This window comes from Melanerpes formicivorus, unplaced genomic scaffold (genome assembly GCF_026170545.1).
Source record: "Melanerpes formicivorus ecotype bairdi unplaced genomic scaffold, bMelFor1.0.p_v2 SCAF_3, whole genome shotgun sequence".
NCBI classification, from domain to species: domain Eukaryota; kingdom Metazoa; phylum Chordata; class Aves; order Piciformes; family Picidae; genus Melanerpes; species Melanerpes formicivorus.
The window spans coordinates 38,154,967-38,296,529 of NW_027142355.1; the positions used below are offsets into that span (position 1 = coordinate 38,154,967).

At 45.3% G+C, this 141,563-nt stretch overlaps 4 protein-coding genes and 2 non-coding genes across 8 annotated transcripts; 3 read left to right on the top strand and 3 right to left on the bottom strand.

Annotated features, from left to right (window-relative positions):
- Positions 1-6,830: 6,830 nt before the first annotated feature.
- On the bottom strand, positions 6,831-18,614 carry KICS2 (KICSTOR subunit 2). 2 transcript variants are annotated; one of them, XM_068170456.1, is made up of 4 exons: positions 18,306-18,613; positions 15,286-15,359; positions 15,071-15,189; positions 6,831-9,595 (listed from the first exon to the last, which is right to left on the bottom strand). In XM_068170456.1, the coding sequence occupies exons 1-4, from the start codon at positions 18,538-18,540 to the stop codon at positions 8,779-8,781; spliced, it is 1,245 nt and encodes a 414-aa protein (XP_068026557.1). In that variant the 5' UTR covers positions 18,541-18,613; the 3' UTR covers positions 6,831-8,778. The 2 variants fall into 2 exon arrangements, with proteins under 2 accessions (XP_068026557.1, XP_068026554.1); XM_068170453.1 differs by having other exon boundaries at positions 15,071-15,359; positions 18,306-18,614.
- A 1,600-nt stretch (positions 18,615-20,214) lies between these two features.
- RPL18A (ribosomal protein L18a) lies at positions 20,215-24,238 on the bottom strand. The gene is made up of 5 exons (XM_068170470.1): positions 24,132-24,238; positions 23,493-23,672; positions 22,793-22,922; positions 20,760-20,869; positions 20,215-20,364 (listed from the first exon to the last, which is right to left on the bottom strand). Exons 1-5 carry the CDS (start codon positions 24,147-24,149, stop codon positions 20,272-20,274), a joined length of 531 nt encoding a protein of 176 aa, XP_068026571.1. The 5' UTR covers positions 24,150-24,238; the 3' UTR covers positions 20,215-20,271.
- LOC137461118 (small nucleolar RNA SNORA68) lies at positions 21,824-21,955 on the bottom strand. Its single transcript, XR_010993235.1, has one exon. It is a non-coding gene; the product is annotated as a small nucleolar RNA SNORA68 (small nucleolar RNA).
- A 1,303-nt stretch (positions 24,239-25,541) lies between the features above and the next one.
- Positions 25,542-65,238, top strand: XPOT (exportin for tRNA). Its single transcript, XM_068170482.1, has 26 exons — positions 25,542-25,638; positions 26,046-26,482; positions 29,402-29,535; positions 31,239-31,321; positions 32,554-32,610; positions 34,651-34,720; positions 36,486-36,704; positions 37,297-37,481; positions 38,470-38,638; positions 40,616-40,852; positions 41,780-41,818; positions 45,755-45,817; positions 46,869-46,993; positions 49,105-49,249; positions 49,398-49,517; positions 49,686-49,780; positions 50,963-51,032; positions 52,159-52,397; positions 52,858-53,143; positions 55,609-55,798; positions 58,682-58,798; positions 58,884-58,999; positions 59,852-59,899; positions 61,989-62,060; positions 63,626-63,682; positions 65,041-65,238. The coding sequence occupies exons 3-26, from the start codon at positions 29,476-29,478 to the stop codon at positions 65,065-65,067; spliced, it is 2,889 nt and encodes a 962-aa protein (XP_068026583.1). The 5' UTR covers positions 25,542-25,638; positions 26,046-26,482; positions 29,402-29,475; the 3' UTR covers positions 65,068-65,238.
- A 3,749-nt stretch (positions 65,239-68,987) lies between these two features.
- On the top strand, positions 68,988-109,413 carry TBK1 (TANK binding kinase 1). 2 transcript variants are annotated; one of them, XM_068170489.1, is made up of 21 exons: positions 68,988-69,029; positions 73,239-73,359; positions 75,617-75,757; positions 77,554-77,683; positions 78,277-78,458; positions 80,248-80,408; positions 81,505-81,615; positions 84,899-85,078; positions 88,128-88,324; positions 89,995-90,053; positions 92,483-92,574; positions 93,954-94,055; positions 97,720-97,798; positions 98,724-98,845; positions 98,974-99,050; positions 99,397-99,436; positions 101,726-101,827; positions 101,922-102,018; positions 103,791-103,897; positions 104,682-104,753; positions 106,965-109,413. In XM_068170489.1, the coding sequence occupies exons 2-21, from the start codon at positions 73,273-73,275 to the stop codon at positions 107,014-107,016; spliced, it is 2,190 nt and encodes a 729-aa protein (XP_068026590.1). In that variant the 5' UTR covers positions 68,988-69,029; positions 73,239-73,272; the 3' UTR covers positions 107,017-109,413. The 2 variants fall into 2 exon arrangements, with proteins under 2 accessions (XP_068026590.1, XP_068026591.1); XM_068170490.1 differs by lacking the exon at positions 68,988-69,029 and adding an exon at positions 70,713-71,071.
- Positions 109,414-120,156: 10,743 nt separating this feature from the next.
- Positions 120,157-120,320, top strand: LOC137461084 (U1 spliceosomal RNA). Its single transcript, XR_010993219.1, has one exon. It is a non-coding gene; the product is annotated as a U1 spliceosomal RNA (small nuclear RNA).
- Positions 120,321-141,563: the final 21,243 nt, after the last annotated feature.

The window sequence follows — 141,563 nt, forward strand, 5'->3', positions numbered from 1 at the left end:
TTCATAGAGTTTTATCCTCGGGTGATAGGGAGTCTCACCCAGTCCCAGGCAGTCCTTGGAGAAGGACCACACCCAGTCCCCAAAGACGCAGATCCAGCAAGTACACTAGGGAGATAAGTAAGCCCAGGCTGCAACAGCCACCCCGATCCAGCTGAAAGCAGGGTGGCTCTTACACTGTCCCCAGTTCACACAGTAACCCAGTGATGACCACACTCACCTAGAAAGCAGATCAGTTTCTCCTCTTCAGGCAGTTCATAATTTCTCATGCCCCATTTGCCAAGAGAATGTCCCAGTGTCAGGGAGGGAAGCCTACTCCTCACCTGAGAGAGCAGGGAAATACATGGAGGCTCTGCTGCACATCTGCATAAACATGCAGAGGAGGGTGATGCTGACTTGGGATCCCCTGGTCAAAGACAACGTTGAACCTGGGTCTAACATTTTACTAAGTAAATGCTTGAGTGACTCTCAGGGTCTTCCTTATTGTTGTGTCCCCAGAGAGGGCTAACTTCAAGACAAAAATCAAAGGCTGGGAATTCAGTTTAACACACACACCCCCAACCTCTCCTAGCATCTCTTGCTGGCTCTCATTTTATCTCTGACCACTATGTGTGGGCATCACAGCATCCTCCCCACAGGAAACGTAAAGGCCTTGGTTCCAGGCTATACATCACAGTAGGATCGTGCCAAAGCTGGCTCTTCACGGCTCTAAGCTGTGAAATTTGACTGGCATGCACTAAAAAACTTCTCAGTACTTCTGTTGCAAAAGATGCATACACCAGAGAGCCAAATTGTAGTGCCACTACATATTTTATCTGATGAGCAGTGAGCTGCACAAATAAAGCATGACACTGCAGTGCTGCGAGCAGTGCTTTGAAGCTTCGGTCAGCTGTTGGCTCATAACATCATAGCAGCATATCCCAGCTAATAATGGGATACAGTGAAGCCTGCCTTAATCTTCTCAAAACCAGCTGCTTTGCCAAGGTTGTTGGTACCTAAGGATTGAACATAGCCATTCTGGAAAAACAGCAGCTGCAACCACAGGAGAGGGCCTGCACAGCTTTTGCAGGATACAAAATTTATATAGATCCCTGACAAATTAGGGCAGCAATGCAGAGGGGCCAACAAAACCCTCCTCCTCGCAGTCTGCCTGCATTGCAGTTCTCCACTGATTTCCTCCCTGCTTGTCTTTCCCAGAGCTGTCATCTGTCCCAGCCCATCTTGCAGTGACTTGCCTTTTCTTCTGCACTTTGCTGTTCTTAGCACTGACACACACAGGTAGGACATGGTCAGGTCCCAGCTGCAAGGCAGAGAGCTCTGCTCTTCTACCATCTTGCAGTGACTTGCCTTTTCTTCTGCACTTTGCTGTTCTTAGCACTGACACACACACAGGTAGGACACGGTCAGGTCCCAGCTGCAAGGCAGAGAGCTCTGCTCTTCTACCATCTTGCAGTGACTTGCCTTTTCTTCTGCACTTTGCTGTTCTTAGCACTGACACACACACAGGTAGGACATGGTCGGGTCCCAGCTGCAAGGCAGAGAGCTCTGCTCTTCTACCACAAACGCAGCAGCTGCAATGCCAGGTTGAAAGTTAGAAGAAAACTGAACAGCAAACTCTCCCAGAAAAGCTCCAGAGATTAAATTAACAAGGCAGGAATTAGAAAAATATAGTTTCCTTTATTTTCCCCAAAATTATCTACAAAACTGATTAAATTATGTACAGGTTCTATTCCATCGTGAATTCCACCAGGATGCTTATGGCCAACTTTGGTACAAATTAGCGAATTCAGAACATGGAAAAGGCTAAGGCACAAAGTAGCTTTACCCCACTTACAACATCAGAGGCCAGTCAGGGCCTTGGGGATAGCCAAAGAGAATGCAGGTTGTACTCACCAGGGCGGAGCCGGAATTTGGAGGCAGTCCCCAGGTCTCGTCAGTGGCAGGCTCCAGCACTGCAAGTTTATAATCCGATGTGTGGATAACGCGGCACAAATCCAAAGGAGAAGGGACCCGCCAGAACCAAAGTGTCCTTAGACAGAGCTGCCCCGAGGCAAGACTCATGCAGCAGCACTGTCTGAGCAGCGCAAGGGACGCCGCACGGCCGGGCTGTCCCAGCCAACAGCCGCAGCTTCGCGGCAGGCAGGGGCACTCCAGCGGCAGGCAGGGAGCAGGACCCCAGGGTAGGCAGGTCCCGGGAGAGCCGGGTCCGAGTGCAGAGCTCTCCAATTTCGCCGTGAATCCAGAGCGAGAGCAGAGCGAGTTCAAAATGACTGCCAAAGCTGATCCAAAAAATGAGAGCCAACATGAGAGTCCAGACCACGTTCTGGTCACTCTGTTTAAGATTTTCCTGGACAATGTGTCCAGTGCCAATATATAGCGGGCGCGAGGAACCCAGCCAATCACAGCTCCAAATCCCAGCGCGGGCTTCCCCCCGCGGGTGAATACGTGTGAGGGGCTCCAGCTCAAGGCGGGAAGAACGGGCGCCTTTTGCCTGTCCCCCGAGGGGTGTGTGTGTGAAAGCAATTTCACACCATTGTCTTGCCCCATCAAACCTCCGCTGATGGAGGTGGGGGAAGGGGAAGTTTGGAGCACCCCATAACACCATCTTGTAGTGACTTGCCTTTTCTTCTACACTTTGCTGTTCTTAGCACTGACACACACAAGTAGGGCACGGTCGGGTCCCAGCTGCAAGGCAGAGAGCTCTGCTCTTCCTACCACAAATGCAGTAGCTGCAATGCCAGGTTGAAAGTTAGAAGAAAACCGAACAGCAAACTCTCCCAGAAAAGATCCTTAGCAATTACAAAAGTAAAGCAGGCAATGTGTGAAAAACATGCATGCACAAGAGGAAAAGAGGCACTTGGAGGGAAATGGTCAAGTACTTAATTTTGTGGCAAAAGATTACCTTTAAAGGACGCTTTATCTGTAAATCAGCTCTTCACTAACAGGAAATGTGGCTCAGTTGGTAGTGCATAAGACCCTTAATAGGAAGGTCATGAGTTCAAGCCTGCAGTGGGCAGTAGTGTCCTCCCTACTTCTAGTCATGAGGTCTGTGGTGACAGGTTGGACTTGATGATCGTTGAGGTCTCTTCCAACCTTAGTGATACTGAATACCGAAATCAAAGTCTAATTTGATCTTGCATTTGACTTTGTGTGCTTGCTCTGTGAAGCATTATGGTATTGCTGCCCTTGGTCAGCATTCTCATTTCCTGTAGCAGCTCCTGCCTTTGCACAATCACAGCCCAAAGGCCATCCCTGCTGAGCAGTACAACCTGGGTCTCCAGTGGGCAGAGACACCGTCTTACTGCTCTTGAGGCTCAGGCAGACCCTGAACAAACAAGCAGTGCTTGGCCTTGGCTGCATCCACCTGGCTTGCATCTCTGGGAGTCTGAAAAGGAGTCTCCTGGAGAAAACTCAAAGTTACAACCAAGCTACTTAGCTTAGTGCCAGCATTTCTAGAAGTAATCACAGAGCTAACCACAAATCCAGGAGGAGCCACAGTGTGCAATACTCTTCTTACTGCAAGATGAGGGATTGTAGACATTAGGGTTAGAAACAGGAATTGAAGAATGAAGTAGAGCACATTGCCAATTTTCTCAAGCCAAGCTGGGTTATGAGAACATTGGGCCCCAGTGCAATTGGAGGCAGCAGGTATAGCAGACACATGCAAAGAAGCCTCAGTTAACTGATACCCAACAAAGGATAACCACTAGAATGGTCACAAGTGTCTCAAAAGGCTATCATAGTATCAGTCAGGGTTGGAAGGGACCACAAGGATCATCTAGTTCCAACCCCCCTGCCATGGGCAGGGACACCCCACACTGGATCAGGCTGGCCAGAGCCTCAGCCAGCCTGGGCTTAAACACCTCCAGGGACGGGGCCTCGACCACCTTCCTGGACAACCCATTCCAGGGCTTCACCACTCTCATGGGGAAGAACCTCCTCCTCACCTCCAGCCTGAATCTCCCCACCTCCAGCTTCATTCCATTCCCCCTAGTCCTATCACTACCTGAGATCCTGAGAAGTACCTCCCCAGCCTTCCTGTAGGCCCCCTTCAGATACTGGAAGGCCACAATTAGGTCACCTCGGAGCCTTCTCTTCTCCAGACTGAACAGCCCCAACTCCTTCAGTCTGTCCTCATAGGAGAGGTGCTCCAGCCCTCTGATCATCCTCGTGGCCCTTCTCTGGACACCTTCCAGCACCTCCACATCCCTCTTGTAATAGGGGCTCCAGAACTGGACTCAGTACTCCAGGTGGGGTCTCACCAGGGCTGAGTAGAGGGGGAGGATCACCTCCCTCGACCTGCTGGCCACACTTCTCCTGATGCAGCCCAGGATCTGATTGGCTTTGCGGGCTGGAAGTGCACACTGAGAGCTCCTGTTGAGCTTTTTGTCCACCAGCACCCCCAAGTCTCTCTCCTCAGGGCTGCTTTCCAGCCGGTCACTGCCCAGCCTGGATTTGTGCCTGGGATTGCCTCAATCCAGATGCAGGACCCTGCACTTGCTCTTGTTGAACCTCATGAGGTTGGCTCTTGCCCACCTCTCCAGCCTGTCAAGGTCCCTCTGGATGGCCTCCCTTCCCTCCAGCGTGTCTGCTGCACCACACAGCTTGGTGTCATCAGCAAACTTGCTGAGGGTGCACTCAATGCCACTGTCCAGGCTAGAGAGTCCCAGGGGGACAGGCAGCTCATCCCAGGATACTGTAATCTGTTACTCTATTGTTTCCCTGCATCTCTCTATTTAAAGCAGTGCACAGCCCAAGCTTGCTCGCTCTGCTCTCCGGTCAGGACATGCATGCTGTTATCTTATGGTTTCTGGGGGAGAGGCTTTCTGTCAGGCTTGGCTGGCAGGGAATTCTGAGCTACACCACAGGGCCTGGAGAAGCCTACTGTAAGCCTGAGTTTAGTGGGGGCACAGTTTGGTCTGCTCTTAGGCCTACTGAGGCTGAGTGGGGTGGAGGTTTCTGGAAGGTAATGGGAGGTTTTGGCCCCGTAGGCCCAGGTGTATTCCTTTTACCTGAATGCCTTTTGCATATATTTGTAAATGGAATTTCCATTTAAACTTCCAATCCAGTGTGGAACATTAAAAAAAAAAACAAACTTACTCCTTGAAAAGGGTTAAAATATATTTTATGTCCTTTAGCCCTGGGCAGCTTGTGGCTCAAAACTGGGACTCTGGGATGGCGCCGTAACATTATTTCTACTTCTAGCTCAGCCCTTATTTTTAAAGTAGATCAAATAAACACTGTTAGCATTTATAGCAGGAATTTATGTTACTTTTAGATTAAACCCAGAATATCCTGTGCATTATGCATGTATTGCAGTCCCTTGCAGCACAACACAAAATATATTGTTTCCATTCCCTGCATGGTCTTCACTCAGAGGGAGAAAAGGGAAGATGTTTTATTCAAGGGGGGGGAAAAAAACCCCACCAATAAAACCCAAACCAAAAAAGCCCCATGAACACTGCATGGAAAAGAAAACAAGCTTACAGGACATAAATATAAAATATGTAAGAGATCTGAGAATACATTTGCTGTCAAATTCACATTCCAGGCAAAGTATACTAAATTAAATGTTCTGCCAAAACCCTCATGGACTCAAGTAAGTGATGAGGTATATGAAATGTGCCACAAGATAAGCTTCCACACTGCTATTCTAAGCAATCTGAATGGCACCAAGAATATTAAATCTCAGTAGCTGTTTTAAAAACACTTTAAAATATGTCTGGAAGTTATCACCAACCTCTTTACATCTTGCATTTAAAGCAGTCAATTTACACAAGTCTTCTAAAGTACATTGCTTAGCTAAACTGGTGGAGAGGAAAAACTGGCAGACAGGATACCAGCCAGCTTGGCAAAAGGGCATTTGCTCTCTCCAGTTCTTACAGTAAAGAGACTGACCAGTATTTCCAGTACTCAAGTTAGTAATGAATATCCAGTTACTGAGTTTCTGGTCACCTTTACCTGCTCCTCTCCTTAATTACATGTTTAAATTACTGACGCAGCCGATTTTACATCATGGATAACTCAGTCTCCTCATTACCTCATTCCTCATTTAAAGCAAACTCCACAAAGAACCAAGTAAGGAAGTGTGCCAAGTCTGCATGGGGCTAACACATCCATAAATACTAATTCATTACATGTACTCACATCCCCCACCCCCTCCCACTGAGGTTTTGGTCATAGCATACCTCAACTCTGCAAAACTATTTGATACCAATTCTAGTGTAACCTCTCTCCAGCTTCACCCATGAAGTTTTCATCCAAGCTACTTATGGCATGGATTTTCTGCTCCCCACTTTGTATTAACCTAAGGAGAGGCTCTTACAAGGAGAGCCTCAGGGACAGGACTCTAAACCCAGAGACAGATTCACAAGTTTCTTTCTCTCCCATTATTTGCCTGTGCCTGCCTCCCATTCTCTCTCTTCTCACACTGTAAGAGTGATGATTACAGCTCTCTCTGGTTCTTCATCAACATAAATATTCAGGAATTCTTACCCAAACTTGGATGGCTCCTCTGGCCACTCATCCAAGATCTGAAGAAAACTGCAGCGAAACACCTCGGCGCTGGTAAGCAAACCATCAGGGCTGCTGAACAGTCACCTCCTTTTCCTCTCCCCATGAAAAACACCCAACAGCCTCCAGTCACTTCTGCAACTGGTGAAAGCTGCCAGTCTGCTCTAAAGTGCAACAGATTTCCTCCACCTCTCCCAACATGCCCCCTGCAGCTTGGAAACGAGGCAGGTGTCTGTACCACCGGTGGGGCTCTTCCCACAGTCCCCTCTCCCCTTTCCCACAGAGAGCTAGTACGGCAGGGAAATACCACAGAGGCAGACACGATTCATGCAACACTTTATTATGCTGCTGAAGACTGGAAACCTGTTCTGGTAACACGCTCGTTTCTGTTACTCTGGGTGGGGAAGTCAAGAGTACAATTATTATAAGGTAGTCACTGTCCCACAGAAGGAAGCACACAAACTCTCTCAATAACATCCTTTGCAACTTACTCCTGTTAGAAGGGCAATTCAAGCTGCGAAGTGCCACACTGTTACAACCAGGTGCCAGCAGTGCCCCTGTATTTGCAACTCCTGTTATTTTCCAATGACAAATTGCAGAGTCTAACATTTTTTTAGTGATAGTCAAACTAGGAATTTAGGTAAAAGGCAGTAGCACAGCTATTCACAGCGGACTAACACACACATCAAAGCATGGAAGGCTCTATCTGGCTCCAAGTGGAAAGTCAGCACTTACATTTCAAGAACAGAACATGCTTGTGTGATTATAAAGAAACCAGTACTTGCAGCAAGAGGCAAGTCAAGAGAGAAAGGGAATCAGTAAAAGCCATGTCTGAAATGGCATATTTAGTATTTCAGTCCTAACAGAAATGAACATTTTGACTTAAACTCCTTTAAAAAAAAATAAAACTAAATTGCCAATGTTATACATTACAGAGTGTCAGCTAGGGATCTAACCTTACTACAGTTACACACATCATACAGCAGAGCCTTATCAGTCCTCCTGGATTCCTGTGAAAGTGCTTGCACAAAAGCACAGCTACCAATCTGAAGAATCATCCAGTATAAAGCTACAGGTACAGCCAAATCGACTTTTTTATTGTGTTTGGAAATCCTGATTTCCAAAATAAAGCACTTTTAGAGTGATTAGAAAACATTTTTTTTTTCCAAACCTGCAGCCTAGAACTAGGTAGTGAAAGAGACATATTAGAATGAGGTAAACATACTGCAGAGGCTATGTATTTAAATCCAAATTTCAAGTGTTTTGGCTCAGTTGAGAACTTACTTAAAACTGAAAAGACAAAAATGCTTACAAATATCTAAAGACAAATCCAGGTTGACCCCAACAGCAAATCAGAAAAGAACTCATTTGCAAAAGGCATTTCTTACAGCTTTGTTTTGTTTGGGTGGTTTTTAAAGTTAGCCAGACAAAAGTACAATGTGAAAAGAGCTTTACTGCTTTTTCCCTGGAACTTTTCCTTTTAGAATACCTGATCAGCCTCAGCTTATACCCTTCAGTTAATCTGAGACAAGACTGCTACTGGACACACAATGTCACGATGCTGCAGTGAACAGTGGCCTTCCAGCCCGTGCTGCAGCTTTTCCTGCCCATCCTGCGTTCTGGAGCAATGACAAAGCTTTATGACACTCAGTGCTCAGAACAGATTCATGCTTAACAGTGTCAGAGACCTCAATTATCATTTTAGATCATTTGAAAACTAAGCTGCACTCAACAACAGTGCCTACTGTGATTCTTGCCTCCTTATTTAAAATGTGTCCCTGCAGGTTGAGTGTTTTTAATATTCCCTTGTATCAATGTTCAGTTCCCAGAAAATCATTCCTGTCAGAGAACAGAGTTTCCTGAAGAGATAGCATCTTCCATCCTCACCACATTTTCAATAAACTCTGTAGAAGATAGTGCACAATTAGATAAAGTGCTCATATTCCTTTCTGATACAGGCAACAAAGTTGTGGACTGAAAAAATAAATCACAATGGGAACAGAAAACCACACCAAAAATCCTACTGTGGCCGTTAAGACTCCGTAACTCGGTTGCCTCAGTAAGTGCTGCCCCAAAATATTTTCCTTCAAGTGTTACATTAAAAAAAAAAAAAGAAGAAAAGGGGAAAAAAAAAGAACTTAGGACATTAAAAAGAATGGTTCCTTTTTATTTAGGCTCTAAGAACCATGAATTTATCATTATGTAATCCTTGAAAGCTATAGATCCCCCAAGGCTGTCATACTGCCTCGACAACCAGTAGTCTGTGTTTTACCCTTTGGATCCAGGCTTCAAGCTTGCAAAAGCTTTGGAGTTCTTAAGGGAATGTGAAATTTCATTGAGAAAAGAAATAAAATGGTAGTCCCTTTCCGACTTCTTGGACTCAAAAATAACTACAATGGTAAAGTGAGGTTCAGGGCGAGTCAAAAAGTACGTGCTTTGGACTTTGTCATCATAGAAGTGAACAACCTTCTCCAGACTGTTGAGGTCAGAGGTTCTGTCAGTCATAATCATAATTACATTGGGCCAGTGCATAACGGGCCGGTCACTGGGCAGAGACACCACGGCAGGGTACTGATCCACTCCTTTGGGGGCTTCCCTATAAGAATGGGGGTGGTGATAGCCATGTCCCTGGAAACTTTCTGATCCACGATTGTCAAAAATCAAGGAAACGTTGACGGCGTCGTACTTCCGGATGAAGCTGGAAATCTTCCCAAAGTAATCGGGATTTGTTTTAGCAGTCAGAGTTTTCATTTCAGATGCTGTTGTTTGTCGACTCAGGGCCTCGTGGAAGTAAAAGCTAAACTTGGCAAGGAGAATGTTTTTGAGCTTCATCAGCCAGAGGAAGAGATGTGGAGGTTGTACAGCTTTCTGAGACTGCCCCCCAAACAGATGTTTCTTGGTCTCTCGCTGTTTCTCAAAAATCTGGCCCCAAGTCTGTAGTTTCGTGTGAGCACTGTGCAGGTTGACCAGGGATGGAAGGAACTTCCACTCTGAGATCTGAGCCTGAGCCTTTAAGAGATGTGCAAGCACATCTACTTCCAGCTGGAAACTGCTTTCAAGAGGACTGAGGATTGGATGATGAAACCTAGAAAACATAATGTTAGTTGGGACATGAGAAGTGCTGTAGACCACAGTGAAATAATCAGACAGTATTTGTCAGTTCACAGACAGAAGTTCAAACATTCAAACAGAGTAAGGGGGAAAGCAAAAAATAAATATTGTTAATTTAAAAACCAGTGATTTTAACATAATCAGGGCAAATATTTCAATGAATGTATAGCAGCCTGCATTTGACAAATACACCTGTCAGACATTCAGACATTTCTCTATCAAAGCAAGGGAACTGGATCGGGTCAGCTCAAGAACAATTACTGTTTATCTTGATCCATGAACAAATATAACACCATTTCTCTTTAAATTCATGTCATTTATGTTCCACTTTAAAAAATCTCTTTTGGTAGTGAAATATGTCTTGATAGTTGTGAGATAGTTGTAAGAAGGACATTGAGACTCTTAAATGTGTCCAGAGAAGGGCAACAAGGCTGGTGAGAGGCCTCGAGCACAAGCCCTATGAGAAGAGGCTGAGGGAGCTGGGATTGTTTAGCCTGGAGAAGAGGAGGCTCAGGGGAGACCTTATTGCTCTCTACAACTACCTGAAAGGAGGTTGTAGCTAGGAGGGAGTTGGTCTCTTCTCCCAGGTAACCAGCACCAGAACAAGAGGACAGTCTCAAGCTGCACCAGGGGAAGTTTAGGCTCGAGGTGAGGAGAAAGTTCTTCACAGAGAGAGTTGTTAGCCATTGGAATGTGCTGTCCAGGGAGGTGGTGGAGTCACTGTCCCTGGAGGTGTTCAAAAGGGAACTGGATGTGGCACTTGGTTTAGTAGTCATGAGGTCTTGGGTGACAGGTTGGACTTGATGATCTGTGAGGTCTTTTCCAACCTTATTGATTCTATGATTCTATATCAGCAAGACATTAAGTTAAACCAAAGCAATTATGTTACAGAACCAATGAACCGTGTCTCAAACTTCAAACCTTGGTGTACTAGAGGCAGTGAAGGGGAAAAACATTTGATTGTATCCCCAAGAAGGCAAATTTGCAAGACATCATCTACCAGGTGTAAGTGCCACTGCTCATCTTAGAAAAGGGATTCTGCTATCAGAACAAATCTCAGTCAAATGGAATCTTACAGATCCCTCCTTCACCTTTCTTTCCTCGCTTTGTTTCTGAACATGAGGAACAGAAGACTGATCCAGCCTAAGTCCTTTCCCCTGATACTCATGGCCTGTAAATTTGTAACATCATTGATAAAGAATACTTAACTTCATAAAGAATTATTCTTCAGCAAAACCAGAGGTGACCTTTTTTAGGGTATATGTTCTCTAATAGACATTTAGGCCTTTTAAAGAAGTCTCCAACAAAGAACAACCCATACTTCAAAGACAAGACTGGGTGACTCAGCTAAAGAAAGATTTATCCAGCTGTTTCAGAAAAACATCCTGGATCTTGGTTTTGCTTTAGAGCAAAACCAGTTTACTGTATTCTTCCAATTTTTAACACTCCATCTTCAAAGTGAAAGCAACTCCATTATTCCTCCTCAGCTTCCAGGACACAATATATAGAATCCATTTTGGAAATACTTGGTTCAAAATCAAAACACTTAGCTTGTTGCAGACCAGAAGACAGTATGAGAACGTTAGGCTTTCCATCCCCTGTCCCTTCACTACTTTTTCTTTGATTTTTCCATAGAGCTCTTGCCAAAACATCAATTCTTAAGCTTGTAAAAACTGTCTGGCAATTTTATCACTATTTTTAAGCATTTCTTTTTCTGACAATACACATCTTGAAAGGATTTGCTACTAGATGCAAATCCAAGTTTATTTGAAGAAAATGAAATTATGACTATCATAAACCAGCTGATGCACCACATTCTGCAAACAGGCTAGGTTGGGTGACCAGACACTTTCTGCACACACTGTGTATCAGCAGTCACCACATCAACCTGCTATAGAAGAGACACAGCACTTTCTGGCTACTTTGGTGAGCTGAGAAGTCCAGAGTATACTTACATCCTTTCCTTGAACAAACAAGAGTCAATTAACAACAGTATTCTGCTAACAGTCAGCATTCTATTTTTTCAATGGTTTTGGTATTCAGCAAAAAAGGAAGTTCTGTTGCAGTGTATTAGAAGGGAGGGGAAAGCATTAGAGAATATTAACTGTTCCAGGTAGTTCCATCAAGTGTGCACTTAGCACAGTGGTATCAACACACTTGTGGTCAGACTAAGAAGGTTATTCTTCAATCTTAAAAGCAATTAAAATATTGACACTAATGCAGTACTACCAAGTCTCCTAGCTCAGCATTATGATATACAGCTTCCCCATTCTACTTTGCTTCATCAGGCACAGCTACTTGCACATTTCACTGTACAGAAGGATTTGCTAAACTGTTTTAATCCAAAAATACACACCTCAGCCACAGCTGAGAAACTTGATATGGTGGCAGAATAAACTAACAGGATATGTGATCACTGTGTTTTATGTATGTATATTATGTATATATTTTATCTATGTATATTAGGGGGTTGGTCTCTTCTCCTAGCCAACCAGTACCAGAACAAGAGGACACAGTCTCAAGCTGTGCCAGGGGAGGTTTACGCTGGATGTTGGGAAGAAATTCTTCATAGAAAGAGTGATTGGCCATTGGAATGTGCTGCCCAGGGAGGTGGTGGAGTTACTATCACTGGAAGTGTTTAAGAAGAGACTGGATGGGGCACTTAGTGCCATGGCTTAGTTGATTATATAGTGTTGGGTGAGAGGTTGGACTCAGTGATCTTGAAGGTCTTTTCCAACCTGGTTAATTCTATTTTATTCCATTCTATTCTAAATACCTTCCAGCCACCACACATCAAGATAACTCCCAAAAACTGATCTGAGCTATGAAGAAACTAAAGGAAGTACTACAGGAAGATATCATTATCCTTGGTTTTTTTACAGAAATATTCTGTACATGATTTGAAGAGGATCACACAGCAGCTGTTCAATTAATTCTAACAGCATCTTGAAATGCCTCCATCTCAGAGATTGCTCATTCACCCAAAGCAAGATTATCAGTAATTTTACCAGGGAAACACTGCTTATTTTTAAAAATAGATTACAACAATGTCCTAGAAGTACAGATGTGCTACTGAAATTTATTTAAGCAGTGTAGTGAAACATTTCACATGCTCAAAGTCTTCAGTCACTTTGTCAAAGCATCAGTTTTGTATTTGTGATTTTCAGTGGTGTTGTTGACTCAGCAAATGCTCAGAACAGATGGCAATGGTGAGTATACCACAGCAATCAACTTCAAAAACCCCCCACAACCAAACAAATTAACAAATTACCTCCCTTTACTTTTTAACTTTTAATCACACCAAGAAAAAAAACAAAACAGCAACTTTCATTTTTCATAAGATTAACTGCTCTGATACTGAGAGGCTTCACAAGGCAAAAACTACTGAACTATCACTAGTAATATCTTATAGACTGGTTCTGAGGATAGGATAGGATAGGATAGGATAGGATAGGATAGGATAGGATAGGATAGGATAGGATAGGATAGGATAGGATAGGATAGGATAGGATAGGATAGGATAGGATAGGATAGGATAGGATAGGATAGGATAGGATAGGATAGGATAGGATAGGATAGGGCCAGGTTGGAAGAGATCTTCAAGATCATGATGTCCAACCTATCATCCAACACCACCTAATCAACTAACCCATGGCACCAAGCACCCTGTCAAGTCTCCTCCTGAACACCTCCAGCGATGGTGACTCCACCACCTCCCCAGGCAGCCCATTCCAATGGGCAATCACTCTCTCTGTGTAAAAATTCCTCCTGACCTCCAGCCTGAACCTCCCCTGGTGCAGCCTGAGACTGTGTCCTCTTGTTCTGGTGCTGGCTGCCTGGGAGAAGAGACCAACCTCTGCCTGTCTACAACCTCCCTTCAGGTAATTGTAGAGAGCAATAAGGTCACCCCTGAGTCTCCTCTTCTCCAGGATAAGCAGCCCCAGCTCCCTCAGTCTCTCCTCACAGGGCTGTGTTCCAAACCCCTCACCAACTTTGTTGCCCTTCTCTGGACTCGTTCCAGCAAGTCAACCTCCTTCCTAACTTGAGGGGCCCAGAACTGGACACAGGACTCAAGGTGTGGCCTAACCAGTGCAGTGTACAGGGGCAGAATGACCTCCCTGCTCCTGCTGGCCACACTGTTCTTGATGCAGGCCAGGATGCCATTGGCCCTCCTGGCCTCCTGGGCACACGGCAGGCTCATGTTCATCCTACCATCAACCAGCACCCCCAGGTCCCTCTCTGCCTGGCTGCTCTCCAGCCACTCTGACCCCAGCCTGTAGCACTGCATGGGGTTGTTGTGGCCAATGTGCAGAACCCGGCACTTGGATGTGTTCAATCTCCTGCCCTTGGACTGCCCATCTGTCCAGCCTGTCGAGGTCTCTCTGCAGAGCCTCTCTACCCTCCAGCAGATCAACTCTTGCCCCCAGCTTGGTGTCGTCAGCAAATTTACTGATGATGGACTCAATGCCCTCATCCAGATCATCAATAAAGATGTTAAAGAGCCCAGGGCCCAGCACTGATCCCTGGGGCACATCACTGATGCCTGGCTGCCAGCTGGATGTGACACCATTCACCACCACTCTCTGGGCTCAGCCCTCCAGCCAGTTCCTAACCCAGCTCAGAGTGCTGCTGTCCAAGCCATGGGCTGACAGCTTGGCCAGGAGTTTGCTATGGGGGACAGTGTCAAAGGCCTTGCTGAGGTCCAGGTGGACTACATCCACAGGCCTCCCCACATCCACCAGGCAGTCACCTGATCATAGGAGATCAGATTGATCAGGCAAGACCTGCCCTTCCTAAATCCATGCTGGCTGGGCCTGATTCCTTGGCCATCCTCTAAGTGCTGTGTGATTGCACTCAGGATGCCCTGTTCCATGATCTCGCCTGGCACTGAGGTCAGGCTGACAGGCCTATAATTCCCTGGCTCACCCAACCAGCCCTTCTTGTGGCTGGGCACCACGTTGGCCAGCTTCCAGTCCTCTGGGACCTCTCCAGTGAGCCAGGACTGCCGGAAAATAATGGATAGTGGCTTGGCCAGCTCCTCTGCCAGCTCTGCCACACGAATGTGTTTGATTTACATGCCAATTTTGCTGAAGCCCATATTGAATTGTCTTGTTTCCCCTCCACTCCTTGTGGAAAAAGTGCAAGAAGCCCTAGATATTTTATAAAGAGAATGACTCTTCCCCTGCTAAATAGGAAAATGTTCAGTATTTATTAGAGAACAGGAAATATGGCTCCTGGAACAAGAGCAAAAACATTCTCCCTTTTCATTTCTCTTTTTTGGGAGTCCTATTTTGAGACTTCACTCATCTGATGCTGCTACTCAACATTCACATCATGCACAAATTCATGGAAGGGGCTGTGCTGCTGCTGACAGCAAAGCAGGCTTGCTTTGAACCTCAACATTATTATTACAGATCACACATCTGTGTGTGAGCAGACAAGCACTGACCTTGAGCTGTATTTCTTTAAGATGGATTCCAAAATGTTTACCAGTTCCTCAGAGTTAATGAACTTTTGGGTGCTGAGCGTGTACATTTTTTCATAGAAGTCAGCAATTTCCATACGAGCCTGAACAAAAAAACAGAGCTGTTCAGACAGGTGAGAAAGCAGCTCTTCCAAGTGAGGAGCTGTTCCTCCTAGTGCATTGCGACCCGTCGCCACCACCTTCTTCAGCTCATTATGCAGAGATGTGTAGATGGTTCGGATGGAGTCCTTTCGGCTGAAGAATGACTGACCACCTGTTCAGATAAATATGGAGGTATTACCAAAATCCAGGGACAGTAAAGACAGACAGCAATACTTGGGGGAGAGGGGGGGGGAAGCATATAACCATGTTACTTTTCCCCTAGGTGTTCCTATGTTGTCTGATCACAGGGTTGCTTTTTTTAAATCAAGAAACAGATTTCAGTGCCTTACTTTGCAAGAAAATGACTTACACATAGTGCAGACTCAGAAGCACTTTATGTAATTTCATGCAAGTTATACTTGTCCCAATTCATACTTCAGCAGCCAATGGCTACTGGAAAACCTCAGCTCTGCCTTTTTTCAGAAAACAAGGGTTCAGTTAAATTTGCTATGATACATGATCTGGAAATACTGGTAACTGTGGAAGTCAGAAGAATCAAGTCATAGTGAACTTTTCACAGTGTCACAGTATAACTAAGGTTGGAAATGACCTCAAGGATCATCGAGTCCAACCTATCAACACAGACCCCATGACTAGACCATGGCACCAAGGGCCACATCCAATCCCCTCTTGAACACCTCCAGGGACGGTGACTCCACCACCTCCCTGGGCAGCACATTCCAATGACGAACGACTCGCTCGGTGAAGAACTTTCTCTTCACCTTGAGTCTAAACCTCCCCTGGTGCAGCTTGAGACTGTGTCCCCTTGTTCTGGTGCTGGTTGACTGGGAGAAGAGACCAACCCCTTCCTGGCTACAACCATCCTTCAGGTAGTTGTAGAGGACAATGAGGTCACCCCTGAGCCTCCTCTTCTCCAGGCTAAACAATCCCAGCTCCCTCAGCCTCTCCTCATAGGGCTGTGCTCAAGGCCTCTCCCCAGCCTTGTTGCCCTTCTCTGGACACGCTCAAGTGTTTCGATGTCCTTCTTAAACTGAGGGGCCCAGAACTGGACACAGGACTCAAGGTGCAGCCTAACCAATGCAGAATACAGGGGCACAATGACTTCCCTGCTCCTGCTGGCCACACTATTCCTAATGCAGGCCAGGATGCCACTGGCCTTCTTGGCCACCTGGGCACACTGCTGGCTCATGTTCAGGCGGCTGTCAATCAGTACCCCCAGGTCCCTCTCTGTTTGGCAGCTCTCCAGCCACTCTGACCCCAGCCTGTAGCTCTGCATGGGGTTGTTGTAGCCAAAGTGCAGCACTCTGCACTTGGACTTGTTAAATGCCATCCCATTGGATTCTGCCCATCTGTCCAGTTGGTCGAGGTCCCTCTGCAGAGCCTTTCTACCCTCTGACTAACATCTGCTAGCCTCCACTCCTATTAATAACTCTAGATCTCTTCAAGACAATTTGCCTAACAATACCTCTTCTATCATGAAACACTCAGATTTGCAAAGCAACCTATAAATGGGAACCAGGTGATAATTGTGTGTGCAAACGGAATGTTTCCAGTCACTACACAATATAAACCAGAATCCAAAGGCAAAACGGCCACAGTTTATCTCTGTGAGACCACAGAGCAAGTTAATTCATAACTAGAACTGAGAGGGGGAAAAAAAAATAGTCTGTGCCTCCCTCTACCTGCTTAACACTATGCAGAACTTAAGAAAACCATAGAGGGTCAAAGTAAAAGGCAGTTAACTCTGACACTACCAAATGACTGTGCAAAGGTACTAACCTTATTTCATAATTGCTATATACAGACAGCCTTAAGTGCCATCCTGCCTTTCAACAGCTGCTGCAGAGCAAGGATCACAGGGACTGAATCTGCAGAACTTTTAAAGAGATTCCAATTTTAGGTTTCACTTTGAAACTACTTATGAATTTCATAATAGTGGACGGTCCTTTTCTCATCCATTTGACGTGTGTAACGTTCAAAAGTGACCTTAGCAATCTGAGGTAGCAAGCCAGAGAACTGGTCATCACAGTAGAAGTGCTACCTTCCTAAGCCAAGAGTCACCCTCAGGTCATGGGCAGGATGCATGACTTATTGGTGTTGTTCATGAAGTAAACAAGTAACACCTTGCCAATTCTGCTGTCAATTTTATCCTTTCAACAAGCACCAAATTCACTTTTTGGAGTCTGTCTTATAGATAGTTTTATTTGTAAAAATATTATTACAAAATTAGTTCCAAGCCACCACTTCAACACCAAAGCAGAATTTTCTTGATGCTTTACAAACATTACACATCAGACTCACACCCCGTGATCCATTTCCCATACCAGTCTGCAGTTCCAAGAGAAAATAAGCAGCTTTGCTCAGAGGGCAACAGGATGACACCTCATCCAGTGCCAGTTCGGCATTTTTCTGTTCACATGTTGAGAGAGCAAGAAGCTGCCAAGATTGTGGCCAAAGCTTCCTGACATCCTGCAGCCTCCAGGAATAACAATTTTTAGGAGGCACATGTACTTATGCATATGTGGCCCTAATATCGGGCCCTAGAATATCTAATATCGTGCCCTATCGGACACGTGGAAAAGCATTAACCCTTTGGTCACTCTGCTGAAGTCTCCTTTGCCAGAATCTCAGCTAGAGCTTCTTGGAAACAGCGAATAGGTGGCCCGCCAGCGAATAAAGACACGTACAGCCCTGTGCCACCTGAGCGGCACCTGCACTTTCATCTGTTCTTCAGGAGCAGCCCAAATAGCATAGCAAACCTCTCACTGGGCTCAGGGACGCTTGCTGACCTAGCACTTTTGTTTCAGAGGCACGGACACGCATCTCGCCGCGGACAGCGTCCTCAGGCGCTGTGCAGCTACCGGTTGAGGGATTACCGCACGGGGCTGCGGCAGCCGCACGCTGCCTACCGCGCTGCTAAACCCGGGACAGGCCGTGAACAGGCACTCGCGCGCCGCACCCCCCAGAAGCTACCTCACCCGTAAGCGAGGCGCGGCCCGGAGAGGAGTAGGGGATCGGGGGCCCGAGGGACGCGGGGAACGGAACGGGATCCCTCCCCCAGGGCGCGAGAGGAGGCGGCCGGGCGGCCCGGCGATACCTAGCTTCTGGCCCAGGAAGGTCATGCTGTGGTAGGCCTTCTCGGCGGCGGCCAGGTGGGCCAGCCCGGCCAGCAGCGCCAGCCAGCTGGCCCCAGCGCTCTTATTGGCCTCCCGCTCCTTCTCCACATTGTCCTTGGCCTTGTCGTAGGAGAAGATGCCCAGGTGAGAGAAAAAGGTCTCCAGCACAGCCTGCTCCACCGGCACCGGTGCGCCCAGCGGGATCGACTCCCCCATCCCACCCGGCGGACCCGCCTCCGCCCCCTCCACAGCAGCCACGACTTCCGGGTCCGGCGCCACGGCCGCGAGAGAGCAAGCTTGCCCTGCCTCTCTCCACGCGCCGGGCCCTGTCACGTGACAGACGCACACCCACCCACCCCCGCGGCTGTCGGGGTCATGTGACAGGCGCGCTCGGGCCCTCTGAGTTTGAGCGGCTGAGAGGCTGTGGCGCGCGCAGCCGGTGGGAACGAGCAGGGAGCAAGGCCGTAAGCTGTGGGGGCTGCCAGCGGCACCTGCCCGCGGGGATTCCGGAAACCCGGGCCCTAGACAGCCAGCTCCCTAGCGCAGACTGTTTTTCAGGTTGGCCACGCCGGTACAGATTCCTGCAATGAGCTCCCCTCGATCCTGCCACAGTGCTTTTTGAGAATCTTAACTCTGAAGCCCATTTCCCTGCTACATTTTTCTTTCAATTAAAAGGCTCCCAAGTAAAAAGGTCCGAGTTGACCTTATCCCATCCATTAGCAGGACTCCTACAGGGCCCTCCAGCTTGTCCAAAACATCTTTATAGCTTCCCCTTCGTGACTGGGAGATCCTGGATTGCTCAAATCCCACATTTTCCACTGTTTTGGACAGATGAGATCCCTGAACTGAGTCCCCATGGAGGCAGTGAAGCGGGCAAAGGTAAGTCACAGGACCAAAAAGTAGTGGAAGTGGAACAGGACTAACTGGTCCAGCTCTTGCCAGACCAGCCACCTGTCCTACAGAGCAATGCTTACTTGAAATCAACTGGTAGCTCCTCCCTGGGCTGAATTTTAGCTCTCCCACTACTCCAAACAAAAATTCCTGGCTTCCTCTCTGGACAGCATTTACCTGTTCCCTACTTGCACCTGCATGTTTTTAAGCTGACATTAGATAAAACTCAGCATCAGCTCTCTTAACTCTGGGCAAGACCTGCACACTAATTACACTGGCTCTCTCTTGTCCAGGAAAACACTCAAAACACTGCAATTTAAAATAAGCACCACATGCAAAAGATGGTTCTGAGTGTGAGGCAGCCTTTTTAATTAACCTTCACTGGATGTCATATGCAACAGAAGGGGTTTTTTTTTTTGCAGTGGCATCATACTGGAAATAGGGTAGCCTAAGGATTAGGTTTGGGTGTAAAAACTGAATTTCCTCAGAACTGGTCAGAGACAATGCCAAGCCCTTAATTACTTTTCATTTCTGGTTGGCATCTCTGTACACAAGCACGAGTTGATTCAGAATTGTGTGCAACATCCTTGGAAATATTCAGGTCAGAACAAAAGTTTTGACTTTAAATGCTTAAAATTTGCAAGTGGCTTAACTGAAGTTATACAATTTGTACTTTCATGGCTGACAAGCTTGAGTTGTGCATACAAAGAAAGCTACCTTCTTCCTGAATTCAACTGTTTAGCATGCCTAAGGTCTCCCTTGAGCATAAAGAAAGACTTTATAGCTGCTTGATAAAAGACTTATCTTGATCTGGAAAGCTGGTTATTACAGTTTATTGATGGGATGTTTTGGTAACATAAGCTAGCAGCTGAAACATTCACCTGCTTCAAGGCACTCATACCTGTAAATTGTAGGCTGCCAATAGTTTAGAGAAAATAGAAGAGTAGGAAAGGACACTCCTGGGTATGCAGGACGCTGTTTCCAAAAGACAACTGAGAGTTGAAGGTTCAGATAAGACCTTTAATACAACACAGAGTTGACAGCATGTTTTCATATTCAAAAGAAGGTATTTGGTCTCTTGGTGGTGAAACGTGGTTTGTGCTGGCGACGCAGAACTCTGTGTGGCAGAGGGAACTTGATTTTAGAGTCCTGCAAGAGAAACATTTCAATGTTTGAGATACCAGATGAACAACAGAAAAGAGTTTGCAATAAACAGATGAGCTACACTCAAGTGCAAGTTGTAGAGAATTAATGCATCCAGATTAGGCATACTTCATAGAAAGCAAGAGATGCCTTACTTCTGCAATACTTTTTGAAAGAAATGCCTAGTTAAAGGCAAGTTTTCTGCGACGTATTTGTCTTCGTTTGACTTTCAGCTTCTAGCCTTAAAAGCCTTCAACATAATGTAACTTAACTGTAAGCCTATGGAGGGAAATTTGGTTCCCTGTTTTTTCCTGCAAACCAAACCTGTACCAGACAAATCCCCGCTTCCAGTCCAGTGTCAGATTGGCACCCACCAGCCACTGCAACATGACTTCACTTACATGAAACTGCTTGACTGCTGGTCTGCGGCACTTGCTCGCAGCTATTTCCTCAACTTTCATGATCTGAATGGAGTGAGCACGGGCACGGTGACGGGCTCCCATATCACGGTCTGTAACGAGAGGACTCGTCAAAAAGGAAACTCAAATGACAGTTCAAATATCTTACTACCATCTTTTCGGGAAACATTTTAGTACCATCTACAACATAAAATTTCTGAGCACCCCTACATAAATCACACTGGTTTTAGTATCTGAAGTGATGGCAGAAATACCACAGAACCAACATGCAGAAGGAAACTCCTCCTGTAGATCATCATCAAATTCTTCCAACAAAGTGCCATCTTATTCTTCTTGCCTAATTTCAAGAAGATGCATACCTACAGAAGTAATCTATGTGGCACCAAGCACCCCATCCAGTCTCTTCTTTAACACCTCCAGTGTTGGTGGGTATGGTGACTCCACCACCTCCCTGGGCAGCACATTCCAATGGCCAATCTCTTTCTGTGAAGAATCTAGTGTGGGGTGTCCCTGCTCATGGCAGGGGGGTTGGAACTAGATGATCCTTGTGGTCCCTTCCAACCCTAACTGATACTATGATACTATGACTATGTTATTTTTTTGCATAATAAAACTGTGATTCAGAATCAACACTGAAATACAGTTATTGAAAAGAACTTCAAAAACATTTCCCTTCAAAGGGAAGATGCAAGGCAGGATCTGAAGTCATCTTCACTTTAAAGTTGATAAATGACAGAGATGTGAATTGGTATTTAGCTCATATAATCAGGCTTTCTGAATAGGAGGAAGCCATCTGTACATAGGCTACCTGAAAACTCCACCCTGAAGCTGTGAAAATCACTGCCTTCAAATCACAACGTTCAGTTTCACAGATGCCTGTTGAAATACTCCTGTGCACAAAACGTCTCCCATTAAGATCTGATGTACCTATTAAAAACTTACCTTTCAGAAGTGTTCTTGAAAGTAATCAGTCATTATATCCTAACAAATTAAGTTCTTGCATCCTTAAGCAGTACTTCAGTATATTAATAGGAATTGCTGCAAATTAATGTAGAACCTTAAGTTTCACTTTCAACAGCACTTCAGCTTTTGAAAGGCGACAAGATGCATTTAATATTTGCACACACGACAAGAATATAGTTATTGAGAACAATATTCCTTGGGTTTTTGTGTGCATTCTGTAATGTTTGTTAACAATCTGGGATTCAATTACCAACAGCATCAGCTATGTAAATGGCCTATCCCTCAAGCACTTTGTGCAGTAGACTGAAATCAGGACCACCTTTAATTCTCCCCAAACTGTGATTTTGAAGTTTGGAGCAACAGTTTCTTGGGGCTTTGGGGGGTTTTAAACTCATTTTCCAAAGGAGAGACACTAGTACTTACCACATAATATCTGAAATATTGTCTCCATGACTTCAAAAAAAATGAAGTGCAAGAAAGGTCATGAAACTCTGTCTGTATAGCAAAACTCCTTAGGAGAATTGCAGAAAGTCACACCAAATGAAGGGGGAATATTTTCAGATGGAGAAACTGTTTAGAGAATGGTAATGAGGAAGACACCACATACATCATCCATAAGCAATGAGGTGGGTGTTGGTTTCTTCTCTCAAGTTACTAGCAGTAGAACCAGAAAAAAAGGCCTGAAGTTGCAGCAGGGGAGTTTTAGTCTGGACAATTAGAATTTCTTTATTTAAAGGGTGGTCAGGCATTGGAACAAGCTGCACACACAGGTGGTGGAGTCACTGTTCCTACAGGTGTTCAAAAATGTGTGGACAAGACACTTTAGGACATGGTTTATTGGTCATGGTAGTGTTGGGTTGACAGCTGGACTTTTAAGCTTAGAAATCTATTCCAACCTTAATGATTTTTGTGGACTTCTCTCTCCATATCTCCATTGTTTCCATTATTTTACCATGGATCACGTCATCATGCTTCATGGACAGTTGGAAGATTTAATCTTGTGTATATATACTCATCCTACCACTTCATATCTGTTAGTTACATGTACTTACAGCACTGAGTGACAGCACCAGCCGTGGTCAAATCCCTGTACTCCCTGTACATGTTGTGAGTTCCACTACGAGAGTCATAGCGCAACCAAATACCAAAGTTTTTTACCCGCAGAGGGGACTTCTCAAACACCTGGAATTACACAAGAGCACAAAAGTTGTTAAGAGACAGCACCTCATCAGCATTGCTTTAAAGCTCTAGTGAAACCACTATGGTACATTATGTTGTATAAACCAACTATCTTCTCTCTTTTGCCACACCAGTATAGCTATTTTTAATTCCTGGCAATTCAGAGTGAGAAGTTTTAGTAATTCAGAATGGAAATAAAAATATACACAAGATTTTGGCTCTACAGAATATCTTTCAAGCATCAAAGTAGAGGAGTGTAAGCATACAAATATCTACTTTCCAAGAATTGCTAATGTCCAAATGATTTGTAAAAGGTATATTCCACAACAAAGCGAGCAGACAGCAAGCACTGATTAGTGGCATAGCTCATATCTCGAAGTGCTAGGAAAAAAGGTTCTTTTTCTTTACTGGAAATATACTGCTGCTTTGAAATATGTATGCCACACAGCTTCACAGGAACTGAAGGATAAATAACTTTAAACTTTACCCTCAACAGCACTTCACATAAATTCCTTCCACATGAATGAACTGCATTCCTTTATCTCCCCCTTTTTTAGGATTTTAATTCCACACCTGGCCACAGTACACAATCTCTCCAGAAGACTTCTTCATCTTCTTTAGCTGAGAAACGAAGTACCAGAACCGGGACTTGGCAACAACATGGTTCGGCGCGAAGATCCGCATGCGGTAGAGAGGAGGGGTCCTGCATTTCGGCGTGGGCAGGCATCGCCCGACTACCTTGTATTCCCGCAGCTGGAGAGAAATAAAAGAGAGGCCGCCGGCAGCGTGAGCCCCTCCACGCCGCCGCTGTGGACCCACCCCCGTGCTAGACTGACGCATGCCCGCCACGGGCCGACTCCGCGGAAGACATTACAGCTCCACGTGTGATCACCGCGGCAAGAACGGGCTAATCCAGGGCAAAGGGAACAGAAGCCATCGGCCCAGGCAGATCGTCTCGCAGGCCCAGCTGTGCCGGCCGCCAGTCACGGCTTCCCGCACGGAGCGGCGCGGCTTCCTTAAGCGTCTTGCCGGAGCGGCGCCGCCGCCATATTTGCCACTCGCTTCCCTTAAGGGCCGGGCAGGGCCAGCTGGGCGCGCAGGGACCATCCTGAAGCTCCCCAAACCCGCACTGCCGCCCTCCTAACGGCCTCCTTAAGCTCAGTCTTATTCCTGGTCCCTGCCGTGTCCCCCGCCCCCCCGGCCTTCACTCACGGTGCCCGACGCCTTCATGGCGCTGCCTTCTCTGCGGCCCGCAGGAAAGGAAAGGAAAGGCCGCGTGCGCCGCCGCCTCCCGTCAGCCGCCCGCCGGAAGCCCGCCCACCGGCCATCCTCTCCGCCTATTGGGTAGGAGGAGAGCGCGATTGGAGGAAGCAGCCATCAATTTCCACACGCGGCGGCCGACGTTGAATTCTGGGCTGGCTGGGGCAGCGTGGTGTGGTCTGGGCCTGGCCTGTAGTAGGAGCAGCGAGACGTCAGAGCAGGAGGCTTCTCTCCTTGTCATCATAGCCGTGGATTCGTGTGGTCCCGGTAGTGGTAGAGAGAGGTCCGTCTGCCACGGCCAGTCCTCGCGTTGCCGCGGAGGACGTGGCTGGGAGGCCCCAGCTGAAGTCAGCCCCACGCTTCCTCTTGGGGCCGTAGCTGGACTGCCAGGAGAACCTTTGTCACCCGCGGTGTCATGGGAGACCGAGATTATTTGCTACCGCGAGGTTGCTCCAATGGATCCCACACTCCGTTGGATAGGGTCCTCTATTTTACGGCTGGTCCGAGTACTTGAACTCCCATGAGCAGGGAGCAGCTCTGCGACAAGGCTGAGTGATGGTCTCTGAAGCGCTGTACAGCACAAGGCTGTTGGAAGCGGCACTGCCATCACCATGACGTGGAGGGTTTCGCCTTGAAGGACATTGCGTTGACACCACTGTAACGATTTTGTAAATCACTGTATCGCCACAGTTATTTTTACTCAGTCTTTGAGTGTGGTGGTGTGGTTTGTTGGTTTTTGGGGTGTTTATTTTTGTAAGCCTTGTTGTGCAGACACGCGTGCGTCTCAACATGCAACCCCCCGTACACATTGCCTCATTTCAGAGCACCTTGTGAAAGAGGCCGATGTCAAATTTGCAGACGTCAGAGACATTATTCACCCCAGACAAGTCTCTGCCAATGCTTTTGCAGCATATGAGCTTGGGCCCGCCAGGGCCCTCCCCCCACCCTGCTACTCGTGACACAAAGCACGATGTCCGCAGCCCGGAGGGAGTTTTGGGGGCGGCACGGACCAGCCCCGGTTTATTAAATCGCTGCAACTGGTTTTACGGTGTCGCCGAGTGTTCATAGCACCGACGAACCGCACAGGCGGGAGGCTTGACGCGGTCCGGGGACTACGGCTCCCGGGATGCCGCGAGGCCGGGAAAGTGGCACCTCCCGGCGTCCCCTCCGGCCGGCCGCCTCGGCGCAGAAGGACGGTGAGCGTGCTCGGCCGGCGCAGCGGCGGTGTCGTGGGGCACGCTGGGAGCCGTAGTCCTGCTTGCGCGGTAGCCACGCTGAGGGGCGGGGGCAGCTCTCCTCTCGGAGGCGCGGGGGCCGTTTCGCACGCGCGAGAGCCGCGGCACCTCCCCTGGGCGTCTTCCTTCTGCTCCTCCCGCCGCCTGCCGAGGCGGCGCGGCCTGCCTTGGCCCGCTCTCTATGCTCGTGGCGGCTGTGGAGTTGTGATGGAGTGACTGGGAAGGTAACAGTGGGGAGAACGGGGACGGGACACGCCGCGCCACGCAGCGCGGGGTGACTCAGTCCAATGGTGGCGGAGCGGGGCCTGGGCATCCCCGGCCGTTGGTGGGGGCCGTGGTGTTTTCAGCGGCGGGGATGGGGTGCTGTGGGCGCCCGCGGGCGTCGCCGCTGAGGTGGCGGCAGCGCTCTCTCTCGAGTCACCCGGCCGGTTCTCATCAGTCCGGCGCCGCCTCCGCCGCAGTTGTGAGGCTCTTGGGGAAGCGAGGGAAACGCCGCAGCCTTGGCCGCCCGACCCCTCTTCTGGGGAAGCGGGGAGGTGCCGCAGTCAGCCGGTTCTCCATGAGCCGGTGGGGGTATGTGCATGCGGCCGCGATAAACACCGGGATTTTTCTCTTCTGATATACGTTATAGCTTGTGGTGCGGTTACATTCGCGTGCTGCGGGACCTGCCTCGACAGCTGTCCTCCGATATGGCTCCAGCGGGGGAAGGAAGTAACCGTAAGCTCTAAGGCAGCAACGTGAGGGGAGGGGCCTCTCCCGCACCTCCATATTCCGCTGCGCTCGGCGTGCTTCAGAACGGCTGTTCGCCGCCGTCCCGTCCTGGCAGAACCGCCGCGCGAGGAACGCTTTGTCACTCCGCAGCGGTCACGGCAAGGGGCTAAGTTGCAGCCCCGGTGTCTTCGCCGCAGATCTGGACGCGGCGGGGTGTGAATGCCTAATCTCCGTCCCCGGCTGAGGTGCTGAGCCACGCAGTAGTAGTGTTGGCTCTCGGCGAGAGGAGGCTGGGCTCTTTGACCAAGTTTGGGAGGGGGCAAGAAGGCTTTGCTCCTCACAGGGAATTCCTGGCCGGTAAGAACATGCCTGAAATGAAGACTTAATAGGTCATGTCCAGAAAGAAAAACTTTCTAGTTCAGTTGAAAAGTTCTTGAAGTAGCTATAATTACACAGCTGTTCACTTTAACCACATGCTATGTCAGTGTAAAGGCTCTAGAGCCTCAGAATCTGTAAATAGCCTCAGGAGTTGCAGCATGTAAAACAGACATCAAAAAAGAACGTCCACGACAGTCTTTTACTGTCTTTGTTCAATTAGAGAGAAAACTCGAGGGAATTAAAATTAAGCACGTCACAGGTTCCCTGTGTGCTATCACAGCCTTGTAAATACCTGAAGTGAGAGATGCAAACGAAGTATTCTTTAATTGATAATTGTACCCATGGTTGCCATCTGTAGTTAAAGTGCTCTGAATGCTTTCATTATTAGGGCATAACCAGTATTGCTAAACTGGGCAGTATTCCTCATTTCACAGTATCACAGTATCACAGTATCACCCAGGTTGGAAAGGACCTCGAGGATCATCGAGTCCAACCTGACACCGCAGACCCCATGACTAGACCATGGCACCAAGTGCCACGTCCAATCTCCCCTTGAACGCCTCCAGGGTCGATGACTCAACCACCTCCCTGGGTAACCCATTCCAATGCCGAACGACTCGCTCGGTGAAGAACTTCCTCCTCACCTCGAGTCTGAACCTCCCCTGGCGCGTACATTTGAAGCGTAACTGGCGGGTGGTTTTTGCACTCTTTTCCTGTATGAAAGCAGTCTCTGCTATCAAATGCATTTGTTTGTACGTAACTTGTGAAAGGGAGTAAACTAATCTTATGAGGGATACATATACCTGTATGATTTCATTGTTAAGAAACTGCAGTTCTAACTACAGTAAACCTTAGACCTCCACTCACCGTAGTGCACTGCTGAACAAAACCAAACAGCATCTTTATATATCAGTACTTTCTACACAGCTGCATATTAACAGTGTTACTGATTTTTGCCTGTTTTTAATAAACCTTGCATTAATGACATACTCAGTGTTATAGCTGAGTATATCTTGCAATGAATTTTGTAAACTGTAAGTGCTATTAAAATTGCAGCTTGATTTTTGAAGTGTAAGCAGTTGGTAAAATAGACTGGGGGTGCTTAAACCTTATAGCTTGAGAAGCTGTTTTGTTAGCTTTCTCAGAATGCTCAGATAGTCTATATCACTCTAATTGTCCTCTAGCTTTGGCTAATCAAGCTGAAACTCTTAGGAAAGGATGTCTAGTATAAGATGAAATTTTATGTGGCATATACAAAATGCACAGAACTGGTTGGCGTGCTGTTAAATAAACATGTGGAGAGAATACTTGATTGAATCAGATTGTTTTTAATAGCAAAGCTTGTCACCCAGGTGTAGAGGTTTATTACCATTTGGGCAGGCTGTGTAGTGATAGCAGTAGGAAAATAGGCCAAAATATACTTCCACTTGTATAAACTCTGGACCAGGCTCTAATTGAGAGATGCAGTAAGAAAAAAAGGAAATAATTTCCCTCACAGCATTTTAGCTTCATTTTAATCTGGCTGCTTTGGATGTAGATTATGAGGGAAAGCTGAGGCTGGGGATGCAGAGGGAGAAGACTTGGCAAAGCAACTTTAATCCCTAAAGGTTTTGACCCTGATCAGGCTTGCTCTGTGTCGTAAGGCAGTGAGTGAAGCTTGTTTTGCCACGAGACATCGCTTTGTTCCAGATTTTCTGGTTTCTGTACTGCCATAACTTGCCTTTTTTCTTTCTTGTATGAACTAAATTTAACTTACTGAAGTGCTTTTCATAATGCATTTTGAAATAGCATGCTCTGTCGTGAGTTTTGTAGAAATGCCTGTCTGTTACCGCGTTGAATTTTGGGCTCTTCTTTTCAGGCATCTTGTTGTCAGATGTCACTCTGCCCCCTTTCTAAACAGAAATGTTGGTGGTGGGGGGAGAGAATTTCAACCCACCACACAGTAGAGCGTGCACAACACATGATACTAAGAAATTGGAAGGTCTACCTCTACCTATAGGCACGTAGGCAGGTTCATGCTACAGCTCTTTTCATCTCTTCAGTCTTTCCTATCTTCCTTTCCCCTACCTCCCACATACTTGCATAACAAGGCCTTATTTCAGGCTTAATTAACTATATTACCATGGGCGGGCTGGGACTTTGGAGGACAGATGGGGTTTTGTCACCTCTTGCTGTTTAACAGCACTCTAGTATTTGACACAGACTTCCCCCCCAAATTTTACTAGAGCATTGCAGAACATTTCTATTGCATGCTTCTGGATTTTTACCACTGAATCTTCTGAATAAAAATCATTGCTAGTAAATCAACACCCATTAGTAAGAGAAAGCTTTGTTAACAGCTCCATATGATGTATTTTGTGGTTAATTTCTGAGATGCTTGTGTGCTTGCTTTAGAAGAAAGACCTCCTAATGGCTTTGCTCCCCTAGGGGAAGCACTTCATAAATGGGTTTCTAAAGCATCTTAAGGATGTCAGGAGTAGAAATTTTATATTCAGTTGTGAAGTTTGTGGTTGAAAAAAATATACAGTGGTCTGTCATTTATGTAGCAGGTTTATGCCTATGTAGTATCTTGCTGAAATCTGCATGCTTGAAATTCGAGTTCAGGCCTTTCAGTTGAACAGTACATCATGCCATTTCTCTGTTACTTAGATGATACTAACCCTTTTCAACACATCTGAAATAGAGGGACACTTAAAACTTTTCATATTCGATAGGAAGTTTAGTACTACTAAAAGTTGATAAGAGGACTTGGTATTCTGCTGCCTGTCGGAAGTATGCTTGTTCTGGTGGAGTGCTTACTATGTGTTTTGAGATTTGTGGGCAAACTTCTGTGGTTATTGCTGTCCTGCTTTTCATTTTTATTGTTCTGCTGATCAAATAAAGTTTCTCTATTTGCAGATGATCATAGTTGCCCTTCTAGAAGAAGTGGGCAAACCAGTTAGGAGTAGGAAACAAAGAGTATAGCAATAGAGATGGATGAACAAGCCCTTTTAGGGCTAAACCCAAATGCTGATGCGGACTTCAGACAAAGAGTATGTAATTAATTTGCTTTTATCTCTAATAAGTGGGGTGTGCTGTTTCAGTACTCAAGTCTCGTAGTTTCTTGGGTGGAGGGTTGGGGGTTTAGAGTTTTGGGGTTTTGGAACAAGTACTTAGGGTTTGTAGTGGCAAGTGCAAAATCATAATGCAAGCACATAAGCTAAACATCAATGTTTCACTAACCCTGTGAATTTACACTTAAGTTGCATAGAACTTATTTTTCTGAGCTCTGACTTTGCCAGTCCTTTCAGTTCCTTGTGCTCGTTGCTTAGCTCCATACCAAGATTCCCCAGAATAAAAAGCAGCTATTGAAAAACAATGTTTCTTGCAATTGCCTTTTTAATTCTTAGATATGGTGGGATGTTTTTTTGTGTTTGAATGGATAACCTACCTTTAGTATCTCTTAATGAATTGTATGGGGTTTCAACTCTAGTGAAGCTCATATTGGCATAGAGTAGGTTAAAGTAATTGTGATACCTCGCAGTTACTTACTTTGTAGAAGAGAGATAATCCTGATTCAGCTGTTTACAGATAACCTCCAGTAAAATCTTCCAGAAAGGGGATGTTGGTACCTTGGTTTTGTGTTTGTATCACAAATACCGCAGTGTTAAGGTTAAAAATGTAGTTTGATGCAGCTTTTCAAGCCGGTTGATTCTGAGTATTTGGGGTTCTTTGTGAAACAATGGGTATAGCTGATCTACAGTGTTCTGTTCATAGAATATCCCTGTAAGATTTGAAGCTTGTAGATATATTGGCTTTTTAACTATGCAGCCTGCCTAATTTTGAGATAGCTTGTAGTGCTAGGTGACTTACCTTTTCACTGTTCATGTAAGATGTAGCATTTAAAGGAGATACCAAAACTATTGTCTACTGAAAGTACTCAATACAAGAAAATTACCAGTCCTGTGTACAGGGAGTGAATTCTTCTTTTAAGAACTCATTTCAACTGGCTGTATTAATTATTCTGGGAAGTTGCTTTGGTGAAATTAAACAATTATGTACCAATATGAGGAAAAACAAAGCCACAAAATCCCCTTGAAATACATGTTTGAATTGCAGTGAAATAATGTTGCCAATCTAATCTCTGTTTAAAATTGCTTCATGTAACAGGCCACACGAAATCTTAAAGCCAGTAGACCAAGCTAACTGTTTTCTGAAACAGCATTTGATACTCTGATAACTTCCACCAAATTTTAGATAATTGAGTTACTTTGGTCCAGTCCCTGTAATAGATTGATTAAATGATCAGTGTTGGGTGATCAGTGTTGGAATGTTGCTTGAGTTGTTGAATACAGCCCAAGTGATGCAACAAAAATAGTTCTTTTCAGTGAAAAATCTAAATCACTCTCCCTTTCGAAGTTGTGGGACTTTCATCTGAATGCAAGGGCCCTGAGCAAAAAGTTCTAGTTGCCCATGTCTCCACACACCCCTTCTAACTTCAACATTTCTGATTCTATGCCTTCTTTATATAAGTAACAAAGATCTTTGTATAGTATATAAAGTGGAAACGAGTACCTGTTGGTGTTAGCATGTAACGAAGCACTCTTGCCACAGTTAAGGAGCCATATAAATAATTGGGTGCATCCAAATACTGTTTTTTGAAGGAGAGCTGTTTAAATGTGAATCTATGAAGGAGCTGTCTTGAGTGATTTCTTTGGGGGGGGGTTTAAAATGAAACACATTTGTATGTTTGCAGGCGTTAGCCTACTTTGAGCAGCTGAAGATATCTCAGGATGCTTGGCAAGTCTGCGCAGAAGCGTTAGCTCAGAGTCTGTACAGGTAATGTAGATAAGAATCACTGCTTAGTTACATTAATAATATCTTTGGCTCTAGTTTTAACTCTGCAGCTTAATAAGCAAAATGTTAATATGATCTTCATACTGCTGTTAGTATCATGGTTGATCTGTGGCTTCTGTATAATGCCTTTCAAGGAAGAGCAATGTAAATTAATTCAGCATCCTGAAGACTGTTGCTTTATGAAATCCAGGGAGAAATAACGAGTTCTAGTGCTGTCTTTTGGGAAGGAGGTGATTGCTGGAAATTTCCCATTGTGTAACTGTAGGCTTTATAAACAATGGTCTCAGAAGTAGTTCCTTGCCCCTCTTCTATGGAGTAGGCTGTCCTGTTTCTCAAGATGCAAAATGTGTGCACTCACCACTGTTTCTGCACGGTTGAGTGTTCAGTTGTAGAGGGAAACTGAGCAATGAGTATCTCCTGAAAAACAACAGTGATTTATAATGAATGCCTTCTTTGTGAATAATTTATCAGTACTCTGACAGAGTAATTAACAAAACCATGCAAAATTTGAACAGTGTTTTATAATCTTTGTCAAAATACATCAGGATTGCTACAATGATTAGATAGGATACAAAACTTGTATAGATTATATAGCATGTAGAATATCCCTTCCTAGTCTATACCTCTGTCTTTAGTTTTGCTCTTTAAGGCACAGTGTACAACTTGCAGGTAGTGTGCTGCTAATGGGTGTATTGGAGGTGTTCAGGAGGAGACTTGATGGGGTGCTTGGTGCCATGGGTTAGTTGTTTAGGTGGGTTGGATTGGTTGATGGGTTGGACATGATGATCTTGAAGGGCTCTTCCAACTTGGTTTATTATTCTATTCTTTCTCCTGATTCTGTTCTATTCTTTCTCCTGATTCTATTCATTAACCTTGACAGAGTTTTGTCAAAACAGGGTACAATAGGTATTGTAGTTTTGTGTGTTTGGTATTTAAAGCTTAACAAGCTGTCTGCTGTAGAAAAATGGTGTAATAGTAGTATCAAACATAAATACTGGTTTAGCAGCTGTTCATTTTTACCAAATGAGCTGCTCAGATATGTGTCATTCTAGCTTTAAAGCAGTAGGAGGAGGAACCTTTTCCCCCCCTGGTGCACAGTAATTGTTGATTGTGCAAAGGGGTGACCTGGTTGTAGGATTTAAGGATTATTTTTTTTCTTCCCAGAGAAATGTAGCATATTCCTACCTGTAACAGAATTTTGTTTCCTTTTCTAGCGATGATCACATCAAGTTCTTTTGCTTTCAAGTCCTGGAACATCAGATTAAGTTCAAGTGAGTAATATTTCTTGTTGCCATTCACATACATCCATTTATTTTTTTCCCTTTTTATTCTGCTTGCAAGGAAACTTAAACTGGTACCTGTAATCTCTGTGTGGTGGTGGAGGTAGATTTTGATCCAGTTCAGTGAACTTTCTTGTATTTTTCACTTCTTTTCTGGGAAAGGACTAGTTGAGTTTTGAGCAGAATGCTTTACTTAGCTAGCTTAACACTTGTGTGCGGCCCAACACAGGCCTGATTACCAAGGATTGCTACAAATGTAGCTGTTCTATTGTGAAGATTCAAGCCTTGCTCTGTACTCTCACTGATTCTTGCAGAAAAGAGTGTTGCAAGCAGCAGTCTTGCTCGGTAGAGAGTCCTGGACTTGAAACAAAGCCTTATTCATTCCATAACCATGGCAGGGATGTTAGAAGAAAGTAGGCTTTTCACTGAGTGGTGTTTTCATAGGACCATACTTTGAGGGGAAAAAAAATACTTTGAAATAACACATAGCAGTTATACTTAATTTTTTTCCATACTTGAACATCATAGCAGAGGTTTCTGCTGGTTGCAATACACTCTACATGTGGGTCAGGCCTCAGATGTATTTTGCATCTGATTTTCACAATTATGTATCAGAGGAAAAATGAAAGACTTGACTTGCTGTGATTTTTGTTTACCTGATTTTACCTCATTATCCATCTACCTCTGCTTGTTCCAGATTTTGTTTACCTGATTTTACCTCATTATCCATCTACCTCTGCTTGTTCCAGATTTTGTTTACCTGATTTTACCTCATTATCCACCTAACTCTGCATGTTCCACTTCTGTCACCTGCTTCCTGCAGATGATATTTTCTTTTGTTTTCATGCTTATTTTTTGAGCATTTTCAGTGGGGGTTGCTTTTTTTCTTCTCCCTAATGAATAGTCACTTGTGACAGGAGCACTGTAGTCACCTTCAGCAGTCATTCCTGTTAAGGACCATTCCAAAGCAGTATCCAGCTCTGTTGCAAGGAGAGTGTTCCCTCCTTACCTAGTCCTGGGAAGGAAAATGTGCAGGTAGCATTTGAGGTGAGCTAGGCATGAAGTCAAATATTGCCAAGACTATGTCTGTGATGTAAAGCAGAACTACTTGTTTGCTTTTTTGCTTTGACATGTGTCTGATAATAAATATACTGTAGGTCAGATCAGTGAAGGACTTCCTTGTGCTCACTATTTACAGTCTTTAAGATCTAGTGAACAACTTCGAGCTTATATAGATGTCTCATCCTTCCTACCATGGCTAGTGGTATCATAGTATCATTCAGGGTTGGAAGGGACCACAAGGATCATCTAGTTCCAACCCCCTTGCCATGGGCAGGGACACCCCACACTAGATCAGGCTGGCCAGAGCCTCATCCAGCCTGGGCTTAAACACCTCCAGGGACGGGGCCTCAACCACCTCCCTGGACAACCCATTCCAGGGCTTCACCACTCTCATGATGAAGAACCTCCTCCTCACCTCTAGCCTGAATCTCCCCACCTCCAGCTTCATTCCATTCCCCCTAGTCCTATCACTACCTGAGATCCTGTGTGTTTTTATCAGGGTCATAAGTCCTGCCCCTGATAGAGCAGCCTTCCTGCCAAAATGTCAAGCTCCTACTCAAATATAGGATGCAGTCATGCCTCAAAATGGAATCCATTATTATGAGCAAAGTGTTTTTCCTTATTTTTGTATTCAAAATCAAATTGTAATATGCAGATAGCTGCATAATTTCCTATTTTCTGAACCTTTCATTCAAATTGTCCAGGGAGGTGGTCGAGGCCCCATCCCTGAAGGTGTTTATGCCCAGGCTGGATGAGGCTCTGGCCAGGCTGATCTAGTGTGGGGTGTCCCTGCCCATGGCAGGGGGGTTGGAACTAGATGATCCTTGTGGTCCCTTCCAACCCTGAATGATACTATGATACTAAGTTAATGTGCAGCATTATATGCAATATTAAAAGAGGTTTTGCCTTATTGAGTATTGCATTTGTCATGAAGCAGTTGTATTTTGATCTCATCATGTTTTGTTTCAGGTACTCTGAACTTACTGAAGTCCAGCAGCAGCTTATTAGGGAAACACTCATAACCTGGCTGCAAGCACAGGTAAGTATGTCCCTACACAGCAGTCTTACATAGCAGGTCATTAGTAGGCTAACATAAGGCACTGGTTGTGGGCTAAATGATTCATCAGTCAACTAGTTTAAAGATGGCTTCCTGAAGATAGACACTATCTGATGGTGGAAAGCTTTTAATTTGCTAATCTTTATGAGAAATTCTTTAAATCACCTGTTGTAAGGGAGTCTGTGCTTCAGCTTATTACTAAACATAAAAGTCTTAGATAAGGATTGTGGCATAATCAGTTGTGTGTGAAATAAAGATGATTAAAAATTTCCCTTTAGAAAGATATGGTTCAGGTTCCTGATGTTCCTGAGTGTTTGGAGAAGGAGCAGCAGTTCTGTTTTTAACATCCTCCTGGCCAAACTCCTGTCTGCCTAGAATACTAGTAGATGTCTGCAACTGAACAGCATCACTGCTCTGTTAATACTGAGTGGCAAAGTACAGGCTGCTCTGCCTGGTGGAATTTAGTTACTGTAGCTGAGTGTGTGGGTCAGGCCGAGAGCTGGCAATCAGCATAGCCATCAAGCATACTGATGGATACAAGTCTGTGCCTATACCTGTTGTTACCTTGTTATCACTCCACTTCTGCATTGGAAACTAATGTAGTGCTTTGTATGTAGAAAACCGTAGGAAATACAGTATAGTACAACTTGAATAGGTAATTGTGAAGTGGATTAAATTGCTTTTAATTTCTCTTTGCAGCAAGCTTTTCCATTTAGAAGGATTTTACAGAGAAGGGGAAGAACAGAGAGGGAGATTGATAGTGACAGGTTTTCATTCTTTGTTTTGTTTTCAATTCCCACTTACAATCTTAGATTTAGAATCTTCTGTACTGTTCTTAAAGCTAATATCTAATATGAACAGAAGCTAACTGCAAGAGGAATGTAACTTGTTTTCTGGAAGTTCTCATTTATTCCTTTTGCCAAACTGACAAATGAGCTTTTAGATTTTTGAATAGTGCACTTGGTGTGTCATAGTATCAGTCAGGGTTGGAAGGGACCACAAGGATCATCTAGTTCCAACCCCCCTGCCGTGGGCAGGGACACCCCACACTAGATCAGCCTGGCCAGAGCCTCAGCCAGCCTGCTCTTAAACACCTCCAAAGACAGGGCCTCAACCACCTCCCTGGACAACCCATTCCAGGGCTTCACCACTCTCATGGGGAAGAACCTCCTCCTCACATCCAGCCTGAATCTCCTCACCTCCAGCTTCATTCCATTCCCCCTAGTCCTATCACTACCTGAGATCCTGAGAAGTCCTTCCCCAGCCTTCCTGTAGGCCCCCTTCAGATACTGGAAGGCCACAGTTAGGTCACCTCAGAGCCTTCTGTTCTGCAGACTGAACAGCCCCAACTCCTTCAGTTTGTCCTCACAGGAGAGGTGCTCCAGCCCTCTGCTCATCCTTGTGGCCCTTCTCTGGACACCTTCCAGCACCTCCATATCCCTCTTGTAATAGAGGCTCCAGAACTGGAGGCAGTACTCCAGGGGGGGTCTCACCAGGGCTGAGTAGAGGGGGAGGATCTTAGTGCTGAGTGAAAGGCTTAGGACTGTATCCCCTGGAGAGGATGTTTTCTCTGTTTTATTACAGTTTAGCCAAATTTCCTTTGAAATCCGTGGAAAGATAAGGCTTTTTATTGATCTCAGCCAGGAAGAGAGGTAGTGCATTAATTGCTGTACAGAGATCAACAAGCATATATGACTTCTCTCTGATTCACTGAGAGTATACAAACAAAATATCTTGTCTCTGCCAGATGCTGAACCCCCAGCCTGAGAAGACTTTTATTCGCAACAAAGCTGCACAGGTCTTTGCTTTGCTTTTTGTTACTGAATATCTCACAAAATGGCCCAAGTTCTTTTTTGATATTCTGTCAGTTGTTGACCTTAATCCACGAGGTGTGGATATGTACCTCAGAATCCTGATGGCTGTTGATGCTGAGCTGGTAGACCGGGATGTTGTCCATACATCTGAGGCAAGTTGTTGTTTTGCATTAAAACATTTTATTCCACCTTCCAAAAAGTTCTCTTTAATTAGAGCAGAAGACTTGCAGAGCTGTTGGTTGTTTTTTTTTCCCCCTATGGCAGCTCTCCTTTTGAGACATAAGGTAGTTTGGATCCAAAAGCCATATGTTGTTTCATGCTTTTCGTGATTTCATGCTTTTCAGTAAATCTATTTTTTGCTTGGAGAGCTAGCAAACAAAAACTAAAAGACTGAGTTAGCCAACTTAATGTTAGACTGACTCATTTTAAAATGCTGATTTCTTCTAGCTCCTGTTTTAAGGAGGCCTAACATCAAAAATCCATATAATAATCTCTCTAGAGGACTTTTACCTTTGTCTGCCTTTCTTCAGTGTTTGGACATGGTGGTAATTAAAAGAAGAATTAAAAAGTGGAGTATTTTGGGTTTATTTCCTGCAAGAACAAATTGGGCTCACTTGGGTTTCTGATTCAAGTTACTTATCTTACTGGGGCAAGTGATGTCTGGTAGTACATACAAAAGTGCTGCTAATTTGATGAGATGCTGATCTATGACAAGACTGATTTCTCCTCTTTCTGTATGGATAGGAGGCTCGTAGGAACACCTTATTAAAAGATACTATGAGGGAACAGTGCATTCCAAGTTTGGTGGAGTCCTGGTACCAAATCTTACAAAACTACCAATATAATAACTCAGAGTTGACGTGCCAGTGCCTTGAAGTAGTCGGAGCTTATGTATCCTGGATTGATTTGAGCCTGATAGCCAATGAAAGGTAAAGGATTTTTGTTGGAGTGTGTTTGCAGAAATAACCCTGAGGGCATGCAGACTGTGTTTCTGTGGGGGGAAAAAAAGGGCTATAATTATATATTTAATCATAGAACATTAGAGATTGGAAGGGACCTCCAGAGATCATTGAGTCCAAGCCCCCTGCCAAAGCAGTATCACCTTGGGTGATGCACAGGAAGGCATCCAGGTGGGTTTTGAAAGTCTCCATAGAAGGAGATGCCACAACCTCTCTGGGCAGCCTGTTGCAATGAGGGTGACGGAGCACTGGAAAGAAGTTTCTCCTCATGTTGAGGCAAAACCTCTCTGTTCAAGTTTGTATCCATTGTTTGTCTTACTACTGCACACCACCGAAGTGAGATTGACCCCCCTCCACTTGACACCCACCCCTCAAATATTTGTAGACATTGATCTGATCCCCTCTCAGTCTTCTCTTCTCCAGACTAAACAGCCCCAGGTCTCTCAGTCTCTGTAGGGAAGATGTTCAAGTACCCTAATCATCCTTGTGGCTCTCTGTTGGACTCTCTCCAGCAGATGCCTGTCTCTCTTGAATTGGGGAGCCCAAAACTGGACATAGTATTCCTGGTGTAGTCTCACCAGGACAGAGTAGAGGGGGAGAAGAACCTCCCTAGACCTGCTGGACAGACTTGATGCATCAAGATACCATTGGCTCTCTTGGCCAATGCTGTGACATTGCTGTCCCGTGGAGAATGTGCTGTCCATCAGAACTCCAAGGAGCTTTAGAGTTTGGGGATTTTTAATACAGTGATTGACTTGGCAAACCAAGCTTATGTAATGGCCAAAATAGATGCTGTACAGTTGGCTGGGTTCTCCTTAAAATGTGTAAAACGCTGGGTTTAGTCAGTGCAGTTAGAACTTAACAGTGTCTTATGTATCAGAAGTTATATAAAGCCTTCTATATAATGCTCCTGTGCACACACAAAAATAACCTCTTGGGTGTTTTTTTTTTCCTGAAGGTTTATAAATATGCTGCTAGGTCACATGTCTGTTGAAGTTCTCCGGGAAGAAGCCTGTGATTGTTTGTTTGAAATTGTAAATAAGGGAATGGATCCAAATGATAAAACTAAGTTGGTTGAATCTTTATGTCAAGTGTTGCAGTCTGCTGGCCTTTTCAGTATTGATCAGGTTTGTATATTGTTGGGTTGTTGTTTTTTTTTCCCCAGTATTGATCAAGTTTCTATGTTGATTTTAATTGCATTTCAGTACTGCTCAGTTTGGTGTGTTGATTTTTACAGTAGAAATGTGTCAGAGGTTTCCAACAGTTGTAAATAAGCAAATTAGCAGAGAACTATGAAATGAAGTGCACAGATTGGGGAGAATTGGCTGTGCTTTTTCATCAAAACCAAACACTTTTTTTTTTTCCATACTTAATAGCTTGCTATTAATATTTCACATTCATTTAAAGTACACTACACTGCATTTTGTTTGTCCTTGGCATGAGTGTTTTGGTTTAGAAGCAAGGTATTGTGTAACTCCTCTGTTCCTCTCCTGAAGCATGTTGTTCTTGCTGCTAATGCTGCTTCTGTGTCTCTTGAATCTTCTGACAATTCTGTAAGAGGTAGAGGCCGAGGTAGAGGCCAAGGTAGGGCTTTTAGGGTGACATGTTAGATCAGCTGTGAATAATTAGGTAGGGAAAAGAGCTTTCCTAAAGGTATGTATGCTGCTCTGCATGTCTGCACTGTCAGATGTCAGCCTGATCTAGTGTGGGGTGTCCCTGCCCATGGCAGGGGGGTTGGAACTAGATGATCCTTGTGGTCCCTTCCAACCCTGAATGATACTATGATACTGTGTAAGGCTTGATATTCTTATCCACAAGGCAGAAAAGCATACTAACCAAACACACATTCAGTGGCAGTTGCACCATTTAAGGAACAGCTGTTTGCTACCTGTCATGTAGAAAGAGGAACCCATCCTTATGAAGCTGCAGCCCTTGGACCACAAGGCAGTTACCTCTCCATTCTGAAGCCTTGGTCAAATTCATACTCGTACTAAAATGCAAAAATGGTTTGCATTCATCAGTTCAGAAGGCATTCCTCTAAGAATCTTACCTCTATCTTTTTCAGGAAGACTTTTTGTTATTCCTCTGCTTTTGTACAGCATCTGTATTCTGATCAATGTATTTCTGCAGAAGCAAGCCATAAATATTTTATATTCATACTATCATAGTATCATTCAGGGTTGGAAGGGACCACAAGGATCATCTAGTTCCAACCCCCCTGCCATGGGCAGGGACACCCCACACTAGATCAGGCTGGCCAGAGCCTCAGCCAGCCTGGCCTTAAACACCTCCAGGGACAGAGCCTCGACCACCTCCCTGGACAACCCATTCCAGGGCTTCACCATTCTCATGGTGAAGAACCTCCTCCTCACATCCAGCCTGAATCTCCCCACCTCCAGCTTCATTCCATTCCCCCTAGTCCTATCACTACCTGAGATCCAGAGAAGTCCTTCCCCAGCCTTCCTGTAGGCCCCCTTCAGATACTGGAAGGCCACAATTAGGTCACCTGGGAGCCTTCTCTTCTCCAGACTGAACAGCCCCAACTCCTTCAGTCTGTCCTCATAGGAGAGGTGCTCCAGCCCTCTGCTCATCCTCCTGGCCCTTCTCTGGACACCTTCCAGCACCTCCACATCCCTCTTGTAATAGGGGCTCCAGAACTGGACACAGTACTCATTGTTACAGGCAGTACTGAAAGCTAACCGTTACCAGTATTTCTGAAGTGAACTACAGCTGCTAATTCTTAGAAGTTTTCTCATAAAAAGATTTTCCTCTAATACAGCCTAGAATTTATGGTAGGTATGTGCTGTGGCTGCTTTTGTTTTGAACCTGCTTCTCAATGTAAAAAGAGAAACATCTGAAGAGGTGAAGCAAGCTAGTGTTGCGTTAAGGGAGGACAGCCAAATCTGGCATTGCTATAATTTTTCTCTCTCCATTTCCCAGGGAAAATGAACCAGGCAATTACACTTCCCATCTAGGAGGCAAATATTTGTTTTGTTTCTACATAGTAGATATGGGGAATAGAATAAATATAATACAGTCTGTGAGATCATGCCATCTAAATATGAGTTCTGCTAGTTATTTTAATCATATATCTTTTCTTGCAGGAAGAGGATGTGGATTTTCTGGCCAGATTTTCTAAACTGGTTAATGGGATGGGGCAAGCATTAATAGCTAGTTGGACTAAACTGATAAAAAGTGGTGATATGAAGAGTGCTCAAGATACTCTGCAAGCTATTGAAGCAAAAGTGGCCCTGATGTTACAGCTGCTAATCCACGAAGACGACGACATTTCATCTAATATCATTGGGTTTTGTTACGACTACCTTCACATCTTGAAACAAGTAAATATGTTTGGCTTCAGTTTAACATCAGGTTTTGACATATTGTCCTAGTTTGGAGCCACTAGCTGCCCTGGGCAAAAGGACAGAAAAGGTGTTTTACCCCTTCCCAAGGAGTACATTAAAAATGCTCCATACTGGATTAGAAGTTTAAATGGAAGTTCTGTTTACAAATCTATACAAAAGGCATTCAGGTAAAAGGAATGAATTCACAAATGAGGCTCAGTTCCTCACCTGGCCCTACCAGGCCAAAACCTTCCAGAGCCTTCCAAAAAGCCTCCACCCCACTCATCCTCAGCAGGCCCAAGAGCAGGCAAACTGTCCCCTGCTCTCAGTTAGGCCTGGGGCTACCACAGGCTTCAACAGGCCCTGTGGTGTAGCTGGAAATTTGCTGCCAATCAAGGCCAAGAGAAAGTCTCTCCCCCACAAACCATAAGATAACAGCATGTATATCCCAAGATGGATAGAGAAGAGAGGCATTTGCCTGTATGCTCCCTTAAATAGAGAAATACAGGAAAAGAGAAGAGAATAACAGATTACAATATCTTGGGACAAGCTGTCCATCCTCCTGGGACTCTGTAGCCTTTGGAGGACTTTAACTTATACCAATTAACTCTTAATTTCCTTTAACCTGCAATACATCTGATTTAATTGGTTTTTTTTATAAGAATACATGAATCTCATACTATGTACAAGGTGATTTGAAAGATGGATGCTTTGATTAATTAGCATTCAGCATCTTTAATGGCCGTGGACATGCAATTTCTGTAGTGTTCGGAAATCCAAAGGAAATGGGTTCAGTCTTGCATGAAGCAGAAGGAAGCCTTGCAGATTGTGTGATTTGTTTTTTTAACAAAGCAAACCTCTTTTTCTATCCATAATAAATGTTACCCTACCAAAAAAAAATAACACTTGAAATTTATTTTACAGCTTTCTGCACTTTCAGACCAACAAAAAGCTAATGTAGAAGTAAGTATCTTCTTCTTACTAGAGTGCTTATTGGGTTTGTGTTTTTTTTTCCATGAATGCATTTGGTCAGAATCTTTCATTTTGATGAAACAAATCAGGTTTTATGTGTAGGTCTTAAAATGTACATGTGACAATAATTAAAAGGGAAGACTTAAAAGTAAGGGCAGTATGTTCCATGTTCTAACTACAGCTGTGTGTTTTAAATAGTAAACCTGTGTGTAATTGTGTATGAAGGTGAAAGCTATTGTAGAGCCTGTCTTTCCAAGCAACCCATAAGTGTATGTTGGTAAGCTCCTGTTGACAGAACGTTCTTGAATCAAGATAGAAGAAGAGGACTTTGTTATAAGGGTCATGAAGTTCTTCACCATAAGGGTGGTGAGACACTAGAACAGCTTGCCCACAGAGGTGGTGGAACCCCCATCCCTGGAAGTTTCTAAGGATAGGCTGGATGTGTCTCTGGGCAACCTGATTTGGTGTCTGTGCCCATGGCAGGGAGGTTGGAACTAGGTGATCCTTGAGGTCCCTTCAGACCCTGACAGTTCTGTGCTTCTGTGGCTTTTTTTTCCCTGAAGTTTTGTATTTTTAATAAAATCTACCCTACTTCCATAGGATTGGAAGAAGTATGGGAAGGGTTGTCATAAAAATCAACCTTTGATAGTATCATAAGTTAAACTTACAAAAGAAGCTGCAATTCACAGAACTGTTGTATTTATAGTGAGCAGTTAAGTGTAACATTGAAGTGTACATTAAGTTTGAGTTTATACATAAGCTTGCATATCATAGTATCAGTCAGGGTTGGAAGGGACCACAAGGATCATCTAGTTCCAACCCCCCTGCCATAGGCAGGGACACCCCACACTAGATCAGGCTGGCCAGAGCCTCATGCAGCCTGGGCTTAAACACCTCCAGGGATGGGGCCTCGACCACCTCCCTGGACAACCCATTCCAGGGCTTCACCACTCTCATGGGGAAGAACTTCCTCCTCACATCCAGCCTGAATCTCCCCACCTCCAGCTTCATTCCATATATAATAGGTTTAATAATAAAGTGAATTTTATGTCCAGTTTTGGAAGTAGGGAACTCACTTGTGTTTTTCAGCACAGTCCTTAAATTTCTTTTCCCTGTAAGCCTTCTGCATAAATAGAGATTACTAATTTAGATGTAGAACTGGTTAGATTGGTGCAGGCATTTTGTAAGTTTGTACAGCTGACAGCTGTGATTCCTTTTCCTTTACAAAGAAAACTGAATTCTCTACCTGTTCTAACATGACAAGTTGAAATTGAATAACCGATCTAGATTATCTTGATCTAGTTTTGTCTTGTATCTGTTCAAATTAGATGAGGTAACACAAGAGAATATTTATAACATCACTTAATTTTTTTCTTTCTCACTGTCTCTTTTGTTCTTATAACTGTATCAAACCAAATTATTACTGCAGTGCACACTTAAAGTTTGCCTGTGACTGTCCCAATATCTGTTGGTTTGTTAAACTTACTTTCATACTGAAGAACTTTGCATTTATTTCTGAATTTGCTGAGGATTTGCATTAAACTGTGAAGTGATCATACCTGTCTTATTTCATCCAACTCATAATCAAAAAGTATTTGGAAATAGAAAATAGTAAGATTTGGAGTGCTTTAAACCCTAAAGGAGTGCTGCTAAACACACAATTTAATTTGTACCTAGAAAGTCCTTGCTTCCAACTTGTTTATTTGCACAGGAAAAAAGGGGATCTTGTTTATTAGGTCTTTGAGGCCTTAAGTTTTTTCTCATTGGCAGAATCAGAGTTTTAGTTCTTGCAAAGGCAAATGTTTCATAGTATTTCTGACTACAAGCATATCACATGAATGTTTTGCAATTATCTGAATTCTTTGATAATTGCTTACAGAGAGCAGAGACTTCTCACAGGTGATGCTGACACTTGGTTTCAATAGAAAGTCTGATCACAAGGGTCCAGGGAGATGTGATGGTCAGCTTTAAGTACCTGAAGGGGGTCTGCAAGAAGTCTGGAAAAGGAATGTTTATGAAGGCCTGCAGTGATAGGACAAGGGGCAGTGGTTTGAAATAAGAGAAGATTTAGATTGGATGTTTGAAAAAAGCTCATTATGATGAGGGTGGTTGAGTGCTGGAACAGGTTGCCCAGAGAGGTGGTTGAGGCCCCATCCCTGGAGATACTCAAGGTGAGGCTGGACAAAGCTCTGGGCAACCTGATCTAGCTGAGGATGTCCCTGCTTTACTGCACAGGGGGTTGGACTAGATGACCTTGGGAGGTCCTTTCCAACCCAAACCATTCTGTGATTACTATTTGACCATGTTCTTCCTCAAAGTACTACAAGTGCCTATTTCTGCAAGGTCCCCAAGAACTTCACCTTAGATTAAGTCATTGATCCATTTTGGCATTAAAGAACTTCAGTTTTGCACTTAAAATGTGAAACATGTAATCACGATTCATTTGCCAAAAGTGCTGTTAGTTGTTGGGTTTTGACTTTTCTTTATTCTCTTTTTTTATTATTTCTCTGACTATCCACGTTCAGAACTTCCAGTACTGAAAGAGAATCACAAAATGCTCATCTAGTTCTTGCTGATATGATCAGTCTTTTCATTTGTTATAATAAAAGCAACTGGCTACTGAATTTAACCAATATAGTAATTAAAAAAGGCATAAGTTTGGTCTTTTATTTGCTAGTTGATAATAGGGATGAGTTGCTCTGTAATACTGATCAAAGACCTGTTCTAATTCTACTGAGTCTTCCTCACTATTTAGTGGACTCATTCCTTGCAGTAGGTACACAGATACGTCCTACCCCATTACTTGTAGCTACTTTATGTTTTCTTTGAATTCTAACACATTATTGTTGTCTGTCTTATAAAAATGGTCTGCCTCTGATTCGGTTTTAATTACTCAGAATAGCTTTTTGTCCACTTGGAATGTTTTGGATTTAATACACCATTTCATTGGTTTCCCAGAATCAACTTGAAGTGAAAATTAAAATGTGGTAGATTTTAAAATGCTTGTTTTGGCTAACTCTCTGTGCCAGTCTCATGCCTATCCAACCATGGAAGCGTGACTGGGATTGAGTACTCCATGTGTTTTAGGCACTGAATCGGAGTTCTAGGAACCTGAACTAGTAAATGTTTGCTAAGATCAAAGTGATACATTTAGAGTTTTGAGACTTCAGTAGGCCTTCCCAACAGTCCCTGCTAAGGTGAAGTTGCACAGCACTACATTAATTGATCTTAGAATTTGCTGCTGCTGAAAAGGGAAGGTTTTGTTTTTCTTGTGGGCTGCTCATGGCTCCTTATTCTTGGGATACTTGCTGAACGAGTTCAGCTTCTTCACCTGTCCCCAAAAATCCCAAACTCTTGAGGATGTTGTATTCAGTATTCCTAAGGTTGGAAGAGACCTCAAAGATCATCGAGTCCAACCTGTCACCACAGACCTCATGACTAGAGTAGGGAGGACACCACTACCCACTGCAGGCTTGAACTTGTGACCTTCCCATTAAGGGTCTGAGTTGATGTTAGGGCTTAGATAACCTGCCCCTTTAAAATAGTATCTTGGACAACTTAAGATTCCTCTGCCTAGTTCAGTCACCTTAATCATTTAATGTGAACCAAACAGCACAGATTACAAGCAGGAAACAAAGCCAGATAATACTGTCAGAGACTGAGAGCTCCAAGTCATTTGTTCTGTGTATCTGGAATGGCATCTGTGTATTCACTCGGAATGCTGCAGAGTACAGATTCTTTGGCTATAATCCATTTGTTTCAATTTGGACTGCTACTTCTGCTCAGCCTCTGAAAATAATTTGAATTTTATTTAAAATATTTGTAAACACTTAGCATTGGCTTTAACATTCCTTCTGCTGTAGGATTTTAACTGTTGCTTCGGCTCACCTGTCTGCTTCCGCACTTACCGTTCTGTTTTTGTCTCAGGCAATCATGTTGGCTGTTATGAAGAAGCTGACCTATGATGAAGAATATAATTTTGAAAATGAGGTATTGTGTTACATGAATAAATAAATGCAACTTAAATTGCATGTAGTAAAACTTGCTGACTTTTAAAATCTTGACTTGCCATAGACTACATATTTGAGGGTAAGACACAAGAGTCTGTAGGCTAAAATTGTTTCCTTTGTGGAACTCTTTTAACCTGTAGGCATGTCAGCATAGGACAAAGCAACACAGTGAAGAGATAGCTAGGCCAGTTCAGTTAGGAGAATATTTCTGGCTTCATTTGTGCAGGAGTAGGCAAATGCAGCTGTGCTGTTAGCTGGCTTTTCAGCGTGAGTTTGTGTGTTTCTGCACATCATTTCTGTCTTATAAAATGGTTTGAGAAACATTGTACATTGAAACCATTTAAGAGGTGGACTTGACCTACTTCAGATATTCAAGCTTCTGCAAAAAACAAGCTGAAAGAGACTGAAGGTCTTTGATTTCACTTTCCTCCCATGCTTACATATGTCAGCCAGCAAAATGATTCAATATGTTCGACTTGACTTTTGCTCCAGGCTGTTTGGAGAGCTATGCTCTTTAAAAAGTTAACTTAAAACTGCATCCAGTCCCTCATATATGTTTCTCCAGTTTAATTTTAAAACTAAGCTAGATGCTGAAAAAGAACATCTCTGAGGAGTGAGTCAAGTTTCAAGAATTGGGTCAAGAAGACTTTGCCAAGGGCACTTTCTTCCTTGTGCTTTGGCTAGTTTTCAGTTTGGAAAGCCTTTTTAATATATTCCTGAAGGTAATGCAGTGCATCTCAATATTCAGTATTCAGTATTCCTAAGGTTGGAAGAGACCTCAAAGATCATAGAGTCCAACCTGTCACCACAGACCTCATGACTAGAGTAGGGAGGACAATATACTACAATCAGCCAAAAAAGGAACCTGCTGTTATGTTGCAAGAGCATAGGGTGAGCTTTGTTGAATTCTCTGCACATGATGTACTTGGCTTGTATGTACATGTTTTTGGTTCGGGTGTAAATGCCTTAGAATGGTTTGGAATAAATTTGAACGTGAAAATGTGAGCCTTGCTGACCTGAATGTTTTGTAGGGTGAAGATGAAGCCATGTTTGTGGAGTATAGAAAACAGTTGAAACTGTTGCTGGACAGGCTTGCTCAGGTCTCACCAGAGTTGCTCCTGGCATCTGTTCGCAGAGTTTTTAACACTACGCTTCAGTAAGTTGAGTTTTCTTAACTTGTTTATGCTCTGCCCCTAGCTTGTGTGCCTCTTGTAACTGTCACCAGTGTGTCATGAATGTAAATGTTGTTAGAATATTAGAATAACCTTTATTACTAGAATAAACCAAACCAGGTTGGAAGAGACCTTCAAGATCATTGTGTCCAACCCATCAACCAATCCAACCCACCCAAACAGCTAACCCATGGCACCAAGCACCCCATCAAGTCTCCTCCTGAACACCTCCAATGACGGCGACTCCACCACCTCCCCAGGCAGCCCATTCCAATGGGCAATCACTCTCTCTATATAGAACTTCTTCCTAACATCCAACCTGAACCTCCCCTGGTGCAGCCTGAGACTGTGTCCTCTTGTTCTGGTACTGGCTGCCTGGGAGAAGAGACCAACATCCGCCTGTCTACAACCTCCCTTCAGGTAGTTGTAGAGAGTGATAAGGTCACCCCTGAGTCTCCTCTTCTCCAGGCTGAGCAACCCCAGCTCTCTCAGTCTTTCCTCATAGGGCTTGTGTTCCAAGCCCCTCACCAACTTTGCTCTTCTCTGGAATTGTTCCAGCAAGTCAACCTCCTTCCTAAACTGAGGGGCCCACAACTGGACACAGTACTCGAGGTGTGGCCTAACCAGTGCAGTATACAGGGGCAGAATGACCTCCCTGCTCCTGCTGGCCACACTGTTCCTGATGCAGGCCAGGATGCCGTTGGCCCTCCTGGCTGCCTGGGCACACTGCAGGCTCATGTTCAGCCTGCCATCAACCAGTACCCCCAGGTCCCTCTCTGCCTGGCTGCTCTCCATCCACTCTGACCCCAGCCTGTAGCACTGCATGGGGTTGTTGTGGCCAATGTGCAGAACCCAGCACTTGGATGTGTTCAATCTCATGCCCTTGGACTCTGCCCATCTGTCCAGCCTGTCGAGGTCTCTCTGCAGAGCCTCTCTACCCTCCAGCAGATCAACTCCTGCCCCCAGCTTGGTGTCATCAGCAAATGTACTGATGATGGACTCAATGCCCTCATCCAGATTGGTGTAGCAATGCAAAACCAATTGATAGAATGAGCTTGTTACAGCTTCATCACAAATATGACTATTGCTTAGAAGGAAAAAAGCTTTCTTTTAGTACCCTTAATGGCAGGGGGAGGGTTGGTTGTTTGTGGGGATTTTTTTGTTTGTTTAGAGATGGGGGTGGTGGTTTACCTACACAGCAAGAGCCATTTGGGCAGGTGTTAACTTTACACCTCAATGAAGTGGTTATGAGATGTGGGAAATAAATTTATGCATTCCTGCTATCAGAGTGACCAAGATTGGATAGGGAAAAGAAACAAAGGCCAAGTACTTTTTACAAAAAGTGCAGAAACAGTCATAGTATCATAGTATCAGTCAGGGTTGGAAGGGGCCACAAGGATCATCTAGTTCCAACCCCCCTGACATGGGCAGGGACACCCCACACTAGATCAGGCTGGACAGAGCCTCATCCAGCCTGGTCTTAAACACCTCCAGGGACGGGGCCTTGACCACCTCCCTGGACAACCCATTCCAGGGCTTCACCACTCTCATGGTGAAGAACCTCCTCCTCACATCCAGCCTGAATCTCCCCACCTCCAGCTTCATTCCATTCCCCCTAGTCCTATCACTACCTGAGATCCTGAGAAGTCCTGGAAACTATGCATGTACATCAAGAAACATTATTACTGCTTGCCTGACTAGATGAACAGTTGAATGAATACAAATAGGAATCAATATTGTTGGTGGATTCCTTGTACCTTGCTCTTCAGTGAGCCTTCATTTTAAGCACAGCTGAATGGCTTGTCCACACGTTGCAGGTGGTTTTGCACCTTAAGGAAATCTGTAACTTCGAAGTTGAAACTGGTCAAAGAAAGTTGATAGCACCCTGATGAAGAGGTGCTGTGTTTGTGGCTAAAGTCTTCCAGAAGCACCCTGAAATACTGTCTAGGTCTTCCAGTGGTTTTCTTAGTTTAAATCTGCTCTTTGTATTCTGTGCATCTGAAGAAGGCTCTAAAGGAAAATACTGAAAGGATAGAGCTGTGGTTATTTCTTAAGCTACTGCACACTCTGCATCATCTCTGTATTCTTTCTCCAGGAATTGGCAGACTACGCGGTTTATGGAAGTAGAAGTAGCAATAAGGCTGCTGTATATGTTGGCTGAGGCCCTGCCTGTATCCCATGGTGCTCACTTCTCTGGTGATGTTACAAAAGCTACAGCTTTACAAGACATGATGAGAACGGTGAGCATGGGTGTTGTAGGAGGTGTTTAACAATGCTAAGACTAGAGCATTCCAAATGGCTCATCTCAATTACCAGCTCGTCACTGACACTGTAGTTTGGTGGTTGTAAATGGCTAAAGTACTAACTTGTTAATGCTCTTACTTGTAGCTGGTGACTTCTGGTGTTAGTGCCTATCAACATACATCAGTGACCCTGGAATTCTTTGAAACAGTGGTTAGATATGAAAAATTCTTTGCTGTTGAACCCCAGCACATTCCAACTGTTCTAGTAAGTTCATCTCATTTACATTTTGGACTAGATAAGTTCTTTAGACTTAGGACATTTTCTTACTTTCTGAAGGTCCCTAAAGAAACTGGGTTTCTTAACTTGTTGGATGATTAGCTTTCCCCTTTTTTGTTTAGGGATTCTAAGACTGAGATACTTTCTTGATTGCAGATGGCATTTTTAGATCACCGTGGTCTTCGCCATTCGAGTCCCAAAGTACGAAGTCGAACAGCTTACCTCTTCTCCAGATTTGTCAAGTCTCTCAAGTGAGTAAAGCTGTTAACATAGCCAAATGGCACTGAATTGCCATAGCCCTTCTGTACATCACAGCTGTCACTGAAACACTGCAGTCCACTTGAAGCCCAGCCTCAGGTAATAAGAGCACCCTGGAGCAGGATTTTCCTGTTGTGCAGTGCTAAGGTATCGGTGGGAAAAAATTCACAGGAGAAAGAACTGGAATCATGGAATCACAGAATGTTAGGGGCTGGAAGGGACCTTGAAAGATCATCCACTCCACTCCCCTGCCAGAGCAGGGTCACCTAGAGCAGATCTCACAGGAACGCGTTCAGGCAGGTTTTGAATATCTCCAGAGAGGGAGACTCCACAACCCCCCTGGGCAGCCTGTTCCAGTGTTCTGGCACCCTCACAGGGAAATAATTTTTCCTCATGTTTTCATGGAACTTTTTATGCCTCAGCTTCCACCCACTGCCCCTGTCCTGTCATTGGGCATCACCGAGCAGAGCCTGACTCCATCCTCTTGGCACTCACCCTTTACATCTGTATAAATATTGATGAGATCATCCCTTGTGGCTCTGCACTGGACTCTTTCAAGCAGTTCCTTGAGGTCTTTCTTGAACTGAGGGGCCCAGAACTGGGTACAGTATTCCAGATGCAGCCTCATCCACAGTATGCTTAGCTTATTTTGATTAGATGTTAAGACATATCAGCCACGTAAATGACTATCCTGCTTTTCTTCAGTGAGCAGAATTGAGTAAATGGATCTGGAGACTACCCAGAGTGACTCTTCTATGTCCCTGACCAAATTGTGAATATTTGCTACATGAAGTATTGTAAAGTTTCCTCAGTGTATTAGAGTCCTATCCTCCTGGACTTACTTCACAGACATGTAGAGGCAGGAGAAGTTCCACGATATTTCAGAAGGACCCTGGGTTTCAGCTGGTAGTGAAAATACTTAATTCAGATGAGTAAGGCTATGCATATCTTAAAATATGAGGGAAAGAAATTATTTCCCACTACGCTCTGTCAGTCTGACCTATCACAAGCACCATGAGGCAGGTTTTTCTACAGCAGTGCTTTGATATTTAAAGGGGAATTCTGTGTTGAGAATGTAGTTTACTGTCTAGCTTTACAGCTGGAATAAAACACTGGTAAACCTGTAAAAGTGAACATGCTTCCAAATGATGTGATGTACTTGTGTTTTACTTCAGTAAGCAGATGAATCCCTTTATTGAAGATGTTCTGAACAGAATACAAGACCTGCTGGAACTTTCTCCTCCTGTGAGTAATTTTCAGCAGGCTTTTGTTTGCACTTACTCATCAGTGTGACTGATTACTTAGTGTAAACTTGGTATGCAAACGTTTGAACTCCTGCTTTTTTGGTGTGAGATCACTTGGCATGCTTACATTTGTACCTAATTTTAATAACCTTACTTGTGTGGGTTTCTGAGAGTACAGGCTAGAGATGGGTGTGTATACAGAGGGCTGTCTTTCTGAGGTTTTTATATAGTTGTTCCTTCAACTCTTTTTTTCACCTCTACTTGCCAATTCTGCTTAAGTAGGAAGAGAATGAAATTATTCATAGTATCATAGTATCAGTCAGGGTTGGAAGGGACCACAAGGATCACCTAGTTCCAACCCCCCTGCCATGGGCAGGGACACCCCACACTACATCAGGCTGGCCAGAGACTCATCCAGCCTGCTCTTAAACACCTCCAGGAATGGGGCCTCAACCAGCCCTCTGATCATCCTCCTGGCCCTTCTCTGGACACCTTCCAGCACCTCCAGATCCCTCTTGTAATAGGGGCTCCAGAACTGGAGGCAGTGCTCCAGGTGGGGTCTCACCAGAGCTGAGTAGAGGGGGAAAATCACCTCCCTTGACCTGCTGGCCACACTTCCCCTGATGCAGCCCAGGATCTGATTGGCTTTGTGGGCTGCAAGTGCACATTGAGAGCGCATGTTGAGCCTTTTGTCCACCAGCACCCCCAAGTCTCTCTCCTCAGGGCTGCTTTCCAGCCAGTCCCTGCCCAGCCTGGATTTGTGCCTGGGATTGCCTCGACCCAGATGCAGGACCCTGCACTTGCTCTTATTGAACCTCATGAGGTTGGCTTGTGCCCACCTGTCCAGGTCCTTCTGGATGGCCTCCCTTCCCTCCAGCGTGTCTGCTGCACCACACAGCTTGGTGTCATCTGCAAACTTGCTGAGGGTGCACTCAATGCCACTGTCCATGGCACCCACAAAGATGTTGAACAAGACGGTATAGATAGTATCTAAAGTATCTATAATATCTAAAGATACTATAGAGATTGCTTAGATGTGATTAAACAAAGAGTAGTATCTTTAAACCTTGAGAAGACAACTTTATAAAGGACATTTAGTGAATCATGCCTGTTATCTTCCCTTTTAGGAGAATGGTTACCAGGCTCTGTTAAGCAGTGATGATCAACTTTTCATTTACGAAACAGCTGGAGTATTAATAGTTAACAGCGAATACTCTGCAGAGAGAAAACAGGCTCTGATGAGGAATTTGTTGACTCCATTGATGGAGAAGTTCAAAGTATTGTTAGAAAAACTGATGATGGCACAAGATGAGGACAGACAGATGGCACTGGCTGACTGCCTCAATCATGCCGTTGGGTTTGCTAGGTAGGTACAGCACAATGACTCTGTGTTTCTGCTTTGAGTAAAAGGGAAATACAAAGAATTCATTGGGAGGAGGGGCTGAGTTTCTACCTATTGACCTAGAAAATAAGTGGTTGTGGAATTTCTTATGGTAGCCCAGAAAATTAGGTAGGTTCCCTTAGAAAAGGCTGCTGTGGGTATAGACACAGTGGATACGGAGCAAGTCTATAAGGAACCAACATCACTTCCCTTCCTCTATATTCTAATAATAAGTTGTTTGTGAATTGTTAAATTGTTAAATTCTTGAAAAAGTATAGCCACTTTCTAAAAGATAATTCTGCTTGTGACATGAAGTGCTTGGCTCCTGTTTCATGAAATACAGTGTCCTAGGTTAGTGCATGGGGTTTGAAGTGTTCTCGGGGTTACTTCTGCTTGGCGGTATTGCATGTGGGCTCAAGTGAAACTTGGTGTATTGTCTTTACAGCCGAACCAGCAAGGCTTTCAGCAACAAGCAAACTGTCAAACAGTGTGGCTGCTCAGAGGTTTATCTGGACTGCTTACAAACGTTTTTGCCAGCTCTCAGTTGTCCATTACAAAAGGAAGTTCTGAGAAGTGGTGTCCGTACTTTCCTTCACCGCATGATTATTTGCCTAGAAGAAGAGGTTCTTCCCTTCATTCCTTCCGCCTCTGAACACATGCTTAAAGATTGTGAAGCAAAAGATCTTCAAGAATTCATTCCTCTCATAAACCAAATAACAGCTAAATTTAAGGTATGATACTCCCTAAGCTTTTCAGGGTCGAACTGTTGGTGGTATCTCCTCATTTCTGGTTCCAGAAGAATAGCTGTGTGTTAGAACCTTGTCTCACAATTAATAAGTAAGTGGATTTCGAAGGCTGCTACTTGAAACGTAGTTTTCAACCACAGTTGTATCACAGTATCACCAAGGTTGGAAGAGATCTCAAAGATCATCAACTCCAACCTGTCACCACAGACCTCATGACTAGACCACATCCAATCCCCTCCTGAACACCTCCAGGGATGGTGACTCCACCACCTCCCTGGGCAGCCCATTCCAATAGCGAATGACTCTCTCAGTGAAGAACTTTCTCCTCACCTCAAGCTCAAACCTCCCCTGGCGCAGCTTGAGGCTGTGTCCTCTTGTTCTGGTGCTGGTTGCTAGAGAGGAGACCAACCCCTTCCTGGCTACAACCACCCTTCAGTTAGTTGTAGAGAGCAATGAGGTCTCCCCTGAGCCTCCTCCTCTCCAGTCTAAACAATCCCAGCTCCCTCAGCCTCTCCTCGTAGGACCTGTGCTCAAGGCCTCTCCCCAGCCTTGTTGCCCTTCTCTCAGTACGTTGCTGGACATGCAATGATGAAATGAGTATTTGATTAGTCTCAGAATTTTATATTGTTTCTAAATATGTGGGTTTAGTATTTTAAAATAAAACACTACTTGCAGCACTGAGTTATTTTTTGTATGTCATTAATCAAATTAATTCCCCTCCCCCAAGGTCTTATGCTAGTATTAAAAACTGGGGGAGCTCTGAAGTGAACTTTCTCATTTCTAATAAAGAGATTGGCCTTGAACACAAGGCCTACGAGGAGAGGATGAGGGAGCTGGGATTGTTTAGCCTGGAGAAGAGGAGGCTCAGGGGTGACCTCATTGCCCTCTACAACTACCTGAAAGGTGGTTGTAGCCAGGAAGGGGTTGGCCTCTTCTCCCAGGCAACCAACACCAGAACAAGGGGACACAGTCTCAAGCTGCACCAGGGGAGGTTTAGACTCAAGGTGAGGAGGAAGTTCTTCACCGAGTGAGTCGTTCGTCATTGGGACGGGTTGCTCAGGGAGGTGGTTGAGTCATCGACCCTGGAGGTGTTCAAGGGGAGATTGGACGTGGCACTTGGTGCCATGGTCTAGGCATGGGGTCTGTGTTGATAGGTTGGACTCGATGATCCTCGAGGTCCTTTCCAACCTGAGGGATACTGTGATTTCCATAAGATACAGAAATACCAGATGTGTGGATAGGGAAGAATATCAGTTTGCAAGATCTTGATGCAGAGGTTTCATGCACTGTTATTCAAAATAGGCTGAAAAACATAGAGTTTTCCAGAGGTATGAGGTATGTATGAAGAAGAAGTAGGACTGTCAACTGATTTATCTTGCACAGGTTCATGGAAACAATGCCTTGGAGAGTGCTTCTTTCTCTTCTTCAAAACAGTTGAAATGCAAAGGCAAAGAAATAGATGAAGGCACTAACCTGTTAATTGTGGTTCAGTCCCTAGACACAAGAATATTGCAGTGCTGTGAATGGAACGGGGAACTCACTGCTGTGTGTGAGAAGGTTAAGAAATGCTTTAAATAGGGTGAAAGAAATCTTTTAGCAAAATGCTAAAGTACCAGAAGTGAGGGAAGTGCATGTAGAGAGTAGTACAATAGAGACATACCTGTGTGAATCCAGGATGTGGACCTCTGGAATACAGAGCAGAGAAAAGGAATTTTGAAAAACTAACTATTTCAGAGAGTAGGGAGTTAGACTCATTATTCTAGTCCTTTAAAAGCAATTCAAGATAACAGGAGATCATTTAAAATAGTCTGGTTAGGGTGAGGAAAGTAAAAACAGAAGTCACAGCAGCAAGACTGGACATATACCTCATTCAAGTGTAATGTTTCACTCTGTATGATACTGTATCATTTGTGTTAGAATATGTGAAAATAAAGATCCTAGCTTCCTTAGTCTCAACACTTTCACCTCTTTGCTGTACCTTGAAAGGTAAAACTCTTAAAGCAGTCTTTCAGGGCAAGTACTACCAAAGGTGGCCTGCTACCATTTTTAATGTCTTGGGGATGTATTTTCTATAACCACAATGGCTTTACAACAGCCTCTCTTGATATTTCAGGCCATTTGAAATAGCATTTGTTTGAAATAAAGGATAAAATGTCCTGAAAAGCTTCTGTTCCTACTCAGAGTGACACTAGATACAGCTGGATATTCTTGTGCAAAATACCTGAAACGGGTAGCATGCAAGTTAAGCTGCAGTAGTGTTCACGGTGACTCTGATGTGACTCACTTTGTTCTAAGTAGCTGGGACATGAAAATGCTATCTTCAGAGGTGGACCACAGCTGAGAACTGTCACAAGCCCCTAGGTTTTAGATTTGCAATGTTCAGTTTCTCATTTTTCAGAGTTTCACTGTTCTCATGGTCAGTGTTTGATGCCTTTTTTCAATCTCCACAGACACAGGTTTCACCTTTTCTGCAACAGATGTTTATGCCACTGCTTCATGCTATCTTTGAGGTGTTGCTCCTTCCAGCAGAAGAAAACGACCAGTCCGCTGCTTTAGAAAAACAAATGCTACGGAGGAGTTACTTTGCTTTCCTGCAGACAGTGACTGGCAGTGGAATGAGTGAAGTCATAGCTAATCAAGGTAAGCAGTTCATTCTCTCAAAGGATAGTGCTGTGGTTATCCTCATTTAGCTTTGTCTACAAAAATCATCACCCTGTCAAGTACTCTTAACTATGTTAAGGTAGAATGGACTGATGTAAATACAGTATGCAACTTCCCAGTTGCACAAGAATGTGGGTTTGTGGTATCTAGCTATAACAGGCATATTCTTTGTATGCATCTTTTCAGCTTCTCTGTGCTCACTGTGTCTGCAGGGACAAGAATGGTGTCTAATAGCATCCTCGTGCATCATTGTGATTTGGTGAATCAGAGATCATACACTGTAGAACAATGTATAGCAGTGTTCAAACTGTTGGGCAAGACCACTCACAGTATTTATTGTGGTGTTTGTTTTCTGAAAGACACATCAGTACTAATTGCTGGTTTTTTTAATAACTATCACCTGATCTTATCACATCATCCTGTAACTTGTATGTAGTAACAAGTTTTTCCTCACCATTAATAGCCAAATGCAAGTTAGTGCTTTTCACAGCAGTTCAATGTCCAGTTGCTTGATTCTTTTAAGTAATTAGCAAACTGCTGGCTAAGCTGTCAGCTCGGGGCTTGGACCACAGCACTCTGTGCTGGCTTAGGAACTGGCTGGAGGGCCGAGCCCAGAGAGTGGTGGTGAATGGTGCCACATCCAGCTGGCGGCCAGTCAGTAGTGGTGTGCCCCAAGGATCAGTGCTGGGCCCTGTGCTCTTTAACATCTTTATTGATGATCTGGATGAGGAGGTCGAGTCAGTCATCAGCAAGTTTGCAGATGACACCAAGTTAGGAGCAGATGTTAGTCAGTTAGAGGGTGGAAAGGCTCTGCAGAGGGACCTCGACCGACTGCACAGATGGGCAGAGTCCAATGGGATGGCATTCAACAAGTCCAAGTGCCGAGTGCAGCACTTTGGCCACGGCAACCCCATGCAGAGCTACAGGCTGGGGTCAGAGTGGCTGGAGAGCTCCCAAACACAGAGGGACCTGGGGGTGCTGATTGACAGCCACCTGAATATGAGCCAGCAGTGTGCCCAGGTGGCCAAGAGGGCCAATGGCATCCTGGTCTGCATTAGGAATAGTGTGGCCAGCAGGAGCAGGGAAGTCATTGTGCCCCTGGACTCTGCATTGGTTAGGCTGCACCTTGAGTCCTGTGTCCAGTTCTGGGCCCCTCAGTTTAAGAAGGACATCAAAACACTTGAACATGTCCAGAGAAGGGCAACACTTGACTTGATGGGGTGCTTGGTGCCATGGGTTAGCTGTTTGGGTGGGTTGGATTGGTTGATGGGTTGGACACGATGATCTTGAAGGTCTCTTCCAACCTGGTTTGGTTTATTCTATTCTAATAACAAGGCTGGGGAGAGGCCTTGAGCACAAGCCCTATGAGGAGAGGCTGAGGGAGCTGGGATTGTTTAGCCTGGAGAAGAGGAGGCTCAGGGGTGACCTCATTGCCCTCTACAACTACCTGAGGGGTGGTTGTAGCCAGGAAGGGGTTGGTCTCTTCTCCCAGGCAACCAGCACCAGAACAAGGGGACACAGTCTCAAGCTGCGCCAGGGGAGGTTTAGACTCGAGGTGAGGAGAAAGTTCTTCACCGAGCGAGTCGTTCATCATTGGAATGTGCTGCCCAGGGAGGTGGTGAAGTCACTGTCCCTGGAGGTGTTCAAGAGGGGATTGGATGTGGCACTTGGTGCCATGGTCTAGTCATGGGATCTGTATTGATAGGTTGGACTCGATGATCCTCGAGGTCTCTTCCAACCTTAGTTATACTGTGATACTGTGATAATTCTCTCAATTTGTATTCCATCAAACTGGCTAGGGACTTGAGGAGCTTTGAAGTGACTCATCTGGTAGGTGGAGCTCAGGATTCCTTCCCCCTTCCTAAACTGATGGCAGTAGCTTTGTGTAAGCAAAGCAGTAGTGTTAAGAAGCAGTGAGGGCTTTCTTGAAAGAGGCACTTGGTGGTTGTAATGGGACAAGAAGGTTTTTAAGGAATCATAGATAATCACAGAAATTTTAAGTGAACTAATGAGGAAAGACTGAGGGAGCTGGGGTTGCTCAGCCTGGAGACGAAGAGACTCAGGGGTGACCTTATCACTCTCTACAACTACCTGAAGGGAGGTTGTAGACAGGCAGATGTTGGTCTCTTCTCCCAGGCACCCAGTACCAGAACAAGAGGACACAGTCTCAGGCTGCACCAGGGGAAGTTCAGGTTGGATATTAGGAACTAGTTCTATACAGAGAGAGTGATTGCCCATTGGAATGGGCTGCTTGGGGAGGTGGTGGAGTCGCTGTCATTGGAGGTGTTCAGGAGGAGACTTGATGGGGTGCTTGGTGCCATGGGTTAGTTGTTTAGGTGGGTTGGATTGGTTGATGGGTTGGACATGATGATGTTGAAGGTCTCTTCCAACCTGGTTTGGTTTATTCTAAATAAAGGTTATTCTAAATAAAGGTTTATTCTAATAACTTTCTGTATAGTGGAAGATAAAGGAACTGCTTCTGTGGCACTGAGTTTTAATGAACTCTGCCAGGTTTGGGTAGAGAGAAGAAAAGTTGTATTTGTAAGCAGGTCAAAGTGTGACCCTCACCTTTGTGAAGAGCTATTAACATCTCCAGATTTTAAAAAAACAAACAAGAAAACACACAGAGAAAAAACCAAACCCAACAAAACCCAACCCAAGGCACAACAATCATAACCTAAACCAGAGTTATCTTGCATCGTAGGGGAGACTTCCCAAAAATGTTTGAGATTTGTGCAAAAAAGAGCATTTTTGAAGTTGAAGCATGTCTCCCAGGTCAGTATTTATATAAAACAATGACAGAATGCAGAAGCATTTTAGGCTGCAAGTTGAAGTGACAAACTCATTTTAATGTGTTTTAAGGTGCAGAGAACGTGGAGCGTGTGTTGTTCACTGTCATTCAAGGAGCAGTGGATTACCCAGATCCTATTGCGCAGAAGACTTGTTTTATTATCCTTTCTAAGTTGGTGGAGCTTTGGGGTAAGGCAGTCTTTCTGGAATTCCTTTGCAGCTGCTTCTAACAGTGAAGCAATAATAGAACATGGAATGTTCTTTTTCTTCCCAGGAGGTAAAGATGGACCAGTAGGTTTTGCAGACTTTGTCTACAAGCACATTGTTCCTGCGTGTTTCTTAGCACCTTTGAAGCAAACGTTTGACTTGGCAGATGCCCAGACAGTCCTGGTGTGTATTATGGATGTTTTGTCTTCTTTTTTGCTTTCATTCTTGTGGGGCACATTCAAGGTCATCAAAAACCTCCAGTGGCCATGTAGTATTAAAGGTCATTCTCCCCAAAATGAAATCCCTTGATGTTTTCTATTGAGGTACCTCAGTGGTTAATTACTGATTGTGGTGGTGCTGTAGTCTGTCGTTCATGTGCTCAAAAGCTAGAGAGTTGTAGATCACAATATTGCAACATTAACCTCTGTTACTTATTAAACTAATGTTGAGTAAAAGTGAAGAGACACTGGTGGCTGTTCTTCAGTTCATTTTGGGTTCAGCTGTGGAGAAGAGGAGACTCAGGGGTGACCTTATTGCTCTCTACAACTACCTGAAGGGAGGTTGTAGACAGGCAGATATTGGTCTCTTTTCCCAGGCAGCCAGTGCCAGAACAAGAGGACACAGTCTCAGGCTGCACCAGGGGAGGTTCAGGCTGGATGTTAGGAAGAAGTTCTATACAGAAAGAGTGATTGCCCATTGGAATGGGATATCTGGGGAGGTGGTGGAGTCACCATCATTGGAGGTGTTCAGGAGGAGACTTGATGGGGTGCTTGGTGCCATGGTTTAGTTGTTTAGGTTGGACACGATGATCTTGCAGGTCTCTTCCAACCTGGTTTATTCTGTTCTATTCTAAAAGTTTTCTGGTTAGAGTGGAACAAAACCTGGGAGGTTGAGACTCAGTTACCATCGTGAGAGGAGGAAATTAAGAGAATAATGGTGTGTACTAGTCCTTGGTTTGGGCCTTATTGAGTTATTTGGCTTTAGGTACTTAACCAATAGACTAATCCAACAGTAATACTGTGTATTACATTGCAGGCATTGTCAGAATGTGCAGTGACATTAAAGACAATTCATCTCAAAAGGGTAAGTTTCATTATACTTTGCACAGAATGGCTCTTCCAGGTTGTTTTTTTCTCCTAGTGCTTTGATCAGTTTCTAAAAATTACTTAAGTAAGGTGAATTTACTATTCTACCCTTAAATAAAAATTATAGATTGCTTATAATGCTGTTCAGGGATAGAGGAGTTAGTAATTCCACCTCTTGACAAATACTGCAAACTATTGACCCTTCATCCTGGAGAGGAATCTGCTCACTTGATTGTTACTGTGTTTAATTGGCATGCTTTCACTTTCCAGTGGAGTGCTTAAGCTGACATAAAAGAGCAATTAGAGATACCTTTAGCTTTCACAGAACTACTCTGTAGTGTATCTTGTGATGTGTCAAAGACTAGATTGAAAAGTCCTTACAGAAAACCATGAATTTTGTATTGCCTAGTGAACAAAACACTAGCATCTATAATTTCCTCTTTTAATGGAGTGTGACACTGTTTGTGTTACTGCTTCCTGTTACACCATTTGACTGGCTGGTGACTTTTACTTACATTAGACAAAAAAGCTAGCAACTACACAAAAAGTGTAAGTATGTATAAACTAGAACAGAAGAGATGGTGTTTTAATTGTTGAGAGGTTCTGAGTATGATTCTCTCTTCATTCCTTTTGTGGAAAAAAGGAACAAGCTTTAGTAAATTAAATAGCTTCCTATTACAAATACTTCTTCTTTTAACACCATTGGTACAGGAAAACTATCTGAAATCTTTTTGCCCTACATGTGAACTGTGTACTATGTTTTAGTTCTAGAGTAACTTACATGATTTACTTTCCCCTGGTAGATGTATTGGGTTGTGTTTGTATGCTGCCAGTGTACAGTAATCCCTGTTGTTATGAGAGGCATCTGATAAATGCAGATAAAACAAACTAATGTGTTAACCAAAAGAGACACCACCACCCCCCCTTTGTCTGCTTCTTTCAAAGTTGAAAGTTCCATTTCATTACTGTTCCAACTGACCACACATTAAATGTTCAATGTTCTAAGTAGACTAACACTGTGTTTGGGGTACTTGGCTGCTGAATTCTACAATGGTGGTAGTATGGTAAAGCAGTTAGCAGATATTCATTGCCAAATTTCTATTCACTACTTCTCTTTTGTATCTAAGATAATGAAATGAGGGCTGCCGCCTTTTTTGACTGATTTTTACAGCTGGCACATCACAAACTGAGTGATTTAGTGTCATTCTTATTTCAGTGCAATTTTCAATGCATTCTTTTGCTGTGTTGCAAAACATATCAAATTACAGTAGCATCCTTTAATGTCAAGTTTGAGAAAGCTTTTATTTGCTAATAGTTCAGAATAAGGCGAGCAGTGTGTGCTTGCAGCCCAGAAGGCAAATCACATCCTGGGCTGCATCAAAAGATACATTGCCAGCAGATCCAGAGAGGTGATTCTGACATTTTGCTCTGGTGAGACCTCACCTGGAGTACTGTGTCCAGCTCTGGAGCCCTCAGTATAGGAAGGACACGGACCTGAGTAGGTCCAGAGGAGGGCCACAAAAATGACCAGGGTGTTGGAGCACCTTTGCTACAAAGACAGGCTGAGGAAGGTGGGGTTGTTCAGCCTGGAAAAGAAGCCTCAAGGGAGACCTAATAGCAGCCTTCCAGTACCTGAAGGGGGCTACAAGAAGGATGGGGTGAGACTGCTTACAAAGGCCTGCAGTGATAGAATGAGTGGCAATGGCTTCAAACTAGAGAAGAGCAGATTTAGATGGGGTATCAGGAACAGGCTCTTTTCTGTGAGGGTGATGGAACATTGGAACAGGTTGCCCAGGGAGGTGGTTGGGGCCCCATCCCTGGAAATACTCAAAGTGAGGCTCGAGAGGGTTCTGGGCAACCTGATCTAATTGAGGCTGTCCCTGCTTACTGCAGAGAGAGGGAGCTGGACTAGATGACCTTTGGAGGTTCCAGACCATTCTATGATTCATCTGGCACTTGATATGCATAACTACTCTGTAAAACAGTTGTAGAGCGCCTGTTGTTAGACTCTGCTATGTAATATGGGGCTGTGACTTACCATTGGTGCAAAAATATGCTTGACCAAATTGTGTACTGCTTTTCTTTAGGGTCCTGAGTGCATTCAGTATCTTCAGCAAGAGTATTTGCCTTCTTTGCAAGTAGCTCCTGAGATAATTCAGGTAGGAATTCCTAGAAGAACATTGGGACAACTCTTAATCATATGTGTTAAATAGGAACATAAATGAATGCTGACAAAGGTAACCTCCTACCATTCCTCAGTAAAACTTACTCTGATCCTGCATATCAGAACAGCATTAATTTAGCATACAGAGTAAAACTGAGGGAAGAATACCTTGGAGGGGGAAAAAACAAACAGGATAGTACTAAGTCATATTCCTACTTCAACTCAAAGTTTAACTTGAGGAAGAAGTAGCAGAAAACTTGGAGTAATAACTTAAAAGTAAAATGAAGAATGTTGAATGTGTAGAAAGTGTTATGATAAAGGCTGTGTTCAACAGGACAGAAATTTAAGCCACATAATTGCTTCTACTGTCAAAAAACTATGTACCATGTTCAGTGGGGTGGAATTGTGTACTGATTTGGGAGTAATGAAAGAATTCTCAGCAATGAAACTTTACACCTCCCCATTCTCTCAACATTAAGCATCCCCAGCCATGTGGTAAGCGTAGCCATGAAGGAATTTAGATGAAAAGTGACAGCTTAATTTTAATTCCAACTAATTTGGATACTATAGTAATCAGGTTTGCTGCATTGGGAGACAATTACACTCATTATAAGACTTAAACTGTTGATCTTTAAAGTGGCATTGAATACATATATATATAATTATCAGGTATTAACTGTTGCTGGTGCCCCAGTGTTTTCTGATAACTTTTTCAAGTGGCAGACATGCTTGGCTGCAGTCTAGAGTCAGTTAAGTTTGTCTCAAGTATTCATTTCAAAGTCATCAAGTTACCTCAAAAGGTTTATAATAAAAGGTTGTGAGGGTTTATAATCTCCTTGATTGTAGTCCTCACAGACAGCCCTGTTTATTTCTACTCATCTAAAAGTTGATGCTAATCTCCTGTATTTGAAAATGCAGTTCTTTTCACTATAGAATGTATTTGGCCCTGTCACTGCCTATTACAAGCTTATCTAGAACATTCTTTTCTTTGGTTGTATGTTAGGGAAAATGCAAACTAGTATCAATGGAACGAGTCCAGAGAAGGGCAACGAAGTTGGTGAGGGGTTTGGAACACAAGCCCTATGAGGAGAGACTGAGGAAACTGGGATTGCTTAGCCTGGAGAAGAGGAGACTCAGGGGTGACCTTATCACTCTCTATAACTACCTGAAGGGAGGTTGTAGACAGGCAGATGATGGTCTCTTCTTCCAGGCAGCCAGCACCAGAACAAGAGGACACAGTCTCAGGCTGAGCCAGGGGAGGTTTAGGCTGGATGTTAGGAAGAAATTCTTCACAGAGAGAGTGATTGCCCATTGGAATGGGCTGCCTGGGGAGGTGGTGGAGTCACCATCACTGGAGGTGTTCAGGAGGAGACTTGATGGGGTGCTTGGTGCCATGGGTTAGCTGTTTGGGTGGGTTGGATTGGTTGATGGGTTGGACACGATGATCTTGAAGGTCTCTTCCAACCTGGTTTGGTTTATTCTAAATAAATGGTTTATTCTATCTCAGCTTGTCTTGTTGCTTCATTTAGTTACTTACCATTTCTTTATGCTCTCTTACAGGAGTTCTGTCAAGCACTTCAGCAGCCTGATGCTAAAGTCTTTAAAAATTACTTAAAGGTAAAAAAAAGACATTTGGACATTTCTTCTTCAAGTAGCTTTTAATTCCATTTGAATTGTGTCCTACAATTCAGTCTTGGTAGTGGCCTGAAGTAAGACTGAAATGCTAAATTACTGAATAGTTTTTAGCTAGAGGGGATCTCTAAGCAGTAAAAGCAGTTGTTTGGAAAGAGCAAGCAAACAACAAAGCTAAATCCGTAGAGTTTCTGCTTATCCTAAGCACCTTCCCATCTGTGATATTCTTGTGACTTATGTTTAATAGCTGAAATTGCAAAAAAAACAACCACACATGAGGCTGCAGTTGTGGAAAATGTGTCAGTGTGCAGTGTGCCCAGGTGGCCAAGAGGGCCAATGGCATCCTGGCCTGCATTAGGAATAGTGTGGCCAGCAGGAGCAGGGAAGTCATTGTGCCCCTGGACTCTGCTTTGGTTAGGCCGCACCTTGAGTCCTGTGTCCAGTTCTGGGCCCCTCAGTTTAAGAAGGACATCAAAACACTTGAATGTGTCCAGAGAAGGGCAACAAGGCTGGGGAGAGGCCTTGAGCACAGCCCTGTGAGGAGAGGCTGAGGGAGCTGGGATTGTTTAGCCTGGAGAAGAGGAGGCTCAGGGGTGACCTCATTGCCCTCTACAGCTGCCTGAAAGGTGGTTGTAGCCGGGAAGGGGTTGGTCTCTTCTCCCAGGCAACCAGCACCAGAACAAGGGGACACAGTCTCAAGCTGTGCCAGGGGAGGTTTAGACTCGAGGTGAGGAGGAAGTTCTTCACTGAGAGAGTGATTCATCATTGGAATGTGCTGCCCAGGGAGGTGGTGGAGTCACTGTCCCTGGAGGTGTTCAAGAGGGGATTAGAGATGGCACTTGGTGCCATGGTTTAGATACTGTGTCATGAGGTCTGTGTTGATAGGTTGGATTCGATGATCCTCGAGGTCTCTTCCGACCTCAGTTATACTGTGATACTGTGTGATACTGTGAGAATGTTTCGTTGTTGACAGTGAGTGTAGTTGAATAGCCCAAGTCACATCCTTGACCTTACTATGATAAAACTCATTTACTCCTCTAACATATTGGTTATTAACAAGCTAGCACCTCAACCATTCCATCTCTGCTGTTTCCTTGGTCTTAAAAGAAAGAGTGATTGCCCATTGGAATGGGCTGCCCGGGGAGGTGGTGGAGTCGCTGTCATTGGAGTTGTTCAGGAGGAGACTTGATGGGATGCTTGGTGCCATGGGTTAGTTGTTTGGGTGGGTTGGATTGGTTGATGGGTTGGACGTGATGATCTTGAAGGTCTCTTCCAAGCTGGTTTGGTTTATTCTAAATAAAGGTTTATTCTAAATAAAATGGGTTTTTATTAATTTCTAACAGGTATTCTTCCAGAGAGCGAAGCCCTGAGGGAAGTACTGGAATCTCACGCTCCCGTTTCCGTAATCCAGAGCTCTGGTTATTAATTTATAAACCTGCTAACTCTTGTGCCATTCAAACTGGTTTTGTTGTTAGGAAATGTTGCTTTGTGCTCACTCATCAGTACATATTTTAGCCTTTTGCAAAAAAAAAAAAAACAAAGGTAAATGCAACCCCATCACCTTTTTTTCTCAAACATGAGGGTATGTGACAACATGAAAAGCTATCTGTATACCTGCATAATACTTTCATGTATAGAATGATTTAAGCATATGCTATAACAAGTATGGCAATGAAAGGACACTTATTTTTGAAATGAAATGTAAACCCCCCCCCCCCCTTCAGACCACAGCAATCTCAATTCAAATGTGTACATTTTTGATACCAAGGAAAATGTTTTCCCCAGACACAAAATCCATTTGCTCCTGTACCGGTGACATGAAAATAAAACAAATCAAAGTCATTCTTGTAGATAGTAATTTCATTGAGGTTGTCTTAATGATAAATATATATATATATATATATATATACCTCCTATAAAACAGATTGGTTTAATAAATGATTTCATTGAAGAGTAGCATCTGCTTCTACCTTTTTTTTTTTTTTTTAATTAAAAAAATAAATGCATTTTTATCCAGTGAAATGTTAAGTGTCTTGGTTGAATCTTTAAAGGCTGCAGCAAAGCAGAGATTTCTAGAGTGAAACTTTCCATTTTGCTGCCTATTTTTCTTATTCTTACAGTCAATGTAATAGTATCATAGTATCAGTCAGGGTTGGAAGGGACCACAAGGATAATCTAGTTCCAACCCCCCTGCCATGGGCAGGGACACCCCACACTAGATCAGGCTGGCCAGAGCCCCATCCAGCCTGGGCTTAAACACCTCCAGGGACGGGGCCTCAACCACCTCCCTGGACAACCCATTCCAGGGCTTCACCACTCTCATGGGGAAGAACCTCCTCCTCACATCCAGCCTGCATCTCCCGGCCTCCAGCTTCATTCCATTCCCCCTAGTCCTATCACTACCTGAGATCCTGAGAAGTCCCTCCCCAGCCTTCCTGTAGGCCCCCTTCAGGTACTGGAAGGCCACAATTAGGTCACCTCGGAGCCTTCTCTTCTGCAGACTGAACAGCCCCAACTCCTTCAGTCTGTCCTCACAGGAGAGGTGCTCCAGTCCTCTGATCATCCTCCTGGCCCTTCTCTGGACACCTTCCAGCACCTCCACATCCCTCTTGTAATAGGGGCTCCAGAACTGGAGGCAGTACTCCAGGTGGGGTCTCACCAGAGCTGAGTAGAGGGGGAGGATCACCTCCCTCGACCTGCTGGCCACACTTCTCCTGATGCAGCCCAGGATCTGATTGGCTTTGTGGGCTGCAAGTGCACACTGAGAGCTCATGTTGAGCTTTTTGTCCACCAGCACCCCCAAGTCTCTCTCCTCAGGGCTGCTTTCCAACCAGTTACTGCCCAGCCTGTATTTGTGCCTGGGATATTTTCCTGTGATTCATACTGTGAAACGTGTAAGGGTTAGAGTGGGTCCTCCTCTCACAAGGATCAGTGAATATGTTCCTTCCCCCCCCCCCCCCCCCCCAAAAAAAAATGGACAGTTTGAATAATGTGAACCATATGAATCATTGTTGTTGATTTGAGAGCTGGGGAAAGCACATGGACTGGTAACTGCTGTGACTGAGGTCAGTGACTCTCCCAAAGTTCTCTTAAAACCTGGAGTATCTCAGTTCCAAAGTCCTGAGGAACCTGGTCTGATGTCAGCACTGGCCCTGCATTAAGCAAGTGGTTGAACCAGAGACTATCCGGCCTCAATCTGACTTATTTAAAACAGCCACTTCCAGAAAGCATCAAGATAGGAGAGCCCCATGAGGAGAGGCTGAGGGAGCTGGGGCTGCTTAGCCTGGAGAGGAGGAGACTCAGGGGTGACCTTATTGCTCTCTACAACTACCTGAAGGGAGGTTGTAGACAGGCAGAGGTTGGTCTCTTCTCCCGGGCAGCCAGTACCAGAACAAGAGGACACAGTCTCAGGCTGCACCAGGGGAGGTTCAGGCTGGAGGTCAGGAGGAAGTTTTACACAGAGAGTGATTGCCCATTGGAATGTGCTGCCTGGGGAGGTGGTGGAGTCACCATCACTGGAGGTGTTCAGGAGGAGACTTGACAGGGTGCTTGGTGCCATGGGTTAGTTGGTTGGGTGGTGTTGGATGATAGGTTGGATGCGATGATCTTGAAGGTCTCTTCCAACCTGGTTTATTCTTTTCTATAGGGAGCTGACAGCTTGGATTTACTCAGAAGTAGAAGCAAGTATACATTCTTAAATATGAGGGTGGTGAGACTCTGGAATAGGCTGTCTGGGGAGGTTGTGGATGTCTCCTCCCTGGGGGTGTTCAAGGCCAGGTTGGATGAGGCCTTGAGCAGCTGAGTGTAGTGGAGTGTAGTGCCCATGGTGTACAGGTTGGAGTAGATGAGCTGTAAGGTCCCTTCCAACTTAAGCCATTTGATGTTTTTATGATTCAAATACAGAGAAAAGTTCACTGGCATTTTCCTCATTGAGAAGGACTTTGCTAAAATCCGTATGAATGATCTGGTGTATCATCCACCTGATGGTGGGGGGTGGGGGGAAATGTAGTTTGCAAACTTAGGTATAGAGGAGAGAGTGGCAAAAAAAAAAGGGCAGCACTGCAGCATTTGTAAAGGTGAAAGGGCAGAATGCAAAGATGGCAGAGAGCTATTCCCTCCATAATGCAGAAGTACACCAAAATAAAGTTCAGATGCCAGCAAATACTGGGCTGTTATGAACAGCATGAACTATGTAAAGCAGAATGTTGGAAGAAGCTTTGGTACCCTTTAACGAGAGAGCAACCAAGGTCTGGACCTCTGTGTCAGAAAGGGAAGATAATAAGCAAAGCCTGTAAGGTTTTGTGTGTCAGTTACTTAGAATTTGAGGAGCTGTCAATTCCAAATGGGAAATGCAAAGGATCAATAAAAGAAGTCTGGGGGAAATAAACAATCAAACATTTGGTTTTATTATTTTGACTCTATAGTTCTGTTTTAAGTTATCATAGTATCATTCAGGGCTGGAAGGGACCACAAGAATCATCTAGTTCCAACCCCCCTGCCATGGGCAGGGACACCCCACACTAGATCAGGCTGGCCAGAGCCTCATCCAGCCTGCTCTTAAACACCCCCGGGGAGTTATGCATCAACTATTGTTACCAGTAATATTCCCTGTGTAAGCTGTACAGGCCCTTCATGGGAACTGCAACACTACTGGACAGACATAAAAAAAATGATCATCATATACAATTATTTTTCACTTGCATGTTTTAAAGCAAGAAAAAAATACCACGACTTCGTGGGGGTTTTCAAAGGGTGACAGAAAATCCGGGATGTTTCCCCACTCCCTGTAAATTCCTTGAAATGGAGGTGAGGGTCGCACAGCTAAGGGTCGGTGTTAATGGTCACCGGGCACATCCCGGCAGCCCTGCCCCGAGAGGGGAGTGTGGACCGACCTCACCGCTGTGGTTACGCAGCACAACATAAAACCACCGCAGAAATCCTCGCCAAAACCGGCGTGAGCTCACGGTGGACATCTTGCCAGCTAAAAGAGACAGAGCGACCATTTTTTTTGGGGGGGAACATACTATTTCCACTTTCGACGTTTCCCAGATGACTGTTTCACGGTTCCCTCGCCTCGGGGGCCGCCGCCGTTCCTTCATCCCCTCACAGAGTGGACGGCGGCGGCAGCTGCTCCCCTCTGCCGGTCCCCGGTATCCGACCCCCGTCACCCCGCACCGCCAGCACGCCGGCCGCCTCTGGGGGGAGAAGGGCTGGCATCGGCCGGGAGGCGCCGGGCGCCGAGGCGGTGCTTCTGCCGCCCCGCCTCCCCAGCGCCGCTGCAGGAAGCCGGAAGCAGCCGGGGCGCTGGGCAGGCAGGGCGAGAGGCGGCTCGGTGCGTGGGGCTGGGGCCGGTGGGCAGGGCAGGGCAGGGCAGGGTGGGGGGCGGCCGCGTCGAGCTGAGGCGGGCGGCGGCGCGTAGGAAGCCCCTGTCCCTTGCTGCGGCCGTCGCGGCGAGGGGTAGCGGCGACCTCTGCGCCGCCGCCGGGGAGTGGTTGTATGGGTTTCCCGGGGCCGTGGCAGGGCCTTTCTGGCAGCTGCAGACTCCTGAGCAGCGTTGCCGCCGCTGCCGGCGTGCCCCTGAGGCAGCAGCGGGCCCGGCTGCGCAGGTCGCCCTGCGGAGCGGCCGCCGCCCGGGGAGGGCGAGGCAGTGGCCGACCTGCGGCCTCGGCGACGTGGCTGGCCGGGGCTCGGTCCTTGCCCCGCTGTCGATGACTGCTGTCCCCCCGAATGTCGGCAGGTCGCAGCTGATGCAGCCCGTCAAAATTACTTTTGTAATTGGAAAGGAAAAAAAAACCAACAACGCAACCAAAGCGCCAGGCAAGCCCTGTGTTTGCCGGTGGCTCATACAAAGCTTTCCTCAGGTAGCGTTCTCGCTTTCGCTGTTGTAGAACTTACTAAACTTGCGTCTCGGGAAGGATGTCCTGTTGTGGAGATGAGCTCCGGCACTGTGCCCTCAGTACCCCATGTGGGTGGCTGAGGGTCTGAGGTGAGCCTGTGGCCCTCCATACCTTCCCAAGAGCTGCCATCCCCGGCAGAGGCCAAGTCATCTCCCCGGCTGAGAGCAGGGCAGATGAGCAGCACCGGAGCCAGGCTGGAATATTGTTTTGCGGGCCTTTGAGAGTGTCTGCTGCTTCTTACGGGTTCAGGCAGCACCTTGTGGCCTGAGGGAAGGTATTTCAGTAGCTCAGCTGCTGGAATGGAAACTCCCACAAAGAGGTTAGGTGAAGGAATCAGAGGTAAGAAGCAGGAGCTTCAGGGGGAGAAACTTCTTTTCTAGGCATTGAGAGAGAACCTATAGGAAAGTATAAAACTTTGTTACCAAACTGTGCGGTGCTAACGTAACGTTACCTCATCATCTTGTCTGTTGGCTTTGGGGGAATATAGGATCTTGCCCGTAGATGGAGCATTCACATTTTCATTGTCTGCCCCTACTTGACTGGTGGACTTTCCAGTTGCAGCTGTTAGCAGGGGAAGTACCTACTTTGCGTACCCGAGTGCCTGAGGAAGCAGCAAACTTCTTCCTATGAACTGGAGGCAGTCAGTGCTCCTGCTGCAAAGCACTGGGAGTTTAAAGAAAATCAAATATCACATTAGCAGTGCATTCTTTTTCTAGTGCAGTACCCCCTGCTGACAAATAAAGAAATAGAAGTATCACCAGAAGCAGAAAAATACTTAAAACAAACAAAACAAAAAAGCAGCTCCCAGAGCCCTGAAATACTGTTGAGTCATGGGGGACAGTAAGTGAAACTGCTGGCAGCCAGGACACCTTTAGATGCATATGAGGAGCTGGTTGGGGCCCCGTCCCTGGAGGTGTTTAAGCCCAGGCTGGCTGAGGCTCTGGCCAGGCTGATCTAGTGTGGGGTGTCCCTGCCCATGGCAGGGGGGTTGGAACTAGATGATCCTTGTGGTCCCTTCCAACCCTGACTGATACTATGATACTAACTTAAGACTTCTCTACTGTCAGACTTCATGGCCACAAGTGAGATGAAGAAGTAGAAAGTTCAGCATTAAGTCTGGTGACAGGACAAATTGTGCAGTTAGGGATACAAATCAGTTGGGGTTTTGAATGCTAGATAGTTAATTGATTTAGGAAGATAGTGGAAGATACGAGAAGAAAACTTGATGTGCTGAATGCATAGCAAAGATTAGTTCCAAATCAGTCTAAGAAAGGAAAGGTAATAAAGGTGGTCTAACAGCTTATTTAAGTTACTGAACCAAAATATTGATGGTTGAAGGTTAAAATAAAAGCTGGATGAGACTTTATGCCTTAGAAGTGAAGACTCTGAAACAAAGACTGTCGACTTTGTTATTACAAAAAGAATGTTTTGACCAGAAAGAGATAATATTGCGGCGCTGACTTTGGTTTGGCACTGGGTACGTACCCTGGGATTAATGCTGGCATAGTGGTATCTGCAGTATAAGTGAAAAAAACTACACTTTGAAAATGCTTTAATGGCTTGCTGGGCATTATTTTTTCTTTTTAATGCTCTGGATAATATTTAAGCTTATCTGTGGCAGACTTTTCCTTTCGTTTTCACCCATTAACCTTCATGCAAATTGAATTAGAAAGAGGGGAAAAGAAGAGCGCTGATCTCGTACGTTATCTGCCTCGTTTTTATCACTCTGGGCGATGTAGTTCAGTCTGTAATAGGCTGCTGGGTTTTTAAATAGTTGAATAGGCAGTGGAGAAACCTTGTGTTTGCTTGGTACTTCTGCACCCTTTCTGTCAGCTTAGAAAGGATTTGTTAGCTTTCTGCATCTGGGTGTGAGTCTGATGACTGTTGCTTTGGAATAAATGACAAAATGCATGTTTACTGGTAACGTGCCAGCTGGCTTCTTGTAAGCAGGGCTTTATTTATGGGGAATTGTAACTTAGAGGAAGTTTAACTATGAGGAAGTTTAACTTAGAGATTTTATAGATGGCCTACAGAATGGGCCATACATTCTTTCTTTGCATACCTCTTCCTTACCTTCTGTGACTGTGTCATAGGTAGCTGTTTGGCGTCTGTCACAATTGCCAGCTGGGAGAAGTTACCTTATTCCACTGCTGCAAATTGTCTGGTTGGAGTTAACTGAAAATGATAATGGTTTAGGGTGTGGTATTGAGAGGTTTGTTTCATATTTGATACAAAACCTTTCTTTCCTTCTCTGGGCATTAAGAAATGTATCAAGACTTTAAAGATGGTTTTGTTGCATGACTATGAATTAATTTAATGTCAGGTCTTTGCGTTGCATTCTGTATGCTACATGTCATTGCCTGAGTGTTTTGGGCCAGCTTTGCAAGAAACTCTACATCTTACATGAGAGAAGAGCTAAATTCAGAGTTTCTGTGCATAGAGGACTGTGTTCAAAGTCAAGAGAAAATTTCTGTCTCTTGGCAGTGTGGCATGGGTGCAAAAGCGAGTGCTTCAGCTGGTTGCTGGAGTGGGATGGCAGAACAGTGCTGCAGTGACTGGTGTGCAGCTTCCTTGCTCTCCTGGAGTGCACAGTGAGGCCTCTGGTGGTGTCATCTTGTGCACCAGGGAGCTCTCAAAAAGTACCAGCCACCTTCTTGTAATAAACATGCACAGGAAATTCTCTCATACCTCTTCTTCCAGTAGTTACAGGAAAAGCATATTTTGGTTCTTTTCAGTATCAGTGAGCTTCCTGTAAATTAACACAGCCATGTGTAGGGTCCCCTGACAGGCTGTGAGGGAAAAGGCTGTTGCTGAAGGACTCTTCCCTGTTCCAGTGGCCATTTTGCTCTTAAGATTCTCTAGATGCAGGAGTCTCTTTGATCTTGGAGCCTTTTGTTAGATTTAATGGCAAAATCAGTGCTTTAATTAAAGCAAAAAAGTGAAGTTACTCACCTACAGTTCCTGCTACCTGGGCAAGGGGGAAAGTCTGACAGTTTACAGTTAAGGAAGCCAGGCTGTCTGTCTTGAAAGGATGTGATGTACCAGATGTGGAATTTTAGAAAGAAGAGAAACATCCCTTGACTTCTTTCAGTAGTATTTGGTGGTTCTAGCAAGCAGCTGAAAATATTTGTCTTAATTGTGACTTTTATGTAGCTCCTGTAAAAATAGCCTTTTTTTTGTACATAGAGAGATGTGCCTGCAGTATTAGATTTATTGAGCTTGGTTTTGTTTCTTTGCTTCACTTCTTCCTCTCCTTGGTGGTTCCTGGAGGCATTCAAGAGGGGATTGGATGTGGCACTTGGTGCCATGGTCTAGTCGTGAGGTCTGTGGTGATAGGTTGGACTCGATGATCCTTGAGGTCTCTTCCAACCTTAGTGATACTGTGATCTCTTTTTGGTGGTGCACAGTAATAAAACAAGGAACAATGGATACAAACTCGAACATAGGTTTCACCTCAACATGAGGGGAAACTTCTTTACAGTGAGGGTGACAGAGCACAGGAACAGGCTGCCCAGAGTTAACCTTAGTTATACTGTGATACTGTAATGTGTTTGAAGTTGTGGTTGGCTGTGGCTTTTTGACCTTCCAATAAAAATAATTGTGTGTTTTGCTAAATGCAACATACTTCACCTTTTGTTTTTAAGGTGGAAGAGAAAACTGTCCAATCGAAGAGCAAAGATGCAGAGCACTTCAAATTACCTCTGGCTGTTGTCAGACATTCTAGGACAGGGAGCTACTGCAAACGTTTTCCGAGGACGACATAAGGTTTGTGAGGATTGAACTAATCTGACTAACATGTGAAACTGAAATGTTTTCATAGGTGAACAGTGTTATGAAATGAAACAAAGTAAAATATTGACTTCAAGATGTAAGCCTAGAGCAAATATGTCTTTGCAACTATTCATTCTTAGTTTTGTGTTTTTAAACATCCACTGAATCGGAGTTCTGTGCAGTTATTTCTGGGTATTTGTTTTTAATGTTGTATTGTTTGTCCTTTGTCCTTATAAAACATTAGCTCACTGTTCATGCCTTTATTCATTTTGTTTTAGGGGGGAAAAAAAAATCCTCTTTGCTTAAGAATTTAAATAGAACCCCCCAAAAAAAATCTTGCCAGTTTTTACTACACGGTGTGCTGGTTTCCTTTGTTAAATTCTCTCTTCTTAGTTTTCCCCTCTTCTTTTAAAACTTCTTTTTTGCAGTGACTTTTAGGATTTTGTACCATAAGTGAACTATTCTTAACCTACTGTATGGGAGGAAGTGGCTGTTTGTCTGTAAGTCAATGCTTTCTGCATGGCTACACCATCTTCTTGGTGACATGCCTTGAGTAACCAGAACAATATAGTCCACCTTTGATCAGTTTTGCCATGTAAATGATACAGTGATGTGTATGCTACAACCTGAGTGAAGGGCTAAAATGACCCTTACTTGCAGAGGTCATTCTCTTCCTCACAGTATGTCTCACAAAATCAAATAAATAGCCTGGCTGTGAGAGTACTGTTCCCTTGTAATGTAATGACAGCCTGGGTGAAATCAGTAGGAAGTTACATATAGGCTGCAGTGTTTTCTGTGTTCCACATTTGACCATGAAACAACTCTAAGCATTAATTTGGCAGTTAATATGCTTTCCTGGGTAAGTGAATTTCAGCATAGAGTGATTCCCTTCAAAAGCTTATGGTTTTGTGGTAGCACCTCTCAGGATGTTGACTTGCTGGAATGAGTCCAGAGAAGGGCAACGAAGTTGGTGAAGGGTTTGGAACACAAGCCCCGTGAGGAGAGGCTGAGGGAGCTGGGGCTGCTTAGCCTGGAGAGGAGGAGACTCAGGGGTGACCTTATTGCTCTCTACAACTACCTGAAGGGAGGTTGTAGACAGGCAGATGTTGGTCTCTTCTCCCAGGCAACCAGCACCAGAGCAAGAGGACACAGTCTCAGGCTGCACCAGGGGAGGTTCAGGCTGGAGGTTAGGAAGAAGTTCTATACAGAGAGAGTGATTGCCCATTGGAATGGGCTGCCTGGGGAGGTGGTGGAGTCACCATCATTGGAGGTGTTCAGGAGGAGACTTAATGGGGTGCTTGGTGCCATGGGTTAGTTGTTTAGGTGGGTTGGAATGGTTGATGGGTTGGACACGATGATCTTGAAGGTCTCTTCCAACCTGGTTTATTCTATTTCTATTATTTCTATAGTCTGAGCTCATGACCTGACAACTTTTACCTGGGCACCAGTAGTGCAGGTACAAGTGCTGTACAACACACCTAGCCTAACCTAACCACAGAAAGGCTTTGTCCTTAGAAAGAATCTGTTGCACACAACGCTGCTAATCTAAGCTTATTTTTAGGATGGGCACAGGGAGACCCTTCACCCTAAGAGGGACAGGAGTTGTGCTCTCAGCTGGTGCTGTGGGCGCCTGAGCGTGTTGGGGCTTCGTTCCACTAGGAGAACTTAACTCTCAGATTAAGCTCATGGCTGTGCTCCTGTTGCTTATTGTGTGAGTTTGAATTGCTTCAGGACTTTGCACAAGTGGTATATGGTGCTCCACACTGCCTTCTTTGAAAAAACCAAAATACTGCTTTATTAGGATAAGAAGGACAATAAAGGAAGAGCAACATTCAGCTTCTAAAAGTTGTCTCTTAAGTGAGCCAAGGTTGTCAACAGGAGTATGTGTGTCTCATAGAGATTTTCAGCAAGTGGCTTAACTCTTGCTGAAAAACAACTTTATGGGTCATTCTTAAATGTGTAGCCTTTCCTAACCATTCTGTTTTAATGAAAGTACTTAAATTTTGTGGGTTTAATGTTGAGTTTTTTGCTAGTTTGTTTGCTTCTAGTCTGTATTAAACTAAACCAATATATACACAGTTTCTTCTTTTTTAGTAGAACCTTAGTTTCCACAAAATACTGTTTTGAACTATTTCTAATCTGGGTGTGTTTGTGTCCACAACAGAAGCTCTCAGAATGCTTGGACAGTAGGTGTGTGTACCTTTGCAGTCTTATGCTGCTGTTTGATTGGTTGTTTCTTTCTTTCAAACAGAAAACTGGGGACTTGTATGCTGTCAAAGTATTTAACAGCATCAGTTTCCTTCGTCCTGTGGATGTTCAGATGCGCGAGTTTGAAGTGCTGAAGAAGCTAAATCATAAGAATATTGTCAAATTGTTTGCCATTGAAGAAGAGGTAATGAATCATAGTTGTGATGCATGGCACTAACCACACTGTCTTTTTTTGCTTCATCCTTAACTGTTTTTTAAACTAGATTTTAACTAAACTTTTAAAGAATGGTAGAATAGAATAGACCAGACCAGGTTGGAAAAGACCTTCGAGATCATCAAGTCCAACCCATCACGCAACACCATCTAATCAACTAAACCATGGCACCAAGTGCCTCTTCCAGTCTCTTAAACACCTCCAGTGATGGTGACTCCATCACCTCCCTGGGCAGCCCATTTTAATGGCCAATCTCTCTTTCTATGAAGAACTTTTTCCTAACATCCAGCCTAAACCTCCCCTGGTGCAGCTTGAGACTGTGTCCTCTTGTTGTGGTGCTGGCTGCCTGGGAGAAAAGGCCAACCCCCACCTGGCTACAGCCTCCCTTCAGGTAGTTGTAGAGAGCAATAAGGTCTCCCCTGAGTCTCCTCTTCTCCAGGCTAAGCACCCCCAGCTCCCTCAGCCTCTCCTCATGGGGCTTGTGCTCCAAACCCCTTACTTACATGATGATATAAATATTCTGACCTAACCACCACCATTTTTTTGTTCTCTTTCTTTTTGTTATTGTTGAAAGAATATGCTTGCTTTCAGTGTTCAGGCACAGGTTATGATTCTTCAGTCCTAAGCTTTTATCTTGAATTAGGATTTGTAAGATATCTAAATGGCATCCTGGCCTGCATTAGGAATAGTGTGGCCAGCAGGAGCAGGCAAGTCATTGTGCCCCTGGACTCTGCTTTGGTTAGGCCACATCTTGAATCCTGTGTCCAGTTCTGGGCCCCTCAGTTTAAGAAGGACATTGAGACACTTGAACGTGTCCAGAGAAGGGCAACAAGGCTGGGGAGAGGCCTTGAGCACAGCCCTGTGAGGAGAGGCTGAGGGAGCTGGGATTGTTTAGCCTGGAGAAGAGGAGGCTCAGGGGTGACCTCATTGCCTTCTACAACTACCTGAAAGGTGGTTGTAGCCAGGAAGGGGTTGGTCTCTTTTCCTAGGCAACCAGCACCAGAACAAGAGGACACAGTCTCAAGCTGTGCCAGGGGAGGTTTAGACTTGAGGTGAGGAGGAAGTTCTTCACTGAGAGAGTCATTCATCATTGGAATGTGCTGCCCAGGGAGGTGGTGGAGTCACCGTCCCTGGAGGCGTTCAAGAGGGGATTGGACGTGGCACTTGGTGCCATGGTCTAGTCATGAGGTCTGTGTTGATAGGTTGGACTCGATGATCCTCGAGGTCTCTTCCAACCTTAGTGATACTGTGATCCTGTGATAAATGTATGAATATTTAATACATATTGATGGTGGGAGGTGGTTCAATAATCCTGACAATTTTATGCTTTTGCACCACCACCAACTAAAAGAATGGCATAGGACATGTAGAACTTTGTTAGTATGAATTTCAATAGTGATGCTGAGACTAATCAGTTGGAATGACCCAGAGGCTGAGATCAGTAAGGAAGAGAGAATGACAGTTGTTGCCCTCTGCTCTTCTTTGAGTTTCTCATTTGTCTGCCTGTCAGTACTGCTCTCAGCCATCTAAGTGCCTAGAGCTAGAGGCTTTCTTAATTTTCCCCACCATTTCCAAGTCAGAATATGTGAAGCAATGCACAATTTCACCTGTGCTTTTTCTGAGGAAGCTCACCAGAATGGGATTTATGATCTGGCTGCAGATTTTGTTCCTCCTTTGAGGTGAGATCCTGTAGTTACATACCATTTCTGACATTGTTTTCACTGTAGTCAAAAATTAACCTTTTTTCATGTTTTTTTTTTCCCTAGACAACAACTAGACACAAAGTCCTAGTTATGGAATTTTGTCCATGTGGGAGTTTATATACAGTTCTGGAGGAGCCATCCAACGCCTTTGGTTTGCCAGAGTCAGAGTTCTTAATTGTGCTGAGAGATGTGGGTATGTGGACTTTGCTCTGTGGTCTCATCTGTCGACCAAAACAAACACTTGTTTTGTTGGTCTTGAAACAGCAAGGGATGGGGAGTTTGAATGGCCATCAGCTAATTGAACAAATCAAAATGGTCATGTGGATCCCCATCTTTCATTTATGCCTGTATTGGTCTAGATAGCTGCATTAGGAAGCCATTTCTGTTTAAGACAGTGCTGTAATTGTTTGTTTAAAGATTGTCAGGTGTTGGACTGATTCCTAGTGATCATTAGTTTCAGAAAAGTAAATAAGAAAAGTAATGACATGCACCTGTTTCTGCTTGCTATAAACTTTTCCTCCATTATTTTAGGGGAAAGATGTTGCCTGGAGCAAGAAATACTGTAACTAAGCTGGTTGAAACAAACAAACAGGGGAAAAAAGGCAAAAATGCTTAGAATATGCTTTGCTCCTGCTCTTTTTTCCTAATTGGGTATTCCTCCTCATCCCCATTTCCCCATTGGAAAGTAAATGCATGTGTCCCCCTAGCCTCAGTTGCAGTTCAGTGCTTTTGCAGTCTGTGTCAAGATGTATACCTGAATTCAGTATTCTGTTGTTGTGATTGAAGTGGCTGGGATGAATCATCTCCGGGAGAACGGCATAGTGCACCGTGACATCAAACCAGGCAACATAATGCGTGTTATAGGTGAAGATGGTCAGTCTGTTTACAAGCTCACAGACTTTGGTGCTGCAAGGGAGCTGGAAGATGATGAACAATTTGTTTCCCTCTATGGCACAGAAGAGTATTTGGTAAGCCTATATGATTTTGCTTTCTGTTGAAGAACTGTTTGAAGCCCAGGGTCCTTTGTGATGAGAGTTGAATAGGTGGAGGGCAGACTGCTGGGAATTAGTATTTAAAACTTTGTGTTATAACTGATTTTGTAACTTGACACCTTTCTCACCTTGAGTCATGCCAGTCATGACAGTGGCATTGAGTGCACCCTCAGCAAGTTTGCTGATGACACCAAGCTGTGTGGTGCAGCAGACACGCTGGAGGGAAGGGAGGCCATCCAGAGGGACCTTGACAGGCTGGAGAGGTGGGCACAAGCCAGCCTCATGAGCTTCAACAAGAGCAAGTGCAGGGTCCTGCTTCTGGGTCGAGGCAATCCCAGGCACAAATCCAGGCTGGGCAGTGACTGGCTGGAAAGCAGCCCTGAGGAGAGAGACTTGGGGGTGCTGGTGGACAAGAAGCTCAACGTGAGCTCTCAGTGTGCACTTGCAGCCCGCAAAGCCAATCAGCTCCTGGGCTGCATCAGGAGAAGTGTGGCCAGCAGGTCAAGGGAGGTGATCCTCCCCCTCTACTCAGCCCTGGTGAGACCCCACCTGGAGTACTGTGTCCAGTTCTGGAGCCCCTGTTACAAGAGGGATGTGGAGGTGCTGGAAAGTGTCCAGAGAAGGACCACAAGGATGATCAGAGGGCTGGAGCACCTCTCCTGTGAGGACAGACTGAAGGAGTTGGGGCTGTTCAGTCTGGAGAAGAGAAGGCTCCGAGGTGACCTCATTGTGGCCTTCCAGTATCTGAAGGGGGCCTACAGGAAGGCTGGGGAGGGACTTGTCAGGATCTCAGGTAGTGATAGGACTAGGGGGAATGGAATGAAGCTGGAGGTGGGGAGATTCAGGCTGGATGTGTGGAGGAAGTTCTTCCCCATGAGAGTGGTGAATCCCTGGAATGGGTTGTCCAGGGAGGTGGTTGGGGCGCTGTTCCTGGAGGTGTTTAAGCCCAGGCTGGATGAGGCTCTGGCCAGGCTGATCTAGTGTGGGGTGTCCCTGCTCATGGCAGGGGGGTTGGAACTAGATGATCCTTGTGGTCCCTTCCAACCCTGACTGATACTATGATACTATGATGATCTCAGCACAGTAGCCTTGAAATAATTTCCAAGCCTAACTTTCCCTCTTGCCTTTTGGGAAAGGAGGAACAACAGTGTTTTAGTTACGAATATCACTGCCTCTATATCTCCAGGTATTTTTGAGTTTGTGTTTTAGCTATTGGATGATGTTAGGTGTAGTTGAGATTCACTTGATATCTTAGTTAACTAAAGGGACACAGGCTGGGTGGTTGGATGTGGTGACCTCTGCAGGTCCCTTCCAACTGCTAGCATTCTGTGATTCACAATCAGTACACAAGCATCTTAGGCATAATTTCTTCCTGCCATGTTTTCCATATGCAGTATGGTAACTGATACTCTCCTCTGCTATGGGTCTTTTATCCAGTTTGCTTTCAGTTGTTTCAAAATCATCCAGAGGAATACTGACTTTCTAGTGATGTTTTATTCTAACAGTCAAAGTTTAGCTACATTTTAAAGTCCTTTTTGCACACCTTTTAACCAAAGCAGCTCTGCTACCTAGGAATGCTTTGGATACTCTGTCAGAGTAACTGAAGCAAATTCTGTGATACAAGCTAACTTTACTTTTTGAGTAAAGAGCTGAAAGTTTAGAATTACAAATTACCTTGCTGTGAAACAGTAGTTTGTGATTGTGTTCTTTATATTGTTCATGAAGTGATCTAACTTCTTTTTATTTCCTCTTTGTTTCTCTTTAGCATCCTGATATGTATGAACGAGCAGTTTTGAGGAAGGAGCATCAGAAAAAGTATGGAGCCACAGTTGATCTGTGGAGCATAGGGGTGACCTTCTACCATGCTGCAACAGGGAGCTTGCCTTTTCGACCTTTTGAAGGACCTCGTAGAAACAAGGAAGTGATGTAGGTAATTTTGAAGGAGAACTTTACCTGTTTGTAAATTAAGTCAATCCTTTAAATGCTTTTAGTCCTACACACAGAGTAAACATTGTAATAGTAAAGATACTTTTATTTAACTCTGTTGTGGTTTAACCTCAGCTGAGCACCGCACAGCTGCTTGCCCTCTCACCCACAGTGGTGAGGACTGGCAGGGTAGAAGTGCAAAAACTTTAGGCTTGAGCTCAAGGCAGTTTAATGCATTTTTAAAAACAAACCAACCAAAACAAAAACCAAAACAACAAAAAACCCCACCCTCTCAGTTCTTGGCCAGCTGCCACCCTGGGAAATTCCCCACCCCATGCAGCTTTTATTACTGAGCATGGTGTCATATGGTATGGAATATCTATTGGGGTCAGCTGTCCTGGCTGTTTCCCCTTCCACCTGCTTACTTGCCCCAGGTTACTCACTGTCAGGGCACTGTGAGAAGGAGAAAAAGACCTTGGTGTTGTATATAAGCCCTGTGTGTACAGGGCTACAGAGAAGGGCAACAAGGCTGGGGAGAGGCCTTGAGCACAGCCCTATGCGGAGAGGCTGAGGGGGTTGGGATTGTTTAGCCTGGAGAAGAGGAGGCTCAGGGGAGACCTCATTGCCCTCTACAACTACCTGAAAGGTGGTTGTAGCCAGGAGGGGGTTGGTCTCTTCTCCCAGGCAACCAGCACCAGAACAAGAGGACACAGTCTCAAGCTGCACCAGGGGAGGTTTAGACTTGAGGTGAGGAGAAAGTTCTTCACCAAGCGAGTCGTTCGTCATTGGAATGTGCTGCCCAGGGAGGTGGTGGAGTCACCGTCCCTGGAGGCGTTCAGGAGGGGATTGGACGTGGCACTTGGTGCCATGGTCTAGTCATGGGGTCTGTGGTGATAGGTTGGACTCGATGATCCTCGAGGTCTCTTCCAACCTTAGTTATACTCTGATACTGTAATTATTACCAATAATTAGGCCTACAACTCCAGGCTGGTCAGTTGTTTGGATTTATATTATTGACACCCCTTTGAGGGTGGGTTGCTGGACCTGTGTATGTATAAGAGCTGAAGTCTCTTCTTGTTTTCATATTGTCTCACAGGTACAAAATAATCACTGGAAAGCCTTCTGGTGCTATTTCTGGAATCCAGAAAGCAGAAAATGGACCCATCGAATGGAGCTGGGAGATGCCTGTTTCTTGTAGTCTTTCAAAGTAAGTTTGAACTTCCCCCAAAGTGTTTTGATGCTACTTGATTGGGCTTTTCCTTGTTATTCTCTCAGGATTGAATCTTTGGAACAGAGATCTGTCTGTTGCAGTTCTTTTCTTTGAACTTTCCAGGAGACTGGTACAGTCAGTTTATCACATACTTTTAATTCCCATCTGTCCAAATAGTTTTATGATTGCTAATTCACAGATGAGCACCCGAGAGTCTGAAGTGGTGTGAGCAGAAGAGAGATTGTTGCTGTGTTTTCTCCAACCTCAGGAAAGAGTAGGAAGATTTAATAAACTTTGAACTGATGGCCCTCTTTTCTTGCAAGAATGTGATTTCAGACACGACAAAGACTAGGCAGTGGGAAGAAAGTGGTAAGAAAAGATAGCTCAGAGACTTGCACTTCAGCCAGGGGGGAAAAAAAATCACATTAGCATATTTATCATATTTTCATAGTACCTTTTAATTATTTTTTTATCATCATATTTTTGCTTCATGTGTCATAATATTTAGTAGGAAGAGCCATGGAAGATCTAACCTCCACATGATCTTAAAAACCCCTCCCATAACCCATTTACCTATTTGTATTCCTGAGACTTCTTCAGCTCTTTGAAGTTACTACACTTTGAGGTAAAGGGAGAAAGAAACTGTTCTGTGAAGAAACAAAACTCTTTTGAAAGCCAGTTAAATAGATCCATAAGGGGTGTAGAGTGAAAGTCTGGTTTATGTAAACTTCCTTAGTTCGTGGTATGCAGAGATTGCAATATTTCTATTTTCCTCAGTTGTTCACAGTATCCAGTATCACAGTATAACTTAGGTTGGAAAGGACCTCGAGGATCATCGAGTCCAACCTATCAACACAGACCCCATGACTAGACCATGGCACCAAGTGCCACGTCCAATCCCCTCTTGAACACCTCCAGGGATGGTGACTCCACCACCTCCCTGGGCAGCACATTCCAACTCGCTCGGTGAAGAATTTCCTCCTCACCTTGAGTCTAAACCTCCCCTGGTGCAGCTTGAGACTGTGTCCCCTTGTTCTGGTGCTGGTTGCCTGGGAGAAGAGACCAACCCCTTCCTGGCTACAGCCACCTTTCAGGTAGTTGTAGAGGGCAATGAGGTCTCCCCTGAGCCTCCTCTTCTCCAGGCTAAACAACCCCAGCTCCCTCAGCCTCTCCTCACAGGGCTGTGCTCAAGGCCTCTCCCCAGCCTTGTTGCCCTTCTCTGGACACGTTCAAGTGTTTCGATGTCCTTCTTAAACTGAGGGGCCCAGAACTGGACACAGGACTCAAGGTGTGGCCTAACCAAAGCAGAGTCCAGGGGCACAATGACTTCCCTGCTCCTGCTGGCCACACTATTCCTAATGCAGGCCAGGATGCCATTGGCCCTCCTGGCCACCTGGGCAGCTTATTCCATGTAGTTTATTCCATATAGTTTATTATAGTTTATTCCGTATAGTTTATGTGCTTGAAATAATGAAGCAGATTTTTTTTTCCATTAAACACCTGTTTACAGTAATATTTTCAAGTAGCATTTAAACAGTGCTTACTCTCACAAGTTTAGTAGTAAAGAGAGTTTGAGCACAGCAGGCACTGCCCTCCAATAGGGCCATCATCGTGCTTGCAAGCCACTGGAGCTCGCTTCAGAATGTTACCAGTTTTACTGCTGGATTCAGCTTTTGATGTGCACATCATGGTAAAACTTCGAAGTTGTTCATGCTAACACAGCAGTAGGATCCAGGAAGTCCTGTGCAATTCAGATTCTCAAAGTAGAGATCATCATCGCTAAATTTTCTGGCAACACCAAGCTGGGGGCAGGAGTTGATCTGCTGGAGGGTAGAGAGGCTCTGCAGAGAGACCTCGACAGGCTGGACAGATGGGCAGAGTCCAAGGGCATGAGATTGAACACATCCAAGTGCCGGGTTCTGCACATTGGCCACAACAACCCCATGCAGTGCTACAGGCTGGGGTCAGAGTGGCTGGAGAGCAGCCAGGCAGAGAGGGACCTGGGGGTGCTGGTTGATGGTAGGCTGAACATGAGCCTGCAGTGTGCCCAGGAGGGCCAGTGGCATCCTGGCCTGCATCAGGAACAGTGTGGCCAGCAGGAGCAGGGAGGTCATTCTGCCCCTGTACACTGCACTGGTTAGGCCACACCTCGAGTCCTGTGTCCAGTTCTGGGCCCCTCAGTTTAGGAAGGAGGTTGACTTGCTGGAACGAGTCCAGAGAAGGGCAACAAAGTTGGTGAGGGGCTTGGAACACAGCCCTGTGAGGAGAGACTGAGGGAGCTGGGGCTGCTTAGCCTGGAGAGGAGGAGACTCAGGGGAGACCTTATTGCTCTCTACAAGTACCTGAAGGGGGGCTGTAGACAGTCAGATGTTGGTCTCTTCTCCCAGGCAGCCAGTACCAGAACAAGAGGACACAGTCTCAGGCTGCGCCAGGGGAGGTTCAGGCTGGAGGTCAGGAGGAAGTTTTACACAGGGAGAGTGATTGCCCATTGGAATGGGCTGCCTGGGGAGGTGGTGGAGTCACCATCACTGGAGGTGTTTAGGAGGAGACTTGACAGGGTGCTTGGTGCCATGGTTTAGTTGGTGGGGTGGTGTTGGATGATAGGTTGGACACGATGATCTTGAAGGTCTCTTCCAACCTGGTTTATTCTATTCTAAATACAAGAACTTTAAGCTGGCCTTTTCCCTGGAGAAGTAACGATTGCAAGTCCGTAGCTACGTGTTTTTTATTGCAGCGGTTGAGCTGCGTGCGTGGAGTACTTATTTAGACACATCTCAGTCAGGGTGAATTCTGTTAGTGTCAGCAATTTAAATAGCCAGTCTCTGCTAACCCAGCTGTTTTTGATTGAAAGCAACATAGTGTGCTCACACAAGCAGCTCAGCCTGCAAACCGTACATGGCAGTAGCTTCCTCCAAAGTGATAAACTCTGGTTAGTGTGTGGGGTGAGCTGGGTAAAAGTAGGAGCTGACCTTAGCTCTACAACGTAGACTGTTTTGATTGCATGCCACTTTCCCAGTGTCCATTGAATTGGTCAAATACAACAGGAAAAGTATTTGATAGCTGAGCCTAAAAAGGAAAGAGAACTATGTGTATTGCTAAAAAACAATGGACATTAAACATTTTGTTGTTTCATAAAGGGGAACAAATAAAAGGCACTGGGAAATTCTTCAAGGGATAACAGATGTGTGTTTATGAGACAAGTCAAAGTATTGCACTCAGTTGCAAGGCGAAAAGATCCAAGTAGATCCAGGTTCTCTTGTCTCTTCCTGCTGTCCTCTAGGGGTCTGCAAGTACTGCTCACACCTGTCCTTGCAAATATTCTTGAAGCAGATCAGGAAAAATGCTGGGGATTTGACCAGTTCTTTGCCGAGACAAGCGACGTGCTGCACCGCATAATAATCCACATCTTTTCACTGCAGCAGATGACCTTGCACAAGGTTTATATCCACAGCTATAACACGTAAGTCTGCTCTCTGTTTTCATTGCTTTGGTCTTAGTTAGGGAGAGAGTACTCTGACCTCAGATCAGTAACCTTTCTTTGGCAATTTGTCTGAGGAAGTGAAAGCTTGTAATTCTCTGTGTAGTCACAGTCACAGAAGCACATTGACTAAGGTCATAGTAGTATCAGTCAGGGTTGGAAGGGACCACAAGGATCATGTAGTTCCAACCCCCCTGCCATGGGCAGGGACACCCCACACTAGATCAGCCTGGCCAGAGCCTCATCCAGCCTGGCTCTTAAACACCTCCAGGGATGGGGCCCCAACCACCTCCCTGGACAACCCATTCCAGGGCTTCACCACTCTCACGGTGAAGAACCTCCTCCTCACATCCAGCCTGAATCTCCCCACCTCCAGCTTCATTCCATTCCCCCTAGTCCTATCACTACCTGAGATCCTGAGCAGTCCCTCCCCAGCCTTCCTGTAGGCCCCCTTCAGATACTGGAAGGCCACAATTAGGTCACCTGGGAGCCTTCTCTTCTGCAGACTGAACAGCCCCAACTCCTTCAGTCTGTCCTCACAGGAGATGTGCTCCAGCCCTCTGATCATCCTCGTGGCCCTTCTCTGGACACCTTCCAGCACCTCCACATCCCTCTTGTAATAGGGACTCCGGAACTGGAGGCAGTACTGCAGGTGGAGTCTCACCAGAGCTGAGTAGAGGGGGAAGATCACCTCCCTCGACCTGCTGGCCACATTTCTCCTGATGCAGCCCAGGTCATTAAGCGCTCATGTTAAAATCTGTAAGGTCTGGTTTACAGTTTGATACAGAAGTGCCTTTTCTCTACCTTGTTACAGCTAATACAGAGTGTGTGTTATTCTCTAATATGCCAGCAGATAGAGTTATTCCATCAGATGTGTAACTACAGTGCTGTCTTCTCCCTTTTTTTTTCCTGTCATTTGTATTTTGAGAGAGCCCAAATACTATTTTTAAAGAGAAGCAGCTCAAACTGCTGGTGGACAAAAAGTTCATCATGAGCTCTCAGTGTGCACTTGCAGCCCACAAAGCCAATCAGATCCTGGGCTGCATCAGGAGAAGTGTGGCCAGCAGGTCGAGGGAGGTGATCCTCCCCCTCTACTCAGCCCTGGTGAGACCCCACCTGGAGTACTGTGTCCAGTTCTGGAGCCCCTTTTACAAGAGGGATGTGGAGGTGCTGGAAGGTGTCCAGAGAAGGGCCACAAGGATGATCAGAGGGCTGGAGCACCTCTCCTATGAGGACAGACTGAAGGAGTTGGGGCTGTTCAGTCTGGAGAAGAGAAGGCTCCCAGGTGACCTAATTGTGGCCTTCCAGTATCTGAAGGGGGCCTACAGGAAGGCTGGGGAAGGACTGCTCAGGATGTCAGGTAGTGATAGGACTAGGGGGAATGGAATGAAGCTGGAGGTGGGGAGATTCAGGCTGGATGTGAGGAGGAAGTTCTTTACCATGAGAGTGGTGAAGCCCTGGAATGGGTTGTCCAGGGAGGTGGTTGAGGCCCCATCCCTGGAGGTGTTTAAGCCCAGGCTGGATGAGGCTCTGGCCAGCCTGATCTAGTGTGGGGTGTCCCTGCCCATGGCAGGGGGGTTGGAACTAGATGATCCTTGTGGTCCCTTCCAACCGTGACTGATACTATGATACTATGAAAGTGCTATATACATTTTAGGGTTTTTAATTTATTTTTCTTTATGCTTATTTATACCAAATGTTGTATTGGCAGTGCACTAATGCTTCACAGGAGGCAAACTGATTCTTCTTCTTAGTATGCTTAAACTTTTTGTTCTTCATGGGAGGTACTGTTCGGTGGTTGGTTTTTGAGGGAGATTTGTGATAAATTCATATCTATTGGTCACTGGCAATAAAATACTAAAGTGTCTTTAGTCTTCCTTAGCACTGCTGGTTTAGGAGATAATCTGTCTGTTAATTTGCAGGCTGCATTTAAAGCACGTGCTTGCTGATATGTGAATTACCAGATTTTTCTCTTGGAGAGAAGACTTAGTCTTGAGAAGAGAAGACTGAGAGGGGATCTGATCAATGTCTATAAATAGCTGAGGGGTGGGTCTCAAGTGGAGGGGGCCAATCTCTTTTCAGTGGTGTGCAGTAATAAGACAAGGAACAGTGGATACAAACTTGAATAGAGAAGGTTTCGCCTCAACATGAGGAGAAAGTTCTTCACAGTGAGGGTGACAGAGCACTGGAACAGGCTGCCCAGAGAGGTTGTGGAGTCGTCTTCTCTGGAGACTTTCAAAACCCACCTGGATGCATTCCTGTGTGGATTACCCTAGGTGATCCTGCTTTTGGCAGGGGGGGTTGAACTTGATGATCTCTGGAGGTCTCTTCCAGCCTCTAACATTCTGTGACTCTGTGATAGATCATCAATCTGCTTTGAAGAAATGAGAATGCCCAAGGAGGGTTGTAGACAGGCAGAGGTCAGTCTCTTCTCCCAGGCAGCCAGCACCAGAACAAGAGGACACAGTCTCAGGCTGCACCAGGGGAGGTTCAGGCTGGAGGTCAGGAGGAAGTTTTACACAGAGAGAGTGATTGCCCATTGGAATGGGCTGCCTGGGGAGGTGGTGGAGTCACCATCACTGGAGGTGTTTAGGAGGAGACTTGACAGGGTGCTTGGTGCCATGGTTTAGTTGATTAGGTGGTGTTGGATGATAGGTTGGACGCGATGATCTTGAAGGTCTCTTCCAACCTGGTCTATTCTATTCTATTCTGAAATGTGCTTCCTTCCTTCTCATCTGGTATTGCCTGTTTTTGCTGAACTTCCAACTTCAGGCCAAAGCAAATTTGTTTACACAGACATGCTTTGGTGGAAGATCAGAGCTAGAAAGGGAAGTTTGATATTTTGCAGGAAATGGTATTTATTTTTGTAACAGAGCGAGCTGGGGCCTTAGGCAGCCTGCTCCTTTTTGTTCCATTTGTAAGCGAAATGCTTTATGTGTAAAAACCATTTCTTAATTGATAAGAAGTAATGCCAAATCTGACTTGTTGAACTATTGTAGTGAGTCTACTGTCTGTGTTGTTTGTATTACAGAGCTGCTATATTTCATGAGTTGGTCTACAAACAGACAAAAATACCATCTCAGAATCAAGAACTGATATATGAAGGTCGTCGTTTAATACTGGAGCCTGGCAGACTGGCACAGCACTTCCCCAGGACAACTGAGGAGAATCCTATCTTTGTAGTGAGCAGGGAGGCTGTGAACATTGTTGGATTAATCTATGAAGAAGGTATATGAAGATCATTTCCACTTTGCTGTGGCTATTTTTTGTAAAGAGTTTGGGTTATTTAGTTGCCACTCTTATGTCTTTTATGTCTTAGTAATAGTGTTTGACAGCTTCTGCTCTTGATACTTGGAGTTCTAATATGCAGTTGAGTTTCTTTGCTCAGTGCTTTGCACTTTTGACATATTTGTCAGAAAGAGCAGCTGCTTTTAATGTTCCTAGTGCTGTGAACCTCAGCATTTGTGTGTTAAGATGTTGGGGTGCACATGGAATTCTGAAATATTTTGAAGCATGGTGCTTTCAACAAATAGAAAGGAACATCATAGAATTTGCCCAGAGAAGGGCAACAAAGCTGGGGAGGGGTCTGGAGCACAGCCCTGTGAGGAGAGGCTGAGGGAGCTGGGGTTGCTTAACCTGGAAAAGAGGAGGCTCAGGGGAGACCTTACTGCTCTCTACAGCTACCTGAAGGGAGGTTGTAGCCAGGTGGGTGTTGGTCTCTTCTCCCAGGCATCCATCACCAGAACAAGGGGGCACAGTCTCAAGCTGTACCAGGGGAGGTTTAGGCTGAATGTTAGGAAGAAATTCTTCACAGAAAGAGAGATTAGCCTTTGGAATGGGCTGCCCAGGAAGGTGGTGGAGTCACCATCACTGGAGGTGTTTAAGAAGAGAATGGATGAGGGACTTGGTGCCATGGTTTGGTTGATTAGATAGTGTTGGATGATAGGTTGGACTTGATGATCTCGGAGGTCTTTTCCACCCTGGTCTCGTCTGGTATCCCATCCCATCCCATCCCGAAGCTGGTTCTTTTGTTCCATTATTGAGTGGAAATTAAAGGTTTGCCTGTATTTTTCTTTAATGTGCAATGAATGTGGCTCGCCTTTCAGTTAACAAAGGAGGTCTTAACAACTTGCCTTTGCTTAGAAGGTAAGGTAATGTCATAATAGAAAAAAATTAATTAAGCTTTTATCATTGAGAGACTTACAGAGGGCCCTATGCCAGAGCCCTGTTCTGGAAGAGATGAGCTGGAGAACATGCCTCCATTGAGACATCAGTGTTGCTTTTGTCAGTATGTCCCACAAAGCGCTTGCTCAGGCCAGCTGGCGCTCACACTGAGGTGCCAAAGAGTGTGGGAAGGTGAGCTACTTGTAGAAGGATCAGCAGGGCCTTTCTGTTGTATCAGAGCTTTCTGAAGGAGTCAGTGAGCATGAGAACAAAGGAGATTTAACTGAGAGAGGCTGCACTCTAGGTTTGTAAAAGCTGTTTGGTGAAATTCTGCCCTTAAGAATGTTGGTGAAACTAAGCAGCCATGAGATAAGTGAGAATGATCTCTCATGAAGAAGAGCAATAAATGGTTGGCTTTCTCAACTGAGAGAGGTGGATAGTGGAGACCTGCATGAAACCTGTGCTGTACAGCATGTTCAGAAGTGAGTCTGGAAAAGGAAATGAAGGGCAGATTGCTGAAGATACAAAGCTCTTCAAAGCATTTCAGACAAAGGCTGGTTTTGAAGGCTTGCACGTGTACCACATGATATTAAAAACCTTGGCAGATGAGATGAAAATCCATGTAGAGACACATAGAAACAGTGTACAGGGTGGAGAGGGGAAACAGGCTGAACTTCAAAGTCTTTTATGGAGAACAAGGAAATACAGATTATTTTATTCTTTTTATGTTCCAGTTCTGCTTCCTAAAGTACATCAACGTTATGATTTGGATGCTGATGCCAGTATGGCTAAAGTGAGTAGCTATGATTTTAATGTATATACCTGAAATGCTGAAATGGAAGCTATTTGATTTTTCAGACTGATGATGTTAGTGAAGCTCTTTTTAATTGCTGGTGAGGATTCTGATTGATAGAACTGCATTCATTAATAAGGACTCCAAAAGTATGTTAAAGCCATACTTGGTATACAAAATATGTCTGTATATATTTCTTTTTGCACAAGAGGAAATGCTCAGAACAGCCACCCTAGGTCAAGGTGCTTTGTTGCTACACAATTCAGTGATGGGAGAAAAGAAGCCTGCCACTTTGGAGTCCTGAAGTTAGCTAGCAGATTCATCACACTCCTTGTGCTGGTGCAAAATTTAGCATAAGAGAAATAACTTCAATCTTTCAATAGAGAGGAGACTCTAGGATTCTGCAGGAGAGTGGAATTTCTGTTGGCTGGCTTGCAAGTTCTCAGAATCTGTGGGAGACAAGTAGAAGATGTTTCATTCTTTTGGCCATTTTTCTGAAACTGCTGAATGTGTGCATCGCCCTGCCTTGCCTGTGTGAGCACCACTTACACTGTGCCTTTAACATACTGGCTGGAGGAGCCTTGTATAATAATAATTATAATAAACCAGGTTGGAAGAGACCTTCAAGATCATCGTGTCCAACCCATCAACCAATCCAGCCCACCTAAACAACTAACCCATGGCACCAAGCACCCCATCAAGTCTCCTCCTGAACACCTCCAATGACAGCAACTCCACCACCTCCCCGGGCAGCCCATTCCAATGGGCAATCACTCTCTCTGTGTAGAACGTTTTCCTGACATCCAACTTAAACCTCCCCTGGTGCAGCCTGAGACTGTGTCCTCTTGTTCTGGTGCTGGCTGCCTGGGAGAAGAGACCAACCTCTGCCTGTCTACAACCCCCCTTCAGGTAGTTGTAGACAGCAATAAGGTCACCACTGAGTCTCCTCTTCTCCGTGCTAAGCATCCCCAGCTCCCTCAGCCTCTCCTCACAGGGCTGTGTTCCAAACCCCTCACCAACTTTGTTGCCCTTCTCTGGACTCGTTCCAGCAAGTCAACCTCCTTCCTAAACTGAGGGGCCCAGAACTGGACACAGTACTCGAGGTGTGGCCTATCCAGTGCAGTGTACAGGGGCAGAATGACCTCCCTGCTCCTGCTGGCCACACTGTTCTTGATGCAGGCCAGGATGCCATTGGCCCTCCTGGCTGCCTGGGCACACTGCAGGCTCATGTTCAGCCTACCATCAACCAGTACCCCCAGGTCCCTCTCTACCTGGCTGCTCTCCATCCACTCTGACCCCAGCCTGTAGCACTGCATGGGGTTGTTGTGGCCAATGTGCAGAACCTGGCACTTGGATGTGTTCAATCTCATGCCCTTGGACTCTGCCCATCTGTCCAGCCTGTCGAGGTCCCTCTGCAGAGCCTCTCTACCCTCCAGCAGATCAACTCCTGCCCCCAGCTTGGTGTCATCAGCAAACTTACTGATGATGGACTCAATGCCCTCCTCCAGATCATCAATAAAGATCAGTAAAGATGTATTCTGGCATAGTGGTCTTGAAAGCACATGTCTCTTTGAAAACAAGTCCTGAAAATTAACAAATAGAAAGGCATCATTTTATATGAATTATGTAAAACATTGTGAATTATCATTTCTGAAACCTTGTTCACAATTCTAAGTAATGCAGCAAACTTTTAAATGCAATTAGGTGAATGAGGAGAGCCTTAGAATATACAAATGTGTTGGTTTTAATAAGCTCCTTTTAATGCCATGTGTTTCGTGCCTACACTACTGAAGAAATGTGCTTGTGACTTTCCAGAAATGTGAAGTAAATCCTGAGTGGAGTCATGTTTGTCCAGAAGAGATTTAGTATCATAGTATCAGTCAGGGTTGGAAGGGACCACAAGGATCATCTAGTTCCAACCCCCCTGCCATGGGCAGGGACAGAGCCAGAGCCTCATCCAGCCTGCTCTTAAACACCTCCAGGGATGGGGCCTCAACCACCTCCCTGGACAACCCATTCCAGGGTTTCACCACTCTCATGGTGAAGAACCTCCTCCTCCCATCTAGCCTGAATCTCCCCACCTCCAGCTTCATTCCATTCCCCCTAGTCCTATCACTTCCTGAGAAGTCCTTCTCCAGCCTTCCTGTAGGCCCCCTTCAGATACTGGATATTTGGGTTTATGCTTGACATATTTCAGCACCACTGAAACAAACCTCAACACCACATTTACACCCCCCACCCCCCCCCCACCCCCCTTCAGGAGCTTTTGTTTATCTCATGACTAAAGTTTGGGCAAAGTTAAGCAGTTTAAACTCTTATTCTTCATGTTGCTCTCTCTTCTCTGTATTGCTTTGTTGTGATTAATTGACTTGAAACAATTGTTAAGAGAAGGCCAGATCAGTGCTAGTGGTGTTTGTTTTTCCCACTAGGCAGTCACAGGGATCATCTGCTACGCCTGTAGAGTTGCCAGTTTGCTGCTACTTTACCAGGAGCTGATGCGGAAAGGAGTTCGGTGGCTGATGTAAGCAACTGCTTGGATTTCATTGTGCCTTTTGTTCTTCTTTATTTGAGATAAGTCATGATTATTGATACATAGCACTGTGAGCTGACAGTACCTGAGGAGGTTTTCTTCACTCCTTGAATACGAATAGGCTGTCTGATTTTTGGTTTTCCTTCTTTCTGTCTTTCAGGAAAGAAGTAATTGATTTTTTTCCTGACAATAAGTGTCCCGGTCCGGAGACACAGTTCTTGTGTTGTGAAATTAGAGGCACAAAGGAGGCCAAAATATCAACAGCGAGGCTATTTATTACATAAATAAAGTGGACATAAGAAGGGGAGAGGGAGAAAATAGAGAGGGAGAGAGAGAGAAGAGGAAAGGAATTATATTACCACACCCCTCACCCCCACCCCCAAGACAGTTTGAGTCTGTGGAGGAAAGGTGCTGAGGAGATGTTGGGTTTGTAGAGTGGGATTGTAGAGAAATAGTGCTGAGGCTTTGGCTGGAGAAGAGCTGTGGTCCTCTGGGCAGCCTGGGTCTGTAGAGAAAGGGTGCTGAGGCTTTGGCTGGAGAAGAGCTGTGGTCCTCTGGGCAGCCTCTTTTCTCCGGAGCAGCATTGTCCCGGGCTTTCTTCACTTAATCATCCAGTCTGGGGGACACACTCCCATACATTTTTCTTCTTTGTTTTTCTTCCTCTGAGAAGCCAGTAGTTGCTCAAGTCTTTTATACAGTTTTTAGTCCTTAGGTATGTGTCCAAGTATTGTCCCTCAGGAATTCCAGGGCCAGGAAATCATCCAGGAAATCTTTTCTGTGTGTTTGGATGGAGGCGGGGGGCCTCCGCCTCCTCCATTCTCATCCAGACAAGCCTCCACACTCATTACACATCAGGAAAACAGGTGGTGAATCCATTGTGTCACCCTTCCCAGGGTACCTGATGGGTGGAGATTATCTTGTCTCATGCATACTCCCCAAGGTGGCCTCGGTCCATTGTTGTCAGGCCAGCTGTGGCCCAGTGAGCAATGTTATCTTTGCACCTCCCAAGAGTCGTTCCAGTGGCACATATCAGCTATTGTCTGGGCAAGCAGCAAGTGATTTTATCTTTGTTGAGTCACACCAAGAGAGACAAACTTTTAGTCTCTCACAATAAGGTCTTGGTATTTGCAATTTCACTTTCTTCTGTGAATTTAAGTCTAGCCTCTGGTGGTAACATGCAGGCACAATGGAGCAGCTTGGATAAGATAATTTTAAATGAGGATTATTCTAATGCATCTCTAACTGACAGCAATTCTTACCAGCAGTTATTGCTGTAGATATATTACTGTATTTCTGTTGCAGGTAGGATATCAGTGGTAGGATATCACAGCTGAATACTTTTATTGTAAACTAATGCTTCACTTTTTTAGTGAAATAATCAAGGATGATTACAATGAAATGGTGCATAAAAAGACAGAGGTTGTCATCAGGCTGGATTTCTGCAGCAAAAACATTGAGAAAGCCGAGAAAATGTGAGTAGAAGTGCTACACTGAATGCATTGATTTTTCCTTACCTTCTTTATTGACAGTGGTATTTTGAGTTATGTTTATTTACAAGGGTTATGCATATAAAAATCAAATATCAATCAGCATGAATTTACTGATGGCATTTACTTAAGCAGATTTAGTAATATGCTTTGCTTAGAGTGTTCATTTTGCTGTTTAACCTAGTGGGAACAAGTAGTTACTCCTAGGTAGTGATTGTACGTGTTCTTTTTCACCTTCCTTCTCTGCCTCACCTTGTTGACTTTAGAAACTATAGCCAAGCTTGGACAAAGAATGAAGTAGCTTTCCTTTCATTAGTGCTTTAGTGCTTTTGCCACTGAGTTTGCTTTTGTGTGTTTATTAAGGATGCCTTTAAATACTGCCCCATTCACAGGTTTAAGACCAATGGTTTCAGCATGGAAGGAATTTCAGTGTTGAAATAGAACATAGAGCAGATGCAAAAAACCTAAACCAAACCACTCCTAAATAACAAAGCTGCATTAGGCTGTGACTAGATCACAGTGCATGTACATAAGGATGCCAAAAGTACACTGCCCAGGAAATTCTACTTAGTATCATAGTATCAGTCAGGGTTGGAAGGGACCACAAGGATCATCTAGTTCCAACCCCCCTGCCATGGGCAGGGACACCCCACACTAGATCAGGCTGGCCAGAGCCTCGTCCAGCCTGGGCTTAAACACCTCCAGGGACGGGGCCTCGACCACCTCCCTGGACAACCCATTCCAGGGCTTCACCACTCTCATGGTGAAGAACCTCCTCCTCACATCCAGCCTGAATCTCCCCACCTCCAGCTTCATTCCGTTCCCCCTAGTCCTATCACTGCCTGAGATCCTGAGAAGTCCTTCCCCAGCCTTCCTGTAGGCCCCCTTCAGATACTGGAAGGCCACAATTAGGTTTTGTTTCTTTGTTTATGAGGGCCTTGTTCAATTTACACAGACTCTTCAAACTTTTTTTTTAATATGTATATATATAGTCTAAATACTCAGGTCCTTTCCAGCCCCTAAGATTCTGTGACGCTGTGATTTGTCTTGGGTCAGGAGACCCTCCAGGGATGGGGCCTCAACCACCTCCCTGGACAACCCATTCCAGGGCTTCACCACTCTCATGGTGAAGAACCTCCTCCTCACATCCAGCCTGAATCTCCCCACCTCCAGCTTCATTCCATTCCCCCCCATTCAATTCCATTCCCTTCTCTCTCTTTTTTTAACTGCCTGATTATTATGTTATTTTTGTCTCTTTTGGTTAATTCAGGTGGCAGAGGTCTGTAGCACAGAGTCTCTCTGTTGCCCATATGGACCCCCTATGTAGAAGAAAGTTTTTAAGAGCACTTTCTTTAAAAGTGACAAAATTTATATTAAGTAGCAGCTACAGAATTGTGTTCTTTCAGCACAGGAGACTTCCACATTTCAGAGTCCACAGAAGACACTTATTTATCTTGGTGTCCATTCTGAGAAAGCAAATGTTTTCCAGTGGTCAGACTCTTCTGCCCTACCTCTTTCAGTCAAGTACTGTCTGTAGGCAGTGGGATTGCACCACTGAATTCTCCCTCCAAGTTTCATTCTTTTTCTCTCTCGATCTTTGTTTCATCTTTGAGTCCTACTCAATGTCCAATTCTCAGTCAGATGTCCTTGCAGTGTTTTGTTTAGTCTTTCCACAAACTAACATTGGCTTAGTTTCTGAGATGTGCCCCCCCCCCAAGCCTCTCTACTCCTCATACCAAACCAATGTGACGCAGCACAGAATTCAGCTAGGCAGCTCCAGGCCTAACTGGCAGCATTGCCAAGGCCAACAGCAGGCCTCACTTCTCTGCAAGAGATAACAGTCTGTGCATCCCTCCTGGGATGAGAGAGGGAAGGTAAAGGGAAGAAAACTGACTTTGCAGCCAGTTTTATAGGGATGAAGGACTTATGGGAATGAAATACCTTCCAGTCCACCTCCTGGACCCTCTGGATCTTCTGGAGGTTTGCAACTTTGTGGGTCCTCAAAGGCACCTAGCTTCTAAACTATCACATTCACAAACTGGAGTGGTTGACACGAGAACAGAAATTTGCTGTATGTTTGCACATGGCCTTTCAGCCTCTTTCACAGGGGCAGGATTTTCAGTTTATTTGCCTTCTGAAGGCTGTTACAGAGTTAGCAAAGGATGTGTCCTCTTGTTTGTTGTCCCTTTTCAAGGCTATGCTTCAAAGCATGACAACGTAAAGCTTTTATTTGAATAGGTAGGGTATTGGATTTGAGCAAAAGTGTTGTGTTTGAGCAAAGCAGCTGAGCTGGTTTTGATGGTATTTTTTTAAAAACAAAACATGTCTGAAACTCAGCAGGTGAAAAATACCATGATTTATTTGGCACTTGAGCTGTGGTCATGTAGAAAAGTATTAATAGGAACAATATGAAATGGGTCTTTAGGTTTTGTTAACGAAACCGACCCAAGGTTTTGGTAGCTCCATCATTCCAATAAGTTACCTTAGGAAAGCACTCTGATGCACTGCAGTAATATTTTGTTGTGTGTCACTGAGTACTTTAAGTAACTGGTTTGGTAACCTTTTAAAAATTATTTTATGAGAGGAAATAGTTTTCCACTGCCTGTTGAGTACAAGTAATGAAAATAGAATTAAGAAGTCAGAAATTGAAGCTTCAAACTTCTATGTCCATCCTGTCCTATTCCATTTCCATTCCCTATCCTATTCCATTTCCATTCCCTATCCTATTCCATTTCCATTCCCTATCCTATTCCATTCCCTATCCTATTCCATTTCCTATCCTATTCCATTTCCTGTCCTATTCCATTTCCTGTCCTATTCCATTTCCTGTCCTATTCTATCCTATTCCATTTCCTATTCTATCCTATTCCATTTCCATTTCCTATTCTATTCCTATCCTATTCAATTTTCTATCCTATTCCTTTTCCATTTCCTATTCCTTTTCCATTTCCTATCCTTTTCCATTTCCTATCCTTTTCCATTTCCTATCCTTTTCCATTTCCTATCCTTTTCCATTTCCTATCCTTTTCCATTTCCTATCCTTTTCCATTTCCTATCCTTTTCCATTTCCTATCCTTTTCCATTTCCTATCCTTTTCCATTTCCTATCCTTTTCCATTTCCTATCCTTTTCCATTTCCTATCCTTTTCCATTTCCTATCCTTTTCCATTTCCTATCCTTTTCCATTTCCTATCCTTTTCCATTTCCTATCCTTTTCCATTTCCTATCCTTTTCCATTTCCTATCCTTTTCCATTTCCTATCCTTTTCCATTTCCTATCCTTTTCCATTTCCTATCCTTTTCCATTTCCTATCCTTTTCCATTTCCTATCCTTTTCCATTTCTATTCTATCCTATTCCATTTCCCATTCCATTTCCTATCCTATTCCATTTCCATTTCCTATCTCTATTCCATTTCCTATTCTATTCCCTTTCCATTCCTGTTTCTATTTCTATTCTATTACGTAGGGGAAAAAATCAAGACTTTTTTCCATTGCCAAAATGTTTGCAGTATTATTTGCCACTTAAGGTTGTCAGCATTTTGTAGCTGCTGCTAGACAAATACTTTAATCCATATACTATTACACTTGAGATTCAGGTGGTATTGTGAGTGTATTCATTGCTTTTTTAACTGCTTCTTTTTGGTGGTCAGATACGAGAATTTGATGCAGGTCAACTTGGAATCATCAGAAGTGGATGACATTTCAGAGATACACACAAAACTCTTGCGTGTAAGTATGTTACAAAGCCTCTGTCATTCTCAAAATAATACAGGGTGTTTTTTTTTGTGGTGAATAACAACTCTGAATTTTCAGAGTCATTTATAGACTGACAAAGTCTGTCACACTGCCCACACCGAGATGGGGATTTCTTCCTGAAAACAGGGCAAATGCTTTTATGAGCTCAGTGTAATCAAAAGAAGTTCCTGAAAACACATTCCAGTTCTCAGTAAAAAAAAACTGCAGTGAAAAATGATAACTATGAAATATATGTTGCCTCACAGTCCTTTTTTATTCCATTTCCTTAAAATATTTTTAACTGCTTCATTTGCTTTCTAAAATGATACCTACACAAACCAACCTCAGAATGACCTGCTTTGAAATTTGCATTATCATAGTATCATAGTATTAGTCAGGGTTGGAAGGGACCACAAGGATCATCTATTTCCACCTCCCCTGTTTCCAAACAAGTAAGAAAGAACTGAAAATAACTTTACACACTGGTATCCTGGGACCATGTATAAAGTTCTCCATTCTCAAAGCAAAAAGGGGATTAGTGCATTTTTATTTTTGAAGGTTGTATGAAAGCCAGGGAAAGAAAGATACTAACTATGTGAATAGTCATTATACAAATTCTTAACAAAAGAGCAAGTGTAGAAGTAAATAGGGAGTAAAATATGAAGTACTTGAAAGGTGGAAGCTTGAGAGCAAAATACTAACTAATAGAAATGCCAGCATCAAAGGTGATTCTTTCTTTGGTAATACCATTATTTACCTGCTTTTAGCAAAGCCTAGGCAGATAATTGGGCATATTTCTTTAAGGAAGGGTCAGCAAATCAAATGGGTCTGTAGTATTAATGTGCTCAGTCTGTTTTCAGCCTCAAGTAGTTTTGCACTTTACCCAGTGGTAAGATGGAACTTTCTTGCTCTTAAATAGCTCTCCAGCTCTCAGGGCACAATAGAAACCAGTCTTCAAGATATCAAATCCAAACTCTCTCCTGGTGGTTTACTGGCTGACACCTGGGCAAATCAGGAAGGCATGCATCCAAAAGACAGAAAGTGAGTAACTATTGTTAGTTATTTTAATAGGTGTTTAATCTTCTATTGAGTCATAATTCATAGAACTCATTAATAGGTACTTACATTTATATGTAAGATATCTAATTTTCTTCCTTTTGTCACTCTAGTCCCGAAAGGCTGCAAGCGCTGCTAAGTTCCATCACAGATATTTATTATCAGTTCAAAAAAGACAAAGCAGAACGAAGTAAGTAACTTACTTGGGTCCCTTTTAACATGAACTGTGATGCAAAGGACAGATCAGTCCTCGTTCTACTAGGATACTTGTGATAGGAATGGAGAGTTAGTCAGCAGCAGTGAATATGTCTGCAGGTCTTTCTAAGTGAGTCTTAAAGCCTGTGTGAATCACACACCGGCACTGATCTCATAAATCCAAACTGCAAGAATAAAGGAATAAAGAAAGTTATTCAGCACTTTTCCCATCATGATGGGACACAAAAGCCATGGAGGAAATGGGTAAACTTATTGGAGTTTTACATAAATATAACTTACAAAATTAAACTGGTAATGTCTGTCATCTGCTCTGATCCTAGGGCTTTCTTATAATGAAGAACAAATTCACAAGTTTGACAAGTAAGTTTTGAAGTTGTCTTTGGGAAATACAATGATTGCTCTCAGCTGCTCCTGCCAATAACCTCTTCTGTTGATTTTGATTGTAAATTATAACCTCTTTAGGATTGCTTTATTAGAAACAATTGCTTTAAATATCTTAAGTGCATAGAGCTATGATACAGGGGTAGATGATAATGATGTGCTTTCTGGCACTGGAATATCTTCATGATTAGAACTTCTAAATGTAGACATGGACTACCTGTTCATTACCTGGGGATAACTGTCATGTAGGAAGCACATTTTTTTTTCCTGTGGGGTGTTCTGAGTTCTTTTTAGGGACAAAAGAACCCTCAGTAAGAATAAAGTAACTTTAAGGTGGAGATAATTTCCTACATCGTTATCTGGGGATAACTGTCATGTAGGAAGCATATTTTTTTTTCCTGTGGGATGTTCTGGGTTCTTTTTAGGGACAAAAAAGCCCTCAGTAAGAATAAAGTGACTTTAAGATGGAGATAATTTCCTACAGATGAATAAAATATGGGCTAGCTGAATGAAATTCTAGAATGATCTAATCTTCCAGGAAGTAGAGCATGTAAAGTAAGTTTTAATGCAGTTCTCTATAGCTGTTTAAAATTGTCACTTAGGAGGGGTGCCTGTATGAGTGTCTTTATGTCACCTGGATGTCTAGACTCCCCCAAGGCTCCACTGCCTCTGCTATTTCTTAAGCAGTTGTAAACAGCTGCTTTGCTCATGCTGCAGGATCATTTCAGTGCCTCATGTGCAGTTGCCTTATAGTGTCTAAGTTACCCTTAGGCATCTGAGGCAATGCTCTGTGACTGAGAGGCATCCCAGTCTATCTCTCTGGATAGACTGCCCAGAGCAGGGCACAGGGCAGGGTATCCTTGTGCATCTCAAATAATGCTTGGTGTTTATGTTGAAGTAAATTATTATCCTGATAGCTGATCAGTTGAGTGGTTCCCTGGGCTTTGCTGAGTGCTGTCTTAATTTAGGTGCTGCTTCTGTAATTTTCTGAAACTTCCTACAGTTGCTGCCACTGGTGGGGCTTAACTGAGAGTTACAGGTAGAAAGGTAACACTCAGAAGGCACTGGTGTTCTCACAGTTATGACTCTTAGCTTTCCCACAGTGAAAGCTAAATGGGGTAACTACCAAGTGGAAGGGAAGTTACCTTAAGATAAAGGACAGTAGGGGCAGGAAATCTCTTAAGATACACTGACAGAGACTTGGACACATCATTGCCTCACAACAGCAAGGGACTGAGCCTCACGTGAGAGGTAATGTGAGCAGTAATTTTGTCATCTGTTCTTAAGGGTGTGGTGGGAAAACAATGAAACATTGGGACCCACTCAATAGCTCATTTGAAAAGCTGCATTCCCAGACCACTCTGATTCTGAAACAGGCTTCACAGAATCACAGACTGGTAAAGTTTGGAAGGGACGTCTGGAGATCTAGTCAGCCCCCCTGCTAAAGCAGGTTCAGATGGGGAAGGTTGCACAGGATGGCATCCAGGTGGGTTCTGAAAGTCTCCAGGGAAGGAGATTCCACAGCATTTACCAGTAAATAGGCGAGGGAGCAGTACTCAGTTAGGATTATTTTAGTTGAATTATAGGTATGCATCTTGGAGGACAATCTTAGCTACACTGCAGTTAATTTGGATTAACCAATAGCTATCATGCAAGCCTTAATGAAACACCAGAGGCAGGTGTCAGACTGTAATGTCCCAGTACTCCTTCATTTCACTACTGGTGCAATGCAGAGCATGGTATTACACTGGGATTCCTATCTGCAGCACTAAGCAGAATTGGGTTTTGTTTTGCTTTCCTATTCTTATCTGCTTGCTTTTTTTCTCTTGTCATAAATGTAATCTGACACAAAACTTCTCTGTTGTTTGTTGGGTTTTTTCCTTGCATGTGTGTGCATTAACTCAGCACAAAGGATTATTCATCCATGCTGGAATAAGGATTTCTGCCCTTTCCATTTACAATCCCTTTTCCTTCAATATACCTGCTCAGATAAATGCTGACTAGGAGAAGGTTTTGGACCTATTGTTCCTATACAAATAATTGCAACTAAATCCTTCACATATTTTTTTTCCTCCCTGCTAAAGATTATTTTTCAAACCTAAACTGACAATTCATGCAGTGTATTGAATTCATACACATCACAACAGCATGAGTAGAGGTGGATAAAGTAAATCCACATATCTGCCTCTTCTCTACCTTTTGGAAAGTTAGAGGAACAAGAGGGTTTTGAAATAGTCTAACACTGTTCTGGTTGTTTCTCTGTTGCAGGCAGAAGCTGTATTTGCACGCTACAAAAGCCATAGCTCTGTTCAAAGATGAATGTGTCAGCAAGTATGATACTTTTTTGGACAAGGCAGAGGACTGGTCAAGGCAAGCTATTGAATTATTTACTATGTGGTGATGTTCAGTGCACTGCTTTCATAAAGGAAGCACTTAAAGGAAAACTTTATTCTTTCCCTTCTAGGAAAATGCTTCACACAAGGAAGCAGTTACTGGCTCTTACCAACCAGTGTTTTGATATTGAAGAAGAGGTATCCAAATACCAGGATTATATAAATGAGGTAGAATACTTCAAAATTATGTAAAGCATTTCTATAGATAAAAGACCACTCCACAGTGTTTAATGTCAGTAGTGCTGTTTATAGTGAGTCTAACATGAATGCACTCTTAGTAAAATATAGGGCTGCAGGGATGTAGGATTTGGTCTATAGTAGCTTCATTGCACCTGAAGGATGGCCAAGGGCTCAGGTCCAGCCATCATGGATTTAGGAAGGGCAGGTCCTGCCCCACCAACCAGATCTCCTCCTATGATCAGGTGACCGCCTGGTGGATGTGGGGAAGGCTGTGGATGTGGTCTACCTGGACTTCAACAAGGCCTTTGACACCGTCCCCCATAGCAAACTCCTGGCCAAGCTGTCAGCCCATGGCTTGGACAGCAGCACTTTGTGCTGGGTTAGGAACTGGCTGGAGGCTCAGCCCAGAGAGTGGTGGTGAATGGTGCCACATACAGCTGGCAGACAGTCACTAGTGCTGTCCCCCAGGGATCAGTTCCGGGCCCCATCCTGTTTAATATCTTCATTGATGATCTGGATGAGGGGATTGAGTTGATCATCAGCAAATTTGCAGATGACAGCAAGCTGGGAGCAGATGTTGGTCAGTTAGAGGGTAGAAGGACTCTGCAAAAGGACCTTGAGAGGCTGGACAGATGGGCAGAGTCCAACATGATGGCATTCAACAAGTCCAAGTGCTGCACTTTGGCCACAACAACCCTATGCAGAGCTACAGGCTGGGGTCGGAGTGGCTGGAGAGCAGCCAAACAGAAAGGGACCTGGGGGTGCTGATTCAGGTTGGACTCAATGATCCTCGAGGTCTCTTCCAACCTTGGTTATACTGTGATACTGTGACAGCTGGCTGAACATGAGCCAGCAGTGTGCCCAGGTGGCCAAGAGGGCCAATGGCATCCTGGCCTGTATCATGAATAGTGTGGCCAGCAGGAGCAGGGAAGTCATTGTGCCTCTGTGCTCAGCACTGGTTAGGCCACACCTTGAGTCCTGTGTCCAGTTCTGGGCCCCTCAGTTTAGGAAAGATGTTGAGTTTCTGGAGCATGCTATTGGAATGTGCTGCCCAGGGAGGTGGTGGAATCACCATCCCTGGAGGTGTTCAAAAAGGGTTTGGATGTGGCACTTGAAGCCATGGTTCAGTAGTCAAGAGGTCTATGGTGACAGGTTGGACTTGATGATCTTTGAGGCCTTTTCCAACCTTATTGATTCTATGATTCTATGTCAGTGGCATAGAGAGTGCTGCCACTTTTTGAATCCTGACTTGAATTTGCAGTGTTTTGGGGGTTTTGTTCCCTTTTTTTTTTTGTTGTGTTTTTTTGGTTGGGTTTTGTGTATGTGTGTGGGTTTTGGTGGTTTGGTTTGGATTTTTGGGTTTTGTTTCATTTGTTTGGGTTTGGGTTTTGGTTTTCTGGGTTTTGTTGTTGTTATTGGGGTTTTTTTATGGGATTGGTTTTGAGGTTTGCTTTTGGTTTGTTGGGGGTTTTTTGGGGAGCAGTTGCACTTTCCTCACAAAATCTGTGCCAGTGGATCCGGGTTCATTAAGAAGTGTTCTGTGTAACTGTTAGTATCATAGTATCAGTCAGGGTTGGAAGGGACCACAAGGATCATCTAGTTCCAACCCCCCCTGCCATGGGCAGGGACACCCCACACTAGATCAGCCTGCCCAGAGCCTCATCCAGCCTGCTCTTAAACACCTCCAGGGACAGGGCCTCAACCACCTCCCTGGACAGCCCATTCCAGGGCTGACTTAGATTCCTTTTTATCTATTCCAGGTACAAGATGCTCTGCCTCAGAAAATGTTTGCAGCTTCCAGTGGGCTGAAGCATAAAATGAATACAGTCTATCCAAGCTCAAACACGTTGGTGGAAATGACTCTTGGGTGAGTACTTCTTAGCTGGGTTGATGTAATGCTCTATATCTGTCATGTATTTTTTTCATTCATCTGTATATGGTTCACATAATCACAGTATGTTAGGGGTTGGAAGGAACCTCTGGAGATCTTTGAGTCCAACTCCCCTGCCAGACCAGGACCACAGAATCTAGCACAGGTCGCACAGGAATGCATCCAGATGGGCCTTGAAAGTCTCTGGAGAAGGAGACTCCACAACCTCTCTGGGGAGCCTGTTCCAGTGCTCTGTAACCCTTAAAGTGCAGAAGTTCTTCCTCATGTTGAGATGGACCTTCCTGTGCTGTAGCTGACATCCATTGCTCCTCGTCCTATCACAGGGCACAAGTTAGAAGAGGCTGTCCCTTTCTTCAGGACACCCAGCCCTCAGATATTTACATACCTTTATTAGATCCCCTCTCAGTCTTCTCTTTTCCAGACTAAAAGCCCCAAGTCTCTCAGCCTTTCCTCATAAGGCAGTGCTCCAGTCCCTTCATCATTCTTATAGCCCTCTGTTGGACTCACTCTATAGAGTAGACTTAGTAATGGCTTTATCAAGAGCAATAATTTTATGTTGCAAAAAAGCCTTTATATTGCTAAAGTGGTGCAGACTTGCAAGTGAGTAGGGGACAACACTAATGTGTCATCTGTTGTTTTTAGGAGATAATGAGCATGTTTTCTGTCCCTTATTTTGTATGCAATGACAAGTTGCTGTAGCATAGGAGATAGCCATCCCTGTACAAACCTGTAACCTTCCTTTCACATCTTGTTCCTACAGTATGAAGAAACTAAAGGAGGAAATGGAAGGGGTTGTTAAGGAGCTGGCTGAGAACAATCACATTTTGGAAAGGCAAGCAATTATTTTCCCTTTCTGGGCAGATGCTAGGCAGGCACTTAATTTGCTCTATTTTGTAGATCCAGAACTGGAACTAAGGGATTAGAATTGTAGAACCAATAAGGTTGGAAAAGACCTCAAAGATCATCAAGTCCAACTTGTCACCCCAGACCTCATGATTACTAAACCATCACATCCAATCCCTTTTTGAACACCTCCAATGATGGTGACTCCACCACCTCCCTGGGCAGCACATTCCAATAGCCAACAACTCTCTCTGTGAAGAGCTTCCTCCTCACCTCAAGTTGAGATGCTCAGATGTGGCCAAAGAAGGGCAACAAAGCTGGGGAGGGGTCTGGAGCAGAAGCCCTGTGAGGAGTGGCTGAGGGAGCTGGGAGAATTCAGCCTAGAGAAGAGGAGGCTCAGGGGAGACCTTATTGCTGTCTACAACTACCTGAAGGGAGGTTGTAGCCAGGTGGAGGTTGGTCTCTTCTCCCAGGCAACCAGCACCAGAACAAGAAGAAACAGTCTCAAGCTGCACCAGGGGAGGTTTAGGCTGGATGTTAGGAAGAAAATGTACACAGAGAGAGTGATTGCCCATAGGAATGTGCTGCCCAGGGAGGTGGTGGAGTCACCACCCCTGGAATTACAGAATACAGAATTAACCAGGCTGGAAAAGACCCTCGAGATCATCAGGTCCAACCTATCACCCAACACCATCCAATCAACTATGATGATTCTGTAATATCTTTAACTAAGTGTTGATCTGAGGTGTAACCAAAAAAACTTCCTCAGAGCTTTGAAACATGACTGTAAAATCATTCCAACCCAGCTTAAATGTGGCATTTTTGTTTCATGCTGCTTATGTTTAGCCAATAATAACATCTGTTGCACAGATTACTCCTGCATTTAAACACAATATTGTGGTGCAGCAAGCCAGTGGTGTCTTTTAGCTCCTCATTTTTAGACATAGTGTTTAACAGTTGTGGGATGGTAACCAATCTGAATGAAAGATTTTGCAGTTTTCATATTGGTTAAAGGAAGTGAAGAGAAAGAAGCCCATGTATTTATTAAAATCCCTACCAGGTGGTGTCATGCAGACTGACTTTGCTTTATTTTCCCCCATGAGGATGATAAAAGAACAAGAGGACACAGTCTCAGGCTGCACCAGGGGAGGTTCAGGCTGGAGGTCAGGAGGAAGTTTTACACAGAGAGAGTGATTGCCCATTGGAATGGGCTGCCTGGGGAGGTGGTGGAGTCACCATCGCTGGAGGTGTTCAGGAGGAGCCTTGACAGGGTGCTTGGTGCCATGGGTTAGTTGGTTGGGTGGTGCTGGATGATAGGTTGGACACGATGATCTTGAAGGTCTCTTCCAAGCTGGTCTGGTCTGGTCTATTCTATTCTATTCTTAAAAAAAAATAATCTCCTGAAAGCTTATGGGTGAATTGCTGGCAGAGCTCAGTTTGTCTTCAAGCTGAACTGATTCTGTTCTTTTTTCCCCACCCCTAGTCCCATACTTGGAGCATAGTATTTATCATAGTAGTATCAGTCAGGGTTGGAAGGGACCACAAGGATCATCTAGTTCCAACCCCCCTGCCATGGGCAGGGACACCCCACACTACATCAGCCTGGCCAGAGCCTCATCCAGCCTGGCCTTAAACACCTCCAGGAACAGCGCCCCAACCACCTCCCTGGACAACCCATTCCAGGGCTTCACCACTCTCATGGTGAAGAACTTCCTCCTCACATCCAGCCTGAATCTCCCCACCTCCAGCTTCATTCCATTCCCCCTAGTCCTATCACTACCTGAGATCCTGACAAGTCCTTCCCCAGCCTTCCTGTAGGCCCCCTTCAGATACTAGAAGGCCACAATTAGGTCACCTGGGAGCCTTCTCTTCTCCAGACTGAACAGCCCCAACTCCTTCAGTCTGTCCTCACAGGAGAGGTGCTCCAGCCCTCTGATCATCCTCCTGGCCCTTCTCTGGACACATTCCAGCACGGCCACATCCCTCTCGTAATAGGGGCTCCAGAACTGGAGGCAGTACTCCAGGTGGGGTCTCACCAGAGCTGAGTATCTTCTTTTCACACACGAAAGTTAGATACAAGTGCACGTGTGGGCATGTAGCAAGGGAAAGGAGAAACCCTTTAAATAATGGGATGAACTGAGGATTGATTCTGTTATGTAGTCAATCACTTCAAAATATGCTGTGTTTTTTTCTCTTTTAGATTTGGTGCTTTGACTAGGGACGGTGTCCTGCGGAACGTCGACTGTATGTAGCTTTCAAAGGGCCTGAAGAGGACTTGTACATTTGTTTTTCAAAAGGGGGGGAAAAAAGAGCTACTGTTGGGACATTTCAAGGCAGATAATGAATCTGTATCCAGTGGGGGTTTTTCCCCCCCTCTACAGCTGTAGTATTAAAAAAAACCAACCCAAAAGGTGTAAATATGTATGATATGTAAATATAAAAGAAATATATATCTCTTTTTTTGGGGGGGGGGGGGGTCAGTGTTAGGATAGCATTACTCCTGGCAGGGAATTTAGCCCCTTGGAGGCTTTTTGATAAAGTCCTAAAGGAAAGCAAAAAAAGTGTTGTTGATGCAAATGACTTTTGTTGGCTTGGAAGAGTACCCTTTTTTTGCCAGAATTCAGTCAGGTATTTATTGCAAGAGGACTTGCAGGACTTGCCATTATGAATAGTCTTTACAAAGGGTGTTTGGGATTTCGGCTTAAGGACTGAGCTGAATCGTCACACAGCACGATGGTTTTTTAATGGAGATCTTTTAAAAGAGGGACAAAGAGCACAGACAGTGCAGAGCAGGAACACATTTCTCTTTCCTTCACATCCAAACTGTTTGTTTGCTTTCACTTGAGAAAACGGATGCACAATGTTGGGTTTAAGTTCCTCTCCGTATTTGGTGCCATCTCTGTAACCGCTTGACTGCTTTGCATATGGGAGTTTTGCACTTCAGGTTGTCAGACTGCATGTAAAAATTCCTCTTTGAGAGTACACAAGAGAAGTGGGTTCTTACAACAAAAGAGCTTTTGCAGAGTCCTGTTTGCAGGCCTAATTTTTATAACAGGTTAAAAATCAGTATTAGGAGAGTTTGTGGGTAGTCAGTCGAGGAGAGAGCATCATGATTCCTGCGTTGTTGAAAGAGAAGGAAATTCACTGCCTTGATGTCTGAGACCTGCTTTCTGCTGTTCTTGGTGAGAATCAAATAGCAAAAGGGAATTCAGCTATTTTTACACCCAAGTGAACAGCTTCTTTCTTTGCAAGCTTTGTGCCCCCCCCCAAAATCCAGCTATGCAAAAGGAGTGCAACAGATTGTTAGGTGTTTTTCCTGGGTAAGCTGTGGCATTCTTCACTTTTTGTTTGACAATACCAGAAGCATGCCTAACTGGAATGTTTTTATGCCTGCTTGTACATTGGTTCATTCATGCACACACTGTCATTAGAACACATGCAGAACTGTTAAAAATGTTTCATTCCTGGAAGCTTTTAAGGCCAGGCTGGATGGGGCTCTGAGCAACCCGGTCTAGTGTGAGGTGTCCCTACCCGTGGCAGGGGCATGGGAACTGGATGAGCTTTGAGGTTCCTTCCAACCCTGACATTTCTGTGATTCTGTGAAAAGAACTGGTCTCTCAAACTGTGCCTAAATTGTTATTTTTTACAGTATTTTGCCTGTAAGCTCAAAGATTCTTACTTCTGAAGGAACTCAAGTGTGAGCTGGAATATATCTTTTTCAATTTCTTCATATGGAAGCAGTCTGAAAAAACAAAGTTAGTGTAGTAACTGACTTTGTGTATGCTTAGTATAGTCTGTATGTGTAGGTGCCATATTCTTTTACATGGCTGAAAACATTTTCTTATGTTTGCTTTAAACATTGCTGGGTTTAGTATTGTTAAACACAGCAGGAATCTTAATCTCGTTAAAATTTCTTTACCTATAGCAATTTTAACTGAGCAGCAGCTGAGGAACTTGAAGTAATCAGTTGATGGTCTACTGATTACATTCTTAGGAGGCAAATATATCAAAGTGTAGCATACAGTATCACCACATCAGGATACTGGAAGACCACAATAAGGTCTCCTTGGAGAGGAGAAGGTTCCAAGGAGACCTTATGGTGGCCTTCCAGTATCTGAAGAGGGCCTATAAGAAAGCTGGTGAGGGACTTTTTAGGGTGTCAGGTAGTGATAGGGCTAGGGGGAATGGAGCAAAACTAGAAGAGGATAGATTCAGATTGGGTTAGAAAGAAGTTCTTCACCATGAAGGTGATGAGACACTGGAACAGGTTGTCCAGGGAAGTGGTGGAAGCCCTGTCTCTGGAGGTTTTAAAGGCCAGGCTGGATGGGGCTCTGAGCAACCTGATCTAGTGTGAGGTGTCCCTGCCCATGGCAGGGGGGTTGGAACTAGATGATCCTTGAGGTCCCTTCCAACCCTGGCAATTCTGTGATTCAATTTTTGGCTCAATCCAAGCATCCTGATACTGTCTGTCATGCAACTGATTTGCCAAAAGAAGTAATAGAAAATAATACATGGTTCTTCCAACTGAAGCTGGCTTACTGTTTTGGAGGGGTTAGCCTTCTATATGAATTATCTGTTACTTGAACAAACCTGTCTTCATATGGATTGTAAAAATGCATGAGTGAATGACATAAATACATCATCAACCACTTCTTGCACGGTGTGTGCTTACTTCTGTGTCCTTCCATGATTTCACTTTTTATTGCCTTACAATTTTTGGTTTAAGTACAATGCAAAGCCTGAAATCTGATGTAGCAAATTCCAGCTCAGCATGCATTAGCCAGCTGTCCAGAGAGCAACAGAGCAGTACAGCACGATCTCCAGCACAGGCTCTGTGCTAGAGCCACTAATCCTTGGGGTCTTTTTCTGGTTTTCTTAATACTCTGCTGACAGTCCACTGGTGCAGCTCAATCAGTACCAGTTTAGAAGTGTAACATGAATAATTTTTGCTGAATGGAAAAGATTACTCATGGGGTTTTTTATAAGCTTGAAGCCTAGAAAAAGAGATGTGGAATAAACTGCAGTTGTATGAAGTGGCTTGGGTAAAATTAAACAGTTAGTTGCATGCCTTGCTGTTACTGTGAAATCCCTTCCAGGGAAGGCACAGTACTTGGTTTGGCAAGCCACATTTGGCTGGCTAAAGCAGTGATGGTTTCTAGCTAGGGACTTGATAATCACTTGGTCTGTGTAGAGGAAAACTTGGTTTACCAGCCCAAAGATGAACACTTTTAAACTGGCTTATGAAAATGTTAAAATAACCTGGCCACCTAAAGGTAAGTTAAAGGAGAGGAAAAAGAAAAAGAACAATGGGTAGGGTCTGGAAAATTAATCTGAGGGAGACTGGGTCAGGATGAGGAGTTGGCTGAAAGAGAAGATTGGAGGAAGAGGAGAGCAGAAGTCTCCAGGCTTCTAAAGGCCATTGCAGAAGACTGGTGTTCAGCACCACTTGTGTGGCAAAAAAAGGATTAGAGATTGGGAATATAAATTGTAGTACATGAAACCAGAAAAATTGGACTATGAGCTTGGAAAAATCTTGCAAAATAGTAAAGAGAGTCAAGTGCCAGAATAGGTGGTTCTGAAAACAGGGCAGGACTGACTGAAGAGGGCTTTCAGGAGCAGGTTAACTGTTGAGCACTCTTCAGGCCAATTCAGCCAGTGGCAAGGCTGACCTCTGAATGGCTTTTTTGTTGTTTGGGGTTGGTTTGTTTGTTTTGTTTTTCAATGTATTTACTCCATTAATAATTTTTTAAAAGGGGTGGTGGTGGTGTAGGGGGAGTATCCCTCAGTGGAGTTTGTCATTTGGCCATTGATACAAGCATCACCAGCAGCAGTTGTACTTAAAGGCACATCTTTTGGAGAACTTCACTTCCTGGGGAGAAGGAAGACTGACAGCAACAGGTAAAAGCTGCTGGTGTGATCTAAACATGGGTGTACTGCAGTTTGAAGCTGTACTCTGCTCCTGAAAACTGAGTGTGCAGTGTGATCTGCAGCTACCCAGGCTTCCATGGCCTTCCCACCAAGGTCATGTCACCATTCCCTTGCTGCAGGAAGCATTTCCTGGACCAGCTGCTTTAAGCAACGGGGGCAGATAATTTTAAGCAGAAGGTACTGAAGTGTATCAGCAGTTCTTGCCAGCACCCCTTGGGCCAGTGTGAGGGTTGCTTTGGCATTCTTGAGTATGATTACACCACATGATACAGGGCTCGTCAGCAATGGTGGAGCTGGCGGTGAGCCTATGAGTCTGTGTGGCCCTGTGCAGGGCTACAGAGAGCTGAGCTTGGCCCCTTCTTACACCAGCCACTGGCTTTGCTTGGCAGGCACATTTGCTAACTCATGGTGAAGGAAGATGACGTTGGCACAATCAGTTCCTTGGTGACAGCTGCGGGAGCCCTGTATCGGTTTCAGTTCCAAGCAGACAGGGGCTGTTCACGATCTTTAAAGCAATCAGGTGCATTGGCAGTGTCATTCCTTGGAACGCCCTGTGTAAATTTTTCATAAACCCTGCATCTCCACATCTGAAAAACATGATACAGCTGGGCTACAATCCCGCTTTATACCACTTTAAAATCTGTGCAAAGTCCCCATTTAAACAGACGATGTTTCTAACGCCCAAGATGTGACAGCCAAACGTACCAGTAAGGTCGCCGACTGTTTTCTGAAGCTTTCGGTTTGATAGATCCGGGCCTTACTTTTCCCACGGTGCTGTGACCTGCTGCCAGCTCGCCATACAGAAGGGAGGCTGGGCGCGGGGAGCAACCGGCGGGGTCGGGGCAGCCCTTAGTTCACTCCCTTCGGGGGCCGGGCGCCGGCGTTAGGCGGCTGCTGGTAGGGGCGGTGGAGCTCACGGTTCCCACCTGCCGTCAGAGAGACTCCCTAAAACGCTTCCCGTGGAAACTTCAGCTTGGAAAGCGAAAAACCAAGGTCGCCACAAGCAGTGTATTATTAAGTTTTAATCGTTTTAACTGCGGTAATAAAACGTACCTCCTGGAAAGGCTTCACGGCGTCCGTTGGCAGTACCGTTCCTAGTGCATGCCTTGAGAACCCAGGTGAAAGTGGTGGCTACAGCAACCGCTTTCTGCAGCTGCGGGCCAGGGGACTGGCAGACCGGCAGCGCTTCACAGCTGCTGTGGTTGTTCCTCCCCGAGACGTTTCGTGATGAGAGGACTCGGGGCGGCTGAGGGGAGTCGGCGGCCGCCGCCAGGTCGGAGGAGCACGCGGGCGTGCCGCGGCGCCCCCCCTCCACCGCCGCCGCTCCCCTGCTCCCCTCGCCCGCGGGTGTCATGTGCGTGAGGCGTCAACGCCGCTCGCCTCGGCCGCTCCGCGGGGAGAGGCAGCGGCGGCCGGCGCCACCCGCTCCGCATGGCGGCGGCGCCGGGTGACGGGCGCGGGAAGCCGCCGCGCGGTCGGGCGGTGCGGGCGACGATCCCGCAGCCCGACGCGCCCGCCGGCATCCCGGGCCCCGCGTACGGCGGCCGCCGCCACCCGGCGCCGCAGCGGCCCCGCCACGTCCGCACCATCTTCGAAGCGCCGCCGCCGGAGCCGCCGCACCGCTTCCAGCCGGCGGCAGCGGGAACGTGGTGCGACCTCTGCTGCCGCTTCGTCCTGTTGCAGGGCCTGCGCTGCGCGGGTGAGTGCCCCGAGGGGCCCGCCCGTGGCCTCTGGCGGGGAACGGGCGTCGGCGGTGGGGAGCGGCGCGTTTCGGGGCTGCTGGGAGATCCCGGGTCTTACAACACTGAGAGTTAGGAGGCTTGTGGGGCTAGATCGGGTGTCTCCCGATCCGTGGCCGTGGCACTGGATCTGGCGCGAACGGGAGCCTGGGTGTCTGCCCACGAAGCGTTTGAGCGTGAGGGCTGCTGGGCAGGGTGCTGTGCGTTGTGCCCTTAGTGGCAGGGTCGTGGTGAAGCGTAGGTGATGGTGTGGCATAGGGTGATGGCATCACATGGGACAACAGCACAGCATGGGTGCCGGTGGAAGTCCCATCTAGGTGACAAGAGCTCTATCTCCACCCAACAGGAAGGCAAATACATGTCGGAGGGAGGTACACCCTGCTGTAGTAGTGCTGGGGGTAGTGCTGCTTTGAAGGGTTCTTGGGTGCGCCCACCCCTGGCAAAAACCACGCGATCTTCTCTCTGGTCCTTCAGGTCGGAGGAGATGGCCATGTCTTGGAGTAATCGCATGTCCTTTCATTACCACTGCCGTGCTTTAAAGCACAGTGATTTCATTAATCTGCTAGCTCCCATTCTTTTCGTTTGGAGACCATACATAACAGTCTAGTGCTGGTGAAAAGTCGTCTTTTGCCATGCCTTAGTTTGGAAAGCATTTGGCTGCATCGTTGCATTTCATGCTGACTCAAGACTGGTTTCAGCACGGAACCTCGGGGGGTTTGCTTGCTTCTCTGGCTGCTCCTCGCCCACAGCTGTGGTGCTGCTGCGCTTTTTAGGACAATCCAGTGCTCTTTCTATTGGAGTGATGTGTTAAGGCGTGTGGTTTGCTTTTGAGGTATGTCTCTGAACCTTTGTTTAACAGATGATGTTTGAAACCCAAGGTGGGACAGAAAGGTCAATCTTTTCCTATATTTTTCTTACAGTTTAAGGAGATGTAATAACCTCATGCTGTCCTCTGCTGAGAGACACAATGTCTGTTGTGATGTTCAGACTGGAGCACTGCCTTATGAGGAAAAGCTGAGAGACCTGGGACTGTTCAGTCTGGAGAGGAGAAAACTGAAAGGGAATCTAATAAATGTGTATCAATATCTGAGGCCTGGGGGTCCTGAAGGAAGGGACAGCCTTTTACTTATGCCCTGTAATAGGACAAGGGGCAATGGATGTCAACTACAGCACAGGAAGTTCCACCTCAACATGAGGAAGAACTTCTTTACTAAGGGTCACAGAGCACTGGAACAGGCTCCCAGAGAGGTTGTGGAGTCTCCTTCTCTGGAGACTTTGCAAGATCTGTCTGGAGGTGTTCCTGTGTGACCTGCACTAGATTCTATGGTCCTGCTCTGGCAGGGAGGTTGAACTGGAAGATCTCCAGAGGTTCCTTCCAACCCCTAACATCCTGTGATCCTGTATTCTCACAGTTACACTGGCTTTCAGTAGCTCTGTTTTTACTCTTTGAACTTAAATAAGATATTTTTGTTTATCATTTAAGTTAGTGCACTGTTTGTGCTGACAGTTCTCTATAGTGCACTGACGTGAAAATAGACCTTGAAAATCATACTTTTTCTTTCATGATCAAATGCTTCGTGGCAAGAGCTTCAAGTGTCATGTTGGATTACATATCTTCCAACAATGTTTTCTCAGAATGATTACAGCTTGCAGTATTTTTCCTTCTCCTCCATGGCAAGCTCCATTTTTATGAGGCATAGTACTTCAAGCTGCTCTATTAAATTGCTGTTTAAGTAGCAGAGGAAGCATTCAACATTTATGACCTAGCTTGAATGCAATATTTAAAAGCCGTAAAGTGCTATGGAGATGAAAGGAAACAATAGCTAGAGTGCACCAGGATTGCTACAAGAACCTCTGTTTTCCCCCCAGTTCATAGGCATGCCAGTGAGCCAGACTGATGAAGAGATCTGTCTGAGAAACTGGCTGAAGGCAACGACAGCAGTGGCCGTGTCAGGACACCTCAGAGGCGTGAAGGAACATGTGGCCAGCTGCCCTCATGGCTCAGAGCTGCTAAATCCACGCTGTGGTCAGATGTCTGTGTTCTTTACTATGAGGGAACACTGGAACAGGTTGCCCAAGGAGGTGGTTGAGGTTCCTGGATATATTCAAGGTGAGGCTTGATGAGGCCCTGGGCAACCTGATCTAGTTGAGGATGTCCCTGCTGACGGCAGAGGGGTTGGACTGTACGTCCAGCCTGGACCATTCTGTATCAGTCTGCAGCCATAGTGATGGGCCCTTCTCTAAGTGACTATAGAAGAAAAAGTTGTCTCCTGCTTTGGGAAGCCAGTAGACACAGCTGCACTCAATGTCTAAGTGTGTCTAAACTGGGCTTAAAAGCTGCATCACATACACCCGGGACTATAGCTGAATTTGTGGCCTCTGTGGTTCCCTCTGTGAAAATGCCATAGTCTCATTTGGATATTTCCTGTAAAGCAGAGTTTACAACTGAGGTTAAAATTACAACTGCCTTTCAGAGATTTTAATCTGCTTGGCAAGGTGTCACAGTGCAGGAAGGTTCCCAAGTAATTCCATGTTTTCCAAAGGCCTCAAGGGGTAGGGACTTTCCTTTGATGTCATCCAAAAAAAGCACAACACAACAGCATCCCCAGATGGTCCGCTGCCGATAAAGAGGGAGCTGTGTATTAAATTGTCTTGATTCTGAGTCACAAAGTCATAGATATTGAGTTCATTTAAATTACTCTGAGTATGGGTTGAAGTCAGTTCTCACTTAAATTGTTGCCCTCAGACAAGATCAGAATCAGAGGTGCTGGGTTTGCCGATCAGAGTTAAAAGGCATGAGAAATTCTCTCTGGGATGGAGTAGTCAAAGGGCACATCAAAGGAGTAATTTTAAAGCATTTAGGTGAAGATTTTTTTTTCCCTAAGAGAAAAGATCTGTGATGGCTTTATGAGAGTCAGGCTCTTGTGTCTCTGTCCAGCCTTGCCAACAGTGACTGGGAAGGTGCTCAAGCTGAGCTTCAGTAGAGGCTGAACTTCACTGTCACCATCTCACAGTCAAGCCACGGTTGTCTTTGGGCTTTTGTATGCTCCTTGGTACACGTCACCAAGTGAGGCAGTATCCCTGGAGCGAATAAAGGACTAATGAACAGAAAAGATCTTCCTTTTGAAAAAAATGCTTTCATATAACTCAGGGAAGAAAGATCAGAGCGGAAAAAAAATCCAGGGAGGTGAATGATCATCTGTTTCACTGTGGTGCACAAGGTGCATATTATTTAGGCAACTTATTTTGGGGGAAAAAAATAAGGCAGTGCTGATATTTCTGGACCTCAGCCCAGGAAGAAAGCCAAATGTAATGAAAAACCTCTGAAAAGGATGCTTTGTAGTATCTGAGCTCTGGCTGCTGTTGTTTTGGATTCCTTTCCAAGAGAGACTTAATTGGTTTGACTTGCTCCACTCTTCACCTTTTCACCTCTGTTATTTGGGGTGGAAACCTGGTGATGCTGTGCAGATGCAGTGCCATTGCCTGGCCTGACTTCTCTGCACAAAGCTGTTTGAAACAGAAGCAATCAGGATCATTCCACTGTACACAATGAAATGGCATACAGCAAGGAGTGGGGCTTCATCTCTAGCATTCAGGTTTTTCTTTCGATCTGGGAGTGCCCTGGAGAGAAAGTGTTCAGTCTCTTGCAGCATACTGATGGTTTCCTGTTTAACATTATGTAGTACATGACCCCTGGAGTTGTTGCATTGTTCTCCCACATTGTTTGGCATTTGAAAAATGAAGCATGGTTTTAGATGAAGATCTTTATGGCTTGGACGGGAGCACACTGCGATGGGTTAGGAACTGGCTGGATGGCCGAGCCCAGAGAGTGGTGGTGAATGGTGCCACAGCCAGCTGGCGGCCAGGCACTAGTGGTGTGCCCCAGGGATCAGTGCTGGGCCCTGTGCTCTTTAACATCTTTATTGATGATCTGGATGAGGGCATTGAGTCCATCATCAGTAAATTTGCTGACGACACCAAGCTGGGGGCAGGAGTTGATCTGCTGGAGGGTAGAGAGGCTCTGCAGAGAGACCTCAACAGGCTGGACAGATGGGCAGAGTCCAAGGGCATGAGATTGAACACATCCAAGTGCTGGGTTCTGCACATTGGCCACAACAACCCCATGCAGTGCTACAGGCTGGGGTCAGAGTGGCTGGAGAGCAGCCAGGCAGAGAGGCACCTGGGGGTACTGGTCGATGGTAGGCAGAACATGAGCCTGCAGTGTGCCCAGGCGGCCAGGAGGGCCAATGGCATCCTGGCCTGCATCAGGAACAGTGTGGCCAGCAGGAGCAGGGAGGTCATTCTGCCCCTGTATACTGCACTGGTTAGGCCACACCTCGAGTCCTGTGTCCAGTTCTGGGCCCCTCAGTTTAGGAAGGAGGTTGACTTGCTGGAACGAGTCCAGAGAAGAGCAACAAAGTTGGTGAGGGGCTTGGAACACAAGCCCTATGAGGAGAGACTGAGGGAGCTGGGGTTGCTCAGCCTGGAGAAGAGGAGACTCGGGGGTGATCTTATCACTCTCTACAACTACCTGAAGGAGGGTTGTAGACAGGCAGAGGTTGGTCTCTTCTCCCAGGCAGCCAGCACCAGAACAAGAGGACATGGTCTCAGGCTGTGCCAGGGGAGGTTTAGGTTGGATGTTAGGAAGAAGTTCTACACAGAGAGAGTGATTGCCCATTGGAATGGGCTGCCTGGGGAGGTGGTGGAGTCACCATCATTGGAGGTGTTCAGGAGGAGACTTGATGGGGTGCTTGGTGCCATGGGTTAGCTGTTTGGGTGGGTTGGATTGGTTGATGGGTTGGACACGATGATCTTGAAGGTCTCTTCCAACCCGGTTTGGTTTATTCTAAATAAAGGTTTATTCTAAAACTAAAGTATTGTCAGGCTTTGGGATACAATTTCTGAGCAGTTGTACTTGCCCTGCAGTGTGGTCCATGGACTGGGTGTATATGGGTGGTGGAGGTGTGACAGGAATTGTCTTGTGGACTACTTGCCCTGTGCTTCCTAGTGCATTTCTGTAACTGAAGGAGTTGGGGCTGTTCAGTCTGGAGAAGAGAAGGCTCCGAGGTGACCTAATTGTGGCCTTCCAGTATCTGAAGGGGGCCTACAGGAAGGCTGGGGAGGGACTTCTCAGGATCTCAGGTAGTGATAGGCCTAGGGGGAATGGAATGAAGCTGGAGGTGGGGAGATTCAGGCTGGATGTGAGGAGGAGGTTGTTCACCATGAGAGTGGTGAAGCCCTGGAATGGGTTGTCCAGGGAGGTGGTTGAGGCCCTGTCCCTGGAGGTGTTTAAGAGCAGGCTGGATGAGGCTCTGGCCAGGCTGATCTAGTGTGGGGTGTCCCTGCCCATGGCAGGGGGGTTGTAACTAGCTGATCCTTGTGGTCCCTTCCAACCCTGACTGATACTATGATACTATGAAACTATGATAACTGATACTTGTTGGTCTTACTAACTCTGTGTTTCCTGTGTAACATTTGGGGCTGCAGGAGTAAGAAGACCAATATGTTGTAGTGCTGTAGAGATCTTGCAAAGCAATCAGGGACTCACAAGTATTTGTTAAGTTGCTTGCAAAACATGGCCTACTAAGGGAACAAATGGAATATTTCTGTCAGATTTCTGGTGGCTGGAGTCCTTTATAAAGGCACAGTCAATGAGCATCAAGTCAGCAGGCATCCCTGATGTCTGTCAGCCTCTTTCCTCCTTGCCTGTAGTGTTACTTTCTATACCTGTGGCATTGCACCTGTAAGGTTAACTGGATGTAATGTGATCTGAGCACAGGCAGACACCTCTCTCCCAGCAACAGAAACCACTCCAGTTCCAAAGTGTTCTGCAGAGGTGCCCAAGCCCTTGGGAGCAGATGAGACTGCAAATGTCCTCTTCCTCACAAATCTCCTGGGTAGTAGGTTCAGCTTTGCTCACTGAATCCTCCCTGTATCTTTTTCACCCATGTTTTGGACTTTGTCTTTTGACTGACCCTCCCTCGTGAAGCATCCAGCACAGTTTCAGGGCTTGTCAGGGAATTCTGTTCTTTTTACTCTGCTGAAATGTTTCAGGTTGGGTTTTAGTATCATAGTATCAGTCAGGGTTGGAAGGGACCACAAGGATCATCTAGTTCCAACCCCCCTGCCATGGGCAGGGACACCCCACACTAGATCAGGCTGGCCAGAGCCTCATCCAGCCTGGGCTTAAACACCTCCAAGGACGGAGCCTCAACCACCTCCCTGGACAACCCATTCCAGGGCTTCACCACTCTCATGGGGAAGAACTTCCTCCTCAGGTCCAGCCTGAATCTCCCCACCTCCAGCTTCATTTCTCTTCTGTGTGAGTTCTGTCTCTCACCTCTAAGCCATACACTGAGAATATGTAGAGGCTTTTACCTGATCTCTGAGTATCTCATTCTTTGTTCTTGTTTTAACCATCTCATGAACAGTTAATGATTAATGTTGGTGTCCCTCAGAGCTAGGAGGTCTCAGATATAACTCTAAGAGGCTGAAGGGAGTACAAGCAGTTGTTATTAGGCTGCACAGCAGTGAAGAGAAAATTTATAAGAGTTACCTTGTAATGTTCCAAGGGCAGTACTGAAAGGCTCAGAAAGTGCTGTCTGGTTTTCCTGCTGGGGGAGGGGAGGATTGTTCCAGGCTTGGTTATGGTCTTCAAGACCTGACAGGCTTGGTTGTGGCTTTCAAGGACTGTTTGGTCCTACCATGGAGGGGGAAGAACAGGAAGAGCACCGGGGCCTATGGTAAACCCAGGCGGGGAGAAAAGGAGTGCTGGGGTTTTGGTGGAGGTTTTTGGAGAAGGCTTTGGCCTGATGGGGTTCTGTGTTAAACCCAGACTATGGATTTTTGTGCATTATATGCTTTGTACTGTTCATAGAATCATAGAATCAATAAGGTTAGAAAAGACCTCAAAGATCATCAACCTGTCACCCGGCACCTCATGACTACTAAACCATGGCTTCAAGTGCAACATCCAATCCCTTTTTGAACACCTCCAGGGATGGTGACTCCACCACCTCCCTGGGCAGCACATTCCAATGGCCAACAACTCTCTCTGTGAAGAACTTTCTCCTCACCTCAAGCTTAAACTTCCCCTGGCATAGCTTGAGACTGTGTCCTCTTGTTCTGGTGCTAGTTGCCTGGGAGAAGAGACCAACCCCACCAGTCTACAGCCTCCCTTCAGGTAATTGTAGAGAGCAATAAGGTCTCCCCTGAGCCTTCTCTTCTCCAGGCTAAGCAACCCCAGCTCCCTCAGCCTCTCCTCATAGGGCTTGTGCTCAAGGCCTCGTTGTCTATAGTTGTGAGCAGCATTTCCATTTACACTTTCCAGTGCTATCCAATCCTTTGTGTGACTCTTATTCTTTTGCCCCTTTTGGAAGAGCGAAAAGTGCAATCTCTCTGCTCCTTACCACAACAGTAGAGAGCTCCTGCAGAGGCTGCTCTGAGTGGGCAGGAGCCCTCTCTACCCATGACACGGTTATGTGAAGAGACCCTGTGTTTCATTTCATGTGCAGGTTGGAAGGAGGCCAGAGGCCATAAGGCTTGGTTTTGAACAAACCGGTATTTGAGAGCTGATACGGGAGTAGAAATCAGTCTGCTAATTAACAGGTGATAAAACAGGGGGTTCTGCAGGCAGTGCTCATAACCCAGGATGTCTTCAAGATGAGTAATAAAACATCAAAGCAATGATCTGTTTACAAAAGCAAAAAGCTCTTAGTAATAAAAAATGTTACCTGGCAGGGGAGACACCACGATGAGGCAGGTGGTTTTCCCAGGGCGAGGCTCATCCTTTGCCCTCTGGGTGTGCTGAGCCCTGCGATGTCCCCAGATGTGGGAAACTCGACTGCATCATTTGTGGTAGTGGGGGACTGCATTCATGCTCTGCCCTTTGTACTGTGTCCAGTTCTGGGCCCCTCAGTTTAAGAAGGACATTGAGACACTTGAAGGTGTCCAGAGAAGGGCAACAAGGCTGGGGAGAGGCCTTGAGCACAGCCCTGTGAGGAGAGGCTGAGGGAGCTGGGATTGTTTGGCCTGGAGAAGAGAAGGCTCAGGGGAGACCTCATTGCCCTCTACAACTACCTGAAAGGTGGCTGTAGCCAGGAAGGGGTTGGTCTCTTCTCCCAGGCAACCAGCACCAGAAGAAGGGGACGCAGTCTCAAGCTGCACCAGGGGAGGTTTAGACTCGAGGTGAGGAGAAAGTTCTTCACCAAGTGAGTTGTTCGTCATTGGGATGTGCTGCCCAGGGAGGTGGTGGAGTCATCATCCCTGGAGGGGTTCAAGAGAAGACTGGACATGGTACTCTGTGTCATGGTCTAGTCATGAGGTCTGTGGTGACAGGTTGGACTCGATGATCCTCGAGGTCTCTTCCAACCTTGGCGATACTGTGATACTGTGAAGGTCACCACTGTGATACCTTGGTCTGCTTGCTGGGAAAGCCTTGGGGAACCAAGGAGACACTTGACCTTGCCATGTGAAAGCTTTGAAAAGCTTTCTGTGTCTTGGTGCCTGTTTCACACAGTCTTACTACACTCCTAAGTTCAGCAGATGCTTGGCACTGTTTGGCCAGGAGTTTGGGGCATTGTGGGAGTTGCCAGGACAGGTGCCTGTTACATTCCGTTGTACCTGCATACTATTTACATATTGCTAATTGCTTTTGACACACTGGGAGAAAAGGTAAAGCTGGAGTTCTGACTGCATAAGGGATTTATAGACAAATTGGTAACATGGTTCATTGCTGAAGGTTTTATTTTGTTTGTTTGTTTGGGTTTTTTGCATTTGCTGTTAGCAGTAGGAGCTGCCAGCCGTGCCAAGGGGGTAAGTACACTTGCTCAGGAAGAAGCAGCCCCTGCTCTGCAGTGATATGATGGCCAAAACAGGCACAGAAGAAAGCATTGAGAGGTGAAATGACTTTTTCAAGGTTACCTGGGAGGTCACTTATCAGGCCAGTGTTAGAGCTCAGCTCTTAGCCAGGGACCATAGTCACCTCTTCTGTTGCTTAGTAGCCTCTAGCCTGCTTGGATTGATCTTTTTAACCAGTTAAGTACAAGTCAGCAGAATGCTTAATATATGTTAAAATCTATGTATATAAATATCTGAGGGCTGGGTGTCAAGAAGAAAGGGACAGCCTCTTTTCCCTTGTGCCCTCTGATAGGACAAGGGGCAATGGATGTAAACTACAGCACAGGAATCTCCACCTCAACATGAGGAGAAACTTCTTTACTGTAAGGGTCATGGAGCACTGGAACAGGCTGCCCAGAGATGTTGTGGAGTCTCAAGACCTGTCTGGAGGTGTTCCTGTGTGACCTGCACTAGATTCTATGGTCCTGCTCTGGCAAGGGGGTTTGGACTTGAAGATCTCCAGAGGTTCCTTCCAACCCCTCACATCCTGTGAATGCTTGAAAATATTTAATGATAGTGTAATATACTGTAGAGTAAAAGAAGATCTAGCCAGACATTAACAACTGTTCTTTGGCATTGAGGTTTTCTTCCTCAAAATCCTGGGTGTATTTCATTGGAGCTATTTCTCAGAAGAAACCTTCCTGCTCCTTACTTCTCAAGGGGAAAACTCCTCTTATTCCCCAACAAATAGCCTATATGTAGGCTATATATAAGAAATGCAAGTACAAGAAGTAATTATCTCAAAGGACCTTGAGACACAATCAATAGGCTTCATTTGTGTTGCTTAATGAATAAATGACACTTAATGCCTGAAGAAAATGAACTGAAATCCCACTGGATTTGGAGACTGGTTCTGTGTGTTTCTGTTGGAGCTCTGAAATGAGACCTGCAGTTGTTGGTTGTCTGTTCTGGGTTCAGTCCTTCTGAATTCTGTCCTCATCCCTGACAGAGATGGCAGACCCACAAAACCTCAGGGATCTCCACTTTAGATGTGCTCATCGTGCCATAGGAGAGTCAGGACACCACTTGTCAGTACTGCTCAGAGTGAGTGCTGAGAAGGACTAATACACTCCTGGCCTCCAATCAGCTTTCCATGATGGAATCCTGGCTTCTCCAGAAACTGTGCAAGGCACAATTAATCTCATGGATTTTACAGCATTACTGCAGCAGGGGAATAAATATGCCTCTGCTGACTGTAAATGCAGCCATGACAACAAGCTCAGCTGCAGACCTCTATATCCAACTGGACAAAGCCCAGCTGCCTGCTTCTACAGAGAGGCTTCCATGTATCCATCAGAAAGGGTTGAAACTGCTCGTGCTTGTTTAATGTTCATTTGCTTCCCCTCCGTTTTGGATGAGTTTTGCCCAGATTCCATACTGTTCTACTTTAAAAGTCATTGTAATCAGGAATGTATCTGGACTAGAGACTTTTTCCTTTTTTTCCCCCCTTTATTTATTTATTCCCCCCAACCCCCCAAAAGAGTGTTGGATGGGAATTCTTAGGATATAGGTCTGGTACTGTTTCATTTTGATGTGCAGCAAGCTTTGGGTTGTGTGATCTTTTTATGGTGTTTTTGTCTCTTAGCATAGCTGTCATCTATAGCATAGAATCATAGAGCTTCACAGGTTGGAGGGGACCTCCAGAGATCATAGTATCAGTCAGGGTGGAAGGGACCACAAGGATCATCTAGTTGCAACCCTCCTGCCACGGGCAGGGACACCCCACACTACATCAGGCTGGCCAGAGCCTCATCCAGCCTGGGCTTAAACACCTCCAGGGATGGGGCCTCAACCACCTCCCTGGACAACCCATTCCAGGGCTTCACCATTCTCATGGTGAAGAACCTCCTCCTCACCTCCAGCCTGAATCTCCCCACCTCCAGCTTCATTCCATTCCCCCTAGTCCTATCACTACCTGAGATCCTGAGAAGTCCTTCCCCAGCCTTCCTGTAGGCCCCCTTCAGATACTGGAAGGCCATCAACTCCAGTCCAACTCCCCTGCCAAAGCAGGGTAGTCCTCACAGGAATACATCCAGGTGGGTTTTGATAGAGACTCCACAACCTCTCTGGGCAGCCTGTTCCAGTGCTCCCTCACCCTTACTGTAAAGAAGTTTCTCCTCACATTGAGGTGAAACCTTCTATGTTCAAGTTTGCATCCATTGTTCCTTGTCCTATTACTGTGCACCACTGAAAAGAGATTGGCTCCCATCCATTTGACACCCACCCCTCAGGTATTTATAGACATTGATCAGATCTCCTCTCAGTCTTCTCAAGACTAAACATTGTGTGAGCATTGTGTGAGGCATTGTGTGAGGTTGATGGGTTGGATGCAATGATCTTGAAGGTCTCTTCCAACCTAGTTTGGTTTATTCTGTTCTATTCTAAATAAACATTTTTCTCCTTTTGTCAATTTTCCTTCCTTTCATACCATGTTATTACCTAACCATAAATTGTTGGGAGCCTTGGTAAGAGGGGATTGAACATTTTCAATACTTCTGATGTCACAGCTAAAAGGGTGTCTGTTCAATTCTCTTTTGACCTTATTTGTATGCAGATTCTCAGATCATTAAATCTGGTAACAAATGCATTTTCCATCAGTTTGAGTACTACAGTTCTTCAGTTTCCATGTCAGGTAGTGATAGGACTAGGGGGAATGGAATGAAGCTGGAGGTGGGGAGATTCAGGCTGGATGTGAGGAGGAGGTTCTTCACCATGAGAGTGGTGAAGCCCTGGAATGGGTTGTCCAGGGAGGTGGTTGAGGCCCCGTCCCTGGAGGTGTTTAAGCCCAGGCTGGATGAGGCTCTGTCCAGCCTGATCTAGTGTGGGGTGTCCCTGCCCATGGCAGGGGGGTTGGAACTAGATGATCCTTGTGGTCCCTTCCAACCCTGACTGATACTATGATACTATGAAATGGAGGCAGAGTTTTAGAAGCTGCAGATTGCCATTCACTGGTTAATGTTGAATCCCTTCTCTTTGTGTTTGCAGCTGCTGAGAATCAAGAGGTTTTGTAGAAAGCTCACAAATATAGCTACTTATTTGGATTAAGGAGGGATGAACAGCTGAGCTGGAAACCATAAGTATGACACTAGTTTTGCTGAACTAAGCTCAAATGCAGCAGTTTTTTGTTTCCTTACTTTGAGTACTTGTCTTGCATCTTTTACAAGCTTCCTAGCAACTGCACAGCTTTGTCACACATGGTGATGTTATAAACAGTCTGAGGGAGCTGGGGCTGTTCAGCCTGCAATAGGGGAGGCTCTGGGGAGACCTAATAGCAGCCTTCCAGTACCTGAAGAGGGCCTACAGGAAGGATGGAGAGAGACTGTGTACAAAGGCCTGCAGTGATAGGACGATGGGCAAAGGCTTCAAACTAGAGAAGAGCAGATTTAGATGGGAGGTTAGGAGCAGGTTCTTTTAGTTTATTCAGTTTATCATTTCTAGGTAAACACATTTCACACATTCAGTTCTGTTCTGTGCACAGATATGATGCTTCTCTGCATAACCCAGTGCTGGATTGCCAAAATCCTTTGGTCCATTTCAGATCTCTGTCAGGCAAAAAGCAAAGGGAAATGGTCTGTGAAGATCCAGAAGTCTCATCCTCCCTCTCTGAAAGTTCAAGTGCTGTCAATATGGAAACTATCCTTGTGAAGACTGGCTTGTGAATACCCCTCCACTGTGATCTCTGCCTGTCAGTGTGTCATATAGTATAGTGCCACATACCCACACTGTGACAGGTGGGAAAGGCACTGCCTCATTTTCCAGGTACACTGTTTTCTACAAAGAAAGCAGAAACTCATTCTCAGCCCACCTACCAGGGACATTTGCTAATGCAGGCAAGCAGATATTCCTGCCTATGTTTAGCTTTTCCTACACACAGCTCCCACTGTGCATAGGTGTGTGAGGATCTCTGTTCATGAAACCAGACTGAACGGAGAATTGCCACTAGAGTCAAAGCAAATGAAATCCTCCTCTCAGTGCAGTCTTTTGCTACCTAAGAGCTGGGAGGAGTGGAAATGGCAGTAACTCCTCACTGAGGAAAAATGCTCTTCTGCCCCAGAGCAGAGGAAATTCTGCATCTGCCCTCCCATCTGCTACCACTGTACAAGCTCCTCCTCATTATTAGACTTTGTATTAATGGTATCTAATAATTGTTGCCTTGCTTCAACAAATGCTTGTCAGCAAAGAATCTGCTTTAAAACTAGAGAATATTCCAAGAGGATATTCCCAGCTGGACATCGTTGGTTGGTCACTGTTCATCATTTAAGAGTATTTTGTGTAACAACAAAGGTTACCTTGGGCCTTTTTGGTTTTTCTCAGCTCCAGCAGTGAGCATGGGAGGGCTACAGTAAGGCAGCCACTTAGCTGCTGTGTAGCTCTCTTCAGAGCTGATCTCCCTGCCTCTGTAGGTAGGGGTAGATGGTGACGTGTAAATCATGGGACGTTTCGTGAGTGCCCTTTGCTTTCCAGCTGCTGTGCACAGGTTTCCATGTGCAAAGCAGGTTGTGAAGCAGATGCTGAGAGCAATCAAGTGCCAAGCTCTCCTGCCAAGGTGGTGACTTGCCACACATCCCAACTGTGGCTTGAGAGCTCGTGGGATGAGCAGCACACATGTGGAGTCTGCATGTGTTGTTTCTGCCCTTTGCAGGGGCCTGCTGAGATATGACCTTTGCACCTTTGCAGAGAAGTAGGAGGTCAGAGGCTGCCTGCATAGCAGAGGAGACAGCTGCTCACCTCCCTTCCCAGGCAGGTGGGACAGCAGCACAGGCAGCAATCGTTCCTTCCCCTCCTCCAGCACACTGTTTAGACGAGCAGGGGATGATCTGAGGGCTGAAATCTGCTGCAGGAAAAAGCCTTACATGGTTTTTATCCTTAAAGGGAGACAAGGATCAAGAGTGAGGTCTGCCCACATTTCAGGTTCTTCTGTCCTCCTTGGAAAGCATCTCCAAGCACTGTCTCTTTGTTAGGGCAGATTGCAGGTACAGATGTAGCCCTGTGTAGTACCTTCTTACAGTGAATTCTTCAGTAATGCTTCAGTGTACTTTAAGCCATCAGAGTTCTCTTAGGAGGAGCTCCATGAACTCTCCTTAGCCCAGCTGATGCAACTGATGCAGGCTGACAGCGGTTTGTTGCTATGCAGAGCACAGTAGCTCATATTCTAAAGCTGCCAGCTCAGGTTGAGAGGAACCCCCCACATCATCATAATCACAAACCCCTCATCCATGAGCTGTAGGGGACAGGCTGTCATCCACTAGCTCTAGATTTTTACCTAACTAGAGCCTAGAAATGTAAAGTGCTGGAGGAATCATGAAATTATTGCAAGGCTCACTACCACTGCTGTTCAGGTCAGCTTGAGTTCAGGCTCTAATCTGTATTAGCTGGTTTGTTGCATAGCAGAATTGTCAGATTCATCCAACTGACTTCCTTTTTCTCTTTTTTTTCTCTTTTTTTCCCCCCATAGAATGATTTCTCTTTGGCTTAAACTAATATGCAACACTTCATGCTCTTGGCTGATTTTTGTTCCAGTAAGGCACTGAAGACTGTAAGGTGTAAACCTCCCCAAGTTTGTTGTTGTCATCATCAGGAAAGCCACTTCATACCCTTTATAGTGTTTTATTTTACCCTGATGTGTTTTACCAAATATTTTTTAAGCCTCATAAAATACCAGGATAACAAAAGTCATGTATTGGTGTTCCTTCTTAAGTGAAAAAAATATTCCTGTGCCTGTCACATCCTGCTAAAGATTATTGTATGTAGCTATATGGGTTCTGTATCACATTATAAGACTAGTCAACATACTGAAGAAGTAGAGGCTCTAGGGAGACCTGATAGTAGCCTTTCAGTACCTGAAGGAGGCTACAAGAAGGATTGGGAGAGACTGTACAAAGGCCTGCAGTGTTAGGACAAGGGGCAGTGGCTTCAAACTAGAGAAGAGCAGATTTAGATTGGATGTCAGGAGTAGGTTCTTTACTATGAGGGTGGTGGAACGCTGGACCAGGTTGCCCAGGGAGGTGGTTGGGGCCCCATCCCTGGAGATATTAAAAATGGGGCTCAACAGGGCTCTGGGCAACCTGATCTAGTTGAGGCTGACCCTGCTTACTGCAGGGGGGTTGGACTAGATGACCTTTGAAGATCCCTTCCAACCCAGACCATTGGTACTGGTCGATGGTAGGCTAAACATGAGCCTGCAGTGTGCCCAGGCAGCCAGGAGGGCCAATGGCATCCTGGCCTGCATCAGGAACAGTGTGGCCAGCAGGAGCAGGGAGGTCATTCTGCCCCTGTACACTGCACTGGTTAGGCCACACCTCGAGTCCTGTGTCCAGTTCTGGGCCCCTCAGTTTAGGAAGGAGGTTGACTTGCTGGAACGAGTCCAGAGAAGGGCAACGAAGTTGGTGAGGGGTTTGGAACACAGCCCTATGAGGAGAGGCTGAGGGAGCTGGGGTTGCTTAGCCTGGAGAAGAGGAGACTCAGGGGTGACCTTATTGCTGTCTACACCTACCGGAAGGGAGGTTGTAGACAGGTGGGGGTTGGTCTCTTCTCCCAGGCAGCCAGCACCAGAACAAGAGGACACAGTCTCAGGCTGCACCAGGGGAGGTTCAGGTTGGATGTTAGGAAGAAGTTCTATACAGAGAGAGTGATTGCCCATTGGAATGGGCTGCCTGGGGACGTGGTGGAGTTGCCATCATTGGAGGTGTTCAGGAGGAGACTTGATGGGGTGCTTGGTTGCATGGGTTAGTTGATTAGGTGGGTTTGGATTGGTTGATGGGTTGAACACGATGATCTTGAAGGTCTCTTCCAACCTGGTTTGGTTTATTCTAAATAAAGGTTTATTCTATGATTCTGTGACAGACACATTTATGGTCTGAAATTGTATTGGGGGTGGGGGGGGTTATGCCATGATGTTTTTCATTAGGTTTTAATGTGCATAAATTTCGGGGGGGGGTGGAGGAGGAAAGATTTGATTTGGAATTTGGCAGATTCCCTTAAACACAAACCCATGCAGTTTCCTGAAAGAAGCAAGTTAGTTGCTGGGACTTTAACTCTGCCCCTCACATGTGCTGAAGTGGGTGGCAGAGCTCCTGCTGTGCTAAAACGGTCACTTTGCTGCTAAAAGTGTCACTTTGCTACTATATTCCTGAGGGTACGACAGGGTGGAGCTTGAACAAGAGACAAATCTGGCTGCCCTAGTCCTGCCCTCTGCTGTTTCGTTGACACTGGCTGAAGAACTGTGGCAGATACAGTATAAAGGGAAATGTTTATCTGTTTGCAGAGACATATTGACCAGAGGAAATGCAATCTGTGGTGCTGAGAAGTAGCAATATGTGAAAAATGTTGGATGCATAAAAGGGGGGTAAATACTTCACATATTTTAGTGCAGAAGAAGACATTGTCAGTTCTAGAAGAGTTATTAACTGTGTGCTGTGAGCATGGCTAGTGCAACAAAGCCCTTACTTTCTCTAGTTTAAAGGTTGATATAAAAGGGTCTTTGTTTTGTAACTACATCAGTCTTGGTTCTCAGTATTTTCTACCATCCAGATCTGTCAGAAGGGGAGGAACAAAATAAGTAACATATGAGATGCTGAAGAAAAACATGTGACATGGCCAAGGAAATGTTATTAGCCTGGGAAATGGTTGAACAGTGTTGTTAAAATAACATATGCTAAAATTCATGATACATATTTGAATGGGGCTTGCATCATTCCTTCCAAACATCCCTGGGTTTACAATGTAATATGGATCATGCTTGAAACATGTGTGGTCTAAGTACTGGTAATGAACTGCGAATTTCTTTGGTCAACAATACTTTGATAGAAGCTTGATTCTTAAGTGAAGTGTGGCAGTGAATGATTTGACTTTTACTGGCCCTTAAAAGTCAGGTTTTTAACGTTCAGTGGATCGGTGAAAAGCTTTGTTAAATCTACTGCCATGGACCCCCACAAGCAGGTCTTTGAGAAACACCTTCTCCAGAGTAAATGCTCTTAATTTAAATCAAGAGCTTTTGAGAGGGAGTTTATTTGTAACAGCCTAGAAAAGGCAGCCAGAGATGAATGAATGAGCCCCTCAAAGCCTTTTTGTCTTGTTTTAACATCACTGGAAACACAGCACCAGGTTAAGGCTCCGAAGCACTGCTCTTTCTTTAGCCAAAGCATCTATTAATATAGCTGCTGCTTGTAATGAAGAGGGAGGTCTGGAGGGCTCAAAGCAGAGTGACGGAGAGGGAGGGGATTTAGGACTAACAGGTGGTCCTGAGACGTGCTGGCTGACGCTGAGCTCAGAGCGAGCTCACTCTGTGGGCATTCATGGGCTTTCCTCTGCCCGTCTGGATCCATGTCTCTGTTGTTCCTGGTGTAGCTGTGGAGCCCTTTCAGCGATGGCAATAAGAAATGACTTGAGCAAAACCATCAGGAGGATAGCACGCTTTTTTTACTGGTTTCCTAAATCCCTGAGCAGTTCAAGGAGGAGGAGGACAGTAAAACTTCTTTGGAAGTCTGCTGGTAAGTCTGCTGCTGTGTTTCTTAAGACATTTTTACTTCTAAAAAGAAATTCAAAGGCAAAAAAAGAATTGATTTTGGTTCAGCTGGTTGGCTTTTCCAGGCCAGCATTGTTTGTGTTTTTCCATTCTCTGAGGCTCATTATGCAAAACTGTAAACATATTCTGGAAATGAATGGAATAGAGTTCTGGAAATGGAATAGAAGGATCATTAGGCTTGCTCAGAGGGAGAATTCTCTTGCAGCACTATATTCTATTCTTATTAATATTCATGTTGGTGATATTTTATGTCTTGTTTCTGCAGACCTTGTTTATCCCTTAGGTATGTATGTAAGAGCTCTAATTCGATGCAAATACCTGTCAGAAAACTATCTGGAATTGCCTTAAGGTGTTAATTGATCTAGAAGGCTATGTGAAGATTGAACTGACTTGGCTCATTGTACCACTGTTCCCACAAAGCAGTGAGCAGCTTAGGGAGGGCTTGCGTTCAGCAGTGATGCACTGTCCTTCGTTTCTGTTCTGTCAGCTGAAAGGCAGCGCTGCTCAGCTCATCAGTTAGTAAAAGCCATTGCTCCTAACAACAACAAAGTGCTTTGATCCTTGTCCAGTCTTGGAGAAGAAGCATTTGCATTACTCAGATTAATATTCTCATAAGCACCCTGAAAGCCCAAGATTGTTGTGTCCCTCTAGAGTGGTCCATTACAGCTGGGGCTGAGGTATATTCTTGAGGTGGGTAGAGGAACATGCACTGCCATAGCTGAGGAAGTTGAGATCATTCTGTTCTTCTTAAAGGACTAATTATACAAGATGGATTTTCATTTAATGAAGACTGTTCTGACTGAAAGGGGAACTTGCCAATTCTGCAAGTATTGAAACATTAATAGCAAATTGCTGGTTTTATGGGATGGGATTTGGGTCAGTTCTGCAGCTGATCAATTTACTATTGTACTTCAGATGACAGATTTGTGACTCTGAGAAGGGAAGGCTAAGTTGTACCACCTGAAAGCTGTTGCACAAATGTTGTTGGGCCACATGTCTAAATGGCATGTCAGCACCAGAACAAGAGGACACAGTCTCAAGCTGCGCCAGGGGAGGTTTAGGCTGGATGTTAGGAAGAAATTCTTCACAGAGAGAGTGATTGCCCATTGGAATGTGCTGCCTGGGGAGGTGGTGGAGTCACCATCACTGGAGGTATTTAGAAGGAGACTTGATGGGGTGCTTGGTTGCATGGGTTAGTTGATTAGGTGGTGTTGGATGATAGGTTGGACATGATGCTCTCGAAGGTCTCTTTCAACCTGGTCTGGTCTATTCTATTCTATTCTATTCCCATGTGAAGGACTCCACAGATTTCAAATACCAAGAGGGAAATCCCAAACCAACTGAAGTCTGTGGCACAACTTGCCTTGACTAAAACTACAGCTGCAAGGAACCTCTCTTTGAACATTGGTAATCTCAAATACTCCTAATACATCAAGTCAACATGAGTCCTCATAACACATCAGATCATTTGTGCATCTCTTTTGTTAGTGTGAAAGCATTAATGGCTAAAAAGTATCAATAAATGCTATTGGGAGCTTTAATTGCTAGCTGAGTCTACACACATGAAAATATTTACATGCCAGTTACCTTTTCCTCCACTACAGAAGAATAATTGCATCCATAACTTCTAACAAGAAGTAGTGTGAACTTTGAGTACTATAAACCCCATCCTTTTAGTGGGTTTTCTCCCATCTCCCTCTACATCTGTGGTTTGGGTAAGATGTATCCTTTTACCATAACCATTTAGCATCTCTTTTGAAATGAGCTTGTAAATCATGTCAGAAGTGCCCTGCATGTCCTCTTCTACCTGTGCAATGGGATGCACAGTGGGTTTGGTGGAAATGTGACATGTTAGCAGAAAATGGCTTCTAAGCAGAAAAAAGCTCACTGTGAAAATCAACTCAGACTTCTCATAACTCAGCAGAAGCCAATCTCATTGAGTACCTCTGTAATAAAGTGGAAGTTGAAGAGCTGGTGCTCTTTTCACAACAGCAAGGGGACATAGCTCCTCCTTTAAGTGGCAATTACAGAATCACAGAAACATTCAGGATGGGAAAGACCCTCAGGATCACCAAGTCCAACCAATAACCCTGCTCTACAAGGTTCACCCCTAAACCATATCCCCAATCGCCACATCCAGACCACCTTTAAACACATCCAGACTTGGTGACTCAAGCACCTCCCTGGGCAGCACATTCCAATGCCTGACCACTCTTGCCCTGAAAAAAAATGTTTCCTAATGTCCAGTCTAAACCTACCCAGTCGCAGCTTGAGGCCATTGCCTCTTGTTCTACCACTAATTATGTGTGAGAAGAGACCAGCACCAGCCTCTCCACAAGGTCCTTTCAGGCAGCTGTAGAGAGTGATGAGGTCTCCCCTCAGCCACCTCTTTTTCAAACTAAACAGCCCCAGCTCCTTCAGTTGCTCTTCATAAGACTTATTCTCCAGGCCCTTCCCCAGCTTCACTGGTTTAGTCTTTACAAAGACAGCAAGTGGCATGAAACTTAGCTACAATGAAGCCTGTCAACATTTCTACCTTTTCTTTGAGGGACCAGAATTTTCCTTGAGTTCTTGAGGAAGTATCAAATTACTCACAAGCTTCCTTAACTCAGACACACCATGTTTTGTTTATTCTTAACCAAGCTGCCCTTCTCTCCTTCTGAGGGGGTTCTGTAATGCATAAACCTAGTCTTGGCAGTACTGGCCATCTAACTACCTTGGTACACAAAGAGGTTGGCCCTTGCCTCCAGCATACTAGAGTTTTCATATTAGAGTTACAGTATCATAGTATCAGTCAGGGTTGGAAGGGACCACAAGGATCATCTAGTTCCAACCCCCTGCCATGGGCAGGGACACCCCACATTAGATCAGGCTGGCCAGAGCCTCAGCCAGCCTGGGCTTAAACACCTCCAGGGACGGGGCCTCAACCACCTCCCTGGACAGCCCATTCCAGGGCTTCACCACTCTCATGGTAGAGAACCTCCTCCTCACATCCAGCCTGAATCTCCCCACCTCCAGCTTCATTCCATTCCCCCTAGTCCTATCACTCCCTGAGATCCTGAGAAGTCCCTCCCCAGCCTTCCTGTAGGCCCCCTTCAGATACTGGAAGGCCACAATGAGGTCACCTCGGAGCCTTCTCTTCTCCAGCCTGAACAGCCCCAACTCCTTCAGTACTCATAGGAGAGGTGCTCCAGCCCTCTGATCATCCTCCTGGCCCTTCTCTGGACACATCCCAGCACATCCATATCCCTCTTGTAATAGGGGCTCCAGTTCTGCCAGGTTTTGCTCCAATATTGGCACTAACAGGTTTTTTTGGGGTTGGATCATCCAGGATGGGCCAGCAGAACAATTCTGCATCACTAGGTTTGTTCCACAGATAAATAACCCAGCTGATAATTAAAGCTTTCAATAATACTGGCAGCTTTTAGCCATTTATGCTTCAATAAATAAATTAATGTTTTAGCCACAACAAAAGAGGAACTTTCATGATTTGGACATTTCAGGAGGAGCAGAGCTTACATTCTATAATATGCCTTGTTATAGGTTTTGTGTAATGTCATACATCATTTGACCCATGAGATGTGCACTGTACCTCTGCATAGTACCCTCAGACTTGTTGCTTTCCTCCTGCTTCTGTCACTCTGTGTCTCAGGATGCCTTGTCCTCTCTGTCTGACCAGATACAAAATCTACTGAAGCACAAAATTAGTTTTTAACTATGACAATGGATTTAGTACTGTTGTAGGTCACTGTGTTCAGAAAGTTGCATTTGATGCAGTTTTAGAAGTCTATCAAAGCATAATTAGATTGCTATTCCTCACCCCCCTTCATTTTCTAGCCTGTCCTTGGATGGATACTTTCATCAAATCTTAGAATGGTAGGGGTTGGAATGACTTCTGGAGGTACATTCCAACGTACTAAGGCAGGTATGCCTGGATCAGGTAGCACAGGAACATATCCAGGTGGATTTTGAATGTCCCCAGAGAGGGTGAATCCACAACCTCTCTGGGCAGCCTGTCATGCTCAAAGGAAAGAAGATTCTCCTTAAGTTCAAGTGATGCCTCGTGTTCTACTTTCTACCTGTTCCACCTTGTCCTACCACTGACCACCACTGAGAAGAGTCCAGCCCCATCCTCATAATCTCTACCCTTTAAATATCTCTATGCATTTATAAGGTCCCTTTTGTCTCCTCTTTTCCAGGCTAGAGAGCAAAGGTTGCTCAGCCTCTCCTCATAAAAGAGATGCTCCCATCCCCTAATCATCTTTGTGGGCTTCTGTTGGACTCTCCAGTACTTCCGTGTCCTGGAACTGGGGAGCCCAGAATTGGACACAGTGCTCCTAATGTGGCCTCACTAGGGCCAAGTAGAGAGAGAGCAGAACCTCCCTTGATCTGCTGGCCACACTCTTCGTAATGCACTCCAGAATACCACTGGCCTTGTTTGCCATGAGGGCACATTGCTGGCTCATGGTGAGCTACTTGTTCACCAGCACTCTCGAGTCCTTCTCTGCAGAGCTGCTTTCCAGCAGGTCAGCCTCTAACCTGTACTGTTGCATGAGGTTATTCCTCCTTATGTACAGGAATCTACACTTGCCCTTCCTGAACTTCATGTAGTTCACCTCTGCCCAGCTCTCCAGCCTGTCCAGATTTTTGGGGGATTTTTTTTGGGGGGGAGTATTGGCTATGGGCTCTGGCCTACAATTTATATGTTCCTTTCTAAGCACTGAAAGAAGAAAATTCAAGGGTGCTCTTTGGTATTTGATTTTTGTTAAAGTACTTACTGAAAAATTATCTCAGACACAGTTCAGAATATAATAAATGTACCTGATAATGTTTTAAGTGCACTTAGTTCATTGAGGGCATTCAGCAAGGCCTTTCACACTGTCCCCCACAGCAAACTGCTGGCTAAGCTGTCAGCTCGTGGCTTGGACAGCAACACTCTGTGCTGGGTTAGGAACTGGCTGGAGGGCCGAGCCCAGAGAGTGCTGGTGAATGGTGCCACATCCAGCTGGCAGCCAGTCACTAGTGGTGTGCCCCAAGGATCAGTGCTGGGCCCTGTGCTCTTTAACATCTTCATTGATGATCTGGATGAGGGGATTGAGACAGTCATCAGCAAGTTTGCAGATGACACCAAGTTAGGAGCAGATGTTGGTCAGTTAGCGGGTAGAAAGGCTCTGCAGAGGGACCTCAACAGACTGGACAGATGGGCAGAGTCCAATGGGATGGCATTCAACAAGTCCAAGTGCCGAGTGCTGCACTTTGGCTACGGCAATCCCATGCAGAGCTACAGGCTGGGGTCAGAGTGGCTGAGAGCTCCCAAACAGAGAGGGACCTGGGGCTGCTGATTGACAGTCACCTAAACATGAGCCAGCAGTGTGCCCAGGTGGCCAAGAAGGCCAATGGCATCCTGGCCTGCATTAGGAATAGTGTGGCCAGCAGGAGCAGGGAAGTCATTGTGCCCCTGTACTCTGCTTTGGTTAGGCCACACCTCGAGTCCTGTGTCCAGTTCTGGGCCCCTCAGCTTAGGAAGGACATTGAGACACTTGAACGTGTCCAGAGAAGGGCAACAAGGCTGGGGAAAGGCCTTGAGCACAGCCCTGTGAGGAGAGGCTGAGGGAGCTGGAGGCTCAGGGGTGACCTTATTACTCTCTACAACTACCTGAAGGGAGGTTGTAGACAGGCAGATGTTGGTCTCTTCTCCCAGGCAGCCAGTACCAGAACAAGAGGACACAGTCTCAGGCTGTGCCAGGGGAGGTTCAGGTTGGATGTTAGGAAGAAGTTCTATACAGAGAGAGTGATTGCCCATTGGAATGGGCTGCCTGGGGAGGTGGCGGAGTCGCTGTCATTGGAGGTGTTCAGAAGGAGACTTGATGGGGTGCTTGGTGCCATGGGTTAGTTGTTTAGGTGGGTTGGATTGGTTGATGGGTTGGACACGATGATCTTGAAGGTCTCTTCCAACCTGGTTTATTCTATGTAATTCTATGTAAGAAAGGAATAAGAAAAAAGTCACCATAGAGGACCCTGGGAAGACTGTAGAAAGCAATATTCAAAACAATCAAAATCAACCAGAAGCTTCTATTTTCTCTGTCTTATAGCAGAGGAGTAAGGTGAGGGGTGACAAATGTAAAGCAGATAAAGGATTATTATTTTATTTCTTTTTTAATTTGGCATATAATCAAATTGTGAGGCTCATTACCAGAGGATGCTGCTGAGGTCAGGAATGTAACAAGATTTAAAGAGGGTCTGGAAGAGTAAGAATATTAAATATGATGACAATTGAAGCTACAAGAAAAGCTTTGAAAGAGACAGAAATCTTCCTTCTTAATGGTTTAAGCTAGTTTTTAACAATTAAGGATTAGTTTGAGATAATTTTGCGGCTCAGATCCCACAGCTGTTACAGTTTCTTGCAGTTTCTTCTGAAGCAACTAATCACAGAACCACAGAATGTTAGATGTTGGAAGGGACCTTCAGAGATCATCGAGTCCTGCCAAAAGCAGGACCACCTATGGTAGTCCTCACAGAATGCATCCAGGCAGGTTTTGAAAGTCTCCAGAGAAGGAGATTCCACCACCTCTCTGGGCAGCCTGTTCCTGTGCTCTGTCACCCTCACTGTAAAGAAGTTTCTCCTCATGTTGAGGTGAAACCTTCTATGTTCAAGTTTGTATCCATTGTTCCTTGTCTTATTACTGTGCACCACCAAAAAGAGATTACAGTAGCACAGTATCACTAAGGCTGGAAGAGACCTCAAAGATCATCGAGTCCAACCTATCACCACTGACCCCATGACTAGACCATGGCGCCAAGTGCCACGTCCAATCCCCTCTTGAACACCTCCAGGGACGGTGACTCCACCACCTCTCCGGGCAGCACATTCCAATGACAAATTACTCTCTCAGCGAAGACCTTTCTCCTCACCTCGAGCCTAAACTTCCCCTGGTGCAGCAGGTTGGCTCCTTCCACTTGACACCCACCCCTCAGATATTTATAGACACTGATCAGATCCCCTTTCAGTCTTCTCCAGACTAAACAGCCCCAGGTTCTCAGTCTCTCTTCGTAGGGAAAGATGCTCAAGTCCCTAATCATTCTCACAGCTGTCTGTTGAACTCATTCTAGCAGATCCCTGTCTCTCTTGAACTGGGGATCCCAAAACTGGACACAATATTCCAGGTGTGGCCTCACCAGGGCAGAGTAGAGAGGTAGAAGAACCTCCCTAGACCTGCTGGACACACTTTTCTTGATGCACCCCAGGATACAATTTGCTCCCTTAGCCACAAGGGCACAATGTTGTTCTATGGAGAACTTTCTGTCCCCTGGGACTCCAAAATCTTTCTCCATGGGGCTGCTCTCCATCAGGGCAACCCCTAACCTGTATTGGTGCCTGCTGTTATTCCTCCCCAGGTGCAGGACCCTGTATTTGTCCTTATTGAACTTCATGTGGTTTGCCTGCACCCAGCTCTCTAGCCCATTTGCTTCAAAAGTTCATAATCATCATTTAACAACCTTTATCCAATATTCATTTAAGGATGCCCAGATTTTTAATGGCAGTGTGCCATCTGAAGATCCTTTGTGCTGTGAAAGCATGATTTTAGTTTCTGGTCTTCATTTCAAAAACACCTCTACATGCATTTTTGCTATCTCTTTTCACTTTAAATATATGTACACTGTATATCATCCTTTCTTCCTTGTCTGATTTGCTTAAAAGTGCACTTACCTAGTTTTAGAGGAAGCTGGAATAAGAAAAGCTTTTATCAGCAAAATTAAACAGAAGGTGGGTGTGGGATGTCAGTGTTAACAAGTCATCAGTGTGATTTCAAGTTAGTTGTAGAGGAAACATGTCATACTGAGCAGCTGTTAGGAAATTCATGGATGAGACCAAGTTGTAGGCGACTGTCAATCTGCTGGAAGGGAGGAAGACACTTCAGAGAGACCTGGACAGGCTGGGTCAATGGGCCAAGGCCAGCGGGATGAGGTTTAACAAGGCCAAGTGCAGGATCCTACACTTTGGACACAAAAACCCCATGCAGTGCTACAGACTGGGGGATGAGTGGCTGGAGAGCAGCCTGGCAGAGAGGGACCTGGGAGTGCTGGGTGACATCTGGCTGGACATGAGCCAGTAGTGTGCCCAGCTGGTATGGAAGGCCAATGGCATCTTGGCTTGTGTCAGGAATAGTGTGGCCAGCAGGACTAGGGATGGAATTCTGCCCCTGTACTCAGCACTGGTGAGGCCTTACTTCAAGTGCTGTGTGCAGTTCTGGGCCTCTCACTTCAACAAGTTACTGAGGTGCTGGAGTGGGTCCAGAAGAGGGTGACTAGCCGGGTGAAGGGACTGGAGGGAAAGTCTGATGAGGAGAGGCTGAGGGAACTGAGAGTGCTTAGCCTGGATAAGAGGAGAGTCAGGGGGAACCTTATCACACTCTACAAGTACCTGAAGGGAAGTTTTAGTTAAGGTGGGGGTCAGGCTCTTCTCCCAGGCAACTTGTGAGAAGACGAGCAGGCATGGACTGAAGCTATATCAGGGGAGGTTTAGGTTGGATGTTAGGAAGCACTTCCTCATGGCAAAGGTAATTGGAGACTGGAACGGACTGCCCAGGGAAGTGGTGGAGTTGCTGTCCCTGGAGATGTTTAAGGAAGGTTTGGATGTGGCACTTAGTGCCATGGTCTGGTCGATGTGTTGGTGTTAGGTTGTAGGTTGGACTTGATGATCTCAGGGGTCTATTCCAGCCTCAGTAATTCTGTAATTCTATGATACTGTGATTCTTTAACTGGGCAGTAAAACAGGGCAGTAAAACATAATTCAGTGTGGATAAACATGAGCTAAGCTCTATGCAGAAAATGCTGAGTGCAGAAAACAGCATTAATCTTGTGCCTGGTTCTCCAAAGAGGCTCTTCCCAGTATTTGAGGTGAAAGGGAAATGAATATATGGGAGTTTCAGGCAAGATAGAAAGTGAAATCCCAGAAAACCATACAGAGCACACAAATCCTATGAAGTAATTTTGTCACCTTCCCCTAGTATTTGAAGGTACAAGGGAAGGCTTTGGATTATCAGACACTACTAAACCCCAACAGACCAGGGCTTTTCTGCTTGGTAAGAGGCAGCTGCAAGAGGATATGCTTCTGTACTAATAAGAGCAGTGTGGAGAATTGAGAACAGCACAGTTATTTACCATTTGTCATAGCATAAAAGTCAGGGCTGTTGCCATGAAATGGCCAAACAAGAGGCTTAAAGCAAACTACTCTTTTGCAGGCATATGCGTGCATGTAATTCAGTTGTGGAGCTGCCTGACACAGGATGTTTAGGAGACTAGGACCATAAATGTATCTGAGAAGGGATTAGATAAATTCATGAAGGAAAGAGACATCAGTGGATATTGAATAAAAAGGTACAGATACAGCCTCTGGCTTGTTTGTTTTAAGTTAGAATAGAATAGAATAGGATAAACCAGGTTGGAAGAGACCTTCAAGATCATCACGTCCAACCTATCATCCAACACCACCTAATCAACTAACCCATGGCACCAAGCACCCTGTCAAGTCTCCTCCTGAACACCTCCAGTGATGGTGATTCCACCACCTCCCCGGGCAGCCCATTCCAATGGGCAATCACTCTCTCTGTGTAAAACTTCCTCCTGACCTCCAGCCGGAACCTCCCCTGGCGCAGCCTGAGACTGTGTCCTCTTGTTCTGGTGCTGGCTACCTGGGAGAAGAGACCAACCTCTGCCTGTCTACAAGCCCCCTTCAGGTAGTTGTAGAGAGCAATAAGGTCACCCCTGAGTCTCCTCTTCTCCAGGCTAAGCAGCCCCAGCTCCCTCAGCCTCTCCTCACAGGGCTTGTGTTCCAAACCCCTCACCAACTTCATTGCCCTTCTCTGGACTCATTCCAGCAAGTCAGCCTCCTTCCTAAACTGAGGGGCCCAGAACCTAAACTGAGGGGCCCAGAAGTTGCAGAGTAGAAGGCCCTAGGGGGGAAATATCACTCAAAAGTCACTTTTTTTTTCTCCCCTCGTGCATGTTCCCTAAGCATATGCTGGCAGGCTCTTCCCAAGGCAGGATACTGGCCTAGAGAGTTCTTTGATCTGACCTACTCCATATGTTACTCTGTTTTCCAAGTGCAATACTGGCCAAGGCCAGGGAATGTGTAAATTCTTCCTGTGATTGTTGATTTCTGTGTAATTCTCCATCCACTAAATAACTGTTTAGTTTTCCCCTTATTTGTGAGTCTGGGCTTTTCCAAGTGAGATGCATTGTGTTTGTGCTCAGATAATCCATGGTACATTTTTCTCCATAGTGGTTATCATGCTCAGGTCTTCCTAGTCACAGGGTTTTTAACAAATGGCATCATGTGTTTGGTTTATTCCATTTCTCCTATAATTAGATGAGGCTAATGTGGCATCCCCCTAAATTCCTTTTTCCTTGGGTCTGCCAGTTTTAAATGAGACAAGACAAATCTCTTTGCCTTCTCTGCCTCCCTTCCAAAGGAAAATCTTGATTTGTGCCTGGAGAGTTATTAAGGTTTCCATAAGCCTGTGATAAATAAATTTTAAAATCTAAATAAGTAAGTAAAATCTGTTCAGACACTGAACTTCATCTCATGGGACCAGTGACTGGTTGGATGAGGAGCATCCATAACATGAGAGAGATGTCAGTATCACTGGGAATTGCTGACACACTGTGCTTTCTTGTTCTCTGGAGAAGAGGAGGCTCAGGGGTGACCTCATTGCCCTCTACAACTACCTGAAAGGTGGTTGTAGCCGGGAAGGGGTTGGCCTCTTCTCCCAGGCAACCAGCACCACAACCAGGGGACACAGTCTCAAGCTGTGCCAGGGGAGGTTTAGACTTGAGGAGAGGAGAAAGTTCTTCACCGAGCGAGTCATTCGTCATTGGAATGTGCTGCCCAGGGAGGTGGTGGAGTCACCGTCCCTGGAGGCGTGCAAGAGGAGATTGGACGTGGCCCTTGGTGCCATGGTCTAGTCATGGGGTCTGTGGTGATAGGTTGGACTCGATGATTCTCGAGGTCCTTTCCAACCTAAGTGATACTGTGATACTGTGATACTTTGGAAGATTTCATTTTACTTTCTGTTCTCCTGCTGCCACATTTCTTGTTTCCTTTGCCAACATCAAGCAACACCAACTGGCCTGCATTAGGAATAGTGTGGCCAGCAGGAGCAGGGAAGTCATTGTGCCCCTGTACTCTGCATTGGTTAGGCCACACCTTGAGTCCTGTGTCCAGTTCTGGGCCCCTCAGTTTAAGAAGGACATCGAGACACTTGAAGGTGTCCAGAGAAGGGCAACAAGGCTGGGGAGAGGCCTTGAGCACAGCCCTATGAGGAGAGGCTGAGGGAGCTGGGATTGTTTAGCCTGGAGAAGAGGAGGCTCAGGAGTGACCTCATTGCCCTCTACAACTACCTGAAAGGTGGTTGTAGCCAGGAAGGGGTTGGTCTCTTCTCCCAGGCAACCAGCACCAGAACAAGAGGACACAGTCTCAAGCTGTGCCAGGGGAGGTTTAGACTTGAGGTGAGGAGAAAGTTCTTCACTGAGCAAGTCATTCGTCATTGGAATGTGCTGCCCAGGGAGGTGGTGGAGTCACCGTCCCTGGAGGTGTTCAAGAGGAGATTGGACGTGGCACTTGGTGCCATGGTCTAGTCATGGGGTCTGTGTTGATAGGTTGGACTCGATGATCCTCGAGGTCTCTTCCAATCTTAGTTATACTGTGATA

What these genes read in the sequence shown, in the direction of transcription:
- TBK1 (XM_068170489.1), top strand. Translation starts at nt 73,273, where the DNA reads ATGCAGAGCACTTCAAATTACCTCTGGCTGTTGTCAGACATTCTAGGA. An exon ending in ATGGCACAGAAGAGTATTTG is followed by an intron (nt 78,459 to 80,247) that starts GTAAGCCTATAT and finishes GTTTCTCTTTAG; the next exon opens with CATCCTGATATGTATGAACG. An exon ending in TATATCCACAGCTATAACAC is followed by an intron (nt 85,079 to 88,127) that starts GTAAGTCTGCTC and finishes TTTGTATTACAG; the next exon opens with AGCTGCTATATTTCATGAGT.
- XPOT (XM_068170482.1), top strand. Translation starts at nt 29,476, where the DNA reads ATGGATGAACAAGCCCTTTTAGGGCTAAACCCAAATGCTGATGCGGAC. An exon ending in TTAGCTCAGAGTCTGTACAG is followed by an intron (nt 31,322 to 32,553) that starts GTAATGTAGATA and finishes TTCCTTTTCTAG; the next exon opens with CGATGATCACATCAAGTTCT. An exon ending in AGCACATTCCAACTGTTCTA is followed by an intron (nt 49,518 to 49,685) that starts GTAAGTTCATCT and finishes TCTTGATTGCAG; the next exon opens with ATGGCATTTTTAGATCACCG.
- KICS2 (XM_068170453.1), bottom strand. Translation starts at nt 18,540, where the DNA reads ATGGGGGAGTCGATCCCGCTGGGCGCACCGGTGCCGGTGGAGCAGGCT. An exon ending in CTTCCTGGGCCAGAAGCTAG is followed by an intron (nt 15,360 to 18,305) that starts GTATCGCCGGGC and finishes TTATCTGAACAG; the next exon opens with GTGGTCAGTCATTCTTCAGC. An exon ending in TTAAAGAAATACAGCTCAAG is followed by an intron (nt 9,596 to 15,070) that starts GTCAGTGCTTGT and finishes TATGTTTTCTAG; the next exon opens with GTTTCATCATCCAATCCTCA.
- RPL18A (XM_068170470.1), bottom strand. An exon ending in TGGTGCTGTCACTCAGTGCT is followed by an intron (nt 20,870 to 22,792) that starts GTAAGTACATGT and finishes CTCTCGTTACAG; the next exon opens with ACCGTGATATGGGAGCCCGT. An exon ending in CAGCAGTCAAGCAGTTTCAT is followed by an intron (nt 20,365 to 20,759) that starts GTAAGTGAAGTC and finishes TTTCTCTTGCAG; the next exon opens with GACTCTAAAATCAAGTTCCC.